The sequence below is a fragment of the Eretmochelys imbricata genome, chromosome 15, assembly GCF_965152235.1.
Source record: "Eretmochelys imbricata isolate rEreImb1 chromosome 15, rEreImb1.hap1, whole genome shotgun sequence".
Taxonomy (NCBI): Eukaryota; Metazoa; Chordata; order Testudines; family Cheloniidae; genus Eretmochelys; species Eretmochelys imbricata.
The window spans coordinates 12,494,218-12,637,467 of record NC_135586.1 but is presented as its reverse complement, the minus strand read 5'-3'; the positions used below and the strand labels follow the sequence as shown (position 1 = coordinate 12,637,467).

The window sequence follows — 143,250 nt, the reverse complement described above, 5'->3', positions numbered from 1 at the left end:
GAGCAGAATTTTGCGAGCCACACAGCTATTGCTAGGGGGGATTCTAGCATCCTTTCCTCACCCACTATGGATAAAGAGGATTTTGTCTGAGAGGAAACTTAGTACACTTGATGTACAGTGCCTGGGACGAGGGGTGAACATGCGTGACAGTACGTCTATGGCATGATATGGCTAAGGAAGAAAAAAAAATCTCTGCCCACACCAGTCAAGGAAACATGGCAGAATCCGAGCATCCATTACAAACCACTGGTTCCTAGGACAATTCTGACCCCTAGTCTGGATTTATAAAAATCCTGTCACTGGTTGTAACAGCTGAACTGACGGAAAATACTGCCCACAGCTGTAGGGACTGGCCTACCTGATCTCACCCATGACATGTATTTTACAACGTTCCCACTCGTGACAGATATTGGTACTCTTATGCAGGTTCAGACAGATAGCTAAAAGAACCAGAAAAGGGCTATTTAATTGGGATCAGCTCATGTGTTTGCTTTTAACCGAGAGGTTGGGTTCATCGTTTTTGTAAGGGGCAAAGGCATTCCTCTCCGAGTTGCAGAAAACGATCCAACAAGAAAACACACACCCGGTGATCCAAACGCTGCGAAGGAGCGGCCCCCTCCCCAGGCTGACAAGACAGGCATAAGGGCTGGGCTCGAGTTTCAGGGGGGCGCCTTACGCTGCGGGTTAAGAAAGGGGAAAATTACAGTCCAGAGTGAAAGGCAGCCAGGGCGCATCAGCCATTCGCGGGATGTCCCTTCCGGGCGAGCAGGCTTGCAAGGGCCGAGCATGGCAGGGCTGGCGGGACCACGCTCGACTGCATCACAAGCCAGACCAAATGGCTGCCGCTGCACCCTGGACCCACGGCAGCCCGGTCTGTGCGGGCGCTACCCACCCGCAGGGCGTGCACACGGCCACGGCCACCCACCCACCCACCCATGCAAGAGGCGCGGGCTCAATGTCTCCCCGCTGGGCTTCAAAATGGCAGCGGGGCGCAGGATCGGGGTGCAGGGCGGAAAGGGGGGCGCGGGGCGGAGAGAAAGGGGGGGCGCGGGGCGGAGAGAAAGGGGGGGCGCGGGGTGGAGAGAAAGGGGGGGCGCGGGGCCCCGCAGGGGGCATTCGCACGCGCCTTGCAGAAATCTAACGAGACCCAGCGACGCTTGGCAAGGGAAGGGGGCGGTGGGGGGGGGGGGGCACCCGCTTTTCCAAAGGGATCTCGGGCACATACCCAAACGCTCACGCCCAGCCTCTATTGGCTGCAGACAGCCGGAGACCCGCAAACCACAAGCCGAGGGCTAAGCGCCTCCTTCCACAGCCAGCAGCACCGGCCCCCTCGCCCCACCCCGCCCCACCCCTTTCGGAGGGAGAGCAGCATTACTCGGGGACCATTTATTTATTTATTTCGGGGGGTTGGGGGGGGGAATCATGTGCCTGCTCTCCCCTTCCCCCCCCCGCCCCCAACCCTTTTTTTGCAAGCTGGGATGAATGCACTTCAGAGGTTGTTTCTGCGGCTATGATTTGGGCGGCTTGAGATCCCCCCTGGTTCAAAGGAGACTGACAAGCTGGTCAGTTTCACGCGCTTATTGCCCCAAGCGTTTGGTTCCCCTTGGTAAACCCCGCGCAGAGCCATCTCCTCCCCGCTGCAAGTGGAACAAGCAAGGGGATCCATCATGGGGTCCAGGCTGAGCAGACAAAGCAGCCTGGAGGAGGAGAGCGCCTCTGGAGAAGACTCGTGCCCCAGGTTAGCTAGGAAGGAGCCGCACAGGAGGGTGGAGACTAACCGCGGGGACTTTCAATTCGCTTCCCTGATCCTGAACTCCGAGAAGCTGTCCGGGGTGCTGAGGAAAAACAACCCGGCGCCCTACGTGAGGAGGGTGGGATGGATCCGAGAGATCCAGGCGACCATCCGGGAGCACAAGAGAGAACACGCGGTCCACATTCTCAGATTGCTCAGAAAGGTAAATGACTTAATAGTGCAATGAAAAATAAAAGTGCATGGAAAATAAATAGAAACAGTTATTTAAAAAGATCAGCAAGCAATGCCAAGAGAAGTGCACGCAAAGACTAAAGTGTAAAAAAGTGCATGCAAAATGCTGAACAAAGCAGTGCAGACAAGGTGTGCAGAAATAAAACAACGCTAACTAGCAAGAAAGCAATGCGGAAAAAAAATGCTGAAAAGCTATACACCAGTGCAAAAAAAGCACACGAAAATAAAGCAGTGCAAACTAGCAAGGAAGTCATGCGGGAAGTGCAAGCAAAATTAAGCAGTAAGAAAGAAAAAAAAGCAGTGGAAAATGCATGCAAGTGCTAGACCAAATTTGGAAAGTAAGCAAGGCCCTTTAAGAAGTGCTTGGAGGAAAAAACATTGTGCTAAAAAAAGGAATGTGTCAATGCAAGCAGGTGCATGCAAAACCACCGAGAGAGGGATGCTAAAAAACAACAAAGCCGTTCCACCCCAACATGACAGAGCAGGGAAGGGGTTAATCGTGGGAAGGGCTGGTAGGAGCTGGGCGTACGGAGTCTATGGCAAGACGGGAACCGCTGGTCCTGTTAGTGAGAGGGCAATCTGGGATGAGCAGGGAGAGGGATTCTGATTTTCCCTCATTTTGAAATGAATTTTCACATGGTACCTTTTGCAACGAGTTCAAGGGCTGCCTCCGGGAATGGAGCCCGACGCGGCCCTTATTCACGGAGCGAAGCTCCTGATTTGGAGCAGAATCCTTTCCGCTTTCCCCTTTGCTGTGTTCGACCCCGAACACTCTCCCCACGGAGCTGCAAGGCGGGGTTGGATTTGCCCCTTTCTGGGGTGTTGGTGGGGTGATTTGTGCACAGTCCTCCAGTGATTGGTCCATGGAAGGGGGGGTGTGTGTGTGAGAGGGGCTAGGCTCTTTGTGCTGCTTTACCAGGCATGCAGATGCTGGGTTAGCAATCCCACTTTGGGTGTGGACGTGGGGAGAGGGCGGCAGCCTCTTTGTTCCACACAACCACCAGTGGCAGGAAGGATGGCTAGAGGCAGGGGAGCCCTGAAAGCTAGACATCGGGACACGCATCTTTGTCATTAGCATCTTACTAAGTCTCATTGTGCGGGAGGAGGCGAGTTTAACCAAATCCCTCAGAAAGAGGGGGTGAGTGGGAGTTGTCTGTCCATAACCACTAGGGACACAACTGAATCTGTGCAATTAAGGATTTTAGAGCCAAAAACCCATGATCAAAACTCCTTCAGGCAAGGACCTTGGAAAGCTACCTACTAATCAAGGCCATTTTATGCCAGAGACTAACAAGAGGTAGCCCCTTTCCATAAATTAATCCTGCCTGTTGATTCAATCAGAATGGGCTACTGAGGAGTCTGGGTGCAGGCCCTGGATGAGGGGTGGTCTATTTGTTTTGTCAAGGTCCAAATGTCTTGATCAAGGTATAGTCAAGGTCCAGACTGCAGAGAAAATTAAAACACAAAAATAATGATAATAGTAAGTAAATAAAGATTTTGGGATCCATTCAGAAACATCTGGTGGTCTAGATTTGGCCCATGGTCCGCCTATTGACTGCCCCTGGATACTGAATGTCTGTTTGGGGATAACTTAGTCAGGGAAGGAGAGGTAAGCGGGTCAGTGGATCACAGGCAAACTTGTTCTTGTCTGTCTCCATTCAGGAGAAAAAAGGGAATATACAGACAGTCCTGTGCCAAATTGATCATAAGGACACAACTATTACTGTCCTGGAACAGGTTCATCCATTCTGGTGTCCTGTCACAGACAGACAGGATCAATGCAGGCACAAGCCACGCTCAAGTTTGTATTCTGTATCATAGAGGGACACTTTTTCCTGACCCCAATGGGTCAGCTTCTGAGGACTGAAAGCCCTTACAATTTGTTATCCTAGCAGGTGTCATCCTTGTTTAGATAATTGTCTAATCCTCGTTTGAAACGTGCAACATAAGACTGATTAGTAAACTTACTTAAAGTGTAAGCTCTTAGGGCGGGGGCCACCTGTCAGGTTTGTGCAGCCCCTAGACTAATGCTTCTAGGGCCTCTATGCACTACAATATAATCATAATTCTCCTGCAGCAGTGAGTTCCACAGAGTCATTGTGTAAAGAGTATTTTGTTTAATTAGTGTAAGGTCCTGATTCTACAAAATTTGTTCACATGAGTAAACTTACTCGAGGGATTACTCCTATGAGTAAACAGCACTTTCATGAGCAAGAATTTGCAGAATTGGGACCTAACAGTGTAGCTTCTTAATTTCAGTGTGTCCCCTTGCAGTAGAATTTACACTACCTCCTACCCCATTAACATACAGACTCAATACATTAGTCTTTGTGTTGGCATAAATACAATATTTCCATTCCTTTACTTTAAATCATTTTGAGTACATGTTCTCTGGAAAGCCGCTGTGGGGGAGGGGGCGGTTCATGCAGACAGAGGACAGGAGAGACATGATTACAAGAAGCTTGCAGGGGGGGAGGGGAGGAAATAAGCAAGTTTCAGCCTCTAAAATGCAGTGATGTGACAAGAAGGGACTTTTGTAGGCTTTGCCAGAGGCTGGAATTACAGTGTGTCATTTCCTGTGGTGCTCAGAATCTTTTACCTCTAGACAAACACTTAAACCCCTCTCAGATCTTGAAGTCTCCAGAAGGGTCATTAGCTGGCAGCTGGGATTTTAATATTGAGTCATTGGGCCATCTGGAGTGGAAGGTCATTTTGAAACCTTCCTTTGCACATGGCCTGACAATTTCTTTCGGGTCCGGCTCTAGGGCAGCCAACAATCCCTTATTAGAAGGGACATCTATACAACAAGATCTGGAGTTGCTGAGGGCTGTAAGCAGCAGCAGGAAATACCCCGGCAAACGTAGGTGAGCACGGCTTAGTATTAATAAATAAATAAATAATATTGGGAGGAGGGGTGGGGTGGGAGTGCTAAGAATACAGTCCCTTAGTTTTGAAATACAGTGTTGGCAACCCTAGGCTAAGCCATGTGCCCCCATCCTTCCCACTTCTGCACTTCATCTGAGAAGAGCCGGGTACTAACTAACGTTTCCCTTTAACTCACTTTTTCCCCCCCTTGTCCCCGGCTCAGGATTCCCAGTTGTTTGTGTGTTAGGGCAATAACCTACCGTGAAGGATATAGGGTCATTCACATGCACCCGTGCTGTGCAGACACATAGAAATCAGACACAGTAATTATCATGGCTGAGTCAGGTGGAGAGAATCCAGCCAACACTTATACTAACGACTACCTACTGCCCTGTGTGCTTTGTAATGTCATTTAGTAGAATTGTTATTGTGCCGTTCCGTGGCTAACCGTCGACAGGGCCATGGGACAGAAACAGCATTACGGCCGTCCTAGCTTGGGCAGTAGCACTGGTAGCTAAAGAGTTGCCTGGCCAGCAATGAACTGAAGAGTCTCTCATGAGCCGGTCGTTAACCGTTTAGCTTGTGCTTTGCCCTTCCAACCGTTCCTCTGTTCCTGCCCTGACTGGCTGTGGAACGTGGAAGCATCAGCCTTCACCTTCCTTACCTTGTATATTACAACCCTCGGCTCCAGTCTGTCACGGGACATCCCGCGTTATACAGACCGGCGTACCTGAAGAATAACAGGCATGCAAGAGCCACAGAGCGATGGGCACAGGTGGGGGGGGGGGGGGTCTGACGGCTGTTTGGAGGGAGTGAGATTCACTTGTGCACTATTAAGGGGTTCAGCTTCATTTCAGAACCTACATTGGAACGGCAAAAACGGTCCCTGTGCTGAGCTGCAAGGAGATGGGGAGGCTCAAGGAGCCTAGCATGGGTGCTGGAGCTGGCCATCTCAAAAGGGGACAGGGCAAGGGGGTGACAAAGGACAGCAGCAGAGCTGAGCCAGGGCAGAGGGAGCAGGTGCCTCCCCCCGCCCATCCACCCCTCGAGCCTCATGGGGAATAATTTCTCCTCCTCCTGCTGCTGCCGCCACAATGTGCCCACCCCTTCCAGCCTCCAGAGCAGGCTTCTGACAGCCATGCTCTAGCCCTGGATTTTTACCTGGCAGTTTTGTTAATTTTATACTTTCAGGGCCAGTACATGCCAAGGCGGGTGGGCAGTGCTCTGCCTGGCTCTGTTCCATTCCCAGGACCCAGTCTAAGCGGGGCTCTGGGTGTCAGCACTGGGCCAGCTCCATTAGCCACGGCAAGTTGTCATTTTAAAAACCAGGAGCCAGATCCTCTGCGGGTGTCAGTGCGCAGGGCTCCATTACAGTCTACACCAGCAGAGGATCGGGCCCAGGTGAGCTACACTGATTGACACCAGCCAAGGATCAGGCCCATGATAATTAAATTATTAGAACACAAAAATGTAAATGGGTCAAAACCATAAGTCTGTGCTGTCGGTTAGTCACAAACCAAACTCCTTAAAACGATATATTCGGGGGGCGGGATCAACTAACTAGTGCTTCTGGGCTGAAAACGTGTAGACCGGGTGTTCTCAAACTTCATTGCACCGTGACCCTCTTCTGAGGACAAAAATTACTACACGACCCCAGGAGGGGGGACCGAAGCCTGAGTCTGCCTGATTCCCACTGCCCTGTGTGGGGGAGTCAAAGCCAGAGCCCGAGGCCTGCTGCCCTGCACGGGGTAGGGATCAAAGCCGAAGCCCAAGGGCTTCAGCCCCCCACCAGGAGGAGGCCTGTAACCTGAGCCCCGCTGCCCAGGGCTGAATCCCTTGGGTTTTGGCTTATGCCCTGTGCAGTGGGGTTTGGGCTTCATCCCCGAGCCCCAGCAGGTCTAAGGCAGCCCTGGCAACCCCATTAAAATGGGGTCCCGACCCACTCTGGGGTCCCGACTCACAGTTTGATAGTCTATACCAGCCGTTCTCACTCTGAAGTGACTATTTACAGCCACGTTATTTACAAGCCTCTCACCTAAGGGATGAGAAACAGGAATGCAGATTCCTCTTTAACTGGAAAGCTCCAAAGGGTGCTGCTGAACCCGAGTGTTTAATTATGGCTGCCGAGTTTCCAGCCCTGCCCCGCTTCCCACATCTTTGTACGTCACGCTGTATTTAGGAGGGTGAGAAAAGGACTAGAGAACCTGTGCCAACTTCCCCTATGTGTTATGGTGAAGCCAGGTGCTGGCATGATGCCCTGATGCATTCCTAGCCCGTGCCTAGGTGTCCATATCAATAGCCATGTGTGGCAGCTTATTCTTATGTTGTTGACCCATAAACGATGTTGCTCAGTTTGCTTGGGGATATCCTACTCCTGTAGGAATCATCGATGCACAGACAATGAGCTAACATGCACTCAACTGCGTCTCTGGCACATGTGATCTCCTCTTCCTCTCTTCATTGGATTTGGAGCCAGTGACTCTTCTGTATCCTGCTCTCTGCTTGGTGAGAGACGGCTGCGGGGAGAGGTGTTGCTTTTTCTCTTGCTGATGTCTAGGGTCAAGATACCCCAGTTCTCCCATGGCTCTGTCCCCCGGGGGTCGTGCACGCACACAGTTCCTTCCTTCAGTGCTGCAGATGCACCTTTTGCCCTGTGCTGTATTAAGCACAGACTCAGCAGAGTAATGAGAGCACATGGGACACCCAGTTGCTTGCTCATGTCTCCTGGCAGCAATGTCTTGAGCAGATGTCTTGTTTATTCCCTCATCCGAATCCTCCACGTCGATTGAGCCAAGTCCCAGCATAGTCCCTGCCCCATGGGACTTCTCTCATTCTTCCCCCTTCCCCGTCAGCTACTTGCCACTCCTGCCTTCGCCCTCCTCAGAGCCTGTTCTGCTGAGCGCATCTATTTCCTTGCCAGGTTTCCTTTCTTCTCCTCCTCCTCCGTTTCTCATCCTTCTCACTGCCTCATGCATCTCTACTTACCTGTGCCAGATCAGAGTTTCCCTCGGTTTCTATCGGGACTTGCGCCTTCCCTTCTAGCATAGAAAAGCCTCCCAACGCTTGGTCCTGGGGATCATCACATGATTCATCCCGTCACCCCCCCACCGCCCAGGAGACTTTTCATTTGCAAACGGTCTCCCAGGCTCTCCTGATGTTCCCAGTTAGCGTAAGTCACAGTATACCCTGAGCCTGCAGGTGAGCTTTAGGGACCATGTTCCCAGCCAGGGCTTGGGCCAGGGATGCGGAGATGAGAGAAGCAGGCTGCTGCTTCCCCATTGATGCTGCAAGAGCTCTCGGGCAGTGCTTCTCAAGCTAGCTGAGGTGGGGGACCAGCAAATTCTTCCCCCGCAACGTGCGCGCAGACCGGCAGCCGATGGCTCACGGACAGGCACCAGTCTGCGGACCACCACTTTGAGTAGCACTGTGCTAGGGGACAAACTACAAATGGATTCTTCACGACAGTTATGAGGATCTCACTGCTGCTGCTGAGGTGGCCCTGTCCGGCCTCTGACTCATAGGCACTCACTCCCCACGAAAAGGCTGCAGCTAAACTAGCTATCAGTTCCTTCAGCGCCAGTGCTCCTGCACCTTTCCTATGGGGACTCTTGCTGGGACAGAGCAGAGCTGGATTAGCTGTGAGCTTGCCTCTAGCCTCTCCTTCTGTGGGCTCCCGCAGGGAATGGAGTGACTCACCTTTCCTTGGATAATAGCGTGAAACCTTTTCTGCCCCTCATACAGTAGACAATCTCCAGTCTAGACCAACCCAGCTCTGGCCATTCAATCGGTCTTATCCACCCATTCATCCAGATACTGAAAGGGCCCCCATCACAATAGTAATATAGTTCTGCTCCACCATTGTTAGGCAGCCTCCTGCATTACTCAATCTCTTTTTCTTGGACCCTAGCATGGTGGTTTTATGGCTTCCACGCTATGTTTTTTTAACATGTAGCAACTGTAAGGGGGCCCTGAAGAACAGAGTCTAACTGCCTGTATTCTCTTCTAGGACTTGGGATTAGAAGGTACGTGCCTCAGTGAAGTGCTCTACAAGAATGCTACTTTCCTCAACTTGGTGGACCCCATTTCCCACGACCTGCTGATGAACCTCGCTAGAGATCTGCAGTGCCCCAAAAAGGTGAAGCCCACTAATACAGTGGTCCCTGGGGGAGAAAGAGTTGATCCAGGAATGTGCTTATTGAACTGCCCAATGCCACTCCATTCTCCGTTGGGTTTGGCTTAGGAGCTGTAGTTCTCTAGAACCAGCCAACTCCTACTCCCTTGGTGTGACATCGTAAATGCTGCCATAGATGTATATAGAAGTCATTTAAAAAAAAAAAAAAACGCATTAAAGTTTGTGTGTTAAGTGCAGAGAAGTCAGGAAATTCCCTCCCACAGCAGTTGTGAACTCAGCCACAATGTGCATGGATGTTTGTGTGCAAATGGGTCCAAAAATGCAGGGGCATCTAGGAAATACACCCATGCTTGCAGGCCAGTCTTCATCATGCAAGCCCTTGGCATGCATTCATTAACATGGTCTGGCCACACAAATAAGCTACACCAGTGTAAAATGGGCATAATGGAGTGGAGGATCAAGCCCCCCTGATTAGTGCAGTGGCAGGATAGGCGCACAAGTGTCAGCAGAATACACTAGAGTTCCTTATTTAAGAAAGGAGGGGGGAGGAAAAGTCACATGACTGCACATCAGACTGAACAATGTATTGCACGGTGGGGTGGACCTCCAGCTCTCGTCCTGCAATCTCCTGAATATCTCAGGAGCACTGCGCCTGCGGTGATTAAGTGTTCCTGTGCGTACATGTAATCAGTCAGACATTCAGATAAATGCCCGTACCTCCAGATAGATATCCTGCGAGCCCTCTGCGTGCACGACTCCTGTTCAAGTCAACCAGCTGTCTTTGGCAGGAGTGGGCTCTTGGGACCCCAGGTTATTGAAAGAGCTCAGGGCCAGATTTCCAAGCGCTCAGCACCCGCATATTGGACTAGATTTTCAAATGAGGTCAGGTCCCACTTAACTAAGAGCCAGATATTTCAAGGAGCACTTCGCCCCCAGCTTCTCCCATTCGGACATTCTGAGACAGATCTTCAGAAGAGCCCAGGGTCTGCCGCGTAGAGCTCTTTTGGAAATCTGACCCCAAGTAAGGGGGCTGAGCTCCTTTAAAAATCTGGCCAGTAGGGCTTGTTCCTGCAGTGCCCTGAGCTGCCCCAGTGACCTGAGTGGGAGCGGAGGCACGCAGCACTTTGCAAGCTTGGGCCTTACATTGTTAAGGAAAACCCCGTCTAGTGTGCGTGCAAGGTGCTGCTTCAGCTCAGTTATCGATGCTGTAGGTCAGACCTTGCTGCACGCAGGATGGGCAAAGGCAGTGTTCTTCCTACCAGCCCACCTGGGACAGTTCAGTTATCCAAGCCCCAAAAGGTACCTGCGCCATTTCCTGAATGCCTGAGCCTGCAAACCCTCCCTCGCCAGACGTCCTGTTGGTGTCAGTGGGACACGGAGGGCTCCTCAGGTCAGGAAGGGTTAGTTGTGGTAGGCCATTAGCTCGCAGAAACAACCTTCCACTCCCACCTTGCCCCTCCAATCAGCCAGCTCACTAGCAGCCAAACATTGTGAAAACTTTAATCACGCCCCATGGGCTGAGAAGCAGCATGAAAAATGTCCACCCAGGAAGTCATTTCTTTCTGAAGGTTATAAGCACCTAAAAATGGGGGTTTGCAATGAAAATGCTTCACAACTGTCATTCCAATGACCTCTGGGTTTATAGTTCTAAGTTACTTCATGCTGACTGCCTCTTCAACCTCACAAGACACAGTGCCTTCCAGGGGAGGTGGGGATAGATGGGGCTACCTTCTTCTGCTGGCCTACTGTTTATCAGATAGATTGCACTCTGGAGACATACACACCCTGAAGATGCTGAACACCTCAGTTGCCCCTGAAGTCAATGGGAGTTAAGTTGAGGAGTAGATGGGGCTCAGCACCCTGCAGGATCAGACCTCCAAGCACATAAAGGGATAAATAGCAGCGCTCAGCCACCCGCCTTGTTTCTTTCCGTTTTCCATATGGGTACTCGGCAGCACAAAAGTCTGGATTATAGACCTTAGGCAAGTAATAGGAAGGCTGTGCACAATCTCTGCCAGCAGATTGAGGAACGTGATCATTCCCCTCTATTCAACATTGAGGAGGCCTCCTCTGAAGTCCTTTGTCCAGTTTTGGGCCCCACACTACAAGGAGGATGTGGAAAAATTGGAAAGTGTCCAGCGGAGGGCAACAAAAATGATTAGGGGACTGGAACACATGACTTATGAGGAGAGGCTGAGGGAACTGGGATTGTTTAGTCTGCGGAAGAGAAGAATGAGGGGGGGATTTGATAGCTGCTCTCAACTACCTGCAGGTGGTTTCCAAAGAGGATGGCTCTAGACTGTTCTCAGTGGGAGCAGATGACAGAACAAGGAGTAATGTCTCAAGTTGCAGTGGGGGAGTTTTAGGTTGGATATTAGGAAAAACTTTTTCACTAGGAGGGTGGTGAAGCACTGGAATGCGTTACCTAGGGAGGAATCTCCTTCTTTGGAGGTTTTTAAGGTCAGGCTTGACAAAGCCCTGGCTGGGATGCTTTAGTTGGGGATTGGTCCTGCTTTGAGCAGGGGGTTGGACTAGATGACCTCCTGAGGTCCCTTCCAACCCTGATATTCTATGATCCTAAACCACAGGGCTCCTGCCAGTCAGAGCGGGAGTCTATGCGGAAGGCTGCAGCAGAGCAGGTGTGCACAGTGCACCCCTCCCGGCTGTTTGCTGTAAGTGGCACCATACACAATAGCTGTAAAGCCACCCGCTGGTATTACACGTGCCGCATGTCCCAAGGGAGTTGGGATGCTTCAGCTACTTCCTCGCAAAGTTACAGTGCCCGAAGCGTGGTACTCTAAGCACTTGCCATAAAGAATGAAATGAGTAATTGACAGCTTTATCCATCCAGTTCTGACTTACACACCCTGTGTTGCAGTCACACAGCTAAGGGCTGGGAAGCCAGGCAGCTATGAAGGTTTTTTTAAACAAGTCAGACACATTTGGGAATCCTCACCTGATGACACTGGCCCTCTCTAAGCACTCAAATCACTTTCAGCTCTGCCCGTTGTCATTCATCCTGCAGCATGTGCAAAGAATATCAGGGTTGGAAGGGACTTCAGGAGGTCATCTAGTCCAACCCCCTGCTCAAAGCAGGACCCATCCCCAATTTTTGCCCCAGATCCCTAAATGGCCCCCTCAAGGATTGAACTCACAACCCTGGGTTTAGCAGGCCAATGCTCAAACCCCTGAGCTATCCCTCTCCCCAGAAGAACTTGTGCAAGCAAATTCAGTTATTTCAGTGCCATCTTTTATCACCAGGAATGACAGCAGACCACTGACTGTGGGCAACTCACCATGACTCTTTCCAATGGCCCAGAGCAGGAGTCTCTGCAGGAATGCAAGGCGCTCATAGATACTCCAGTCCCAGCCTCTCCCAGCAGGAGGCACGGTAGGGAATGGGACAGGAGTGCTGGTTGTTGAGCGTGCAGTATTTGAAGGACTGCATAAAACAATGGCAGTCATCCTGGAATTTCTCTGTATAAAGGCAGGATGGTGGTACCTGCCCATACTCAAGCAGAATGTCCTACGTTGGCCTGAACCTAGATCGTTACAATGATTACTAATGAAGAGGGCAGCAAAGGGATGAAGGCAGCTCCCAACGCCCCATGTACATACACACACACTCACACCCCTGTGCCGTTCCCTGGGTAGAAATCAATTCATTTAATCAGTTCCATTTGTTATGCAATGTACAACCTCCACCAGACAGTAATTCTCACACACACACACACGCCGTACCTGCTGTTGAGCGCTGGGCCCTGATAATCCCACAATGTTCCCATGACACTGTCACAGTTCAGGGCGACTGCACTTATATCCCCCTCTGTGGTCCTTCCAGGGTATGCGCTTTAGACTTCCAGCTCGTAGCTGTCACCTATCTTGGGTGAAGACCCATGTCTCACTCCATCCTCTGTCGGGGTTTTAAGGCTGCAAAGCTCCATGGGTTACACTGCAACATCCCCAGCAAGCCAGACTGTCGAAATAGGCCAGTGCCTGCAGTTTGCTTTTCTCTGAGGGCTATGACCCATGTATTGCCTGCAGTTATAAGTTATGATTCAGCTCCTTCCAAGCAAGCACCTTTATTCTTAAGGTGAAAGCATTGCAACAATAAAAGAACATACACACCTGCTAAACAGCTTAGCAGAAATCATCTCAAATCAACCTGTGGCTCTGGTAGGTTTTAGGCCTTCTAACCCCACAACTGGTTAGAAGTTCATCTGTCATAGATCCAGCACCAGACCAGACACTGCACAGATCAGCCATTTCTTTATACAAAGGCCCGAGCTGATCTTGGCCTTGTGTAACAGATAATCATCAGACAGGGACCCTCTCCTCAGGGCACAGCTTTGAAAGGCCGAGTTTTTGCATAATTGGAGTTGGGAAATTTGCATTCACCTCACCCTAGGAATTCCAGAGCAAATCCTCTTTCCACTTATTGTCCAAAAAGTCCAGATTTGTCTGGCACATTTATAGTACAGTTTTTTGAACTCCCATGTCTCTCATCTGTCACATCTGCCCCCAAGAAGTTACATACAATCCCGGTCCACAATGATACATAAAAGTAATACAGTAAGGTCTTCCTAAGACATTGCAGGAAATTGCCCTGTCAGACATATGCCTCCGTGCAGAGATAGAAAGGTAGGTGGAAGGGGAATCTTCTACCGCTTTCCCACTCTTCTCTCTCACCCAGCTCTGGTGTGGGCAGCTACTGCAAATATCCTTCAAACCTCTGCCTTGCATTCCCCATGCAGACAGTCACACTCAGGGCACTAGAGAGGGCTGCAAAGGGACCTTGCTGGACCCAGAATTCCTCCTGGGGGTTCCCACGGTTCATAAACCAGGGCGGTAGCCCTGCTTCCCTTGGAGAGGGTGCAGTATGCTTTCCACTCCACACCACACCAGCTCTACAAGGGGGTTAGGGTTAGGTCAGTATAACTGTGTTGCTCAGGGGTGTGGATTTTCCATACATCTGAGGAACATAGTTATATCACCAGAAGTTGGTAGTGTAGACCAAGCCTCTGTCTCACAGAAGCCTACGTCCCGTTGACTTTTAAGCACCTGACTCACTTCTCAAAAGGGGAGTTAGCCATCTACGTCATTTGGGCCCTGCAAACACTGAGCAGAGAAAAATCCACATGCCTTTACAAATTTGGGCCTTACAGTCTAATCACCATGGAGTTCCACTTCTGGTATCCAGTACTCACAGAGATCATAAGCAATCCCTGCCCCTGGATCACTCAGCCTGTAGGGATGGACCGTCTTGGGCAGGGGTTCTTCACAGATTTCATTCTAAAAAGCCCTTGCTAAGAATCCCTCTCCACACGCTGCTCAAATCTCAGAATGGCTCATCCCATCACAACGGGCTTAACGTGAGACTCTGTGCTCTAGGGCGGCTTCTTATACAAAAAGAATAAAACACTTCAAGAAGAGTTACATTTTGAAAGTGTGTCCACAGGGGAGCTTGGCTAATGGCTTTCCCCACCCCGGCCCCAAGTTATATTCCCCGGAACAGGTCAGGAAAAGAGTTTTCTTTGAAATTTCTCATGTTTTCACAGAAGATCCAAAACACAAAAATTGTGGGGTTTTTTGGGCAACCAAAACCTGAAAAAAAAGTTTCCCTAATTTTGGCAACAGGACAATAACAGGACATGTTATTTCCATTTTTAACAACCAAAAAATGGAAAATGTTTTTTGGCTCTTCTCTAAAGCCTCCAAATTTTCAGTGAAAAGGGAATTTCTCTGGTGAATATTTCCATTTAGTCGGAAAACCATTTTCCATCCCCCCGGCCTGAACATCTCCCCTTTGCTCTTCTCCGCCACAGAAACACGCTGTTGGCTGCAATTTGCTGATTGCAAAGAGTTTCATTCCCACTGCCCATTCAGTGACATCACAACTCTGTAGGGTCTCTCAGCGGGTGGTGGAGTGGAAGAATATGTTTATATATAGCTCAGTTTGTTGCCCTGAATCAGGTTGATCATAAGCAGTTGGGGGATTCTGTAAATGGAGACTGAGCTTGCACATTTATAGTTTTAACTATATTGTGTAGCCAATAGCCTATGCTGTTTTTCTGGTGTGAGTAATGTTGCATGCTGTGGTACGTTCGAAATGGAGACCCTTGGAGGGCTACGTGACTAGGGAATGGGATTTTTCTGTCTCCTAGTAAGTCTTTAGCCTGAACTTTGTGTACATTTTTGCACGTTTTCAGGTGCAATGGTAAAGGGGGTGGGAGGGTGGAACAAGCCAGTGATGCAGGAAGACCTGGGAGTGGGCAACTAGCTGGATTCCAGAGCTGTTCAATTCCAGATCTTCTAACCTGTGGGGTGATTGAAGGTGCAGATATTTTCCATGGATGGCAAGGAACGAGAAGGCTTCATGTATAGAGCTGTAGTTAGGTTGCTATGTTTCCCTCCCAGTCTGAAGAAGGCAAAATCCAACAAACCCTTCCATCCCAGAGCACGCCCCGGGGTTAAAATATAAATACCCACCCCCACTCCACAGCCAAAGCCAAAGCAGGAACTACCTAGCAGAGTATTAAAAACAAATCACCCCTTCTGGGCAGGAAGCCCCTTGATAAGAGGGTGACTCCCAGCCCTGCTCCCCCAGGCCACGTGCTGTAGGGAACCATAGGCACCCCTGAGGCACTGCAGAGAGAGGTTACACTGTTATTTTTCCCCAAGGTGGTCTCAGGCCTGACCTGAGGGGAGGAGCCACAGGCCTTCCCTCCAGATTTGAGGGTGGGGTGGGGGTATTCCCTTTCCTAAGCCCCACTCCCAGCTCTGGAGTTCCTGTCACTTGTGCTCTTTCCCCTTCCCTTTACTTCCCCCTTTTACATTCCTCCTTTCACTCTTCTGTTTCCAACTCCTTTTCCCCTGCCCATCACCTCACCTCCTATCGCCCCAGTCCACTGCCCCATCTTTGCCTTTACCCCCCCCTCTTGTTCCTGTCTCCATCCCACCTCCCCGTGGGTCTCATTCCTCCCCATCCCATCTGTCCTCTCCGAGGCTCTCTAGAGGTTCCACCTTCTCCCGGTGGCCCAGGAGCATTCCCAGGATGGGCCAGAGTCACGTGGCAGGAGGTTGAGCTGTGCCTTTATTTCCAGGAATACGACCCCTGGAAGTCCGCGGACAGGATCTGCAGGCAGCTGATTTACCACTTGAGCCCTCACTCCACGTGGCGTAGGCATGGCATGCCCCGCAGGAAGTCCCAAGCATGGTGAGCAACTCGGCTGGGAAAGGGAAGGGGTGGCTAGGAGGGGATCTACTCAGTCACCTCAGACACAGCCAGCTGGGAGAGGCCTGTGTTCACTGCCATGGTGTGCGCTAGCCCAGCCTTGTCTGCACCCTCACGAGCCAAGAGAAAAGCCACATTCAAAACACTTGAGTTGCAACCAAATGCTTCATTTGATTTCGATCTCTTAAAGGTACCTCAGCCAAATTGTTCATGGCCAATTTAGGACGGCCTTGCAGGCTTCATTTGTTATTTCTTTATGGCCCTCTAGGCCTTAAAGTTCTCAGAGCCGCCCAGGGTGAATTCCAGCCAACAACTCTTGAGTTCCTGCAATGCAGACAGTGCTTCCTGGAGGACGGGGCTGGCGGGGGGCGGGGCGTGAAGGACACGGGGGGTGTGAAGGAAAGTTCATGTAACTTTGTATGAATTCGGTGTTGGTGGAAGGTGTGAGACGGGCAGCCCTGGGGACTGACATCCTCCACTGCACTGCAGCTCAGGAATAGCCGGCTGCAAGCTTCCACCTGCTGCACCAAATTCTGATCTTGGTTACAGCAGCTTTACCCCTCTGCAACTCGATTCATTTCAGTTAAGTTACTCCCGATTTACACAGTTGGCCAGGGAGTAACCATGGCACCCTGTTGGGACGGCCTCAAGGGAGGGAGGGCACATGACTTTCCAAAACCACCTTCTAGTGCTCTGCTGAGACAGGGTAGCCAGGTAATGCCATTTTTGGTAGTGGACTTTTGTGATCTCTCTCCAGTATTTCTAAAAGGTGTCTGCTCCCGTTGGTATCTATGCACTGATGCCAGGGAATAGGTGTCTGACATGCTGTGGACACTTACACTTGGGGAAGGGGACTAACACCACAAAACTCGTTTCATACGGGCCACCAAAAAGCCATCAACCAGCAATAACTTCTAGCTACAGCTGTCCCAGGCAGGTTTTAAACCAGCAGCTTCACAGTAAAAGGCTCCTTAGCCTAGTAACATCTCGAGGCTCGTGGGAGCTTTCCTAACCCGATAAGGTTTCAGAGTAGCAGCCGTGTTAGTCTGTATCCATAAAAATAAAAGGAGTACTTGTGGCACCTTAGAGACTAACAAATTTATTAGAGCATAAGCTTTCGTGAGCTACAGCTCACTTCGTCGGATATACAGTGGAAAATATAGTGGGGAGATTTTATATACACAGAGAACATGAAACAATGGGTGTTACCATACAGACTGTAATCACTCTTGTTACAGTCTGTATGGTAACACCCATTGTTTCATGTTCTCTGTGTATTGTGACAATGCTCTGTCCTTGTCTCCATGGGTCCCACGTTTCCTGGCGGATTTCGCTAGCCTCAGAGGTTCACTGTGACCCTCCACGTAACCCTTCTTTCTCTAGGGACAAGGGTCACAGTCTACTGAGCCATTTTCATCATAAGCCAGCAAAGGAGGTGAAGAGAAGTTATCCTTCCTTGCACAATCTCTGTTGTCTCCCAGTCTCAATGATTAATCAGGGGGCAAAGGTGGGGGGAGGGGAGCCTGGGCCCACCCTCTACTCCGGGCTCCAGCCCAGGGACCCTAATAGTATTAGCTATGGTAGCTGACCTTTTAGAAACATGACATGTACAATTCCCTGGGCTACTTCCCGCACAGCAGCCCTCACTTCCTCAAGCTCCACTTCACCCATACCTCAGGGCCTCCTTCCTTGTGCCTGATATGGTGTGTACTACTCAGCCTCTCCAACAGCACAACTTCCTCCCACAGCTCCTGATATGCACACCCACCTGACTGACTGGGAGGCTTTTAACTAGTTTCAACCAGCCCCTGATTGGCTTCAGGTGTCCCAATCAACCTAGCCTTCTCCCTGCCTTCTGGAAAGTTCTTAATTGGCCCCAGGTGTCTTAATTGACCTGGAGCAGCTTCCATTTCACTTAACCTGGTACCAGGGATTTGTTTAGCCTGGAGCTAATATATCTATCTCCCACTACTTTTCTATAGCCATCTGGCCTTGCCCTGTCACAGTATATAAAATCTCCCTACTATATTTTCCACTGTATGCATCCGATGAAGTGAGCTATAGCTCACAAAAGCTTATGCTCTAATGAATTTGTTAGTCTAAGGTGCCACAAGTACTCCTTTTCTTTTTACCGATAAGGTTTGTCTCCAGACTTTAAATAACCCACCACTTCACTGCTCACCCTTTTGCCAGAGCCATGCTTGATGCCCTGACATCAATCATTCGGGAGGCTGAGGAAAAGACAGAAATAAAGAGAGACTGGGCTGGCTTCAGCCACATTCACATGCACGAAGTGACTTCAGCATTAGTCAAAGGACAGGGCTAAGTTGACCTCAATTTGGGAAAGATCCACACCCATAAGATGTACTTCTGCTAACCTAACCCCCAGTGTAGACAGGGCTAGGCTGATGGAAGAATTCTTCTGTCAGCCTAGCTACAGCCTCTCGGGGAGGTAGATTACCTATGCAAATGGAAGAACTCCTCTTGGCCCTGTAGTGAGTGTCTACACTGAAGGGCCACAGAAGGTATATGCATGACCTTGGAATTGGGGAACCACCTGAACGGGGGGAGGGAGAAGGCTTGCTGTCTCCCCAACCACCTCTGAGTAGCAGGCCATTGCCATTACCCTGAAGAGACCTAAAGGTCAGTGAAGGTGCCAAGGGGGGCTGTTATGGGTCAGGTGGAGTTGGAGGGGACTATGGGGGGCAGACTGGCCTGATTCCAGTGCAAAAAAAAAAAAAAAAAACCACAAACAACTTTGGAGAGGAATCTGAAACCTGGCGTGTCTGGCCTGGTTCTGTGCATCAGTGTGAAACTTCCCCTGAGCCCCAGTTTTGAGACACAGTGAAGCCATTTCCTTGTTAGACTCCAACATCAGCGCTTAATTCGGCTCTGTTGGAATTCTACAAGGATTATAACTGGGAAATGCACCATCCCATCCAATACAGCATCACAGCACAGGAAGAAGAGAGCTGGGGCAATGGATCATGTACAAGCCTGCAGGTACTGATCCCTGGCTTGAGATCAGAAGAACAACAGCTGTAAACAGGGTTTTAAAATCTCCCAAGAGGCATGGTCACCTGGAGGATCCAAGCCCAAACACAGCTGCAGGCCTTGAAGTTTTCCACAGCCTCCATTTCCAGCTGCAGCACTTCTGTGGTCAGTAACACACAGGAATAAGCAATGAGACAACAGCTAGATTGTGTATGATGGAGGGAAATGTATGTAAGTCCGAAATGGGCAACGCTACCTTGCAATCAGGTATAGCTAGGAGGTGTTATGCAAGTGTAACTTGGCCAGCTGCCGCTTGTGTGCCCCCTGGTGGCATAGGGTCACACTACACACAGCCTTCTTCAGTTTCCCCTCCAGATTACTCAAATTTCACTTCATTTTTTTCCCCCCTTAGGCGAAATACACCCCTCCTGGGCTTATTAATACAAAATACACTGAAAATAACTCTGAACCCCCAAACAAAGTCCATTCAGAAGTGCACACAACGCAAGATTTCTCTTCGGCCTCCCAGACCTCCCTCCCTGCCTGGAGACTCATCACAGCTTCCTGATCCTCAGCGCAGCCCCATCACTGCAACTTCCTGCTCCTTTGATACTGGAATCACCCGATTCCCCTCAGGTGGGGCTCATCCTGTAATCGGGACTGGCTTAGCTCCATGCTCTCTAGCCCATGGAGTAAGCCACCCTGCTCCATACCCCACCCCACACTGAAAACCTTGCCCACCCTAGGGCAACTTCTACTTGAGGGAATTTTTCTTCTTTTCTTCCCTAAATTACAGAGGCCTTCATAGCTTGACAGGCTGTTTTCCATCTGCAAACCCTCTAGCTCTCCCTCAAGTTCGCTCTTTTTCCCTTAGGGCCAGCTCCCTGGCTTCTTCCAATGTAGCCAATTTCTGCTGGCTTCTCTGCCGGAGAGGTCAGACTTTCTCTAGCCCATCCTGCCAGCGCTGCATTGCACAGACTCAGACTTTAAAGCCAGAAGGGACCATCACAATTATCTAGTCTGACCTCCTGCACAGCACAGCCACAGAACCTCACCCACCCACTCCTGTCATAGACCCATAATCTCCAGCTGAGTTACTGAAGTTCTCATATCTTGATTTAAAAGACTTCAAGTTACAGAGAATCCACCATTTACTCCAGTTCACACTAGCAAGTGACCCATGCTCCATGATGTAGAGGAGGGCAACGCCCACCCGCCAGGTCTCTGCCACTCTGACCTAAGGGAAAATTCCTTCATAACCCAAAATATGGTGATCAGTTAGAGCCTGACTTTGTGGGAGGCCCCCCACCAGCCAAACACCTGGGAAAGCAACTCAGAGCCCTCTGCATCTAGTGTGCCGTCTCTAGCCAATGGAGATAATTTGCTAGTAGTAGTCACAGATGGGCCATATGCCATTATAGCCAATCTCATCATACTACCCACTCCATGAACTTATGAAGCTCAGTCTTGAAATAAGTTAAATTTTTTTGTCCCCACATCTCCCTTTGGAAGGCTATATCAGAACTTCACTCCTCTGATGATTAAAATACCTTCATCTAATTTCAAGCTTAAACACATATTGATGGCCAGTTTATATCCATTTGCTCATGTGCCAACATTGGCCCTTAACTTAAATAACTCCTCTCCCTCCCTGGTGTTTATCCCTCTGATGTGTTTATAGAGTGCAATCATATCTCCCCTTAGCCTTTATTTGGTTAGGATAAACAAGCCAAGCTCTTTGAGTCCCCTCTAGTAAGATAGGTTCTCCATTCTTCTGATCATTCTAGTAGCCCTTCTCTGCACCTGTTCCATGTCTAAGAAGGATGAATTCAAACTGGAAGATCAGAATTACACACAGTATTCCAGATGAGGTCTCACCAGTGTCTTGTATAATTGATAACACTTCCCTATTTTTACTGGAAACATCTTGCCTGATGCATCCTAGGATTGCAGCCATGAAACAGGTTAATGCATCACTTTGGCGGCTCATAGTCATCCTGTGACTGACCAATACCCCGGCCTTTCTCCTCGCTTCTGTTGTTTCCAACTGATACGTCCACAGCTTATAGCAAAAATTCTTGTTGTTAGTCTCTAAATGCATGACCTTACACTTAGCACTATTAAATTTCATCCCATTTCTATTACTCCAGTTTTCAAGGTCATCTAAATCTTCATGCATGATGTTCTGGTCCTCCTCCATATCGGCAATACCTCCTAACTGTGTGTCATCCGTACATTTTATTAGCGCATACATTTTGTGTGTCAAGGTCACTAATGAAAGTGTTAAATAAGATTGGTCCTAAGACCGATCCTTGAAGAACTCCACTAGTGACCTCCCTCCAACCTGACAGTCACCTTTCAATATGACCCACTGTAGTCTCCCTTTAACCTGTTCCTTACCCATCTTTCAAGTCTTATATTAATCCCCCATCTTCTCTCATTTAACTAATAATATCCCATGTGGAACTGTATTAAATGCCTTACAGAAATCCAGGTAAATTAGATTACTGCATTTCCTTTGTCTAGAAATGCAGTAAATCTTCTCAAGAGAAAGACCAGCTTGGTTTGGCATGATCTACCTTTGGCAAAACCATGTTGTATTTTATCCCAATTACTCTTTACCTCTATGTCCTTAACTACTTGCTCTTTCAGAGTTAGTTTGACCTCAGTTGTATGCAAGGTCTTGGAACAAACAGGCCTGTAGTTTTCTAGATCACTTCCCTCCCCTCTTCTTCTTAAATATAGGTACTGTATTGGCAAGTCTCCAGCCATAGGCTATGACCCCAGAGTTTACAGACCCCTTAAAAATCCTTTTTATTGGACCCACAGTTTCATTGGAAGTGGTGCTGCCCTGGCTGGAATGTCCACTTTGGCCCCCTCTCCCGAACACCAATACAACTCTGCCATTCTGTGCCCACCCCCACATTTGGTCACTTTCCCCAACGGCCAGCTGGGGCTTTGTTTCCTTCCTCTGCTCACTCACAGTGGGGATTGCTGTGGCCAGCACCTCCAGCAGCCAGGGCCAACACACTTCTGCAAACACACAGACTGTTCCTCTTTTTGAATCTCTCTCGGTCTGCAGGGCTTCTCCCTCCCCACAGACCTCAATATTCAAGGGGCAGGCCTTCTTAATGTGCTCTGTCTTTCCACCTCTACAACATTTGGGTGGACCCTTAGTCCAGGTCCCTGCCCTCCCAGGCATCTGGGCCCCAAACCCCACCCCCTGTACCTTCTGCTGCATGGCTCACTGTGCCTTCTGTTCCTGCTCCTGCTGGGGTCTGCCAACAAAGGACTTCTTCCATCCGACTTGTCCCACACCTTCGGTTTCTCTCCTTGATGGGAGGGGCCCTGGAGGATCCTGCTGGTTACACAAGTTTTAACTAGGCTGGTTGCCTCCTATGCATCCCCTCATGTCTTAGGGCCACATGAGAGGCAGCCTGCCTCAGTTTCCCCTCTTGGTTTGTTCAAATAAACACCTGCTTTTTTTCCCCCCTCAAATAAACTTCCAGTTTTTTCTTGGTTGAGAGATACCCCTCTTTGGGGACCAGGCTTATTAATCTCAAATAAAATGTAAATCAAACCCCAAGCCAAAGTCCATTCACAAGTCCACACCTCCCAAGGTTTTTCTTCCTTCTCACAGGCCTCCATGCCTACCTGTCTAAAGAGCTTTCCTCACGCCCTACAGACTCTGCCACAGCTTTCTGAGCTTTCCCCCTTCACTGCAACTTCCTGCTCCTTGTATACCACACGCACCTGATTCCTCTCAGGTGGGGCTCATCCTGTAACCAGGGCTGACTTAGCTCCAGGCTCTCCAGGCCCTGGGCCAACCCACCCTGTTCCAAGAGGCATGAAATAACTGACCGACTCTCAAACAGGGATCTTTTACTTCAGGTGTTTAAACTGGCATTGAAGCTGGATAAAAACTGGTTTGCAGACTGTGCCAGCAGGCTCCCCTGGAGCTGGGGTTCGAGGTTACTGCAGCAAAACAGACACTGCCAGGAGCAGGAGACTTAGAAATACCCACTTCCCTTTCAGTCCTTGGGTCTGGTTCCCCACTGCCTGATCATCTCCAGCTGTGCAGAGTGCGTGTAAAACCCTACCTAATGCTCCGCTCCCTCCCTCCCGTGGCTGGCAGCGTTTTCACCGGCTCTGCCCAGCATGCAAAGCAGTGCAGAATCTGCCTCTCTGCAGCCATCGGCCCTTCCTACCATCTGGCTGCATTGAACAAAATGGGGGAAGTGTCAGCTTCTATTGAATCAAGTTCAAAGGCAGATCCCAGGGCAGCTGGGAAAGATCAGGGCAGGATAGCCACATTCAGGGATGAGCCCTCCTCTTGCCTTCCCCATCCCCTGCCCTCCTTGGCTGCTGGTTATCATGGAGCAGATGTAGAACTCCCCTGTTCTCTTTTGAAATGTGATTTCCGTTTTCTGGCAGCATGTCAGGTGGGTCTGGAAGATAATTAACAAGCCCTGCCAGGGAGAGAACTGGGAGCATCTGCCAGGTATTCATTATGTTTGGGCTGTTATGGAAATGTAGTTATGTGGGGGGGGAGGGGAAATGAAATGGAGGTTGCCACATTCCAGGGGGTCCACGCACCAGCCTTTCATCTCCAGGAGAAAACCAAGAAAGTGGGTCAGAATGGAACCAGGTACAGTCCTGTCCTCAAACACTGTATCAATGGATCTCCACACTGCCCAGTAAATCACACACTGAACTACCCAGGAAATCCAAAGGTAATGGGGAAATATTTTTCCTAATCCATTCCTGTTTAGACACATTTCAGTACAGCAAGGCTGGGAGAGTTTAATCCTCCTTTGTATGGATCAGACTTCGACCTTGTGGGAACAGTGAGACATTACCCAGGCTATAAAGCATGCCATTGGAAAACCCAGTGAAATACTTATGCTAACACACTATGTTAGTAAAGGTTTCAGAGTAACAGCCGTGTTAGTCTGTATTCGCAAAAAGAAAAGGAGGACTTGTGGCACCTTAGAGACTAACCAATTTATTTGAGCATGAGCTTTTGTGAGCTACAGCTCACTTCATCAGATGCATACCGTGGAAACTGCAGCAGACTTTATATATACACAGAGAATATGAAACAATACCTCCTCCCACCCCACTGTCCTGCTGGTAATAGCTTATCTAAAGTAATCATCAGGTTAGGCCATTTCCAGCACAAATCCAGGTTTTCTCACCCTCCACCCCCCCCACACAAATTCACTCTCCTGCTGGTGATAGCCCATCCAAAGTGACAACTCTTTACACAATGTGCATGATAATCAAGTTAGGCCATTTCCTGCACAAATCCAGGTTCTCTCACTCCCTCACCCCCCTCCAAAAACCCACCCCCATACACACACAAACTCACTCTCCTGCTGGTAATAGCTCATCCAAACTGACCACTCTCCAAGTTTAAATCCAAGTTAAACCAGGACATCGGGGGGGGGGGGTAGGAAAAAACAAGAGGAAATAGGCTACCTTGCATAATGACTTAGCCACTCCCAGTCTCTATTTAAGCCTAAATTAATAGTATCCAATTTGCAAATGAATTCCAATTCAGCAGTTTCTCGCTGGAGTCTGGATTTGAAGTTTTTTTGTTTTAAGATAGCGACCTTCATGTCTGTGATTGCGTGACCAGAGAGATTGAAGTGTTCTCCGACTGGTTTATGAATGTTATAATTCTTGACATCTGATTTGTGTCCATTTATTCTTTTACGTAGAGACTGTCCAGTTTTGACCATCCACCAATGTGATTTATGCCATCATGTGCCAGCAATGCCCCTCTGCCATGTACATTGGTCAAACTGGACAGTCTCTACGTAAAAGAATAAATGGACACAAATCAGATGTCAAGAATTATAACATTCATAAACCAGTCGGAGAACACTTCAATCTCTCTGGTCACGCAATCACAGACATGAAGGTCGCTATCTTAAAACAAAAAAACTTCAAATCCAGACTCCAGCGAGAAACTGCTGAATTGGAATTCATTTGCAAATTGGATACTATTAATTTAGGCTTAAATAGAGACTGGGAGTGGCTAAGTCATTATGCAAGGTAGCCTATTTCCTCTTGTTTTTTCCTACCCCGCCCCCCCCCGATGTTCTGGTTTAACTTGGATTTAAACTTGGAGAGTGGTCAGTTTGGATGAGCTATTACCAGCAGGAGAGTGAGTTTGTGTGTGTATGGGGGTGGGTTTTTGGAGGGGGGTGAGGGAGTGAGAGAACCTGGATTTGTGCAGGAAATGGCCTAACTTGATTATCATGCACATTGTGTAAAGAGTTGTCACTTTGGATGGGCTATCACCAGCAGGAGAGTGAATTTGTGTGGGGGGGTGGAGGGTGAGAAAACCTGGATTTGTGCTGGAAATGGCCTAACCTGATGATTACTTTAGATAAGCTAAAAGAAAAGGAGTACTTGTGGCACCTTAGAGACTAACCAATTTATTTGAGCATGAGCTTTCATGAGCTACAGCTCACGAAAGCTCATGCTCAAATAAATTGGTTAGTCTCTAAGGTGCCACAAGTACTCCTTTTCTTTTTGCGAATACAGACTAACACGGCTGTTACTCTGAAACCTGTCTTTAGATAAGCTATTACCAGCAGGACAGTGGGGTGGGAGGAGGTATTGTTTCATATTCTCTGTGTATATATAAAGTCTGCTGCAGTTTCCACGGTATGCATCTGATGAAGTGAGCTGTAGCTCACGAAAGCTCATGCTCAAATAAATTGGTTAGTCTCTAAGGTGCCACAAGTACTCCTTTTCTTTTTATGTTAGTAAAGTGCCTCCATCATTCAAGGAGAGTCAGAGCTTTAAGTTTCTCAGTCTGGACTTGATCTTCCTTAAGGACCAAATTCTGCTCCCAGTGAAGTCAAAGGCAAAGCTCCCCTTGACTCCCCTAGGAGCCCCAGGTTGTGACATAAAGCACACTCAGCTGTTCAAAAATGAGCTGTCGCCACGAGTAGGATCCTACCCAATTCACAGCCATGAAAAACGCGTCACAGACCGTGAAATCTGTACTGGGGGATGTTGGGTGATAAGAGCGCCACTGAGAGAGCAGTTTGACAGATGTGGAATTTTCTCGCATTATCAATTACTGTTTTCAGAGCTTTCAAGGCTTCGTTCATTTAGAAGCACCGTGCAGTCTGGGTCAGGAGGGGTGTGGGACTGCAACAGCCCCCTGCATGGATATCCCAGTGCTTCCCCCCATGCAGTTCCAATAGCCAAGCCGCTACTGCTCAGGAGCGAACTGCACTGGCTGCCCTTTGCAGGAACCGCAGTCTGCTGGGCATGGACGGAGCGGAATGGGAGCCCAGGAGTGTAAGAGAGAAGCTGAAAGTTAAGATCGAGCTGCCTTGGCAGAGCTCTGCAAGGGAAGCTTGTGTGGCATCCACCTGCTTGATTCCCAGCTCTGGAAGGTTCTGGCTGTATCTTGCTTTCATGAATGCGGAGGACTAAGTTAATCCATAAAATAAGCAAGTGACAAGGCAGGGAGTGGTGCATGCCAGTAAGAATGTGCAGTTGCAGAATGGGTAATTGTGGACACACGGGTATTTGCACACACACCTTCTGGTTCTCCGAGCGCAGGTGCATTTTTGCAGATGTGGTTATTTGCCTTTGCGTGTGCACAACTGCGCAGTGCATCAGTATTTGAAAATGCAGCCTGGCTCCTTCCTCTTGGTTACTGTACCTTGAGCACCCGTGAGAGGAATCTTCATGCTGAACCACTTCTGCTAAACCAGCGTCGGAAGGAGAATTGACTGCCCCTTCTGGATACAACTCACTGTTTCTCTGTAATCATTCCGCAGTGCCCAGATGCTGCAGTATTAGAGGCGCTTTAGAAAGAGAAAAGGAGGACTTGTGGCACCTTAGAGACTGACCCATTTATTTGAGCATAAGCTTTTGTGAGCTACAGCTCACTTCATCGGATGAGCTGTAGCTCACGAAAGCTTATGCGCAAATAAATTTGTTAGTCTCTAAGGTGCCACAAGTCCTCCTTTTCTTTTTGAGAATACAGACGAACACGGCTGCTACTCTGAAACCTTTAGAAAGAAAGAGAGAGAGATTCTGGAGAGGGGAGGCAAGAAAACAGCTCATAGGGGCTTCAGATCTTTGTTTTTTTCCAAGAGCATCACTCCGTGCCCTGGATGACAGTTCTGGCAGATCAGAATAATTTGTAACACTTACACAGTGCTATGAGAATATTAACTAAAGCATCCTCACTACATCCCTCTGCAGCAGGGAACAGAATGATCAGTATCCCTCTTTTATAGATGGGGAAACCGAGGCAGAGAATTGAAGTCAGTTTTCCAAAGCCACCCAGCCATTCGGTGGCAGAGTCAGGATGGGAATACAGGCCTTCCTGACGCCCAGCCCTGGGCTTATTCCTCCACATACTTTGTGTCCCATGGGCCCGGATGTCAGCCAGCCCAAAGCAAGGTGGAGAGGGGCTGATGGGAAGAGGTAGCATTTGCTGCTGGAGGGCAGGTGTTGTCCCTCCTCCTTAAAGCACAGAAGAGTCCCAAATTCCAGCTGCCCCCTGTGACTAGGACACAAGGCTTGGGGAATCCCACCTGTGAACACTGACACCCAGGATCACTAGAGTCTTACACAAAATGCACCAGGAAGGAAAGCATTTCCTGGGCGGCTTGAGAGGGGCTGTGGCTAGTGGCAGGCCATGTTCATCGTGCTCCTGACAAAATACCCTGGCAGGGATCAATAGACAAAGACAAGTCTCAAAAATTGCCAAGAATGCAAAGAGAGAGGGGGAGTAGCCGGAGGATCAGTTGCTAAGGGTGGGGGGGAGCGGAAGAGGGAATGGGAATCAGTCAGGGAATTGCATCTTCAAAGCTCTTATGTGACCAAGAATCCATGCAGCGTCCTTGTGCGGTAGGTGTCATTATCTCCCTGGGGAGACTTGGACAATGTGGGGAAGTGAATTGCCCTAGGTCACAGAGAGAGTCGGTGGCAGAGCCAGGAGGAGGAATGGTCCTGGCTCACAGATCACACCTCTCTCAGTCAGCGAGAGCAGAGAAAAGCCAGGGAGGGCCAAGGGGGAAAGATTCAGGGCTGGATCATTGGCTACTGCCAAGCCCCAGGCAGTACCAAAGGAGTGATGCGGGGAGGAAAGGTAGGGCAGAAGTCCACCTTTGTGCTCCTCACCCCCATCCTGCGGCCAGGATGGCACGGCTCTCCCCAGGGCCAGGTAGAGCAGCTGGAAGGTAATGGCTTGTTGAATCAGGTTGGGCCTTGGGCTGGAAATGGGGCCCAGCTGGATGGTGAGGGCTAAATGCTGCCTCTTCTCGCACGCCGATAGCGAGCTGGGGAAACCAGTGCCCAAGCACAGGAGAGGAGCTTACGCCAGCCCGGGGGCTGCATTTGGGTATGCGCTGCTCATTTTCATATCCTTTTGGTGCCTGGCCTGTGCAGCTACCGAACTGCCCCTGGGGCAGCGCCTGGGAACCCAGGGAGGCAGATTATGCTAACGAGGAGACTGAAGAGGGCCCAGTCCCTTCCCTGAACCATGCCTGGAGTCAGAGGACTAGTTCAAATGAGTCTTTGATTGGGCTCGGCGTGGAGAGGAGCGGCCAAAACCAAGCGATTCTCAGCTAATTAGCTAGGGCGGTGGCTCCCGTTACCAAGGGCGGGCTGTGTGCTGACGGGAAGCAGCAGCACAGGGACATATTGTGAAATGTTGACGCTGTGGATGCAGGGGACAAACACATAAAAGGCAAAAAGGGAGCAGGCTGGTAATTAGCCAGGGAGACAGGCAGGGCTGGCATGCAGCGGGTGCTGCTGGCAGCTGAAATCACAGCTGGCAGGGGCTGCGCTGGGAGTCGGGACTGGCTCAGCAGGACAAAGGGATTGAGAAGCCCAGGCAGCTTATGGATTTGGAGGCAGGGTGTGTGGTTAGACCTGGCTTCAGACAACAGTCTCCGTCCAGCTGGGAAAGCTGAGGAGGGATGGGCGTGGCCCATGTCACTCAGCAATGCAGCCCGTGCGGGCGTCAGTTAGGGAGCCACATGAAATCCTATGCAGACCCCTCTCTTAGCAGAAACGCTGGTGTCCCCAACACAGGTCAGGTGGGTTGAAACATTGCATGCTGGGGCCTGCCTTTTCTGCTGGCCACCTCTCAGGTTGCAGCGTGCTCCAGTTTATACGGAACCAGGGTGAGCCTCAGGCTTCTGGCAAGCTACCAGGGCAGCCCTCCACCCGCCAGCCAAGGAAACAAGCCCTTCTGAGCCTGGGCGTTAGTGCTGCCTGAGAAAAGCCAAGCGTCCCTCGCAGCTGTGGGAAAGGGAGTCTCTGTAATCCTCGCATTGTGACAAAGTGCAGCTGAGCCGCTGCGGCATTGCACGATGCGTGCAGCTGACGAGAGAGCGGAGAGTTGAGCAGGGCCAGCGGTGGGAATCGGCGCTGATGGACACGAGCCAAGCCATCCTCATAGACCCAAAGCGTCGAGAGGCTGAGGGGAAGTGGGCCGGGTCCCAGAGGCAGGGATCTGCAAATTCCTGGTAGACAAGACTTAATTACTTGTTGGCTGATTCTTTCATCTACAGCTGCGAAGCTTCCTGCATTCGTTCAGCACCAGTTTCCAGGAAGCCAGAGTGCTGACTGAGGCAGCGTGCAGAGAGGCTGTTTGTTATCCAGGAGAAAAGCAGGGGGAGGCAGGGGGAATGCAGATGGGCTGAAGCCTGTCTCTTGTAGCACTCTTTCCACCGCGAGTGGCTGCCTCCCCCAGAGTGTGTCGATGCCCAGGAACCAGCACGCCCAGCGTGCTGCTTCGTCCCCTATTGGCCAGCGTGCCCTGTTTTCCTGTCCGAGGGGAAGGTGACATACATTGTAGGGAGGATGTTTACACTTGGTCCTGTGGTTTCCTGGGTTCGTAAGGAATCAAGGCAGGTGCCTGGGGGCGACATGAGTTTCAAACAGCCCGGTTTGCAGTGCTGTGGGTGACGCAGGGCCCAGGGAGACATCTGGGAAATGCAAGCTGAAGAGCGAGCTCAGCACCAGTCATCTTGTGGGTGGGATAGTTTTAGATTCATAGAGTCTAAAGCCAGAAGGGACCATCACGATCATCTAGTCTGACACCCTGTAGAACACAGGCCAGAGAACTGTCCCACAATCATTCCTAGAGCAGATCTCTTAGAAAAACATCCAATCTTGATTTTAAAATGGTCAGTGATGGAGAGTCCACCATGACCATTGGAAAATTGCTCCACTGGTGAATTATGCTCACCATTAAAAATTTATACCCTATTTCCAAGCTGAATTTGTCTAGCTTCAACTTCCAACCACTGGAGGGTGTTAGACTTTTCTCTGCTAGACTGAAGAGCCCATTATTAAATATTTGTTCCCCTTGTAGGTACTTATAGACTGTAGTCAAGTAACCCCTCAACCTTCTGTTTGTTAAGCTAAATTGATTGAACTCCTTGCCTCTAAAAGATTAGAAAACCTGCCTTGTAGCAATAATCATTCTCCTGGCTCTTAAGAACATAAGAACGGCCATATTGGGTCAGACCAAAGGTCCATCCAGCCCAGTAGCCTGTCGGCCAATGCCAGGTGCCACAGAGGGAGTGAACCTAACAAGTAATGATCTAGTGATCTCTCTCCTGCCATCCATCTCCACCCTCTGACAAACAGAGGCTAGGGACACCAGTCCTTACCCATCCTGGCTAATAGCCATTAATGGACTTAACCTCCATGAATTTATCTAGTTCTCTTTTAAACCCTGTTATAGTCCTAGCCTTCACAACCTCCTCAGGCAAGGAGTTCCACAGGTTGACTGTGCGCTGAGTGAAGAAGAACTTTTTAGTTGTTTTAAACCTGCTACCCATTAATTTCATTTGGTGGCCCCTAGTTCTTATATTATGGGAACAAGTATATTATGGGAAAGTAATTATTCACGTTCTCCGCACCACTCATGATTTTATATACCTCTATCATATCCCCCCCTTCTCTGAACCCTCTCCAGTTTATCAGCATCCTTGAAGCGTGGGCACCACACCTGGACACAATATTCCAACAGCGGTCGCACCAGTGCCCAATACAGAGTTGTAGGGTGGGAGGTGGCTTTTGACCAGCAGCCCCCATTAATGGAACAATATGAAGGGCCTGCTCCACTTGAAGCCATGGCAGAACCGCCCCTGATTTCAGTGGGAACAGGTTTGGGCCTTCCCAGGGAGCGGGAAGAAGGAGTCAAGGAGAGAGACCCCAGGGAGAAGGGTCCAGGATTGTGGGATGGGCTTTGCCAGTGGTCTGAATGGGGTCATGGGGAGAGCCAGGCCACTCACAATGGAGAAGAGACATTTAATGGCCCAGTGGCTTGGATGGTGCTTGTCAGACTGGCAGGCATGTCACCATCACGTGCCTAGGCCCACTCTGCCACTGAAGGCAGACGGCATTTTGATTTCTCCTGCCCAGGGGGCTGATCATTCTTGCCTGTGTTCCTTGCTCAGGAGAGTGTGACTTTTCTCTGCAAGATTTTGGGAGGCCATGCCAGGCCTAGGCACAGGGGAGGGATTGCTGGGGGAGCGGGGTGGCCAGTAGGTGCACTGGTGCACAGTTCCAGCAGTCGTTGCCCCCCAGGGAGCCACTCCACAGCTGGGGAAGGGGGGGAGGGCGAATTCCTTCACACCCAGCCTGCCTCAGAGATCACAAGTGTGTGCTCCATCTCTCTATTAATGGGGCAGATCCTCCGCTGGTGCAAATGGCATATTGACTTCACTAGAGCTCGGTCAATCGATGCCAGCGGAGGACCTGGCCTACCACTGCCAAAGCACTGTGCTGGGGGAATGGAAAGCGTGGTGATTATGCACCTATTCTGTCTCACAAAAAGCTTTCAGGGGTTGCCTTTTTCAGGCCATTTTAACTAAGAAGTTAGGAGATAATAGAGGACCCATTTCTCTGGGAATAAGCTGGTATTTTTCTCTTCTGCTGCACAAGGATAAAAGCATTCCGGGCTCGGTCTGGGCATTACAATGCGAAGCCCGCGGTGAATGCAGTGCTATGGCTGGGCTCTGAAGCACCCTCTGCCATAGCAGGCAGGCATAGTGCCCTCTGCCAGGATTTTACTCCCCAAAAATGACAGCCAGGGAGGGTGCATGAGCAAAACGGGCACCAAGCCCAGAACCGACTGGTGTAAATCAGCTTTTTTCCATTGTCTCTCAGAACAGGGCAGGACTCCTTCAAGCAGGTAGGGAAGAGACACCTGTGAGCAGATCACTCTGTGCTCCTCAAGGTTGAGGAGTTCCAGGTCTGGCCCTGGGAGAGAGAGAGCTCCATGCCTGGCGTGTAGCCAAGCACCTGTTAAAACAGCTGGGTATGGGGAGAGCTGTGTCAGCTTCTTGCTGCAGCTTCCACAGCATTAACCTAAACAGGCTCATTGAAAGCAAACAAGGAGACTCCAACACAGAAAAAGGGGTGGGAGGAGGGAGTGGATGCACCTTTGAAGCCTCTGAAATCCAGAGGGAGCCCAGAGGGCTGAAGCAAGGAAGCTCAGCGCCACTGTGAAAGAGACAGGCAGGCACTGGGGGCGAGAGAATGCACTCAGACGGGGAAGAGACTGGGCTGGGACCGAGGGAGGATGGCTAAGTGAATTCAGCCAGCAGCAGCCCTGGCTGGAGAATCAATTCTGGGAAGACAATTTGTCTGCTTGCTAAGGCCTCCTCTGGGTCTTGGCTTGTTGCTGAGGCAAGACAGAAGGCACCTGCTCCAGGCGGAGTGGGATCCGTGACTGATTGCTGCAGTTTGCACCGAGGGAGGCACCAGGGTTGTAATGAATGGCTGCTGCACGACTCTGTACAAGAGGGGAAGGGGAAGCCTGGCCTGTGCGAGATCCTCACATAATATCTAGTCTTAAATTATACCCTCTTCTTCTGCCCTCACTGACCCCCATTTTACACCACTGGAGCCACTCCTAATTTACACCAGAGACTCAAACCCCATCAATCATGTTATCACTTCTGTCCAGCCCAGTGTACTTGGTGCCTCGCCCCATCCAACCCATTGAACCTAGGACCCGTGCTCTAGGACCAATGTACCTGGCCCTAGCCTAGTTCAGGCAGCTCAGCGTACATTTAAATCTGCTGCCCAACCAAATGCCCAGCACGGCTGAAGGATTTAAAGAGCGTCAATAAATGCCTCATCCTTGTCTGTGTTTGAGGTTTTACACAGCAGCCCCAGGCCAGATCAGATCCTCTGCCTGGGAAAATCCTCTGCCTTCCTCTGCCAATATTGTATGGCATTTTCAGTGACGGACTAAACAAATGTGATTCTTTCAGTAGTTGCACCCACTTGGGGGGGGGTATTAAATCTCACCTGGCAGTTTTCAAAAGAGTAGGGGGATTAACCCAGGGACCTGGCCAAACCCCGATACGGAGGATTATGCACTGCCCATCTAAATTCCCACCACAAGTTCAATGGCAGCTGCATTTCCATAAAGGGGCCGTTCAATTTGTGCTCCTGATTTTTCACAGCCTTGTACCTCAGTCGCTGATCCTGTACGAAGCGGGTCGTCCATACCCCCACTGGGGTAAGCAAGCAGAGAGTTGTGATGTGGTAGGTTTGACACTCCCTTTGCACATGTGCAAATGACTCCACAAGTCACCATCAGGCCATGGAGTATCAGGCCTCTGGGGTGGCTGTGTGATGGATGGGAGTATACACACAGTCAACCCTCCTACATACCCTTCGCGAACCTACTACACAACCAGTGGAGTCGCACAGCAGGTAACCAAGGCCACGCACGTCTGTGTGTCAGGCACTTGGGGATCTTTCAGGCTGAGCAGTGCCACATGAATGTAAGATGATAATTATTGTTATTACTTCTTACTGAGTCAGCACAGCCGCTGTTGGACATTTCAGATCAGAGCTTTCCACACTCGGCCTTCTCAGTGGGGGAGAGTTTCCCAGGGAAGTGCACAGTCACTTAAACCTAGACCAGACAAAGACGAGTAGGTGTTGAGCAGGGACTAATTCTTCATGGGCAGGGAGACGGATGGGGCGTCCTGGCAGGCCTTTTCCAGCTCATATTTCTGTGACACCTCAGCGAGTATCCTAGAGTCCCGTGTGCCCTTTAGGTGTTGCGTAGCCATTCGCACACATTTCTATACAGCTGCTCTTGGGGGATTGTTATAGACGGAAGCATATGGGATAACAGCATCGGCTCTGGAATATGGAGCAGGGCTCTGTAGGTGGTGCGACAGCCTAAGGACTCCTGCTAGCTCCAAGAACACTGTGACTGTCCTGCCTCCTGCAAGTTGCATTTCTCTGCATCCCCATTGCTTCCTCTGAAAGCTTTGCAACGAGGCGTGCACAGGCCCTGGCCACTTCCTTGAGCACAGGCTTGCAGAGCAGCGGGGCTAGAAAGGGCTTGTTTATTCGTTGGCCCCAATTCAGCAAGGTGCCTATGAAGCATGCGAATAGTCCCATTGACTTAAGTGGGGAGACTCCTGTGCGCCAAGTTAGAGCCATCAGGGCCCTAGGGTGGGGAAATTGCTCCACAGCAGGTGACTCCAAGGACAGCCCTGAGGCTTGGGAGCCCGCTGCACTTGATTAGGGACCCAGCAAACCTACAGACGCAGAGCAGTGCAGACCTGTCCATTTGTTAAGGGTTTTCACCGCAGTTAGGGCGAATGTGCTTTTGTAAAGCAGAATCCGAGATGCAAGGATTTGAAGTCATTTTAGAACTTGATTATTGGACATATTCCTGCCCCTCCTCCTCCACTAAAACCCACCTCATCATTCCCACGGAGCTCTGTGCAGTGGACCAGCAAGCCTGTGGCTAAGGCTGGCCAAGAGGAAATGCATGAGAGCAAGACATCTAGTAAGGGAAGTCCTGTCCAAGGAAATGTTACTTGGGCTCAGTTTCCAAGCTCCCTCCCCTCCCTGTGTCCATATTTCTAACATGCTCCCTCTCCTTAGCCTGAAGACCAGCCTGCAAAAGAAGCTGAGCCAGGACTCCATGGATTTATCGGGGATTCCCCTGACCATGCGGGATGTCCATCGCATGGCCTATTACCTACAGAATAACGGGGACAACCTCACTGCGGTGGACCTGAGCTTTACTGAGATGACCGACGACATGGTACGCCTGCTCCTGCCCTTCTTCTGGGCACTGCCCAAACTCACTCACCTCTCCCTCAACGGCAACCGGCTGACCCGAGCCACCATGAAGGAGCTGACGGACACCATGAAGGACCTGAACAAGTTCCCGTGCTTGGCCTGGATAGACCTTGGCAACAATGTGGACGTCTCCTCCATGCCCCAGCCTTTGCTGGTGGGCCTGCGCAAGCGCGTCAGCCAGCAGACCACGCTGCCTACCATCTATGAGTCCCTCGACTGCGAGGCTGAGCTGTCCAGCGGACATGAGGCCAGCTGCCAGGAGGAGGAGGGGGGCGTGGCTGAAGACAAGGACACCCCATGTGACTTCCCCCAGCAGTGCTGCGAAAGGTGATTCAGCGGCAGGCCTTAGCTGTTGGACTGACGCCGCGGCAAGGAGAGCTCAGAGTACAAACACAATGCAGAAGGCCAGCTTCACCGGCTTCCTTTGGCGCTTCTCTTGCCTTCACTGACATCCCAGACTTGCTGTGTTCTCAGTGAAAACTTGCCTCCCCCTCCCCCACTGCCAAATCTATCACCCCCATTCCAAACAGGAAGCTGATACTCACAGCGAACCTGGCCTCGGAGCAGGATCTCATTGGAAGATGGGAAATGAGCTGTAGGATTCGGCATATTCCCCAGAGGCTATTGAGGGGAGCGGTGGGGGAGAAAAAACCTAAACAAAGAGCAATGTCTCCACGTAGGTTATTTCCTTTCTTCCTTTTCCTCCTTGTCCTGTCATTGTTGGGTCCTGAGATCTGGAGTTGTGAGATGGGAGCTCCCCCAAGGGTCGAGGTTCTGTCAGACTTTGTTGAATGCATCAGAGACTGGAGTCAGAGCCCAGCAGAGCGTGTCTTCCCCTTGAGCCTGGCTCAATTTTTATTTTCATTGTGTGATTTGTATTAATGTCCGAACAAAGGGAATTGCAATCAGAGGCCCAACAGAGTGTGCAGGCCGGGGGAGGACACGTGACATGGAATTGCAGTGTCAGGATATTTAGGGGCAGGGTATGTGTGTGCATTGGTGGGAGTGTGGCGGGGGTGTTGATTGGGGGGGAGGGGAGGGAATAGCCATTCCTTGTGGATTAACATGATCGGTTTTACAAACTGTGCTTTTGTACAAAACAAACAAATCAAACCCAAAAGACAGCAGGAAGGAAACAAGCTCACCAAAAAGTCCATTATGGTGGGGGCTAGGGGGGCGAGATGTGGCCAAGCAGCTGGGCACGACTCAAACTGTAGCAGAACTTTGGGTTGCTCCTTGTCAGACGTGCCGTACATCTGACCATCTCTAGCCAGGGTTTCCTAATATTCTGGATATGAGGGGAACGGTTGAGTCACCATTACCAGCACCATCCAGGAAACCAAACCAGCGATGCAAGATTGTTTTCCACATTGCCATGCTGTATGTGAACACAATAAACGGTTCTCCTGGGCACGAGAGTGAAGCACTAACACCGCGTGTGAGCGTCTGGATTATTTGTGCCTCTAGCTAGTAGTGCACTGGCTGCAAAATATAGGCCAGTGGTCCTGGCGCAATGCCCAGGCAGGCCAGGAGAGGCCCTGGTGGGCACTGCTTACATGAACAGCACCATTGCAATTCTCTTAGCACACTGCAGCACTTTGGTTCATACTACAGGAGAACCCAGATGCCCTGATCAGGACTAGGGCCCCGTTGTGCAAGATGCTATTCTCTTGTCTGAACTGCTAGACAACACCAGCGCTGTTAACATCATGAAACTAATCTACAAGCTCATCTTTCATAGACCTTGAATGGCCTTTCAGCTTGCGTATGCCAGTTACTTTAACTCAGCATCATTTGTGTGTCAACCAATTTTCCCATAAACCTCAAAAATAGTCACAGGCATCCAAGTGTAGGAACTTAAGGCTCATCACCCAGAATCTAATGATCCCTTAGATTTTGTACGTATGTCCTTAAAGCAGGCTAATGGGAGTCTATCAGGGCTGTTGATACCAGCTCGTTTGGCTGCCTGCGTAGAATCAGCATTCTGGAATACATCAATTATCCATTTATTCCAATTCCTCTCGCCCAGAAGGTGCGTAAAATCCTCTAATGCACCTCACTGTGCAATGCTGAGCCAGAGGGGAAATTTCCTCCTGATTCTAGCTGGGTTTTATACTATGAACCAGGAAAACCATGGCAGCAGCTGGTAGGTCCAACAGTTGTAGATACTCCCCCTCAGGATGGTCTTTGTCTGAGCTGTATCAGAGTGATGTTCACTCACAGGTGTGCACTTGGTTGCTCAGTCACAGAAATCTGGTGTCTGCCTCTGACGATCTGGTCGGCCAGCCAGCATACAGGTGATAGCAAAATAGGGAGGGAAGCTAATGGCCCAATAAAGATAAAGGGTGAAATCCTTTTTGCAATGAGTAGGCTTCAGTGGAAGCTGCCCCCCAGACACCTGTGGAGAATGTGGCTTACACTAGCCTTTCCCAGGGTGGAGCGTAAGAGGGGCTCTGGGGCCCACTGTAACAGGGCCCCACAAACTGCTCAGACCCACTTCCTTCTTGTAGGCAGGCTACATTTTATTCCAAACCCATCCAGTGCAACATCACAGCTCTAACAAGAAAAGGAGTACTAGTGGCAACTTAGAGACTAACCAATTTATTTAACTTCTAATCTCTGCTTCCTTCAGCCTCTTTGCGAGGGCCCTCCGAGGAAAGGCGTTTAGGAAGGCACAGCTCTTGCTCACTCTTCATTCCAGCTCACCTAGCCCTGTCCTCTTCCTCTGTAACACCTCCTTCCAGGCAGGCTGGTCAGCTGAGGGCTAATTAGTTCCTTACCTCTCCCCCCCCTCCCCCCCGCCTCTCCTGATTAGCTAATTATTCAATCAGCCATTACTGGGGGGAACTAATTGAGGTGACCCTGATGGGAGTGCTGGCCCAGCTGTCAGATTGCAGCAGGTGTGACCGGGGGAGGGGGACTCACTCACAGCAGAGGCTGGTGTCTTCTGGAAGGTAAGCAGACAGAGCCCACCCTGGTTATGCCTGGGCTGTGCAACTCAGAGGCATCCCCCGTGAGAGGGAGTACACTGGGCAAATTCCTGAGCTCTGTTACGCCCGTGTAGCCTCACCCACTGACACCAGCAGAGTCCCTCTGGCTTTACAAACGCTGCGGTAGAGAGCAGGGCTGAGCCTGCTCACTTCAGTGTAAGTACCGACCAGGTCCTGAGGAGAGGGGAGAGCATGCCCCTCAGAAACACCTCCATGAACCCTGGGAATGGGGAGCAGCGCAAAGCCAGGGAAAGAGGTGCTCCACGCCAGAGGGGAGAGAGGAGCTTACAGAGCGTGATACCGAAGAAGTAACAATATTGCAAATAAGATTTTAGCAACCTACCAAATTGTGTTTGGGTTCAGACCCAGGTGAAAGCCAGCTCTTCTTGGATCCAGAGCAATTGGCCCACCTCTGCTGAGTGGAACTGGTGAAGCCCGTCCCGAGGTTGCCCTCCTTCTTTTGCACTTTCCCCTTAGGCCCAGGGGGTTTCAGTTTATAAAGCTGTATGGGTTCTCACATTGTCTAGGTTGTCAGATCCTTGGCATAGGCGTATGCTATGAAGCACCATACACACCTGTGGCTCTGTAGAAATGACGAGTAACTATTTCCAAGAGGTAATGCAGCGAGCAGCTGGAAGCACCAGCTTGTACGATTTATTTTTATACAATGTACTTCAGAGAGGAACCTGTCAAGGTATTTTTCCTACATTGAAACGGTTATTTATTTATATTCATTCTTCATAGCAAGTAGTTGGCAGGTATCTGTTTTTCTCCCCAGGGGAAGGAATGCTGGTTTCTTATTTTAGGGTTGCTTCTAAAGGCACCAATTCTACTTCCATTTGTTTCTTTGTATAATAAACAAGGGAGAAATACACTCATTGGTTTTGGATGCCATCTCCCTTCCTGTTCCAGTCAATCACACACATTTATCAGATATAAGAAGGAAAGTCTAGTCCGACTCTCACAGTCTTGACTGTATCCTCTTGTCATTACAACATGCTGGGGCCAGCACAGCCATTGATTGCACTTGCTTGGGAGCCAGGTAATCTGAGCTCCATCTAGGCAGTAAGGGATGATTCGTAACAAACAAATGGAATTTGTTTTATCACTGTGATGAAACCAAATATTTACTCCTTGGCAGAGAACTGATAGGCCAGGCTGATGCTGCATGGAGCTAGGTAGCTATTAAAAATACACTCTGTGCTTTGTTAGCCAGGCCAGCTCTTTGGAAAATCAGGAATGCATCAAACATCTTGACTGAAGCGTGATTCACTGAGGGATATTTTAGTGAACTACTTTGTTCTCCTTCAGGAAACTCAGAAAGGGAAACTTGCAACGAGAGACGTAGGTTAGCCATTAGGAGAAACTTTCTAATCATAAGGATAGCAAAGCGCTTGACCAGGTTACCTAGGGAGCTCATGGAATCCCCAGCATTTGGAGGTTTTAAAGAAGAGGTTAGAGAAACACCTGTCAGGGATGGTCCAGGTATGCTTGGTCCTCAGCACACAGTCTGGACTAGATGATCTCTGAGACCCTTCTAGCCCTACATTTCCATGAATCTATTAAACTGGATCAGATTCTGATCTCATTTATGCTTGTGCAAATCCTCACTATGGCATTGTATGTTCACATGACACTCAGCTTTTGTATGTGTGTTGGGACTGGTGGAGAAAAAGTGCCTTGTGGCCCACAGAGAGGGGAGAGGCCTATTGCAGCCAGTAATCCACTCAGTCACTTCTCTGTTTAGACAGCATTGTTCCTTCCAATCCCTTCCTAATGCTCTGCCCATGCCTTGTTTCAGTGTCCTGCTGTGAACTAAACAGGGGTGTGGATATTGCAGTGATGGGAGGCGTATGAGACCCTAGATAGATTGAAACAGCATGGGCCAAATTCATGCCTGGTGTGACTCCACTTAAGTCCATGGAGTCACACAAAGATGTGGGAGGCAGGAAAGAGACAACAGCTTCATCTCCCTTTCTGGTCCAACAGATCTGCTCCCTGGCAGAAATATAGGGTTAGCGTGGCCCCCACTTCCTTGCCCTGCACGATTGTTCTCTCTGAAACCCCACCTGTTTTCACACAGGCCAGCGCCAGTTTGCTGCTGTTTCTGAAGCAATTCGAGTTCTACACTTCACCATTCCTTCCACTTTGGGAAGGGCAGTGATTCCCTTTGTTCTACACCAGTTGCAGGGCTGGCTCCAGGCACCAGCGAAGGAAGCAGGTGCCTGGGGCGGCCAACAGAAAGGGGTGGCACTCCGTGAGTTATTGGGGCGACACGTCCAGGAATTCGGCGGCAAGTCCTTCATTCCCTCTGTTCCTCTTTGGCAGCAATTCAGCGGCGGCTCAAATCGGGGTTTTTTTTTCCTTTTTGTTCCCTTTGCCGCTTGGGGCGGAAAAAAAGCTGGCGCCAGCCCTGATCAGTTGCCCCCTTTTTTGTGCATTGCACTGGCTGGAGATCCAGCCCAGGGGCTGTTAAGAATTCACAGAGGACATCACAGCACATACCAGGCCTAACAAGGGGAGGGGATAACAGGAGTGGAGGAGAGCACATCTCAGTACTTAGTGGAGTTCGGCTGGGATCTGCTCTTTGAAGACCGATGACCCCATCACACCCACCAAAACATGGACCTTGTCTGGGTGGCTTCCATTCCAAGCTCTGCCTTAGACCTGCTGTGTCATCTGGGGCAAGTCACTTTCCCTCTCTGTGCCTCCGTTCCTCTTCCATGATTGTCCTGCCTATGTGGACTATACTCTCTTTGGAGCAGGGCCTGTCTCATGCTATATGTCTCAGCAATGCCTAGCACATCGGGATTCTGATCTCAGGAAGGGCCTCTGGGCTCTACTGTAATACAAATAAAAATAATCACTCCATGGCCCTTGTCACGAGTAACGCACAGCTCACAGACTGGTGCACTTTTCTGTGCAACAGATATTTATAGCCACAATGCAAAAAATATTACCAAGGGACAAAATGTAGCTCATTGTGAAATAGAATGACCTGTTTTAAATGGATTCCACTGACTGCACACGAGGGCTGAGCATAGTCTAGAATTAGGGTGATTTTCCACAGGTTTTATAGAGTCCCAGAGAGCCAGCAATTGGGCTGAAGTAAAGCATGGTTACCTAGCCTGTGGTTCTTCAAGATGGAGCAGTCCAGGCAGATCCCAGGACCTGCCTTCCATTCCCACTTCTCAGAGCCCTTAGCTACCATCGACATCAAATTCCAAAGGAATTGAGGGTATGTCTGCCCTACAGCTGCTACAGCAGCAAAGCTGAGTCCTATGTCCCTGGAAGGGGGTTTTAAAACACTGTAGTTAATCCACCTCTCCAAAAGGCAGTAGCTAGGTTGACAGAAGTATTCTTCCATCAACCTAGCTGTATCTACAGTTGGGGTTAGGCTGACCTAACTACCCCACACAGGGTGCAAAATTTCTCACAACCATGAGTAATGTAGCTAGGTTGATCTAATTTTTAGGTGTAGACTAGGCCTCAGGGATGGGTGTAACTGCTCCATCTTTTATGCCCTTGTCTAGGAGCCTGAAGAGGCAAAGAGCAAAAGTATGGCCCCAACTGGGCATTGCTATTCAAAAGTCTCTGGTCTTGCACATTCAGTGTGGAATCCATAATGGCACATACTCCAAGAAGAATATAAGATCTGATCTTCCCCTGGTATTTCAGTCCTCTATAATTGATGCTGTGAATGACCTGTTTCCTGAGGCAGAATATATTCCAAAGGTACACCACGGTTTAAAGGATAATTGCCAAGGAACTGTTCAGGGTCTGGAAGGGGGAATCTTTGTGAGCCCAATGCTCAGACAGAGGCTTCTCTTTCACAGCATTCCAGCGTGACATTGGAGGCCTCAAACTAGCATTTGCAGTGGATGTCGAAAATAGGAATTTGGGAGCTTGTGTCCTAAACTAGACATAGAATTTGAAAACTGAGCTTCTCATGTTAAATTAACTGTTGGTAAATGGAACAAAAAAAAAATCTAGCTAGCAACATTTCAATCTCTTAAGTAATCAAATGTCCAGGCTTTTTTGGTATTTTCCCCATTTGCCTGGGTACCAATGCAATAGTAACATGGTCTGACGGGATCTATTATCCTGTCTCCAATAGAACAAAGACACTTAACATGTAGGGGTCAGATCCATGCTACCAAATGACCCCTCTGTCTGTTGGGAAACATGCAGAAGGGAGGAGAAATGTGACAGGGCAGCCTGCCATTATATATAGTAACTGAGGAGGGAGGCAGAGAGTCACACAGAATAAGTTAGGGATGGAAGAGACAGACAGAAAACATCCAGTCCATCCTTCTGCCAGGGCAGAACTCTTCCCCTGCCAGTACATCTGCCAGCACTTTGTCTAGTCCAGAGAGCAATGAGGCCCTCCAGCACTTGCAAGCCATGCAGATGCTTTCACCAATTCCCTTGGAAGCCTAAGCCACAGCCTAATGCACCGTCTTGGCTTTTTTCCTGCTATTTACCCTACATTTCCCTTTCAGCCTTAGATTATTTAGGGTGGAACATGCAGGCATCAACTCTCTCAGTGGTTCACGTTTACACCATTCCAGTATTTCTATATGCTTCTATTCCCTGCTCTTCACCTCTGCTATGCTTCCGCTTTTCCATTCTATTGTGTTTGACCTGCGGCAGACACATTCCTCCACAGGCCAAATACAAGAGAATGAAAATTCAACAAAACGCCTCATCCTAAATGACTAGCCAAGATGTGTTCTATGTAGATTAATGCCTTATTTCAACCATCCACCTTACACGTTTCACCAGGCACAGAGGGCAAAATCCCAGGGGCCCTTACTCAAATGAACCTCCAATGGTTACAATTCCCATCAGCTTCAGGTTTGCCTGAAGGAGGATTTGACCCATATTGAACGGATGGACATTAGACTTTACCTACATGTCTCCCTTTCTACCCTTGGAACCTGTCACGTTTGCCACAGCCCCTTCTATCATCGGCATGTTACTACTGTCAGAGAAAGAAACAGGAGGCCCTGCAGCGATGTAGTCGCTGTCCAGGGCTGTGCCCTGCCCCAGTGAAGTCACAGAACTCCTTGGCATCTCCGCCCAGAAGCAGAGCTCTGCTCTCGCTCCATCACCGGGGTCTGTTTCACTGAGACAAGCGCTTGATGCACGTGCCTCCTTTGCAACCCGTGGTTGTCACCCTGGCAGAAGTGATACCGCTGCATGGTTCTGCGAGGCCTTTACGTGACTCCATGGCACTTGCAGCTGGCCCCAACTCCTGCCAGAGCAGGACTCTGTCCAGGAAAGCATGGCTGTGCAAGCAGACGCCACTAAGACGCCCACAGCAGGTCTGTTAGAAACCCTCTTTCCTTGGGATTTCAGGCTTGGATGTAAATATTTATGCTTTGTGCAGTGCACTCATCCCTGGTTGGAGAAAGGATGGCTGCATATGCAGCTCACGCAGTCCCTGGAGGGAGAGCTATCGAGGCTATTTGCTCGGTCCCTGAAAGACATATTTTGAGTCACTGAACTGCAACCCCTGCAGCCTATTAAGGAGCAGTTTTGATAGACTGTGAAGGGCGATCTGCCTGATCCACCTTGCTGGAAAGTCAGTGACTGCAATGTGAAGCCTAAAGAGAAGCGGGTAGGGAAGATTTCTCAGGGGTCCAACACACACACAGAAGCAACTGTAAAGGTTGCAAAATCCAGAACTCCCCTCCCCATTAAATCTCTACACTGTCAAAGTGGTGCCATGGCCCCCTCCCAGCTTACACATCCCACCTTTTATGTTTCTATGTCAGATCTATGCTTCTCGTTTTACCCAGGAGATTGCGGGGTGGGGTTGAATTATCTTGCCAAATGAATGCAATTCATGAAGAAAGGGAGATGCAGAATAGCAAAGGGAACAGGGGAACAAAGACTTTGGGCCAGACTGCTGATACACTGCCAGAGAGACATAAACCCTCACAGCCAGGCTGCTTATTTGAAAGCCTCCAGAGCACGAATTATAAGCCTAACCTCTGATCCCCTGTGTGTGTTTCAGGCCCTGCATCATACTAATTCTTTGTTCTGATTCTGACATTGGCTCTTGTATACAGAATCTAGCCCAGGGCAGACGCAATGCCCCAGGCCTATGAAAAATGAGTTTAAGTTTGGGTCTGAAGCCATCACTGTATGCACATTATAAATAGCATCCCAGCAACTGTTACCAGCCTTCTTGGCATTCTCAGCAAAGGGCCAATAGCTGAAGGAGTAAGAAGATGCTCTCAATGACCTGTGATGTCTTTTGCATCACTAATTACTATGATCTTCTAGTCCCTTGGTATCATTTGCCAGTTGATCCCAATGCCATCAGGCCAGGTGCATTTGCTGGGTTTCTGGATTTACCAATTTAAAATAAAAAAAAAACAACCTAAAAAAACCAGGACTTTACCATCCAAACCCATGGAAAGATCCTTTTAAAGGGGGGGTCTCAGGAGAGTGACAAATGACTTTTGTCAGCTCTTTTTCTCTCCAGGAGTCCTACCCTGCAAAACTGAACACCCTGTCCCACACAAAACAGGAAATAAGTCAGGATGAACCAAACCTAGAACTCTGTGTCATGATGAGACACCATAAACATGCACTGCCATGGTACAGAGAGCAGGCAGGATGCAGAGCCTGGCCCTGTGGTATCTCACTGAATGCAGCAGACATTCTGATAACTCAGTGAACCATTTTTCTGATACAAGATAGTAACAAGCAGTTTCCCAAAGAGAGAAAAGACAGGCATTCAGGCTAGTTTATCCAAATAACTGATTTGTGTTAACCTAAGCTAGCAAAGCTTCTTGTGTCTGAACTGGTGGTGTCCTCACTAGGGCACCAGCATGGGGATCTCACTGCACCCTTCCTGGTAATTATATATGATGCTCTCTGGGCTTGCTTAGAGGGGTGTTTAGTAGCCACTCCTCCAGATCAATGTGAAACACAGCACCAGAGTGGAGGAAGTGGTAGAAATGCAGGATGGCAGACTCCACAGGAAAGCAAGGTTTGTATGTCCTTACCATGACTTGCAGGTTAGTCCCCCTGTTCAAGTGCTGGCTAGAAAGCATCTCTTGCTCATCCTTAGTGGGAAAGATCCCTTACAGCAGTGGTGAACAGCAAGTCTGAACTCCACACGACTCCTGGAAATCTTTGGCTTTCAGGGCAGAAAGAAAGGCAGCAAACACCTGTAATCAGCAGTTTTATAAAGCGACGTTCCATTTATTTTCTGTAATTAAAACTTGTCTGTTTTAAATAAGAAGGGAAAATAAAACTTCTAGAATCCCCTCCCTCAATAAGCACCCTGTGATCTCCTCGCTCTGCCCGCTGGTGACCGGGGATAACAGCACCAGTGGTTGGCTGACATGTAGATTATTCAGTTCCTGAATGGAAACGCAGTTGAGAGGTACAGATCACAATCTTACGATGATTATAATTTCCACCAACCTCCACACTTGGAGGTTTCTGGGTGCCTTGTGTGTTGAGGGTCAAATTCAGAGTTCGTGACTCTCCAATGCCTGCACTGGAGTAGAACCATGGCAAATTTGTTCCATTAACTAATTACACGCTTAAGCAAAATAAAGCAACACATCCTAGGAGATACCTAGAAAAGGCCCTACCTCCCCACATATCTATTGCCTCTCTTCCCAAACTCCTACGTCCTTCCACCACACCCAAACCCAGCCACTAGCAAGATGCAAATAAACAAAACTCTGCTCCGAGTGACACCGCTACATCCTAAACTGGACCGGACTGAGTCCTATTTACCTTCGGTCATGTCTACATACACAGCGCTGCAGCTTGCCACTGCAGTGCGTGCGGTGAAGCTGCTCAGCAAAGCCACCTCTGCGAGCGGCAGCAGCTCTCCCACTGACAGCGCTGTGCACATGGGCACTTATGCCAGCGTAACTTAATTCATTCAGAGGGTGGTTTATACACACACCCCTGAGTGACAAATTATGCTGGCATAAACCGTAGCATATACCTAGTCTGAGATACTTCTCTGACCCTTGTTATGGTAGCACTGGAATACATTGTGGTTGTTAATGTATTTAGCCTCACAACACTCCTGTGGGATAGGGCAGTGCTATTAGTCCCATTTTTCAGTGTGCCGCACAGGGGTTAAGTGACTTGCCTAAGGTCCCACAGGAAGCCTGGGGCCAAGCAGGAACTTGAGTGCAGGTCTCCCAAGTCCTAGGTTAGTGCCCTAACCACTGGCTAATCCTTCCTCGCTAGAGTGAGCTGTTGGATTCAGTTGTAATCAGGACCATCACTAGTCTTACAGGTGATATTTCCTCTGCCCCCACCTCCATACCAAAGACCTAACTAAGTTAGCCAAAGTTTCAGGATTGCTCAGCTAGGCAGGAAGGGGAAGGAAGGTAATGGGTGTGTACCCATCTCTACGAAGAACCTACTCATCTCTCTCCAACCATTCTTCTTTACCCGCTGGAACTGCTGGCATTTTCATCTCTCACTCTCATGCTTTGTGAATCAGCTATTAAAAAGCATGACGGGAAACAGCGTAAACAAGCCCCCTTTTGCATGAGCCAAACAACACTGAAGGAGTCATTTAATTCCATCTGCTCAGAGATTCAGTTGTAGCCCTCACTGTGTTACATTAAAAACACACACCCACCCACCCCTCTGGGACCATCACGTTCCCTCCCAGCCCCCTGGCCTTCCAATGGAAACACACCTGTACTTTCAGAGAACTGCTAGCGAGGCTATCAACTGCAGAGCAGCTGCTTCTTTTGGGGAAGCCCCCAGTGGCTTCTGCTCAGTGGAAGCCAGAAGGCCAGGGGAAGGCCTGGCTCCAAGTGTTGTACCTCAAAAAGGAGGGTGCTGTGGAAGTTCAGAACCCGAACGCCAGTGATTGAAGCCCAGCTTTCTAAAGGCTAAAGGGACTTTAGACTTGGAATATGCAGCTGCTGCAAATCATTTCAGGCCATGTTGCACCTGCCCATTGCTGCTGTGCTTTACTCAGACACACACAGGTATATAGCAGATGCCAACGCATGCACGGACAGGGTGCTGCATGCACATAGTCACTTTGCAGCACCGGGGCTCCTGGCTAGTCAGGATACTGGTACTAGCAGCACCTAGCCTCTAAAGCAACTTCACATTTTCATGGCTAGTCAGTACAGCGCCTCGAAGGAGGCATCAGCATGATGTGTCAGGGTGGAGAGCCAGGTGTGTGGGGAAGATACCAGCGCTGAGGAGGCTGTTGTGTTTGCCATATCCCCCTACACATCTCTGCAACTGAGGCTTGAACCAGAGCTCAGGGCCCTTAGGCTGTCACAACACTAAGTGAGCTTCAGCTGCAGTAGGTGAACTAGAAGGGAGCTCTGTTCCAGCCAAGCCAGAAGGACAAATCAGTCCCATTCCTGACTCCCTCTGAGGCCCCTTCTGCCTCATTTGACTTCTCTGTAAAATGGGAATAATTGTACCTGGTTATGTCACAGGGGCCTTGTAGGAGGATTAGTTAGATGGTTAACTGTTGTTCAGACTTTTATACAGTATCCTTTAGACAGGAGCTGACCGTGGGCTGATGGCTGGGCCTGGCAGACAGGATTTAGTTAACTGCACAGCTCTTCTAAGAACACGAGACTCCCTGAAGAAGGGGCCTGTTTACTTGTGATGCAGCTGAAAAGCAAGTTATGGTAAACAAAATGAACAAACACTGTTCCCACACTCCTCCCTTGTAATGATGTGTAAGGAAAAGAAAGAGCAGCTGATTGGCCTGCAGGCTATGTTGGATTCTGAAATGCTAGGTTAATTTCACAATGAGCAAACCTCAAAGCAAAGCCTCCAAGTTATCTCTGCATTATCATCTAAGCAGCTCAAATGTTTTTGGGGCCACTAGGTCTAAATTGCTAGTAAGGTGGCCTTGATCTAAGTTGGATTGAACTCAGATATTCTAACATCTTCTAGCCACCATGACCACTGGAAGGGCACTCAACCCTTATCTACATCCCCAGAAGCAAAGGACAAAGTCCCAGGAAACTCAGCAGGCACCTAAATCTCTAGGAAGCGGTCAGTGCCCAGTGGGAATCTCTTCTCTTTTGAATGCTTTAAAGCATTCAACACACTTCAAATCAGAAAAGTATTGGTGCAAGAAGTGGCTAAGTTCCCTTTCTGGAAGGTTGCCTGCTTCTGCTACAATGCCTGGCAGGTCGTGTGAGTAGTTTATGCCTAGGAATCATCAGACCTCTTGAATGAAAGGTTATAAACCAACTAAACCTCTGATCAGTCTTCAATTTCATCTGGTTAGAGTAATGTTTATAGTGCTCATCACCATGGTGTTGGAGCAGCTTGCAAACTTTGATGTATTTATCCTCACAGCAGCCTCTGGAGGGAGTGCAGTGCTATCATCACGGATGGGGAATAAAGCACAGTGACATGTGACTTACCAAAGGTCACACAGGAAGTCTATGACACAGGTAGGGACAGAACCCTGATCTCCTGATTTCTAGTCTTGCATCTTTCCCATGAGACCATCCTTCTTCTAGTTACACCCTTTCCAGCCTCTCCCAGATAAGAGATCGAAATCCTTCACTAGCGGAACAGGACTCTGCAACAGGATTGGATCAATCAGTAGCCAGCACCTAGTTAATATCCAGCTACTGCTGGAATCTCTTTCACAAAGTTTACTCTTTCCTTTTTTCACTTGCCAACAATTTTCAAAACTAAGGGAGAGAAAAGCAAAAAGAGGTAAGACAATAAATCAAAGGAAGAGTAGATCTGATGTACATTAACAAAACTGCCCAACAAGGAAGATTAATGGCTGTTTCAGGGGAACTTGACTAATCAGACCAAGTAGCAAGAAGAGGTAAGTAAAGCGACAAGAGAAGCAACAGACCCTTTTTTAAAACTGAGCTTTAGACATCCAGCAAGGTGGCCTGGATATCCTGAAAGGTGTCAGCCCTAACAGCCCTCTGACCAGTAGCCTACTCTAGAAGGGGACCTTCATTCCAACCACTATGCTAGCAATTAACATTCAATGTTGTAAATTACCACATCTTGAAAGTCAGTGTTTTGGCAATGAGCAGTGTTATGGTGATGGTCCAGTGGTTAAGGGCACTAGCCTGGGACCCCTGAGACCGGAGTTCAATTCCCTGCTCTGCCACTGTCTTCCTGTGACACCTTGGGCAAGTCATCTCATCTCTGTGCCTCAGTTCTCCATTTCTAAGAAGAGGATCATAATATTTCTCTGCCTCACATGGGCTTTGAGAAAAAAAATCTGTTAAAGGTGGTGAGATGCTCAGATAGCATAATAGGGGCCATAAGAGTATGACACAAAATAATCTGTTAGACATTATAACCCCATCTAATTGGCCTACCCACCCAATCTGGAAGCAGATAAATATTAAAAATGAGTGCTTGTATCTCCTCAGGAAACATTGACTTTCCCCCTAATGTGCCCTTTGCCACTCTACCATACAGCCTCTTTGACCCTCACTTTCACTGGGGTTAGGTGGAATCAAATAAATCTTTATTGAAGATTGCAAAATTTCTGAGCAGGGACTTTTTCAGTTTGTGGGTGCTATTAAAATACAAAAAATAAATAAAGGCTTGATCTACCCCAACTTAACTCATTGTGACAGCAGGCATTGGTAGAGACAGGCAAATCACAGCGTATAGTGGTTTATCCTGTTAACACTGGAGGTTTGCATTGGTGCAGCTACATTAGAGTCTGGCTACTGAGCCGAAGCCAGGGGAAATCACCACCGCAGACAGCGTGTTTTAAGCCCCAAGGCAAGGTAAAGTGAAAAAACTAATTAAATGCTCAGTGCATACAATCCAATAGCAGCAGCAAAGTGCTCTCCTGTGGTTCTCTTAGCTTCCCTCAACACACACATGCAACTTACAAAACCCCCTTTATCAGCCAGGGCTGCAAAATTCTCCATCTAATTACTGATGCTGGAAACCTCCACTCTTCATGGAATCCTATTTGAGAACATTTCTGCTGAGCAGGAGAAGGCAGCACAATGCCAGCTTGTGCAAGGATTTGGCCATGAGCCAGGGCTAATAATCTCTCTGCAGCAGGAACAGCCAATGAATACACAAAAATAAAGACTTCTCTCGTTAGAATGTAAAACGCAGGTAGACAAAAAACCCTGAACATCATGCACAGCATACCCTCCTCAGCTTCCATGTCAGAGACACTCTATTGTTGTTCTCTGCTAATTCTAGCCATCATTAAAAGCCATCTTTTTAATAAAGAAAACCAAGTCCAGTGAAATCCAGCTGATTTGTTAACCCTGAGGCCCATCTACACTACCAAACGCTATTGTGTTGCAGGACCAGATGACAAGATACCTGAGACAGTTAAAACACAGCTTGGTCTGGCAGAGTAGGCAAGACCCACTGATATTTTGGCTGTGCCATCTACTAGCATGTTGTGACTGATCCCGTGATATGGTAGCTTTGCAATAGCAGGGGTAGGGACCAGGATGGACTCCTAAAGAAAGCACAGGAGGTTCAGGAGTCACATCCCTGTGCTATCAAGGATATTACAGGAGTGGGAAGGGGTTTAAAGACTGCTGCCTATTGTCCCACAGCCATCCAAGTCTTTGTAAGTAAGCCAAAGCCTATCACCGACCAGGAAGCAGCTTTTACGCTGCGGTGTATCATTAGACTAACAAAACAGATGCGGTAGCTTGCCACCCATTCCCTGCTGCCTCCGCCCAGACAAAGCAAAATGCTTCTCATTGTAATCAGTGAAGAACACACAGTGAAGAGAAGTACATTTGTGGAGCAGGACTGAGTACAAGTGTGGCAGGTGTTGTAAGATGCAGGATCATAGACTTTCAGGCGGGAGGGGTGCACTTTGAGAGGAGGGCTGTGTATTACATGTGTATGGATGGGAGTGGGAAAGGAATGATACATGCACAGTTTTGAGAGCACTAGGCCGTAAATATCCAGAAGAGAGTGAAAATTCCCTTCAGAGCAATCAGCCTTAGCTTTCAGGTTGACTTGCAGCTGGTCCGCATCTGGGTCAATGAGGAAGAAACATCAAGTGCTTTGCAAAAGTTGCACTGAAAATTGAAAATTCCCCACCATACAACCTTTTGCTCTTTGTTGTTCAAAACCTCCATCATTTGTGCCCCAGAGCTGAGCCCCCTATTCGATTCTAGAAGCCTGGATGAGTTTCTGCTCAAGCCTCCTCTCCACACCACCTTATAACCAGTTGCAGCTGCCCGCGTTTCAGCCTCTATGGCCCACAGATTGCTATATCAGTATAATCCACGTGCACTCATCCCTTTGGTACCTGTTGAAACTTCATACCAATAATATGGCCTATTCCTGTCATCAGGAATTATGTGGGGAATTTACTCAGAGCCTATGGAACAGGAAAACTTATCAGCCAGCACTGATGAAAAGCCACTGACAACGGTAAGAATGAAAAGAAATACAAAAGCCTGAGATGAAAGCAGGGGAGACTAAAATACTGCTCAGCAATCCTATCTATAGCATAAAAACCTCATGTGAATCTAATCATTTAATTTTTTCAAGTTACTGAACCAGAAAAAACATGCACTAAATGCCAGAGCACACATGCTTGGGGAACAGAGCCTGGCCATGAGTCAAGTAACAGCATCTGGAGGTCAAACAAACAGCAGCTGCAGAGACAAGCTGTGCTTAGGGAAAACCAGTGCTCACTCTCTCTAGCGCTCTTCTGGAAAGCCAAGTGGTTAGCATGCTAGAGTTTCTAATGGACTTCAAGGGCTTTAGAGGAGCAAGCTTAATCTTTATTAAAATGGGGATAAGAACTACACATAAAGTTTGCATTACTGCTTTGTTAAGTTTTTAATGGGAAAATATTTTCTCTTTCTGTGCGTACAGATGAGGTGGTAGGAGAATACAGAAGGTAAGAGTGGGATCCCAAGCATGCTTGTATTTCCTTAAGGGGAGAGTGGGCTACAAAGTTTAACAGATCTCAATCCTGCTATAATTCATTACTGATGACCTCACTTTTTAGGACGGCTTTTAGTAAACAGTACAAGCTGCCACAACCACAGTTTGGGAAAAAGTACCAAGCTGTATTTTTTAAATTACTTAAAAATTATTTGACCTGGAAACACATTTATTCTGGCAATCCAGAGATCTTCTCCTGGGTTAGTGTCCTAGAACACTTTGCAATTTGTTCAAGCAGAAACCAAAATAAACTTTTCTAAAGTGATAAAAAATACACCCAACCATACTTATTGGGAGTGGTTAAAGCTGCCCCACTCCACTATTTTACCTACAATGTCACACCCTTCTAAGAAGACATTTGTTAGACACGTATGTTAACCCCCATTCCAGGCATGCTTTTCAACACTAGGTTAGCATGCAAACTAGATCTGGTAGATGGTTTCAAGTTTTCAATGAAAGTAACAGAGCTGGTCAACACCTGTCCCATAAAAAAAAAGTTTCACCATTTTCCAACCAGCTCTAGTTTAAACCCTTTCCACACAGGCCAGCCAGGCTGTTTTTATAACCCGGTTTTGCTGTAATTCTGTGCATTTAAACAGCTCTGTGGCTAGTGAAGATGAGGCCTGGATGCGAGACCAGAGGGAAAATAACAGATGAAACTGAATTACTGGGTGAAGCCTCAAGAGAAAAGATCTGCACCCGCTCACTAGCCCTGCACAGGTGTGAGGCTCTTGAATCACACACAGGGGTTCCTAGGTTCACCTCATGGTGAGAGGGAATTTCTGAAATTCAAGCTTGTTTTCTGGATGGACACTCTATTGTGTGTATGGATTTGAGCTCAGAAAAATCCATTCTTTGCTTTTCAATGTTGATCAGATTAGGATAGATAGGTACACACCCAGCGCTGGATTCCTCGCTTGTTTAGCTTTTTTGGCCACAGAGCCACCTAGTGGCTGGCCAATCATTTGTCAGAATGAAGACATGATGAATTACATTGCCATTAACAGATACACAGTAGCACATACATCATCACACCTTTACCTAGGAAAGACTTTAGTGCCTAATTAACCCTCTGACTTCCTATCAGTGACTAACATCTCTGCTGATCAATGAAACATACTCTAGGCTTGGCTGAGGGCCCAGGAAGGTCCCAATCTGTCCCCACTCTAATTACCTTTATAGGATTTTCCTTTTGGCCTTTTATGTTTTTGCCATTCCCCAACAACCTCTTGCAAATCATCAACTTCACCACCCCATGACCTGCCCCCAACTTGAACTCTTCCTAGAATCACAGCACAAAACCTTCTTCAGACAACTTAAAACCCAGAAACTTGTTAAAAGGCAATCCTGATAAGTAGCATTTTGAGCATGTCAGGCCAGACAGTTGGGGAGATCTACCAGAGTCCCAAATATTTCTGCCTAAAGGAGCTGCTGCAAGTCATAAAGGCTGGGAGTCCCAATGTAAACGTATCTGTTGTCACAAAGCTGTCCTTGATTTTCCCTCTCCTTTCCAGAAGAGGCTTCAACCTCAGACAAACTATTGAAGAACAAAACACAAGGTGAGAGGCCCTTTCACCTTTAGTTCCATCTTTCATTCCAAGGGCCAGATTTTCAGAAGTGCTCAGCACCCACCATACTGAACCTGCTTTTAAAAAAAAAAGCCCGTCAGTAAGTGCCCACCCTCCAATTGACTTCCCTTTTCTAAGACTGTCACTGTGGCACCATTCAAAAGTACTAAGTTCACCAAAAAGGAAGGGGAGCAAAATTTTGATTGGCAGAGAAAAAGTACGGGCCTTTGAGATTCATTGTAAAATTATATCTTGGTTAGCCTGACTGCTAGTAAGTTGATAGTAGTGTTAGCTTCTCCTGGAGATCAGAGGGAAACTAAAAAGAGGCCGGACCAAGATTACTTAAAAGGCTTTATATGTGAAGAGAAATATTTACCTTGAAACTACTTGATACTAGCCAACTTGTCTCATCTGGGATCAAATGAAGCTACGGACACCCCGCTGGGATACAGCCAGTTGTCACCTCGTCGAGGGCACACCCTTCCTTAGCCGCATCAGGGAAGCTGTCGTTCTTTCAGTTAAAATAGGAATTCCTACTCACTCTCAATTCAGGCATTAGCTCGGCACTGCAGCCTGTATGAAATTACTTCGTTATAAGGCAACCTGCTGACTCAGCACTAAGCTAAGGCTTTCAGCAGCTGTTTACCTTAGAAAGAGAAAGGCAGTTCCAGAAGTCGAGGAGTACCTGCCATGCAGGTTAGGTGTGATAGACTACCGAACCTCCTGCTGCCTTATTTCATCCATTGACAATAGCATATGTCACACCACGATATTCCAGCTCCATGGTGCAAGGGCTCTGACTGGTCGAGCCTCCCAGACACCGGTCTGAAGGGTTCACAAACCAAGAGCCCGAGTCAGCTAAGAGACTAAAACGAAAGGACAAAATGAGCCTGCTCTGTGATAACATCTGTCACATAAAGAAAAGGAGTACTTGTGGCACCTAACCAATTTATTTGAGCATAAGCTTTCGTGAGCTACAGCTCACTTCATTGGATGCATACATCTGTCACATGTAGATCATAAGCCTGTTGGGACAGATGCCATTTTTTCATTCTGTTTGTACAGTACCTGGCACAATGAGATCATGGTCTATGACTAGAGCCTCTAGGCGCTATAGTAATACAAATAAATACTTACAAATCAGCTGCATTCTCAGATGTAGCCATCCAACAGCCACACGCAATGCCAGCGTGGCTGAATCCATCCAAGGTGTGTACTGGTAAGATATCTCTAGGCTGGTTCAACACCACCTCGCTTTCACCTATGAATAAACTTCACTATCCAAGGCATAGGATCCTTCTCCTTATTAAAACCCCAAAGTTAGCACGCTGTTAAATATTCAGCAAGGCTGCCCTGCTATAAAAAGCATGAACCTAAATTAAATTGCACTTTTTAAAATTTACAATCTTCCTGTGAGGATTGTCTCTGTGAAACTCAGGACTTTGTTGCTAAGGGAAGCTATGAAGGCAGCAGATGGCCTCTCCTGCACAATAAAACTATTATCACTGAGGTGGATTACTAAACCGCTTTTAAAAAAAGGGAAATAGCTGCATCATCCACCTCTGATCAGGAAGGCCACCGCCAGTGAACACACTGGTGCAGTTTTACCCTACAGAGTTGTAAGCAGAACTTTCAAAAATCAAAAGGGAGTGTGTTCCAACCAACTGGTGGCGAAATTTTGAGGGCATTAGGATTGTATGCAAATTAAGATTCTTTGCTTTGACTGTGGAGTCTATATTTACACCACCCCAGTCTGTGACGTGGAAGTGTTTGAGGCAGTTGGCAAATTCCTTTAAATGCCCTTTTAAAAAATACTGCTTTCAAAGAGTAAATTATATTTTAATATCAGATGGGGTAGCTTTGTTAGTCTGTATCCACAAAAACAACGCGGAGTCCGGTGGCATCTTAAAGACTAAGATTTATTTGGGCATAAGCTTTCGTGGGTAAAAAAAACACTTCTTCAAATGCAATGAGTGAAAATTACAGATACAAGCATAAATATATTGGCACATGAAGAGAAGAGTGTTACATTACAAGTGGAGAACCAGCGATGACAAGGCCAGTTCAGTCAGGGTGGATGTGGTCCACTCCCAGTAATTGATGTCAACACCGAGAGAGGGAAAATTGCTTTTGTAGTGAGCCAGCCACTCCCAGTCCATATTCAATCCCAAATTAATGGTGTTAAGTTTGCAAATGAATTGTTCATTGGCCTTGTCATCACTAGTTCTCCACTTGTAAAGTAACTGAATGCATCCGATGAAGTGAGCTGTAGCTCACGAAGGCTTCTGCTCAAATAAATTGGTTAGTCTCTAAGGTGCCACAAGTACTCCTTTTCTTTTTGCGAATACAGACTAACACGGCTGCTACTCTGAAAGCTGTCATTAAAGATTGTGAAGTGCTTTGAGATCTACTAGGGTATTACCACCACCACTGGGTTTGGATATAGAAGAATGGTATTTTTTACACACACACACCCCCGCCCCAGTTCACCAAACTTTATGACACTGTGGTCATGCATGTGTGGACAAACCAAACCATACTACTGAATCCTTTAACACCTCTGATCTTTATAACGTTGTTTACCACCTTATACCAAGAAAATTATCTCCAGTTTCTACATCTGCAACCAGGAACCCAGAGAAGGACAAGTCCTGCTAGAATTGTTATTCTGAGAGAACATGGTGCAGCAGGAATGGTCCAAACCTAAAAGTGCACGTCCCATATGCAGTGGGTTAATATGTACACACAAACTATGGAATAGGTATTCACACTACAACGTCATGGACAGTCAGAGAAAGTATTTAGTAATTTAAATAACCTGCCTGCCATTGTGGCAAAGCTGTGGAAAAGCAACAAACTCTACACATGGTGTCTGAAGGATCAAGTGCTTTCTGAAGGAACTTTTCAAGATACACAGAACATATCAAAAAGAAAAGGAGGACTTGTGGCACCTTAGAGACTAACCAATTTATCTGAGCATAAGCTTTTGTGAGCTACAGCTCACTTCATCGGATGCAGAAGTGAGCTGTAGCTCACGAAAGCTGATGCTCCAATAAATTAGTTAGTCTCAAAGGTGCCACAAGTCCTCCTTTTCTTTTTGCGAATACAGACTAACATGGTTGCTACTCTAAAACAGAACATATCTAGTTTCCACAATGCTTAAAGTGTCTGAAAAAGAGGGGGGAGTCTGTCAGTCCCCAAGGAAATTTTTTCAAGCACTTTATCTAGACCAGGGTTGGCAAACTTTTTGGCCCAAGGGCCACATCTGGGAACAGACATTGTATGGCAGGCCATGAACGCTCACAAAATTGGGGTTGGGGTGCGGGAGGGGTGAGGGCTCTAGTTGGGGGTGCAGGCTTCGGGGTGGGAACAGAAATAAGGAATTCATGGTGTGGGAGGGGGGATCCGGGGGGTGAGGGCTCTGGCTGGGGGTGCGGGCTCTAGGGTGGGGCTGAGGGGTCTGAGGTGCAGGAAGGTGTTCCAGGCTGGGATCAAGGGGTTGGGAGGGGGAATCAGGGCTGGGGCAGTGGTGCAGGGAGAGACTTGGGGGTGCAGGCTCCAGGCGGCACTTACCTCAAGCGGCTTCCAGAAGCAGCGGCATGTCCCCTCTCCAGCTCCTACGTGGAGGTGAGGCCAGGTGGCTCTGCACCCTGCCTCATCTGCAGGCACAGCCCCTGCAGCTCCCGGCCAATAGGAGCTGTAGAGGTGGCACTTGGGGTGGGGGCAGCATGCAGAGTGGAGCCCCCTGGCTGCCTCTACACATAGGAGCTGGAGGGGGGCCATGCTGCTGCTTCCGGGAGCCATGTGGAGCCCCTGACCCTGCTGCCTGGCTGGAGCGCCAGAGTGGGGCAAGCCCCAGACCTCGCTCCCCAGTGGGAGCTCGAGGGCTGGATTAAAACTGCTGGCAGCCCATAGTTTGCCCACCCCTGATCTAGACAATTAGGAATTTTTGTAGACCTATTACATCATAAAAGCATCCAATTTTTAACTCATGGACCTATTTACTGGGTGGTTGGTTGTTTTTTTAAAAAGGCAAATGAATTGGATTGGCAACATCTGGGGTGCACAAGATCCAATGGGGTTGGGGCTCTCTGGGTATGTCTACACTGCACGTGGAAGTGAACCTCTGACCCTGGGTAGACCAGCTCAAGCTAGAATTCTAAAAACAGTGGTGTGGATATTGCAGCTTGGGCATCAGCTCAGGTTCTCAAGTGCACCTGACCCCAGCGTTTGAGCTAGGGTGGCTAGTCTGAGTCTTGGCCAGAGCCATGACATCCACTATTTTTAGGGTGCTAGCTCAAGATGAGCTAGTGGAAGTCTGTCTACCCCAGCTGGGAGGCACACTGCCAGCTACAGTGTAGACATACCCTCTGCGGGTAGGGGGTCCAATGAGGTTCAGTGGGATTGAGGGATAGGGTCTCTGGGGATAGAGATTCTCAGTGAGATTCAGTGGGACTAGGTGGTCTTTCTGGAGAGTGCTATGAGTCCCTGGGGCCGGAGCCTGTGCTTGGGTGCTGCCCTTTCCAGGACTGCAGATAATAACCTCCTGTTCCTACTTCTCTGTGCCCCAGTCCCCCATGTGGGCAAGCCTGTCCCTAAAAGATGCTTGTTTTTCCAGCAGGCTTCCCACAGACTGCCTGAATGACATGCTTCCAGTTACAAAAAAGCAACTGTAAACTAAAGTCATAGTCCCCTGCTAATGGGAAGGGTACAAAAAATATTGCATAGTAGTTCCCTAATGGATTGCCAAGTTTATACAAGATCACTGGAAATAAGTCAGCAAGATGCAAAATATGACTGCAAATTAAGGAGATTCTTCAGCCTATACTTATGGGTTTAGAACTGAATGAGAGTTCAATGTGGTAAACTGCTAAAAATTATGTTGACAGCAAATCAAAAGGATTATTTTAACCTCTTACAACTACAGATCAGGTGGTAGCAGCTGTGAAACAAAGCAATGTCCTGTCGTTCCTCCCCCCCCCCCCCCAAAAAAAAAAAGAGTCCTTGTGGCACCTTGGAGACTAAAATTTATTTGGGCATAAGCTTTCATGGGCTAAAACCCACTTCATCAGATGCATGCAGTGGAAAATACAGTACGAAGATATATATATATATACACACATATACACACACACACACAGAACATAAAAAAATGGGTGTTGCCATATCAACGGTAACAAGACTAATCAATTAAGGTGGGCTATTATCAGCAGGAGGAAAAAAACTTTTGTAGTGATAATCAGGATGGCCCATTTCAAACAGTTGACAAGAAGGTGTGAGTAGCAGTAGGGGAAAAATTAGCATGGGGGAAATAGTTTTTACTTTGCGTAATGACCCATCCACTCCCAGTCTTTCAAGTCGAATTTAATGGTGTCCAGTTTGCAAATTAATTCCAATTCTGCAGTTTCTCGTTGGAATCTGTTTTTGAAGAATTGCGACTTTTAGGTCTGAAATTGAGTGACCAGGGAGACTGAAGTGTTCTCCGACGGGTTTTTCATTTCCCCATGCTAATTTTTCCCCTACTGTTACTCACACCTTCTTGTCAACTGTTTGAAATGGGCCATCCTGATTATCATTACAAAAGTTTTTTTCCTCCTGCTGATAATAGCCCACCTTAATTGATTAGTCTTGTTACTGTTGATATGGCAACACCCATTTTTTCATTTTCTCTGTGTATGTGTGTATATATATCTTCCTACTGTATTTTCCACTGCATGCATCTGATGAAGAAGTGGGTTTTAGCCCACGAAAGCTTATGCCCAAATAAATTTTAGTCTCCAAGGTGCCACAAGGAATTTTTTTTTTGGCTGATACAGACTATCACAGCTACCACTCTGAAACCTAAGCAAGGACAGTCTTTCCTTTTAAACTCTCCAGATACATCAATCAATATTTCAGTAAAGTGAATTGGAGGGAACTATAAAATTATGCTGACTGACAAACCTTTCATATTTGCAAAGTCAGAAACTATGCTATGCTATTTCTGTCTTTGAAAAGAAGATCACAACTCAGATTCTGGATGCATTCTTGTAATATGTAAGATGCAAGGCTCTATTTTTAGTTTGGCCCTTTCTCTGAATGTAGTGTAATATTTTTGGCAGCAAATCCTCAGCCATCCAGCTATTTATTCAATCATATTATTATGACCCAATAAGGTAGCCAGTCCCCAAATTCTCTTGTCCTCCCCATGACCTGTTGCATGCCTTTTTTTCCCAATCCCTCCCTACTGCTAACAGCACTGCAAAATGAGACAGCAGCTTCTTCAACAGCTCACTTGGTGATTTAGAGGAAAAAAGTCAAGAGATGCTGCTTACAGAACTGTCAGCAATGAATCAGTCATCCCCACCAAGATCCTGTATTGGGTCACAGGGCCACAGCAAACCCCTGAAACACTCAACATGAGAGACAAACACTCTGCCAGTTGAGAATGCATCCTCTCTTACCTAAAAATATACATCTAGATGGTGACTTAACTCTTTTTTGCAGAGTGGATGGCAACAGGATTTAGTGAGAAAAGCCAGGGACACAAAGACGTACTTGAAATGCAAGATTTAACCAAAAAATACTGAGAACGCACACATCCAGGTACCAGTCTCTATTTCAAGATGGATTTAGAAATAATCTGCTCTATTATCAATATACAATACTCTTCCCGCTACAAAAAGCTATCACCTCATCAGCTGTGTCCCAGGCAAGACCTGTCAACACACAACAGCACACAAAACTTTCTATTTTGTCAGAAACAGATTTTATTTAAACAGAAACCTAACTGCTGCACCCGTAGTAAATTAAACCCTTAAAAACAAAAAAGGTAAGTCAAGTCCAAAATTATCTTCGCTTCTGGAAAATGTTGCCACGGCCCATTCCACGACCTCTTCCTCTTGCAGCCACTGAAGAAAAAAAAATAAGGGATCATGTGGATCTGACATAACTGCATGTTTATAAGAATCTACACGTGTTGTATCAAAGATATTTTTGCGGTGCCAATCACTATAGTATCTAGCCTCTTGTGCTGGGTTAGCAGTGTGGAAACTAGGTTACCCTATACAGTTCAGAAGGAGATGTACTGCTCTAATTCCCAGAGTGCTCTATGATGGGGAGCAGAAGCTAATGTTTACATGCTTCTAGTCATGAAACAGATGCAACTAACAGATTGACAGTAAAACAAAATGAAACGTTTGTATTCATTCCATTTAGTGGCACAAACCTGCAGCCCAGGAGACCTAGATTAAGAAGTCAGTGCCATGCCAGAGACATTTTTAAACAACATTTTATCACCACCATTATTACATACCACGCTTGAACGGATTTCGAAGTGATCTACAAACATCTTAATCCCTATAAGCAAAAACTTTTTCAAAGTAATCTAAATAAGCATAAACAGCCCCAAAATATTTGCTCTTAATCATTATGCACCAATCCACATAATTTAGGCCTAGTCAAAGATAAAGGAAGTCTGACTTAAGTTCAAATCCTTGTGTATTTAAGTGCCATTTTTACATTTAAATTAATTCTTCAATGATAACTGAAGTAGATATGATTAACCCAATGATTCAAATAGCTGCTTCAGAATCTGCACACATATACTCAGGGAGCACAAAATCTTCAGTTTTATGTGGGAGGGTTGAGTTGAGTTGAGATTTTAACTAACTAGACCCTTAAGACCCTAGTATTTTTGAACTAATATTACTATTTTTAAATTTTCTAAAGCACTAGAAATTTGAGTTTGACAATAAAATCAAGGGGGAGGAATAAAGTGCAAACTTCCCAGTTATTTAACTTTCCCCTCTGGATACCTGCCAAATAAACTCCTCTTACTCCTTGTGACATTCATACTTAAGTGATGTAATAAACTGAACTCTTTGTACTACAGAACTCTTGATAATGACAGCCACTTCAGTTTCTTAATTGACAGGAAACTTAAATGACCAAACACAGAGGTACCCACCTTGGGCTTTGAGAATAGCTGCTTTGCCTCGTCCAGCCCCAGAACCCTGGTTTTTATTCTTCATACTCTTTAACATAGGAGCATTTTTCAACATATCTGGCAAAATGAGGAACCGTATCTTGCTACCCCTAATGTACACCTGCTCCAGCTGTGCCACTCTCCCATCTCTGTATGTCACTGTTATGTTGGACATCTGGAAGACATAAAACTGATCAGTGCCTATAACAGCCTATTAAATAGTGAAATGTTCCAATTTGTTTTGGCTACTGAATTCTGATTTAAAGAAGTCTTCTTTCAAACACAGAAAGCTCTCTGGCTACGTAATAGCATGAGCATGTGTGTTCAACAGAATAGCTTTCCAGGACTGTTTTGAAACTGATTTCTGAGAGAAGCTTTCATCTGTTTTGTGCTAACATGGATTGGTATTTTTCAGAAGTTGCAGCAAATTGACTAATGTAAATGGAATCCCAATTAAGAGAATACCCTGAAACAGCACCGCAAGATCACTAAGAATCTTTCAAAGACATCATAATCTTACATAAGTTTGGTCTTTTACTTGTGTGCACAGTGTTTGTTAGAGTAATCTAGCCAGCAAAAATCAGATTCAGCATTCAAGATCAGATCAGCATACAAGTACACAGCAGATTTACATTAGACTGGGTGTGTGTGTGTAAAAAACATGGTTGAGCGGGGGAGGAGAGGGGGTGGAGAAGAAGAGAATAACCCATTGAGCCTGGTACACAAAGAACAATAAGACCAAGGACTATTTAAATCATTACTCAGAAGGTCTGTTAACTCTGGCACTCTTTGTCAATTGCAGTTATTTATGGGAGACAACACATTTTAAACTATTGCAATTTTACTAATCCTGGGGATTTAGTAGGCTATTTTGATCCCTCCCAGAGTTGTATTTCTAGTAACAAATTCCTAAAGTTGTTCACATTAACACATATAAGCTTTGTTTATATTAGGGATAAAACAGGAACTCACTGACAAGGGGAAAATCTCTTTCCTTCTATAGTATCACATATATTAGTTTATTCTAACAAAAGTAATTTCTTATGAGATGAGAATGATTTGCGATTTGAATGTGAAACTCTAGTTCTAAAAATCAATTAGAATTACACCATATTCAAGTATCTGGCTTTGTGTGTGCTTTAAAAAAATTTATGATATAGTTTTTCAAAATACTGATTTAGAGAAAACATATCCTGAGCTAATGAGTCGAGTCGAAGCTAACTGTTGAAATAACGAATGATATTAGCAGAAATACCATTATCTCAAACTAGTCACAGAACAGAGTTCTGAAAAATGCGTAAGAATTTCTGATAGGAACAGGTGCTCCTGCCTATAAACCAAAAAGTTTAAGCTGTCCCCTCTCTAGAATGTCACAAGAGAGACTGTCATTTTGGCAAAGCTATGAAGCAGGATAACTCATCTTTCTTTATCTCTGAGTAGAAATTGTCAGCTTTACTTAAATATTGACAATCAGCCAAAGATGGACCTTTCCAAAAATACACCATTCACATCCCCTTTTCCCAGACATACCTGGCAGTTCATGTTGTCCTCAGCCTCAATGAGTTTGCCACGGTAGACTTCCCCTGTATTGGTCTCACATGTCACGATGTGGCCCTCTGCCTCATGCAGCACTTTAATTGGCACTCCGATGGACATCTTTGCAGCAGTACAGCTCTAAACCTAGGCCAAAAAAAAGGAATAGCGTGTAAGTTTCTTTGCCTACATAATACAGATTTTCACTTAGACACCTTTAACAAACTTTTCTAGTCCAGAAAATACAGGACTACTCACTCCTGTTTTTTTTTTTTTGTTTTTTCACTTTTCCCACAGATTCAGTGTCCTTAAAAAGTGTCAACTTGATAAACAGGACTTCTGTCATCATGGCTATTCCCAGAACAGGTAATCAGTGTTAAGGCTTCTGTGCACATTGAACTGCTATGTAATTGCCAAATAGTTTTATTTTAAAGACTATGTTGGTCTCAAAATCTTGGTAGCAGGGAAAGAAATGGGGAACTCAGAGAGAGTCATGGAGGATGGGGAAGAAAAACTTTACAAATTTTCTACATTTTCAGAAGTACTGAGGAATTTGATGGGTTAGTCAAGAAACAGGAGTGAGAGGCTCTTTTATAATAATTTTAGAAGAGTTAAGTAGACATAACTAACTTTGTGATGGCCCATACCAGCCAAATGAAACCAGAGTAAGAATACCAAAGCAGTGGAATCAGCAGTTTCAAAACACTAGCTTGCTACTAGCGAAAGAAAATACTACTTTCCTTTCAGTTAGAGATGCTGACTCACACACAGTGTATTCACAGAATCTCATTTCTTGATGGAAGTGATACTTACAAAGAGGTAGGAACTACATAAAGAGCATTCCATATTACATTACTGTATTTCTAAGTATCATAAAAACATACAACATGCTGGACATTCCCCAAGATATAAATGTTAGTGTAATGTCTCACAAGCTTGTGATGGAGGTATCTGTACCACGTAGGGGATTTTCTCAAGCTTTGGGAGCACTGTTTTAGTGCACAAATTTTCTATTAAAGTGACACAGAAGCAATGTGACTTAAAGTGACATTTCTGATACAAGAGCTATTTCCTTTCAGAAATGCCTGAGGTTGAGAATATATATGGTCTCCACTAGAAGAATTACCTTACCATACAGGAAAGAGTTGTTATATCCATGTTGGTCCCAGGACATTAGAGAGAAAAAGTGGGTGAAGTACTTCCTTTAATAAAGATATAAGAGCTCTGTGTAGCTTGAACCCATGTCTCCTTCACTAACAGAAATTGGTACAACAAGAGATATTACCTCTTTAGAATTGGAAAGAAATGGCTAAGGAGCCTATTAAAATGATATGGCAAGGCCACTGATGTGCATTACACCCTGATGCTGCAAATCCTTACTTATGCAGTCATGGACCTAAAGGGAACTATTTATGTAAGTAAATTATTTATATATAAAAATCTCATTAAATAATTCTTACTAAACATCTAGAGGGTATGTTTTGAACTACGTAAAAAACCGACTCCTATCTAATTTAATAGATGAAGGACTCACCTGGCAGCTACACTGCACGGTTTTGGTCTCTCGTCTCACCCCATCCCTTCCCCGCTGTAACTAGGACTGTTGTAATTAAAGAGGACGAAAGGTGGTGGGAAAATCGTGTGTGGGGAGGTGGGGGTGAGGTGAAAAGGGATGTTTCTATACTCAGTTGAAGGCAGTTCTAAACTTTAACCCTTTTTGTTTTATTAAAAGTCAGAAAGGACTTCTTAAAAGGGGCAGGTTAGTCAGACATACAAAACCTTCCACCGTGGCGCCCGGTTATACCCCGCCAACCTCCTGGGCCGGGAAAAGCAAAGGATCCAGCTACACCAATGCTCCACGGGGAGATCCCGACACACTCCTGGCGCGGTACTAAAACAAATCCGCCTCCACAGCCGCTAGCCCCAGACGAGCTACAAGGCCCACGGCACCCACGTTGCCTCACCACTGCAGAGCTCGGGTCCTGACGGTGTCCCGGGGGATGGGGCGCCGGCGGGAGCCCGGGCCCTCGGGTCACTGGGGGAGGGGAGCGCTGAGAAGAGACCCTCCCCCCACGGGGCCCCAGCCCAGCTCCCCACACGCAGGGCGGCCTGAGTTCACCCACCGGCCAGTGAGAGGCCGCGCTCCCGTCTGCCACTTACGCTCCGCGAGGCACCGCTCTATTCAGCGTGGGCTCAGCTTTACCGCTCTAATGGCCTCCCCCGATATCCCACCATGCCCCGCGCACCGGAACCGGAAAGGCCTCACTGCCCGGAGAGAGCGCTTCCCGAGCGCCTCTCTCCTTTCAACTCTATGGTTCGTGAGCGGGCCCCGGAGAGGGCGTCCCGCGGGGATACACCAGCCCCGAACAAAGGTTCCGCCTGCTTCCCCGGCCTGCGTGGCGGGGCGGGAAACCATGGCTCCGCCGCTGCGAGTTTTAACACACCCGGCCCCGGGGGCAGAGGTGAAAAGCTCCCCCCGCCCGCTGTATCACTCGGGCATCTGGCTGGGGGTGCACATATACCCCCATAACGCCTGCCCTGTGGGGACTGCCCCGCGGACCCGCCCGGGGAGGGGGACGTGCGCTGCTGACAGCTGCCGGGGGCGGCGGGAATAGCCCCGGGGGCGGGTATGGCGATGCCGTCTTGAGCGCGGCCCGCTCCCTTCTCGCCACCCTCCCCCCCCCAAGTCCCCGCTGTGCGGGGCTGGGCCCGGAGCCGCAGCTCTCCCGCCCGCCGCATCCGCAGCTCCTGCCGCCCCGCCCCTGCCAGGCAGCAGCGCCGGGGCCGGCAGGAGCAGCGCCGCTCCGAGACATGCGGGGGTCCCGGCCCCGCCAAGCCTTGCAGCCCGGCCCGGGCCTGGCGGCCGCTCACTAAGCGGCCTGGCCCCCTCTCCGCCGGCATGAAAAGCCCCAAGGAGGCCGCGGACTCGGAGCCGCCCTCAGGTCAGTGTGTCCCCGGGCGCGGCCGGGACGGGTTTTGGGGCCCAGCAAACGAGCCACCTCCGAGCGACGCCCGCCCCCAGGGCACCCTCGCCAGCCCCTGCCCGGGCAGCCAGCCCACCCCGATGCCTCGGACCCCCAGCCCCTTCGCTGCGCCCTGCCCGGGGGGGAATCCGGACCCCCAGCCCCTTTCTGCATAACAATCTAACCCCCACTTGGCCACTTCATTTCAAGCGACGGCCTCCTACACGCGTTACCCCTTCTACTTGACATCCGTCCCAAACTGTATTTGGCTCAGCGTCTCTGCTTCCTTTCCCAGAGGTGAGGAAAGATCTCTGCGTAGCTTGAAAGCTTGTACCTTCCACCAACAGAAGTTGGTCCAATAAAAGATGCCTACATTGACTCTCTCATGAGAAGTTTGAGGCATTCGCAGGCCCTGACTGGTCTGCAGCCCTTGCCGGCAATAGTCCTCTGCACACCCGCTGTTGTTCACACTGTGATCACTAATACAGCAGGTGAAGACTTAGAGCTAAAGCAGTATTTTAAAGGCTGGAGGAGATACCAGAAAAAATTACCTGTCCCTATAAGAGATATTACCCCCAAGGATATTAAGGCTCTGATTCTGTAGAGATGCCTGGATGGAATTTTTAAATCAGATGCTGCCGGTGAATGTAACTGCATGAATGGGGGGAGGGGGCTAGAATTAAACAGCTAAGATGGGGTCTGTGCCCACTTCCCTGAGCACTGTTCTGCAGCGTCTTCTATAACTAATACCTTGTGCGGAAGCTCTTCCTGTTGAACTGGGTTCAGTGTGAGAATCTGGGTATAATTTAAATACCAGATAGTTATTTTCCAACAGAACATTCTGGGCTTTTGAGTGTATAGTGAAAAAAAAAGGAGTCCTGGGATTGGATTTGTATCACTCTGGACAGACGATAGAACTAGGGCACTCAGTTTGGGAAGATACCACTGTTCCAGGAAGATGTGGTGTCTTCGCAAGCTACCGGCAAATCCTTCGAGGATCTGTCTTCCCTACACTTCCAGGTCTATCAGATCAGGGATAATGGTTGCACCAACCTGCCTAAGATCCATGTTGAGGAGGAGGGTGGTGCTGTCCACTAGGGATCTGGAATTAGTGGCTGCTTTTTGTAAACCTGTCACACTGAGTATTTACCAAACTGGAGATGATCATCCAGTTCAGTTTATTGCTGGAACATATTTTATCACTTCATTTATTCCAGAACAGCTGGCAATCATCCTCATCTAGGGATCTTGAAAAGTAATATGAAGTTGGTGCAGCAAAGGGTGTGTAAGGCAAGGTAGGATGGCTGGCAACTCAATAAATCAAAGGAAATTAGTTGACACATTAGGCTTCAGTTATTACTGTTTGAGATTGTAATGTAGAAAATGTGTTCTTGGACCTAATGGGGTAGAGTCCTTAGTGGAAAATGAGGTTAGTATAATCCACCAGCAGGGATTTATGACAAATGATTTATAATTCCTAATGTGAGTAGGCCTTGGGGATTAGCATTTCCTTTAGTATAATGAGTTAGTACATTGATCTGTGCTGGCCAGACATAGATTAATTAAAGAGACTTGATGTCCTCAGCAGGTACGCTGGTTTTCAAAGCTACAAGGGAAAGGCTAGAAAGAATGGAATACATAGGAATGTGAGAAATTTTGGAAGGAGGCCACAAAATCCACGATGGCCTGTTTCTGCTAAAAGCATTTTGGGCATATCTTCCCTAGAAAATTACATCAAGTTAGAGCACAACCTTGAGGAGTTGATGTTGACCATGACTAGCCCACATGATGTTGAACACACCTTGTCCTGGTCTTTACACTGACTGCAAAGACACAGTTGCCATTGCATTAACACAACTTCTCACAGTCTTGCTGTAGCTTAGTGTAGTGTTCTTGAGGAGACAAGTCCTCTAATTGTTTCTGTTGATCACAGGCTCAATTAGCACTTCCTTGTGGCATGGTATGTTTTTTTGCTGGATGAACACGCTTGAGTATTGACACATCTTTGGTGGTTAGAGTGCACAGAAGGTTGCCACAGTCACAAAGTCTGTTTAAACCCAGAGACTCAGTTTTGGACACACCACAAAAGAAGATAAAAAAGTCTGTTGATCTCCTGATCTCTCTCTTAGGGTGTGATTACCGCTTTGTGATCATACAAGGGCCATGACCAGAAAAAAATTTAGGGCGGAAGAGGTGGATGAATTTGCTACAGAATTGGCCAGACCTGTAGCAAAGAGGGAGTGTCAGGTTAAAACAGATGCTTGATGGTTCACTTACTTTTACAATTTGGAAAAGGACCGTTTAAAAAAAATATTAAATTTATGCTGAGAAGCATAACCTGCTAATGGGACAAAATAAAAAGTGTTTCTCAAGTGCCCCAGTACAGCACAAGAGGACTGCTAATACTAATGTGTGGAAGGATACACACATCCAGGCTAACTCACCTATCATGCTCTTCTAACGATGCGTTGTTTTTACTCCAGCTGACTATGTCCAGTTGCAAGTGCCAGTTATTCAGCAGTTGTACCATTGGGACTGTGGGCTAGCCTGCTCCAGGATGGCATTGCAGTAAGTAACTGATTGTGGTTCAAAGGAGTGGGTTTGAGCATAGGGAGTTGGGAAATGTTATCCCCACTGTAGGACCCTTCCTAAGACCAGGATCGAAGATCAAAGGAGAAAAGTTGGGTGGGGCAGCTGTGACTAACCTTACATCTTCATCAGACCATATTTTCTCCAATGCCCTGCAAAGGATTACTGCTGCCTCGCTGGGCATAGCACCAGTATTCCAGCAGGAGGAAAAGAAAACACAGACGAAGGATAATTAACCAAGTTTCTTGATATATACAAAATATCTGATTAACTTTAAGAACTTTGTAGATTAGCATGTTTAACCCAATAGAATGTTATCCTTGCAGATTAGCACGTTTTGTCTGACAGAATGTTCTCTCTGCTTATTGGAACTGTTACAAATCACAGCATTATAATTCCCTTGAATTCCTTTCTGTGTGTCTTCAAATGACAAGCAGGTTTCTTCTGTATTTATAAGAGTTAGTATCTTGCCACTGTCCTATTGGGCATCCGTTCTGTGGGGTAAATGTTTTCCGTTCCAGGAATATGAGTTTCAAAACTATTCTCTGTGTTGCCCATTTTCTTTAACCTACTAGCTGTCCTGCTGAACTAGTCTTTCCTTCCACAGAGGAACACGAGCTTAGGTGCAGGAGAGTGAAATACCTATTTAGATGTCCACTTAGTAGATATGAAGCAGAAGATTTTCATTTCTCTCCATCCCTTCTGCCAAGACGTTAGTCCGTGCGCTGGTAATTTCCCATCTTGACTACTGTAACCTCTGCCTCTAGCCTCTCCATCCCCCTCTCCTCTTTTCCTTTCCACTTTATTCAAAACCTCCGTTGCCAAGATCGATCTTACCCTGCCAATCTGACCTTGTGTCTTTCCCTCTTGAATTCCAATGGCTTCCTTCCTTTTTTCTGCATTCCAAGCCTCTCAACTGTTTTTCATTCACACTACCCTTAGTGCCTGAAGCAACCTTCCTTTGAATATTTACCGAGTTCCTTTCCTCCTTCAAAAAACTCCTTCTGAAACGCACCTATTCCATGAATCAATCCAGCTATAGTTGCCATACCCCTTCCTGCATTTGCTCTGTTGAATTCGTGCTTTTAGATTGTAAACTCTTCAGGATAGAGCCCCATTATTTGTTTAGCACAGCTAACCTCTTGTACAGCGTCCTGTACACCTTTAGAATTGTAAAATAATTAAGACAGCACTAAATTTCCAGAAGGGAGACAGTCACCTGTGATAAATCCAGTGAAATGCTCCCTACCCCATTTCTTTGGAAATTTGTGGTTCATTTGTGGGTTGTATTTTGGTTGTTTCTACCTATTGTTTCAGGTTTTCCCTTTTGTGATATTAAGAGGCTTTGGACTGTTAGACACACTTTCTGCTAATGTCTTTGCTTCCCCACTTCCTCTAATACCCCAGGTACCTGAATCGTTTGAATGATGAGGAATTTCAGAAAGCCATCCGGGAACTCCGGTTAACAAAGAGTATCTGGACCATTGACTTGGCCTACCTAATGCGGCACTTTGATGTTAAGCATAGGTTCTGCACACAGACACTTGGAGTGGACAAGGGCTATAAAAATCAGGTGAGCATCTTTGTTCACTGGGAATTATCAGGCACTTTCCATCACGCTCCATCAGGGCCATGCTGGTGGAGCTGTGTTATTGATGTGGTTAACCTCCGTTCCTGTAAGCAAGGTTTGTCTATTGCCAAACTGTCCATGAAACAATTCCAAACCCAGGTTAGATGTGGTCCCGGATATTTTCCGGCACTGATTCCATGATGTACGTTTTAAAAAATAGTACCAATTCAGTGTTCATGAAAGGTTCCAGCCTATTTAACAGCCTTGGAGACTGAAGCCCTCTATTTATCTACAGAACAGGTACAGCCTGGGCAGCAGCAGTGCTAGCTTCCACTACACTTCCCCCGCCAACGTGCCTCAACCTTGACCTGGAGGAACCACCTCTAGAGGTGAGAGGGGAATTCAGTCTCCATGTCCATTCAATCCTTGGCCTCTGCTGATATTGCCAACAAAAGGGCCAATTCGATCCAGTAGTGGTTATGGTTTTTCTTATGTGGAGTCCTGAAATCTAAGAACTAAGTTGATATGACCAGATTCATTTCACATAGGCAGCTCAATAGCCATCAGCTGGAGACTGCAATAACCACTGACCTGGACTGAATTTGAACTGATGAACTAGAGGAGAGGTTCTTATCCTGTTTCCGGTGACCTGAGGGAGAATGACATCGTAACCCATTATCAACCCCCTAAACCACCCAGTCCCTCTCTAACCGGTTTTTAATTGAAGATTCACTTTACTAGGGTGAATTTCATTCTGATGAATTGTTCGTAAATTATTCTTTATCCCTTAGTCATTCTACAGGAAACACTTTGATACGGAAGAGAACAGAGTGAACCAGCTGTTCGCCCAAGCCAAAGCCAGCAAGGTGCTGGTGGAGAAGTGGTGAGCTTGTCATTTCATCTCCTTTTCCCTTTGGAGACTGTAGGGGCCTGAGTCTCCTTTCACACTTGTCTAACTCCTTTGAGTTACCTCTGACTGTGCTGGTGTAAGTCAGACTGAATTCAGGCTCCACCCCCTCTTTATTTCCCACGCTGTCTTTTCACTTCCATTGAGACAGAGGGAGGAAGCAAAATGGGAAGAAGAGCAGAAAAGTGGAGCCCTGAAAGGGGAAAAGCAGTATTTTGGATTTGCTGATGGGAAACTGGCTGTTTATTTAGGCCGAAAATTTGGTCTTCCATTAAGATAAACTAGTAGGTAATGTCTTCTAAATAGCTTTTATTAAAAAAAGTTGCCATCAGTGCTGAAGCGAATGTTGTAATGGCACAAAACCCATTGTTCCCAGAGCTGTGCTAACACTGCTGAGCTCTGTACTTAGAGAAATAAACCAAAATCAGGCATGCATGCTTTTGCTCCCTTGGAAACCCTGTAATTTACAATATTTTCCAAAGGAAGGATGACATCATAGGAGAAGGAACCTCCCCGGAGAGAGACTCAAACATGGGAGAGAGAAAAATCACACTCGTGGCTTTAAACCCTTTTGCTGACAGCAAAATTTGGAAGAGGAGAAAAGACTCTGATTGTAAATGGGTATAAACTGAAGTCAAGAGTTGCATCCACTTCCACCAGGGTTGCATTTGACTCTGCATATTGTTTACTGGGGTGGATGAGTAGTAGCAAGAGAAAAAAGGGAAGGTACTATTTGTGCCTAGAAACAATGGCCTTATTGTGTTTTTACATGCTTTTTTAAACCTGCATTTGCCAGAGTCTTTAGTGCCCTGTTAATGTACTCAGAGTTTGCATGGCAACATCTATCCTAGTGCTGTGACCTGGGTGGAGGGGGAGGGGGAGGAGGAGATGGCAAAAATCTAGGCCATATCTTGCACAGTAACAAAGCTTTAGCATTTGGCTCACATCAGAGATTGGGGGGGGAGGTTGTATTTGCGCCTGTGCAACACTAGGATTGAGAAGGCAAGGGGAAGAGCAGTGCCGGAAGAGATTAAAAAGGACATCAGCCTGAACATTTGGATTTGATCCAGGGGATGAGTGCAGACTGGTATGGAACACACCATCTGTCTGTGTCTCTGAATGAAGAACTTCAGCTCAAACAAATGAAATTGCCAGGTGGGCATGGGTGATTTTCAGGCTCTTAAATTGGGCACAATAAAATATTAGAACAACAATCCTGGCAAGAATAGAGAGCCAGACAATGCAACTTTATAATTGGGAAGCTGTATTCTTACCTGACAAAGGTATCTTAGGATGCAGAGACCAAGATGATTGGGGATCTTATGCCATCCAATCCCTCAGCTGAGAAAGACTTGGTGCTTTAGAGACCAGCTGCATTTGGGCTTCCAGGTGGTGGAATGGGATTCTACAGCATCCCTAACTGCCCCATAAATTAACTAATCTCCCTAGTGTTGAATGGTTATCTCATACTTCTGACAAAAATGCTGCTCCTCCAGGGCATCTGAGACATCCTGAGATTCTATTAATTTTAAAGCATGCTCTATAGAATTTCAGCCAGAATGGCTCTGCTCTTCACTGGCAGTGAGGGTATAATAGACTTGGATGGAATACCTACTGTCCGCAGCTGCAGTAGAGCCCTCAACAACAAAGATATGTAAAATAATCATAGCAGTCACATAACAGAGATGGACATCATCCACACTCACATGGTTGGGAGAACCCAATCCAGTGAATACAGATCTCTCTCCTACACTTCTTTGTGAATGTCTGAATTTTCTTCTGCAGCACAGTGACTGTCCAGGACATTCAGGAGCACCTGTCCCAAGGTCATGTAGCCATTGTCCTGGTGAATGCAGTCTTGTTACTGTGTGAACTTTGCTCAAGTCCTGTCAAATATTGCTGTTTCCTCCCTATTGGCCAGAAGTGCTTCTGCAGGAATCCTGACTACCAGGGCCATTTCATTGTATTGTGTGGCTACAACAAAGCCTCAGGGAGTGTCTACTACAACAACCCTGCCTATGCTGACCGTGAGTAGCTGAACTTTACTTCATTCTGTGTGGATTCTCCATCTTCTCATTACTAACATGTGCATAATGCAAAACCAGCTGGAGTTTCCCGATACCAGGCATCTGAGTCAGGCGGCACCAGCTGATTGGCCCATGATTGTTCTTACAGAATTCAGTGATTTCATTCTTGTTTGTGCTGTGATTCAGATGAAGCATTGGAAATACATTCTAATAGGTTCTTCTATGGCCTTCATACCTCTGATTGAGTATTCAGAGGGACACAGTTTAGGAGAGCTAAACTGTACACGTTTGGTATCTTGAAGAAAGAACAACATGGTGTGTGATTATACAGAGCCAACTTCTGCAGTTGTTATGCAAATAAGCATTCCCCTTGACATCAATGGGACTACTCAAGCGAGTAAGGGCTGCAAGATCAAGCCCATGAGGTTTAGTTCTCGGTTTATCCAAAGCCAGGCTAAGCGCTGTTCATGAGCAAATTCTTCCCCTGGCTCAGCTTGACTAACACTCTGCTCCTGTCCCACAGGAACATGCAGCACCAGCATAAGTAACTTTGAGGAAGCCAGGACAAGTTACGGCACAGATGAGGATATCCTGTTTATCTACACGGACAGCTGACATCCAAGCTTGCTGCTTTGTCATTTCTGGTGCAGTCTGCCCAGCACCCGCATGGCAGCTGGCTGCTTGTCTCAGGACTCTTACTGCAGAGACTTAGCTCCTGAATTGCAGTGGGATCTTAAACAAGGGATGCTTTATAGACATTCATACAAATATATTGCAGTGTTGTCTTCATCTTTTTATTCCTGATGATGAACTATCTGATGTTGCAATATATAACACAAACACATTTTAATTTTAACGTTGCACATTTGAGAGCAGTTTCAAAATGCAATCCCCTCAGAGTCCAACTCTTACAGTTGGCTATGAGCTTGTTTCTGAATTAAAGACTTGAAATAAAATACACCAAGTACACAAATTTAATCTTCACTTGGAAATTTGTGCAGTTTCAGCTACACGAAGCAAGAAAGGAAAAAGAGGAAATACATATTGGTTTGCCTTCAAAACTGCCAGAGCTGATCTTCATTCATGATTTAATGATCAGAAGGGTGTAGATAGGATAAATGATTAACCTGCCCCATGATTATTTTTTTTCAAGGAAGAAAATGATTGGTCAGCTGTTGACATACTGTGGCAGATCCTATCAGCATTGCCTGCATAATGGGAATGAAATACCATTTACGAAGCAAGCTTCTTGTGTAAACCCAGCTTGACTGCTCTCAACACCTGTACCTGGGAGTTGAGTTTGCAGTTTGGACTTATTGTCAGTGGAGGATCAGTCTTCCTGCTAAGGGCTATAGGCTACTCCTTCCAAGTAGTAAGCACCGCACCTAGTGTCATTTTGCCTACTGAGTTATCTTGCATGAGTTAAGACGTCTCTAGGAATGGCTTGACCAAAGTTCTGTGTTGCCCCAAAAGGGTGACTGGTGACATTTTATTTGGGTCTAAGAAATTTTAAGTCTGTATGCAAAGGCTTGGAAACATCTTTCTGCCCACAACACTCTCCCTCTCTCTCTGCAGTATCCGGGGATCAAGTCTAGGTACAGTTTTTAAACTGTTGATTAAGCAAATGCACTAAGTAAGTAGCCACCGAAGCACTGAGGGTTTATGCCTGGCATGCAGGGGGTTGCTTTAAATGTCTGGCAGGAGAAAGAACAGATTTTGCCCAAAGCCTGTATTGTAATTTGAGGTTAAACGTTTGTTGTTGAGATTTATTGAGGGATTTCCCAGGAATAGATACTGCCAGTAGCCTGGCTCAGAACTCTGCTTCTAATTGAGAAGGCAGGGAGAACAAACTTCTCTTGGCTGAAGTCCAAAGATGTTATAGCAGGAGTCCAGACTTTCTACCTCTTCTCACTCAGCAGCTGTGTTTTGGAATAAGTAGCAGGGTCCTCACTGCACTCTGATGCTTTAAGCTAAACTGTAAGATTGCAGCAGGCTGCGTGCAGCCCCTTGAACATATTATCTGGGATCACCTGCCTGGCAGAGAAGCACTGAAGTGTAGGACAGAATTCAGCTTTGTCCTTACACTTCCTACAAATTTTGACTCCCAGTCTCATCGCCTCTTGAAATTTAGCTTTATGACTTTAACTACAATATAAATGTGCTTGATTTTATACTTAGCCTTTTCAGCTGAGAATTCAGATATGTACAATTGACTTCAAGACACGCTGGCAAACACTTTGGGCCCAAAATCTGGTCTACTCTAAAATTATAACTGGTTGGAACTCACCTCCAAATTCTAAATGATTTTAAAAACAAAAGAAAAAAAGTTGCTATCGATGTAAGCGCTATAACATTATGTTTTGTACCTAGACAACCAGCCGAGGAGACACATCTTAAACCCATTTCCTAAAGCTGTAATCCTTGATGGTGCAGATAGTAAATACAAGGCACCCTTTCTGGTGAAAACAGTGTACAGGGAGTCAGTGTTTAGCAATACACTAAAGGATAAAAGTTGTAAGGAAAAACATTTTCTAATCTAGGTGGCTTGCAAACACTGGAGAGTACCCAAAAAGTACTTGACAGGGTATGTTCAATATAAGTTAGAGTGCTCCTTTCTTCAGTGCCTGAAATACAGTGGTAGGTGAGTAGAAATGCAGTTCCTTTGCAAAATCTGAAAAACGAGTTTGATGGAAACTTGTCTTCAAGCAGAACTAATTTACAGCAGGTGTGGCTGGAATGCACTGAAGCACCTGCTGCATGTGAAGATGACTGGGAATTAGGATACAAGTCATTGGCTGACAGAACGGAAGCATCAGCAGTTCCATTACAATCACTGCAGAGGCCCTGTGGCCAAAACCAGTAACAGGCTTTGCCTTATAATGCCTACAAAACTGGCTAAGCTACCAGCTGGCCACTGACTTAGAGAATTGTATGTCCAAGTCCATTTGTGTGTAATGCTTCACTGTGAAGGATTTCTAGCTATGTTACTAATAACACGTCTGTAAACTAACTAGTCAATATCTTTTTTTAATCTGTGCTTTTTTTCCCATCACATAACTCCTCCAATATAATTTAATCACCATGGAATTTATTTACTGAAAAGGGTGTGTTTAGCCCAATGAAAATCGTTCTTACAGAGGGGTTAAGAGTAATGATATGTTGCCATACAGCTGGTTTGAGCTGGACTGTATTTGGTTCTGGTGTTCAGATTCTGGTTTTGAACCAACTTGAGAGCAGACATTACACTGCATGTATTCAACTCAAAGACAAAATGGAATCTTGTCTCATTGTGAGAATACCTAACGTAAATGATGGAAGCATATATATGGGTGTAATCATTTTTACTGCTGTTTGGGTTAAGAAGTATTTGGGTGGCTGGGTTTTAAATAGTTAAATGGAATTTAAAGATTAAATTACAGCTGATGAAGTGACAAAGAAAACAGGAGCCCTTCACTGCCACATGAACTCCTACAGCCAAGGAAAACAAGTTGAAGACTGCCCTGGAAAATGAGCCTAGAGAGAAGAGGTGAAGGCCATATTTGAGTAGAGCTGATATTGAGAAGGTATGAGTCAAACGTTAGGTTAAGAAAGAAGTTAATTGGGCAAAAATAAAGAATGTCTATCTTTTTTCAATTAGAAGTTTGCTTATCAAAAAGTTCACCCTGAGAATGTTTCTGTGTAATACCTTGTTTTATTCATATTGTCCACAGCAAAGAAAGGGATATTTTACATGCAGAGAAATTTTATACATAAATATATTTTTTCTGTAATTGAGCCATTCTCAATAAAGGTTTTAAGTGAACCCTATAGCATAGTGTAGCAGTAGCAGCTGTATTTGTCAACCAGTTTATTATGCAAAAATGTGTGAAGATCTTTAAAAGAAATATGTATTAAACTAAAAATGATACAATTAGCTGAAACTGCCATTTTGAAACTCTTAAGAGACAAATATTTACTTCAGCTGTGGGTACGCTGTCGTTAGGATTTAGGGTCTTATTCCTTTCACTTTTCCCAGACACATCACTACATCAGACTATAATGGGCAAACAAAAAGGGAAGCAAAACTGGTTACATTCCCAGCTCAAAGCATTCCATGTACCGTTGCTATCCACACCCTACATTTGTCTCAGGCATCACACAACCAGTGGGTATCCTAGCTGAGTGCAACTCTTTGGTTGAGGTCTTCTGCTCTGCACTGGTGCAGTCTACACCAATTTCTCTGCATTGTTTGAAAGAAGCCACAAGAATTGCAACTGCTGCACCAGTTCAGCTGCTCCTTCTAATTCCATCTCACAACGCAATGCTGGGCTTTTGGAGGTTCCTTAATAGCCTCTGTGCCTCTAGCACCATTACTGGGTACTACAGGAGTACCCAAAAGCATTGGTTCAACTTATGGTGGTATGGTGTGGGGTGGGTATATGTGCTAAATTGCTGCAAGGTCAAACTAGGTGATAAACCGTAATGTCCTGTCATCATCCTTGCAATAGTTTCATTTGCTAGTGTTTACATACTTTTAATGGGATCAATACACAGAAGCCTTATCTGCACCAGTGATTCCCAACTAGTAGTCACGTCCTGTTTGGAGCCACTATCTGGTTCTAGGTGGGCTGTATTAAATGCTTTATAATACAAAACAATAGAAGGAAAGCAATTAAATCCCAGACTCTACAGTTAAATTGTATAAAAAATAAATATGGCCAAATCTCAACCTGGTGGTGGTGCTATACAGAGAGATAACAGAAGATAGGCAAAAATACCCCACTGGAGAGAGAGAACAAGTCCTGCTGCTTACAAGCATTTCAGGCAGTTAGTTTTACCACAGAGCTGGGGTTCCCTGCTTTCTTGTGCTGCTTGGATTAAGTGCTTAATGTGGGGGTGACACGGGGAGAGACAGGAAATTAAAAGTGAGCAGACAATGCATGTTACGAACAAAACTTTAAAATATTACATTTCTTTCTCTCTACTGACCCCCCCACCCTCACCCCCTTTTCCCCACTCACATCACATGGTCTGTTCCTGCACGTGATACTGAATGAATTCCTCTAGCATTTGTTATACCCATGCATCATGCAATGGCTGTATTTCTGGTGGGACAGTCACCGGACTGAAGGTTGGAAGCTACTTGCCTATACTACAGAAAAAACTTCCTAGGCAACCGCCTTCATTTTTTTTTCCTTAATGTCATTTGGGGCCCTGCTTAGAAGCTTTAGTTGCCTGTATTTAAAAACTGGCTACAGGAAAATAAGACAACAAAATCCTGAAGTACTATGGAAGTCTGCAATAGTAATACATTCCATTACAAAGTACTGAACACTGTTAGAGTTCTGTTTGGCTTGGCTGTAATATAAAAAGATGTCTCGCTACAAAGCTGTCTCTGTCCTTCACGGCCAAACTAATCAATTCTCTAGAAAGCAACGTTCATAATAGCTTCATGGAGTTTAGAGTAACGCCCTAATAGAATGTGTAGCATTTAATCCTGCTTGACTGACATTTTTAAAATTGCAGAGCATTAAGCTGGTTAAGATACAAATTGGATATTAGAGGCTAGATTCTGAACTAAATTTTATCAGTATAAAACAGAATAATGGCTTTGATTTCAATGGGAGTTACTCTGGTGTTACAGACCAATTTGGTTTTAGCACTGGAAAAGGTCTACAAAGTACCCAGTGCTACCCCCTGCTGTTGTGGGATTACTTTCTCACACTGTTTACTGATCACTTGTCATAAGTGTCCCAAACAAGGGAACTTCCACCAATTCTCTTAAGAAAATGATACCCTGACATTTTTTTATTGGGAGTGCTACAAACAAATCTTTTTCTCATTTTTATTCCATCTTAGTGTTACTCCACTTGCCGAGGTAGAGTACAGAAATTGGAGTAAAGAGCCCTTTAAATCGAAAAAACTGGTTTGGTCGTGTGGATGGAATCAGTTTTATTTCGAGGTAATTTGGCTAATTCCAAAAGAACCGCGTACTGTAGACCAGGCCCTATATACTTTTAGACCCTTGGCTCACTCAAAGGTTTTTCTATAGCCCCCAGGTCCCTTTCATCTTCACTAAGCCAAGCCAAACCATACACATTTCATTTTAAATCTTTCTTCACGAGAGAGTTAAAAATGGTTGCTAAAAATTAGGCTCCTAAATCCTTATTTGAGCACTGACCTAACTTCAGCCACTCCGTTTTTGGCCAGACATTTTCCTTCTGTATTTTCCTCTGTAAAACTAGTACATGGGACATGCAGTTCATTTTTTTAAACCACCAATTTAGATACACCAATTCTCTAAGGCAGTGCTGCCCAACCTTATTATACTAGAAGGCCACAGAAATCTAAGACAACCTTGTGTGGGCCAAACAGATTCTACATATTTTAATAAGATTTCAGGTAACACTGGGAGTCCTGCCACCCAGGGCTGACAGCCTGAGTCCCGCTGTGGGCCTTATGAATGCTCTGGTGGGATGTGTAGGACTATGGGCCATATGTTTGGCACCCCGGCTCTAAGGAGTCAGATGGTGGAACAGCAAGGCTAAGGGCATTACCTCCCCAGCAAGATAAATAACCTAAGAGGTACAATGTCCCCAAGCTGAAATATGTAGTGTGGCAGCATCCATATAAGAAGATTCTAGGAATGGCACTCTGAAGCCTAAAATGTCTGTTGAGTCAGTGTGAAGCAATGGCAGCAGGTCCAAGCATGGCTTGAAAGCTCTGTTTGTTTAGAATATCACCAGGTTCCATCATCACTGGGTTTCATGGCCTACTACCATCCAATTTTTAAGTTCTCAGCCATTTTGACCTTACGTATTACACCTGTGTGGTGCACAGCTATAGTAAGGCATGCATCTCTATGCCAAGAGTTCGAGACCATTGTGATATCAGAGGTAACGCAACCAACCAACCTTATTCTACAGCTAATTTGCATGCAATAATTTCATTGGCTGTACTAAGGAAACTGCACAAATGCTGGATTACCTGGCCCAACTGCCACAGACACAAAAATCAATAAAAATCTCTCAACACAATGTAACCCACACACAAGAATCCCAAACACACATAGCCTCTCACTGCAGCCACCCTCCTCATTCCCAGCCTGGAGAAATCTACACAACTCTCCCAGCACGACACAATCCACGCACAAATAGACAAAACCAGCAGGCACACTAACCCCAAACATCACTCTGAAGCTTACAATGTCTGCGTCAATGTGAAGGAACGGAAAGAGCTACAAGAATAGCTGAATGGCAGTTTTTGTTTAGAGCCATTTTTGGCTTTTTTCATAAACATGACTTAACAAATTAGACCTGTGTGACAGCAGGAGCGTTCAGCTACTTGTGACAATGTAAAGTTATCATGTGAAGTGAGGGGAAATACAGTCAGTTCCTTATCTAGCGCTTCCTTTTGGGAAGTATCAAGAGCCAGTGCTTGTATTCCTGATACTCTTCTGAACCATATGACTGATTCAGCGTCCAAAGAAAAGGAGACTACATGTGTCAGAAGGTCTCAGACAAAGCCTTTAAGCATTGACATTTTTATCCCACTGCAACAAAGCATGTAGGGAAAGCGCACTAGCATTTCCACAGGGCCAGACTGGTTTTGCTTATGCTATATCACCTTTTCACCAACACCTCATACAGTATAATGCACATTTCAGAATTTAAGCTAAATCTGACCAGGTGAGTTCCTCACCCTGCCCTCTATCATTTGTTCATCACTTTGCAGTAAGTGCTTTATAAAAATGTATAGTAACTTTTGACTAGCAGTCACTTTTCACTTTGACTAGCAGCCAAGTTTCAGTTGCAATACCAACTGTAAGATAATAGAAGGTGGAGACTTTTGCAGACTAACATACATAGATCACTTTTGTTTTATAAATAACGTGCTATCATCTTGGTGTGAGAGCTCTCCTACCAGAGGACACCGCCACAGTTATTCTTTAATAATATTGGGTGCAAAGTTAAGCTGGACAGCCTTCATGAGTTCCTCTGCATACATCTCGTATCTTCCAGTCATCTGGAAAAGAAAAGCAGAGTTTGTAGCCTATTTCAGTAACTTCCCATTAGCTGCTCCTTTCTCCTCCCTGCTACCCAGGAGGATTACAGATGATCAGTGGAAGGAATTTCAATAGAAAAATATTGATTTACATTACTTTTTTAAAAAGGAACATTAACTACCAAGAACAGTAAGGTCTTAATTCCATCATTCTTCAAAAATTACCAATGCCCTGCACAAGCAGTTTCTTGCAAAAGCTAAACTCTCATTTAAAATAACATTACAAATGGAGTTCTATGCTGCAAAGTGACTATGTAAAATTGGCACCATCTTACTCAGCATGTGTACTCCCTGTGTGTGTGTTCAGATTCACATTTGCTAACTAGGGACAAAAAATAAATTCTTACAGCTTTTTTTTACCTGTGTTACTTTTGCAGAGATAACACAGGTGAGTGGGAGAGCTGGAGTCTCTTTGCTGTGCACTAACAGAATTATATACTGAATTATATACTGAATTCCAGTTACACCAATGTACACTCAATGAAGGCAGTGGAACTACACAAGTGAGAAGTCTTCACACGATGCTCCCAGTAACACCTGAAAACCCCACTGCTTTCAGTGGGTTTGCACAAGTGTCACTGTAGCATTTGGGCTGCAGAACCTGTATTTATGTAGGAACTTATACAGCTCCCATTGTGGTAGCATGATCACCTGGTGATGCAGAGTAAGGGAAGAACCCATCTTAACTTTCAGTGTGTGTGTGTGTGTGTGTGAAAGATATCCATATAAAACATGAATTCCATGCTGCTCTTTTACAGTCACTTTTCAGAGCAAAACCCTAGTTAGTTTATAGCCATTATACTTGTGAAAAAAGCTTTCTAAATGTGACCTGATACTGTTGTCTTCCTGAGTGTGCAAGCAGCCTGAAACATTAGCTTTGAGGGGAGTGAACTTGCTCCTCTCACAGCAATAGAGTGAATTCTGAAATGTAATGAGGATAATGGTTAATTATTTCACTGCTGATAATTTTAGAAGAAACATACAGTTAATGTCCTTATCCATTGTTGCTGGATGCAGGGGCAGATCCTGGAGCAGGTTATGGGGATATGTGGTTGCTGTCAAGGGTTGTCTGGGTGGGGAACAAGAAGGTCATGCCCATCACCCCCAAATGTCAAGCCACCTCTGGCTGCTCACAAGTAGAAAGGGGATATGCATCTCCATCAAATGACAAAAATTTAAACTGCATCCTACTCCTTTCTGGTTGTCAAAAGTCCCAGTTGTCCTCTACTCAGTTTCCAAAACTTCCAGCAATGCCGGTTTGCACTATCAATACAAAACTGCAGCACACTGGAAACAGAAGACATGGGGGCAGCATAAAATAAACAACCAAATATAAAAACAGCACAAGGGATATTGTACTGATTGTACTACTCATTTTCACACAGCAAAAAAAATGTCCACATTTGAATACATCTAAAATGTGCTGTTGCAGCTGAGGTGGCCGTTTGTATTCTCTGATGACCAGGATCTACATTCTGCTGAAATGACCCCTCATTTTACTCAGGATGTAAAACTTAGTAGCAGTATACCACAGCCACCAGGAGTCCTTTCCACAGACTTTAGGTCCAGTGTGTCACAGAACACATAAGACCATATGTCACAAGTGTATGCAAGAGCAAAACGCAAGGAAGTTGGATGTGTTTTTGTATAGATAAAGACATAAAATTCTTTGTTACCATGTCTGATTTTAAACACTGGAATATGGTATAACTGAAGAACTCAAGCAGGAAGAGGATGATAGATTGTAAAGGTCACTAGCTAGCGCAGGGGTGGGCAAACTTTTTGGCCTGAGGGCCACATCGGCATTGTGAAACTGTATGGAGGGTCAGGTAGGGAAAGTTGTGTCTCCCCAAACAGCCTGGCCCCGGCCCCCACCCCCACCCCCTCCCCTGACTGCTCCCCTCAGAATCCATCCAACCCCCCTGCTCCTTGTCCCCTGACCACCCCTCCTGGGAACCCCGCTCGTAACCACCCCCCGGGATCCCACCCCCATCCAACCCCCCCGCTCCCTGACTGCCCAGCCCCCTATCCACACCCCCGCTCCCAGATAGGCCCCCTGGGACTCCCACACCCATCCAACCCCCCCACCCACTATCCACACCCCCGCCCCTAACTGCCCCCCGGGACCACACCCCCATCCAAAGCCCCCAGCTCCCTGACCACCTCCCAGAACCTCCGCCCCATCCAACCGCCCCCTGTCCCCTGACTGCTCCCCCAGGACCTCCTGCCCCTTATCCAACCCTCCCCCATTACCACGCTGCTCAGAGCAACAGGAGCTCGCAGCCCCGCCAGAGCCAGCCACGCCGCCCAGCAGGAGCAGTGGGCCAGAGTGCTGGTGGCGCAGCACACTGAGGCTGCGGGGGAGGGGGGACAGCAGGGGAGGGTCTGGGGGCTAGCCTCCCCAGCCGGGAGCTCAGAGGCCGGGCAAGACAGTCCCGCAGGCCAGATGTGGCCTGTGGGCTGTAGTTTGCCCACCTCTGAGCTAGAGGGTTTATCCTACTTGTTGCCAGGAGTCGAAGTGCATATTGGGTTCAGGAGGAAGGTTAATAGAAATTCCAGACCTATAGCAGTTCTGAGGATTAAAACTAAGTGCTTGACTACATGTGAACTCTCTGGGTATGTCTACACAGCAAATAAACCTGTGGCTGGCTCTGGTCAGAAGACTCGGCCTCTCGGGGCTCAAGCTCCAGGGCTGAAAAATTGCTCTATAGACATTCAGGCTCAGGCTGGAGCCCGGGCTCTAGGACTCTGCGAGGTGGGAGGGTCCCAGAGTTTGGGCTGCAACCTGAAACCAAACATCTACACCACAATTAAACCCTTAGCCTGAGCCCCACGAGCCCAAGTCAGCTGGCATGGGCTAGCTGTGAGTTTTTAATTGCAGTCATAGGCGCCAACTCCAAGGGTGCTCTGGGGCTGGAGCACCCACAGGGAAAAATTATTGGTTGCTCTGCACCCACCGGCAGCCAAGCTCCCCTCCCTGCCCGCTGCCTCACATTACCTCTACCTGTGCCTTCTCCTCTGAGCACGCTGCGTCCCAGCTTGTCCACCTACCTCCCAGCTTTTACCGCCGCAAAACAACTGTTTCACGGCGTAACAAGCTCCGGGAGGGAGAAGCGGGAACGTGGCGCACTCAGGGGAGGAGGTGGGGAAGAGGTGGGGATTTGGGGAAGGGGTTGGAATAGGGACAGGGAGGGGGCGGAGTTGGGGAAGGGGTTGGAATGGGGGCGGTGCAGGGGTGGAGGCGGGGCAGGGTCGAGCACCCGTCGGCACCTACGATTGCTGTATAAACATACCCTCAGGAAAGTTAATCTAAATTAACTAAAGGTGTGTTATATTACGTAAATCACAGCACACGCCCGTGTGGATGCTCTCATTCAGAATTAAAGTGGCCTAAATTCCATTTAGCTTAATTCCCTTCCAAAGTGAAACAGAGCAAGAGGCTTCAGAGATGAATGAGGAGAGTTCTCATGTCTGGTTTCAGGCTGTCTGCAGGCTCAGGAAGTGAGCAATCCACCACTTACCTTCTGAGTGTGATCTTCAGAATCATAAGGACTAGGTTTCATTTTTAGCAACAGCTTAAATTCCACAAAAACTAACATGTAAGGCCCATTCATAAAAGTTAGCAAACTGGCCAGGTTTCTTTAGAGAATAAGGACTTACCTTAAAACTCCATTTGTCACCAACTTGCCTGCAAAGGTTTAGATCCACCTCAGCCACCAAAAGCCCATCCTGTGTGCGAGACAGTCCAGGTGTCCGACTGCCATCTGGTGCAGCCAAATAACTCGAGCCATAAAAATATCCCAAGTCATGGTGGGCTTAAATAAATAAATAAATGATAATAAACAACATAGAATGCCATGAGCAAATAAGTATAGAACTTCACATGTTCTTTCCTGTGAGAAACTCAGGATTACTTCCTCTATTTTTTCACCCAACTGTGCCCTCATTTAACTCAAAAAGCCACAGTGAAGCCACAGGGAAACTGTAGCTCTATCCTTTAGTTACCCTTTCCCTCACAGGAAAACTTTCACATAGACAAACAGGAACCCAGGTAACTTTCATAGGCTTTTCATAATGTACTACTGTGCTGGCTAATTATTAAAACTATTTGCATTTAAAGAAGGGCTTTGTTTCCCTCTCCCATCTAGCCTACAATCAAGTAAATGCTAACAGTAACATCGCAGTGTGTTTCAAAGCAACTGAGAGAGTTCACAGCATTAGCTCTTCAGTGCAGGACCGAAGTATAAAACGTTGAGATAGCAGGAAGAAAAATCTTATTAAAAATGCAAATATCTTCAACAGGATCAAAGGATTGGCCACAAGATCAAGTGCATCAGACACCTCTAAAGTTCTGCACTGCTCAGTGAGGGCAATCAAAGTGAGCGATAGCAACCACTAGCCACCGTCATGAAGCAGCCGCTAACACTCAGCTCCAATGTCAGGCCAATACAAGGATCTGTAGCAAATGGGTTGGCTGAGACTCAGAATGAGGCCAGAAAAAACAGAGAAGATGGTGGTTCCCATAGGACAAATGCTGAGGTTACAACTGAATATTGGTGGGTTACATCTACCCCAAGAGAAAGCAGTTCAGAATCTCAGACTTCTTTTGGATTTCTGAATAGATAATCAAAGTACAAGCTTCTTTGACTTTTATAACTTATCCTTTTGTTCAAGCCTATATTGAACACGACAATGCATTAGGTTATTCTTTTCTTTCTTCTCTTATTTCTGAATTATAATTTGTGTTTACTTTTGCCTGTCATGTTCTCACCATTTATAATGATATAAAATTAAAGAACAGAATAAAACTGGCCAACTATATTTTGGTTTGCTCCTGTGAAACCCTTCTAAGGTATGTCTTCACAGCAGTTAATTTGGGCTCTTATTCAGGTGTTGCCCCTCACCCCCCTTCCATTCACACAAAAGCCTCTCCCCTGGGTCTGGTAGCGCTTTACACTCAGGGTATGTCTACACTATGAAATTAGGTCGAATTTATAGAAATCGGTTTTATATATTCGAGTGTGTGTGTCCCCACAGAAAATGCTCTAAGTGCATTAAGTGCATTAACTCGGCGGAGTGCTTCCACAGTACCGAGGCTAGAGTCGACTTCCGGAACATTGCACTGTGGGTAGCTATCCCACAGTTCCCGCAGTCTCCGCTGCCGATTGGAATTCTGGGTTGAGATCCCAATGCCTGATGGGGCTAAAATATTATCGCAGGTGGTTCCGGGTACATATCATCAGGCCCCCATTCCCTCCCTCCCTCCGTGAAAGCAAGGGCAGACAATCGTTTCGCGCCTTTTTTCCTGAGTTACCTGTGCAGGCGCCATACCACGGCAAGCATGGAGCCCGCTCAGCTCACTGTCACCGTATGTCTCCTGGGTGCTGGCAGATGCGGTACTGCATTGCTACACAGCAGCAGCAACCCATTGCCTTGTGGCAGCAGACAGTGCAATAGGACTGGTAGCCGTCATCGTCATGTCCGAGGTGCTCCTGGTCGCCTGTGTGAGGTCGATCAGGAGTGCCTGGGCAGACATGGGCGCAGGGACTAAATTTAGAGTGACTTGATCAAGTCATTCTCTTTAGTCCTGCAGTCAGTCCTATTGAACCATCTTATGGTGAGCAGGCAGGTGATACGGATTGCTAGCAGTCCTATTGCATCATCTTCTGCCGGGCAGGCAAGAGATGAGGATGGCTAGCAGTCCTTCTGCACCGTCTGCTGCCAGCCAAAGATGTAAAAGATAGATGGAGTGTATCAAAACAAGAAATAGACCAGATTTGTTTTGTACTCATTTGCAAACACCCCCCTTTCCCCCGTCTAGGGGACTCATTCCTCTAGGTCACACTGCAGTCACTCACAGAGAAGGTGCAGCGAGGTAAATCTAGCCATGTATCAATCAGAGGCCAGATTAACCTCCTTGTTCCAATAAGAACAATAACTTAGGTGCACCATTTCTTATTGGAACCCTTCATGAAGTCCTGCCTGAAATACTCCTTGATGTAAAGCCACCCCCTTTGTTGATTTTAGCTCCCTGTAAGCCAACCCTGTAAGCCGTGTCGTCAGTCGCCCCTCCCTGCGTCAGAGCAACAGCAAACAATCGTGCATCTGAGTTGAGAGTACTGTCCAGAGCAGTCACAATGGAGCACTATGGGATAGCTCCCGGAGGCCAATACTGTCGAATTGTGTCCACAGTACCCCAAATTCGACCCGGCAAGGCCGATTTAAGCACTAATCCACTTGTCAGGGGTGGAGTAAGGAAATCGATTTTAAGAGCCCTTTAAGTCGAAATAAAGGGCTTCATCGTGTGGACAGGTGCAGGTTTACAGCGATTTAACGCTGCTAAATTCGACCTAAAGTCCTAGTGTAGACCAGGGCTCAGGCTGACTGGCTGTATAGGCGAGAGCTCCTGTGCTGCTTCCACTTGGGCTGGTAACTTGTCCACTTTGCTGTAAAGATGCAGGCTAAATCACTCCTGCACTGACACACCTCCAGTGGCTTCCCACAATTTCTCCCATGTGCCCAAGACAGAAATTCTACCACGACTCACTAGGAAAGAATCATAGGGTTTCTCAGCTTACTGCAGCACAAAGAACCATGGGATATACCCTCAAAAGTCATAGCAACATAGTGAATGCAGTATTAGTGAGGACACAGTCACACGGGTATTGCACTCCCCCTGCTGGGGTTAGATTAATCCAGGTGCTGATCACTCATCTTAACTCCGCAGTGAAGACATATCTGTTGGGAATTGCACATTTGTCTATTTATAAAATAGGCATTACAAGAGGAGTAATCTGACAGCCTAAAGGAAGGTTTCGGGAGTCTGCTACAACCACATCAGACACATAGCCAATTGTTATAAAGAGGCAACGTTTTATAAAGCAGTGAAATCCAGAATTCCAGTGAGAGAGTCCCCTGTAGGTCTTAGCTCTGCACCCCATCTTCAGCATCATTTGGCTTGGCATGCCAGAGGCATGCAAGTACCTATAACTTTATGTAAACCATTTACAAAAATGCATGAGACTCAATAGCTCACCTGTGTGTCTGGATCTGGACTATCTGAAGCTAATCTTCTTTCACATTAACTTGTGTATGTAGCAATAGTACTTGGTAAGAGAACTCCTGGCTTTTATGGATTTAAAGTCAGAACATGAAGATTAATGCATCATCATAAACCACACTGACAACATAGGGCAAATTAGTGGGGTTTTGCCTTGCAAGTTTCCAGGGATCATACAGACTGGAGTCCCTAGGAAGGATATAGCAGCCCTATATAAGCACCTCTAATGACCATATGCCACTGTACTTTGGATATCTTTTCTGCTAGTTGCCTGTCATTTCTATGACAGTGGCATTTCTGGGAAGTAAGGCTGCTCTTAGATACGACCATTGTCATGGAAACTACAGGCAGATAGCTGGAAAGATAACTCTTCATGCTTCAAAATCAACTATTAGCAACTCATGAAGGTATTTGCTGAACGTACCTTTTCCACCATCTCCAGATGTAAATGCATTCACATAGTATTCCTGTGAAACAAAAGCCAGGTTGAAATGAAGCTGTAGATGGCACTATAATCTCATTTCATGCAAGAGAATCTTGCTGCAATTCAATGTTTAATATACTAACATATTAATGCTTGGCATACATCTATTAAGACTTGTCTGGCTTACCGTCAACACTGCCAGCAGAAGGGAATCTTCAGTGTCACCTAGTTTCTAGATTCAAGGTAGTGACTGTCTTGCTAGAATTTTAGGATGGACTAGCCTGGAAGACAGGCATTTTCTTGGTTGACAGCCTTGTATTCACAGCGCTCTGGGGAATATGAGTAGTAATACTAGCGTGTCACAGCTCTGGTCACGGCAGAGGCCTATGCATGAAATCTTTTAATGTGGGGGAGCTGGGGCGCAGGCAGGAACCTCACGGAACTTGACAGGAAGGAGCCCTGGACCCGGTGGCAGAGGAGACCGAGATAACTGGAGGTCTCCATCCTGCTGCACCCCTTATGCACCTTCACAGCCACAGAGAATTGACAAGTCCTTAAATACACCTGTTCCACCGTTGGGGTTTTGAGAAGTCTGGACCGTGCTTCATCTGGAACCTCACCTCAGAACTGTTCGCCAAGGGTGACCCTACCACAAGTACAATACTCCGAACAACATAGTTCTGAGGGTCATTGGGGGACACAAACCTCTCCACCACAACAAGTTAACAGTCCAAGGAGAGGACAGCTCTGGTATGGGGGTGGGAGAAGAGAGATTTAAATGAGGTAGTCTTTGCAGATAACAGAAAGGAAGAACATGGTCTAACCAGGTGGACACTAAGCCAGATTCATGGAGAGCACCTTAAAAAAATATACATGCTAAACTGCTCAGCAAAGAATTTGTATGTGCACTAGCTCTGAATGTTGCAGTGTTGATATAGTCAGGTTGGTCTCAGGATATTAGAGAGACAACATTGATGAGGTATAATCTTTCCTTGGACCAACTTGTGTTGGTGGAAGAGACAAGCTTTTGAGCTACACAGAGCGTTTCTTCAGGTCTGGGAAAGGTATAAGTAACTAACACATATTTTAAGGAACGATTCACGGTGAAGTGGCCCATTAACACTCCTCCAGTCATAGGACAAAAAAAGGGGGTTAATGGGTTGCAGATTGTTGTATAAGCCGTAAATCCAGTGTCTTTATTAAGACCATTATTTTTAATGTCCAGCAAAATTATCAATTTAAGCTCCTAGGCTCATATTTTGAAGGAATTGTGCTAATTTCCTTTGAGGATGAGGACTGATAGGTCAGATATGGAGTGAAGTGATCGCTTTGTGAAAAGTATTTGCCCATGGATGATATGGTATATTTGTCTTTCATCACTTTCTGTGAGTTCATTCAAGAGCATAATGACTGTCTGGCTTCACCCACATAGTTGTTACTGGGGCATTTAGTGCACTGGAGGAGGTACATCACAGGTTATGATAGGCATATGTAGGACCCATGCATCTTGAAACGTGTGTTGTGGGAGATATTGACCCTTGTACCGGTAGCAATATGTCTGCAGGTTTTTCATCTGTTGTTATGGCAGGACCTCGTGGTGCTTTGAATTGGTGGGTACTGGTCTGTGGGGAGCTCATTCTGACAATGAGCCTGGAGACACAGTGGGTTGTTTGAAGCCCAGAAGAGAAGGGTTGGGAAAGACTTCTTTCAGGATATGCTCCCCATCGAGTATGGGTTGTAATGGTTTAAAGATACCCCATACTGGTTCCAGTATGGAGTAGTAGGTGACAACTAGAGGTGTGCGGTCAGAGGGTTTTTCCCCCCTGTAGCAAAGCAGGGTCTCTTGGGGTTTTTGGGTGGCTCTTTCCATGATGTGATCTAATTCTCTGGTGGAGTATCCTTGTTTGGTAAAGGTGGTTTTATATGTGTTAAGGTGTGTATCCCAGACTTTCTCCTTGGAGCATATTCTGTGATAGCTGAGGGCCTGGCTGTAGATAACAGATTTCTTGGGGTGCTTACTAGATCTGTGAAGGTAAGTGCGGTGATCCATGGGGTTTCTTGTATACTGTTGTCTAAGGTTCCACTGTTGAAGCTAATCATGGCCAGGAAGTTGTTGCTGCTGTGAGAGTGTTCTAGAGAGAGTCTGATGGATGGGTGGTGGTTGTTGAAGTAGTGGTGGAAATCCAGAAGGAAGTTAGGTCATCTGTCCAGAGGATGAAAATAATATTGATGTATCTGGGGTACATTGGTTTCATGGTGCATTTGTCCAGAAATTCTTCCTCAAGGTGGCCCATAAAGAGGTTGATATCGATATTATTTTCATCCTCTGGACAAATGATCTAAACTTCCCTACAGGTTTCCACCACAACTTCCCTTAAATGGTCCCTTAAAATATGTGTTAACTACTTATGCTAAACAATCTGTTCCACCTTGTATTTATCTACACCACTCTGAGTACCTTTCCCAGATCTGAAGAAGAGCTCTGCAGAGCTCGAAAGCTTGTCACCATCACCAACAGAAACTGGTCCAATACAGTGTATTACACCTCATCCACCTTGTGTCACTAGCTCTGAAGACAGGCCTCACCTACTGCACATGAGGTAGAATTGGTTCCATGGTCTCAGTTGTTAAGGAGAGAAGGTGTCTGACTAGTAAGAACCAGCTCTGTTACAGAAGTGCAAGGACACATTTTATTTTCAATAATCTTAGTGAAGGAGACACTGGATTCTGCATAGGAGCTAGGAGAATTAGCGAGAAGGGAAGGAGCATTCATCTTAGGCCTTGTCTACACTAAAGGGAAAAGTCAATTTAAGCTATGCAATTTGAGTTACGTGAATAGCGTAATTCAAATCGACGTAGCTTAGATCTACTTACCACAGGGTCCACACTACATGATGTCGACGGGAGATGCTCTCTTGTTGACTCCCCTTACTCTTCTCAATCTGGTGGAATGCAGGAGTCGACGGGAGAGCAATCTATGGTTGATTTAGCGCGTCTTCACTATACCCACTAAATCAACCGCCGATGCATCAGTCGCCATTCATTGATCCCCCAGTAAGTGTAAACAAGCCCTTAGTTAAATCCATCACCATAGAGAAAGAACAAGTCAAGAATAGGAAGGAGCCACAGCAGAATGCAGGCTACCAGCAGCAGGGCAGGTGGCTCACACTCTCTGTTTACTAGGTATCATAGCAACACTTTCAATCTTCAAAGCACCATTGCAAACATTCATGAGAGAGGAGGTCTCATGCTATACAGAGGAATACAGGAGTTTTCCAGGTGTCCTACAGCTACCATGTAATCCCATTAGCACTATACAGTTCATTAGCTAGGATTAAAATGTGCTCAAATGCATAGATTCTGAAATTAAGGCTACAAAGCAAAGTGTTGAAATACTTACCGTTCCAACTCGGTTTATGGCACATGTAAAGCAGTGGTTAGCAATAGCTGCATTTCTTGCTTCAATTGGCCACAGTGACTCGCTGCAAATTGGTAACAAAAAAGGTGGTGATTATCGTTTATTTGCATGGCTCATAGCTAAATTTTGAGATTTCATGGGCTGTGGATACCTGTAATCTTGAGCCTCGCGATCAGGGAAACAAAAGCTAACCACAGCCAACTGCTGTCAATGATCTTGGATCACAAAGAGTGGTCACCCTTAATAGTGGGTATTTTCTACCAGATTCAGCACAGTTACCAACATTATTCCCATTCCACATATAGGGAGAGACTATTTTATCTGGTAACTTGGCAAATGCTGACTTCTAATGGTGACCACCATGATGAGAATTTTAAATGCCTGGCTTGAGATTTTCAAGCAGCCCAGGGAATTTAGATATGCACCTTCCATTAAAGTCATTGGGAGAAATTTTTTTCAAAACAGTCTGGAAGATTTATACATTAATTTTCAGGAATCCAAATAATATTTTGCAGCAGCATAGAAAGGTTCTTGCTCTAATTGCCCCCCTCCCCCTTTCTCCAGGAGCAGTTTCTGAGGCAGGCAATGGGAAACTAGATTGTCTGAAAGCTAGAAAAAAAAGTCCACCCCTCCTGCTCCCCTTGTTCTACTTGCAGGTTTCACAGACATTTTCAAAAGTCATTCCCCTATGCAGGGCTGACAGAACAAAAAGGCATGCTTGACAAAAGCAGCCCTGTAACATTTCAATCATTATCCATTAAACCAGTCTCCACACTGTACAGAAAACCAAGAACTGTGAAACGGGAAAGAATTCCTCCTCCACCTTCACCCTCAGTCCTTTTCCAAACTGGGACTCAATTTTGGAGACACTGAAAACTCAGTGTAGTTTTAGCCATGTCAGCCCCAGGATATTAGAGACAAGGTGGGTGAGGTAACATCTTTTATTAGACTACCTTTTGAAGAAGAGCTCTGTGTGGCTGGAAAGCTTATCTCTCTCACCAACAACAGTTGGGCCCATAAAAGATATTACTTCACTCCCCTTGTCTCACTGAAAACGCAGGCAGCCTTCCTTTCATTAAGCATATTGAGACACAGGGATCAGATAATTCAGGAAGATATGGTTTAACAGTACCTACAGCACTGAAAAACAAGAGTGACTGGCTGTACACTCTTCTGCAAAATCACCCTCATAACAGCATGTAGCTGCCCAATATTGAGCTCCAAGGGGAGAGTGTGGGTGGATGACTCATAAGTAAATCTCAAGAAGACTCAGACACCTACAAGATGCTCATTGGCTTGATTGAAAGGACTAGGTTTATCACTCCCCCTGTTCCACCCTCCCCTCCCCTCCCCTCCCCCCAACTGCTGAGCCAACCTGACAGGACGTCTAAGAAAAAGGGACTTTGTTGAAAGGCTCCTGGAAATTACAATTTCACAGAAGGAAGGAGAAATACTGTGGGAAAAGAGATGATAGCCAAGAGGTTACTACAGAACAGCTTTCTTCCATTTCCCTAGAAACTCTTTTCTGCATGGGACTCAAGAGTCCTCTTCCTGCAATAAAAATTATACCTTCAAAAAGCAACCAAGAGAAGAAAGCCAATAATCAGGAGAGCCTGGAGCACCCAGAAAAGCAATGAAGTGCCTCAGGAAGGCAGTATAATTTCTGTTTGCTCTCCTTCTAATGGGCTATAAATGGACCAACATCACAAACATTATTTTAATGGTGACATTTGTAAAGCCCACTACAAGTGACGCTGTATTTACTAAACTCTTTTCTAAGGACATTTTCCAATATTAAACAACCTAAATCAGCAGCTATCAGCTCTTATTGGGAAACAGAATTGCCTTAGGCAGTCTGAGTGACAGGATGCTGTACACTTACTGATTCAAAATTATAGTTCCCTTCCACACCACTCCAAATATACAATTCCCTGTACTGGGCTTGGCTGTAGGTGTGTGACTTATGTATTCACTATGCGCTTATTTATCAATAATCACACTCCTCTGGCTACTGCATTCTCCCTACTCTGAGTGGCTCATGTATTCAGAATTTTCAAGCTATTTGCCAGCAAGAAGATTGGCCTCACTGCTTCAATCTCTTCGGCTGATACAGAAAAATTCCAAATTTACATGAAAGAGAAGCGGAGAAATATGTGTGTGTGGGGGGGAGGGCGCACAGAAAATGGGACTGTCAAAAAATTTTTTTTTAATGAATCCCTTCTCCATGATTTAAAACTTTCTGTTCTTTCCTGTGCCATTCAGCAGTGCTCTTGTTCCCAGAATAATTCATACATTTATGTTTACACAGTTTACACTGGGAGAGGCCCCTCCCTTCTCTTTGTTTTTAAAGACAATGAAAGGAAAGATATATTGCAATTATTCTGGACAGACAAGCACTGCTGAGTCAGAGGAAGGGAAAGCAGGGGCCTAAAGGGGGTTCAGTTAGTTTGAAGGGGTGGATTCCTTTTGTTAGATTTTCTTCCTTCACTTTCAATTTGAATATTACATTTAAAATGTCAGTGTCTTAAAACAACTCAACGGGGCTTCCTGATAACAGCCATATCCTGGGGCTGACAGACTCAAAGGCAGAGTTTATTCAGCCCAGGAAGTGGTTATTACCTCAGATAGGAAGCACTATGGTTTCAGTTCTGCCAGGAGCTCTGCATGGGCAGAACTCTGCACCCCTATGGAGTTCCTTGCATTACTGGGGCCTAAGTTATTAGAATCCCCTAAGGCTACCTACAAATGTTCTATCAACCAGCTCCTCACCTAGAGAAGGAGTGATCTTCTGAAACAGACTTAGCATTACTGAATATATTAATATTATTGTTATGCTGGGGGTTGGGCAATCACCCCACCTTGATGAAGTTGTTGGGCATGTTATACTAGTTACCTTCCATTCAGGCTAAATGAGGGGAAAACTAAATGCCCCTTTGTTTAGTGATGGCTGAAGCAATGGAAACTACTGCCCAAGGACTAGACCACTGGGCCAAGGGGTTTCATGGGGGTCTGAACACAAACACAGGGATGGAATACTGATTTGATTGCAGGGTGTGGGGAAGGGGCAGAGAGGTAGCACAAACACAACAGAAGCACACAGGAAAGGTAGCAAGGAAGTCTACCAGCCAGCCAGAGAAGCACTTGTAGTGTGACCCTGAGAAAAAGCTGAGAAAGAGCACATTTGGGTAGAGTGCTGGCTGGAAAGAGGCTTGGAACTGTGAGTAAATAACTGTCTCCTGCTGTTTGATTCCTACTGCATTCAGGAAAACAGGATTTTATGTATGTTCTTTGTAAATAAACAGGACTGCATCAAAGAAATACCCGACTCCATCATCAATTTCTCCTAATGGAAAAAAGTGGTTAGGCCAAAAAGGGTAACATTATTGTTATTTCTTATTGGTACTACATTAGCACCTAGATACCAACTGAAATTGGGGCCCCACTATGCTCGACACTCTAGGAAAAGAGAATTACACCCCTACTGAATATGCATTTGGCATAGTGGTTTCAGCATAACATATTATCAAAGTTGTATCCAGCCCACATACCTTGGGGAGATGTGACTCTTGGGAGATGCCAGAATGTTGACCACTGGTGATAGTGAATCTGACGGGGAACATGATGAGTAACATTTTGGGTCCTTTTGCAAAGAATGGTGTGAGTATATGGATGTTCAGATGCACATTCTGTATTCTCCCTATCTACCTTGCTGGGTTGGAGTGTTTGTGACTTTACTAATTGTGTTAATAAAACTGTTACAAATACAAAATGTTTTCCTAAGTGTGAGTGTTGCAACCATGCATGTCGGGGCTCCCAACTGGATAGTAATTTTAATAATACTGGGCCTGATCTTGGGATGAGAACCTACCAATCCTCTGAGTGTAATCAATATAATTAATTCATAATTAACAGGTCAGGCAACACTGCTTACTAGTATAGGAGTGTACATCCTACAGAACTGGATTTCTTTTCAGATTCCACTGTCATTTGGATAAATGAAAAAGTACATGTACTATACTGTGTGTCAAGATGATCCATTGACATATTCTGGAATACTGGACCTTAGCTAATAGATGCGCTTGTGATGCTGGCAGACCATGTGCCAACTCATGCCAAAGCCCCAGGCCTCAGTGAATGCTTACAAATGCATATCTAGAAGCCAGGCCAATTCACTTGTGTAGCAATATAGATCAAAGTGACTACTAAATGTATGAGAGTGTATTTGGTGTTTAAATGTCATTAAAAGTAATGGGATGTTTGTTACATGCACTCTTGTAACTTATCTGTATCCCTGCTGTAACAGCAAATATTTACATTGTCTATACGCCTGTAACTAAATAACCCATCAATCTGAGAAAGAAGCCTTACGGAATGCAAATGAAGAACTTTAACAGCAAAGTGCTAATTTCAAATCAAGTGGTCATTTTGTGTGATGATTGGAGATCAAAGACTCTAAATGCATTCCTTACTCTCCGTCCCCAAAGGAAGAGCCCACGTGGGTAGTGACCCTGTCAGCTTGTTTCCTATGAGAAGCTAGAAGTATGGATTCAGGGAAAGATCCCTCATCTCTGGACAGTTTGGACTCTTACAGGGAAGGATACCAGATTCAAAGGGGAGATCCCTAAAGACAAGCTGGGTACCTTGAGAAGACTTTTGGGAAACTGGCAGTTTATTACATCACTACCACCATTTGGAATTACAAACTGTGTCTCATCTGTACATATATTTTACCTGCTTTAACCTCTCAATAACTCTTATTTTCTTAGCTAATAAGCCTTTAGTTAGTTTACTCTAGAATTGGCTACCAGCGTTGCCTTTCGTGTAAGATCTAGGATACCAATTGATCTGGGGTAAGTGATGGTTCTCTTGGGACTGGGAGCAACCTGAATGTGGTGTGATTTTGGTGTAAGTGATCTTTTATCAGAAAGTCCAGTTTGTCTGGGGGGCGAGATAGACTAGAGAATCTAAGGGGACTGTCTGTGACTCCATGGTAAGATTGATATAGTGATCCAGAAGTTCACATCTTTATTGGGTTGGTGAAATCTAATCATAGAACACATCACCCGTTTGGGATGTCTGCCCTGCTTTTGACAATCTGCCTTGTTGTAGGCACTAACAGTTGTGAGCCACTCCAAACTGATATCACCAAAATAAATAAATAAAAATAAGTGTAATTCAAAACTTTTTTTAAATGTTCCTGTCCAAAAGAAACATTTAGGAAAAACAAGTATGGTTTTCCTCTTTCAGGAAATGTGGGACGCGCAGGTATTTCACTCCACAATACAGCCCATCCCAAGCAATGGACAGCCCACAAGTTGTTTGTACTTTACCTGAGCTCTCCAGTAGTAGCTGAAGGGTTAAAGATAATCTCTGCTCCATTTAGACTGTACATGAGCCAGTTCAGGGGGTGATGGCGCCCAAAACAGATATTCACAGCAATCCTTCCAAACTGAGTCTGGAACACAGGGTGCCCTGTGTTGCCCTCCATATAGTAAGTAGACTAGGAAAAAACACAAGCAGGTGTCTTCAGGTACTGTCTCCGAGTTCACCCACCCCCTGGTAGCAGCCTTTAAAATTCACTAGATCTCTGGGGCACAACAGTATGTGAAAAGACAACATCCCTCAGCCACTAAATACCTGCATTGTATGTACAGATCCAACAGAAATGTCTCTCTTGAGCTGTAGAGATCAAATTCCAGTTCCATTTCTACTTCTCTTTACTCACTGCTGGACCTAAGTGCTGTGCCACCTGTCTTTTTCACATGTTCCTGAAGCAATACTGCATTCTCTACAGACTTTATTACCTGATCACCAGACCCTCCATGCCAAAATGGTAAGAGCAAAAATTACAGCTGCTGCAACTGAAAGCAAGGTGTGACGTATGGCCAGAAAGGGTTAAACATCCTGCAAAATAAATAACCCTCAAAAGACGTGGGGAGATCATTTTTGTGTATTTACATATGTATGAGTAGGGTCAACAATGTAATCAACAGTCCCTGTCTGTGCTGTATTCTGGTAATTCAGAGATCAAAAGAACAGCACAGGAGTACTTGTGGCACCTTAGAGACTAACAAATTTATGAGAGCATAAACTTTCGTGGGCTACAGCCTACTTCATCGGATGCACAGAATGGAACATATAGTAAGAAGAGATATATATACATACAGAGAAGGTGGAAGTTGCCATACAAACTGTAAGAGGCTAATTAATTAAGATGAGCTATTATCAGCAGGAGAAAAAAACTTTTGTAGTGATAATCAAGATGGCCCATTTAGACAGTTGACAAGAAGGTCTGAGGATACTTAACGTGGGGAAATAGATTCAATATGTGCAATAACTCAGCCACTCCCAGTCTCTATTCAAACCCAAGTTAAAGGTATCTAGTTTGCATATTAATTCAAGCTCAGCAGTTTCTTGTTGGAGTCTGTTTCTGAAGCTTTTCTGTTGCAAAATTACCACCCTTAAGTCTTTTACTGAGTGGCCAGAGAGGTTGAAGTGTTCTCCTACCGGTTTTTGAATGTTATGATTACTGATATCAGATTTGTGTCCATTTATTCATTTGTGTAGAGACTGTCCGGTTTGGCCTATGTACATGGCAGAGGGGCATTGCTGGCACATATCACATTGGTAGATGTGCAGGTGAACGAGCCCCTGATGCCATGGCTAATGTGATTAGGTCCTATGATGGTGTCACTTGAATAAATATGTGGACAGAGTTGCATTGGGCTTTGTTGCAAGGATAGGTTCCTGGGTTAGCGTTTTTGTTGTATGGTTGCTGGAGAGTATTTGCTTCAGGTTGGGGGGCTGTCTATAAGCGAGAACTGGTCTGTCTCCAAAGATCTGTGAGAGTGAGGGATCGTTTTTCAGGATAGGTTGTAGATCTTTGATGATGCACTGGAGAGGTTTTGGTTGGGGGCTGAAGGTGATAGTGGAGTTCCGTTATTTTCTTTGCTGGGCCTGTCCTGTAGTAGGTGACTTCTGGGTACTCTTCTGGCTCTGTCAATCTGTTTTTTCACTTCAGCAGGTGGGTATTGTAGTTTAAAGAATGCTTGATAGAGATCTTGTAGGTGTTTGTCTCTGTCTGAGGGACTGGAGCAAATGCGGTTGTATCGTAGAGCTTGGCTGTAGACAATGGATCGTGTGGTGTGTCCTGGATGGAAGCTGGAGGCATATAGGTAGGAATAGCGGTCAGTAGGTTTTCGGTATAGGGTGGTGTTTATGTGACCATCGCTTATTAGCACAGTAGTGTCCAGGAAATGGACCGCTTGTGTGGATTGGTCCAGGCTGAGGTTGATGGTGGGATAGAAATTGTTGAAATCATGGTGGAATTCCTCTAGGGCTTCTTTTCCATGAGTCCAGACGATGAAGATGTCATCAATGTAGTGCAAGTAGAGTAGGGGCATTAGGGGACGAGAGCTGAGGAAGCGTTGTTCTAAGTCAGCCATAAAAATGTTGGCATACTGTGGAGCCATGCGGGTACCCATAGCAGTGCCGCTGATTTGAAGGTATACATTGTCCCCAAATGTAAAATAGTTGGGGTGAGGACAAAGTCACAAAAGTCAGCCACCAGGTTTGCCGTGACATTATCGGGGATACTGTTCCTGATAGCTTGTAGTCCATCTTTGTGTGGAATGTTGGTGTAGAGGGCTTCTACATCCATAGTAGCCAAGATGGTGTTTTCTGGAAGATCATTGATGGATTGTAGTTTCCTCAGGAAGGGAACTGTGTTGTTTGGGCTTCTAAGTAACCAGTAAGGTAATAAAGAAGCTGTTTTATGCTGGCTTGGTAAATCTAAGTACTGGAATATCCACCAGCTTTATGGGGATTGTCTGCCCCATTCTTTGCAGTTCACCCTAATTGAGTGACCTCAGCTGGCCCCCGCTGGGATCTCAGTCACACAAGGGAGATGAAATAAGATGGTACAGAGGGAAAAGAGAACTCAGAATGGAGAGGTGGATAAAAGCCACATGAGCTTCCATTTCCGCTGGCTCAATTTGCATTGCTGTCAGTGCCAACAGGAGGTAAAACACACAAACTTTGCTGCATTCAATAGATAAGTAGGGGGTTACACATTTGATAGCTTCTGTAGGCCCAGTTTATTGCACACATCAGGAGCTCCTTGCATTCCCCATTCTATCCCACAACTCCCTGGGTGCCATGCTCCCACCCTCACTATTTCAGGGACGCCCTGGTCTAGACCTGAAGAAGAACTCTGTGAAGCATGAAAGCTTGTCTATTCCACCAACAGAAGTTGGTCCAATAAAAGAGATTACCTCACCACTTTGTCGCTCTCATATCCTGGGACCAACATGGCTAAAACAATACTGCAAACGTACAAAGATATACCATCAAGTTGAGTGTAAGGCCTTCACTAGGTTCAGCCAGGTTTCAGAGTAACAGCCGTGTTAGTCTGTATTCGCAAAAAGAAAAGGAGTACTTGTGGCACCTTAGAGACTAACGAATTTATTTGAGCATGAGCTTTCGTGAGCTACAGCTCTGATGAAGTGAGCTGTAGCTCACGAAAGCTCATGCTCAAATAAATTCGTTAGTCTCTAAGGTGCCACAAGTACTCCTTTTCTTTTTAGGTTCAGCCAATAACACTTCTTCCTTCTCAAAATACATTCCAGTAATTCCATGAGTACCTTAGAAAATGGAGATGAATGCTATGTACTAGCTAGCAAACATGCATCACCAACTGTCACATATAACACCTGCTGTTTTCTTAATGGAACTCTGAACTACCTGTTAGGTTATGTCTTCAGAACAGAGTTAACTTGTGTAATCAGTACCTGGATCTGAGCACCCAGTGCAGCCTAGCCCAGGCGCAAGCCTCACTCAAGTTACTGCATCTTCACTGGTGCTGCATTCACTTGTGTTTGTTGTAAGGACTTCTGGAGGAATATCCCATGCTTCTTTTTGCTGCAGTAAGCTGAGATGCTCTATGATTCTTTTAAAGTGAATTGTGGGAGATCTTATCTGTCCTTCTCGGCACACAGGGGGAATTGTAGGAAGGCACTGGAGGACAATCAGCACTGAAGTGATTTAACTTTTATCCTCCCTGCAACATGGACAGGTTGCCAGCCCAAAGGAGATCAACTATTGAGCTCTTGTCTATAACCCCAGCCAGGCCAACCAGCCTGGGTTCAAAGCACCATCTAACTCAGATGAGACATTTTTATGTGTGGACAGGTGAAGGGTTAGGGACAACATCAAGTAAGACCCACAGTCAACTCTGCAGTGAAAACATACCCTTAGTGTCTTGCCATTAAAGATAAAACCTGTGATGATGTGACAGACTGTACCCCATGGTCACCATTTTTGCAAGTCTATGATAAATTTGGTACAAGGCATGCCCTGTGAGGTATCATTTGAAAACTCATTCTGCAGAACATTAGTGTCCTGGTAAAATATGCATGGAAACATTGCATGTAAAGTTATAAGATTCTACTGTATAACATTGCTGTAACATGTTCCAAAGTTAGAGAGGCAGGCCCAAACCAGTTTTTCAGAGACAGAGACACACTGGCACCCCAGCCATGTATCAGCATAATCAGATGAACTATTATAGACTACCACCTAGTTAAGCAGCCATTCTGCGGCAGGAAGAAGGGGTGAGCGAGAACTTCCCCATACTGACAATGAAACAGCTAGGAGCTTCTTTGTAAACAGACTGCCTGTCACCTGACCCCTAGCTGGAGGTAATCCTTAAAGAGGGGAGAAGGGTATAAAAATAAGAAACAGAGGCCTGCAAATCACCTCTCTCCCCTCATCTCTACTCAGGACAGCTACAATGTTTGAAACACAAAGGAAGCATCATTGAATTGGAGGGAGGTCCTGGCTGAAGCAATCCAGTTAGACTGCTGTAAGCGTGTGGTAAAAAAAAAACTTTTTGCTTTTAAATTCACTTAGCTCGTTAAGTTAGGTATCCATTTGCAATTTATCTTTTTTTTAGGGCTCTCAAGCGATTAAAAAAATTAATCACGATTAATCACGTTATTAAACAATAATGGAATACCATTTATTTAAATATTTTTTGGATATTTTCTACATTTTCAAATATATTGATTTAAATTACAACACAGAATACTGTGCACAGAATAGTGCTCACTTTATATTTATTTTTTATTACAAGTATTTGCACTGTAAAAAACAAACAAAAAAAATTTAATTCACCTCAAACAAGTACTGTAGTGCAATCTCTTTATCATGAAAGTTGAATTTACAAATGTAGAATTATGTACAAAAAATAACTGCATTGAAAATAAAACAATGTAAAACTTTAGAGCCTACAAGTCCACTCAGTCCTATTTCAGCCAATCGCTCAGACAAACAAACCCCTGACAGATGTAGCTATGCTGATGTAACTTTTCAATGTAGACCAGCCCTTACAAGGGGAATCTCACAAAACTGAGTGACTGAGCAACAACAAGGCAGATGAAATTCAACACTGATAAGTGCAAAGTAATGCACACTGGAAAAAATAATCCTAACTACACATGCATAATGATGGGTTCTAAATTAGCTGTTACCACTCAAGAAAGAGATCTTGGAGTCACCGTGGATAGTTCTCTGAAAACTTCAGCACAGTGCACAGCAGTGATCAAAAAGGCTAAAAGAATATTAGGAACTATTAGGAAAGGAATAGAAAATAAGACAGAAAATATCATAATGCCACTATATAAATCCAAGGTTTCCCACACTTTGAATACTGTGTCCAGGTCTGGTCACCCAATCTCAAAAAAGGTATAGTGGAACTGGCAAAGGTAAAAGAAGGGCAACAAAGGGAACAACTTCCATATGAGGAGAGACTAAAAGGATTAGGGCTGGTCTGCTTAGAAAAGGGACAACTAAGGAGAAATATGATAGAGATCTATAAAATCATGAATGGTGTGGAGAAAAAGTGTTATTTACCTCTTCACATAACACACAAACCAGGAGTCACCCAATAATATTAATAGGCAGCAGGTTTAAAACAAACATAAGTACTTCTGCACACAATACACAGTCAACCTGTGGAACTCATTGCCAGGGGATGTTGTGAAGACAAAAAAGATAACTGGGTTCAAAAAAGAATTAGATAAATTCCTGGAGGACAGGTCCATCAATGGCTATTAGCCAAGATGGGCAGGGATGCAACCTCATGCTCCAGGCAACCCTAAACCTTTGACTGCCAGAAGCCAGGAGTGGAAGACAAGGTGAATCATTCCCAAATTCCCCTTGAAGCTCTAGTACTAGCCACTGTCAGAGACAGGACACTGGGCTAGATGGACCATTGGTCTGATCCAGCATGGCAGTTATGTTCTAATAAATATTTCTATTTCAAAACAGATCTGCCTATCTTGTATATTTTAAATTTATTTTTATTTCTCAGTCCTCTGTTTTTTCTACTATGATAGGAGAAGAAAAGCAAGATTGTTATTTCTTGGGGGAATTCATCAGCTCTTGCTCTTTATTCCTCACCAGAGGTCATAATAATCTCCACAGCAACTAACTGATGTCTCAAGGAGGATTGATTTTTGTTTATTTATACAACCTCCCACACAGGGCTGAAAAGGTTAGAGAACAAATTTTTTCCCCTTTACATTTAGTTCTCATTGATTTGCCATGGATGATTACAAGCTGGCATGTTTCTCAATCTGCTCTACGACAAACACCCAGTCTGAGAAGTCCAACTCACTGCCCTCCTCAGGTTTGGATTTTGTTACTTTATTGTTGTTTTCTCTGTTAATAAAGATCGGAATAATCCTTCCCCCAGTCTGAGCTGCTCAGACCTCACCCAAGGTCTGTCTGTCTCTCTCTTTTCAGAGAGCCATGACTATCTAGGTTATATCCAGGCAGGGTAACAAGTTACCAGCAGACTTCCTTAACCCCTTCCAAGCACAATCAACACTTTTTAACAAGATGGGGTGTTTTAGGCAAACACTACTTACCCGTTACAATGAAGCTGATCGGTTGGAATTGTCAAAATTGTTTAATTATGTTAATAGATTGTTTTGATGCTTCTCCTGGGACTCATGGTCACATAGACCACCTCCCATTGGTGATCACATAACAACCCTGTGGCAACTGCAGCAATTTCATGCATAGAAAAGTGAAAGTACTCATATACAGTTTAGCTGCCTTTCATGCCTTTTCCAGTTTCACAGCTGGAAACAAAGAGAAACATGCAACCAGCAAGAGCTGTACGGACCACAGTTTGGGAACCTCTGAGACAGAGTGTTCTAGGCCCATACAGTACGAACACGGTATTTATTATGTATGGATTTAACTATTAAATAAGGTGTGAAGAACATGGAAGGTATGTGTATTAATTTGTATGAATGTTTATGTGTGTGTGTAGGGAAGGGGGAGGATTTGGTGGCTACTGTAGTGCTGGCTAAAAGGCAGCTAAGGGTTAAACCTTTCAGGAACCTGAAACAATCGCTGAAGACAGAAGTCAGTTGCCTGGTGCTCAGATAATACTATGAATCCATTGTATGAAGACTACCTCCAATCTGCCCTGGAGAAATGCATTCCAGTTTCGTCAGCTCCAGGGGCTTAGCTTGAAACATCAGGAGATCTCTGGGTAGGAAATTTCAAACAAAGGAACTCTGAAATGGATAAAAGGCAGCTTGGATCTTGAGGGACACAGCACGCTGACTGGATGGCGGGGGATGACTATGAGAGAGGCAGCAGTTGCAGGGGTGCAGCCTGCTTCGGGCAGCCCAATGCTTCGGGGTTCCTGGGTTAAGCAGAATCTATTTAAACTAGCAAGGAAAGATTAGGTTTAGGTAAGACAATATGCATTTAGGCATTTGTTATTTTTAACCCTTTTCTCTCTGCTTGTGATGTTCCTACAGATAAATAAATCATACTCTGTTTTGAACAAGCTGCTCTATGTCATTGCATTTACCAGTTGGTCACAGCTCCCTGAGAGAATTTTGGATTGGGGTCAAACCCAGCTGGCCATGCTGGAGGTACTATGGTTTATAAATAAAGGTGCTGTAAACTTGTGGTCTAGTCAAAAGTGGGATGAATTGCAGGATTCTACTTAGGGAAGTGCAGGTATAGGTCTGTCACCTGAAAGAAGAGCCCATGGAGAGAGATACAAAGAGATCACAGGTACAGTTCATCCCTGAACCATATAACACAAGGCTCATCAGCTTACAGGAAATTCACCAGGAGTGTGACTTCATCAGAGCCCCACAACTGACACACCGTAGCTATGAATTACACAATTTTTATAGGTTTCAGAGTAACAGCCGTGTTAGTCTGTATTCGCAAAAAGAAAAGGAGTACTTGTGGCACCTTAGAGACTAACCAATTTATTTGAGCATGAGCTTTCGTGAGCTACAGCTCACTTCATCAGATGAAGTGAGCTGTAGCTCACGAAAGCTCATGCTCAAATAAATTGGTTAGTCTCTAAGGTGCCACAAGTACTCCTTTTCTTTTTACAATTTTTATAAAGCTCATCAATATTTTTGTGAAGTTGCTTTGTATAGAAAAGCCCATTGGGATGATAACCTGTATTGTGGAGCAGATTAGTTTGGGGAAATATTATAAAACAAAGAAAATAACTTAAAATAAATCAAAGCTACAATAGCATCTTGGGAATTCTGGTGGCATCATATTCCATGTTTGTGATTTTTGAGCGCACCAGAAATCCCTCAGTGGTATCATCATAGCCACACAATTCTACCTTGACAAAATGGACAGGACAGTTATGCAGCTACACTTTCCAACACTCTACCATATAGAGACAAGCAAGAGCTACAAAGTGAAGACAGTGTATTATAACCAATGCTGCATCTCACCTCATTAAAATCTCCAATCCTTGGAATGTGATTTTTCCTGCTCTTCCCAAGGACAGATCCAGAGTTTGAAATCACCACTGCAGTGTTCCACAAAGTTCCTCCATGTACATCATCTCTCTCCAGAATTGGAGACACCACAACCATATTGTGTTTCTTTGCCAACTATAGAAATGAATAGAAAATCTCTATTACGGAAAAGCCTGTTTTGATTAACTCTGTTTTCATCTTTTTCCCCTCAAAGTAGAATACAGGAGAGGTTTTCATTCTGTGCATTATTCTGACCTCAGCTAAGCACTAGTGATGAATATATGATGTACTGGAACTCTAGTGTTACAACATTTTTCTTGTTCAGAGAGGGATACCTCAGTGAAAACTTTCCAGTCTGAATCCTTCTAGCAGAAGCACCAAGTTCCAGTTAGATGAGTTCTGCTGTAGCAGCAGTTTTTAACCTGTAGGCCAGACCCACCCACCCAAAAGGGGCATAAGGAACTGCTGAGAAATAAGCGGGGGGAGAGGGTGTTTAATCCTGCTCTCATTCTCTCATTCTGGTACACTGTTTAGTGGATTTGCTTAACAAGAGCTGGCTGAAAAAGGTAAAAAAAAAAATCATAGCACATGCTTAAAAGAACATTTTTTATTTTCTGAAAAATAATAAATCAGTTTTTCAATGAAAAACCAAAACAGAAAACTGAATTTTTTTTTCAATTTTTGTTTTACCCTCATTTTCCAGTGAAAAATTTTCCAAGACAATTCTCATTTCATTCCAATAGCCATTTTCCATTGAAAAAATGTTTCTACTCAGAATTTTTGACCAACTCTACTTAACAACTTGTGCCTGAGCCTCAGATTCTAAAGCTTCCCATAAACCCTTGTGCTGATTCCTGATGCCTTCTACAAAGAACTGGAGCAAAGGATTAATGAATGCATTTGCTAAGGCTTTCCTGTGAATAACTGACATGTGAAATCACAGTATGGAAAGTGGACAACTCTATGCAGACATTTATTAAATCAGTCTGGACCTAGTGATCATTTTTATTCTCTTTGCAAAGCATCTCATGTTTGGCTTTTACCTACGAGATAAAGCATTCAGGTTATCTTCAGCAGCAATGCAGAGGCACATGAAACTGAATCCAACAGTTGGGAACAAAAGGATTCAGGCAAGGCAGAGTCTTCCAAGGATGTCCCAGGAATCCACTCTCTAGAACTAAATCCCAGATCCTACTGGCCGCTCATCGTTTAAGCATTGTTTGTCCTTGTATTCTTCCTTTCATTAAATTTAGGGTTAGTAACATAACAGAAAGATGTTACACAATTTGGATCCCCAATTATGCTAGGTATAGAACTGTGGCACTGTGCACCAAGAGCAAATCCTTTTTCTAGTAGGAATTTAAATTCCTCTTTATTGCAACAGATCAAATATAAGAAAGTCTTTGATCAACGAGTTATTGTAGTTACACAGTACATAGTGGATCCACACTTTGTAAATACATTTATGTTTAAAAGTATAGGTGCTGCCTTATCCACAGGAATCATAGCATCACAGTACCTTTTAATGTTCTAGCAAGAATATTTTGCACCAAATGTTAGTACTGATAGGTTATTTAATCTTTGGTCAAATGACATTTTCTCTTCTTTCCCCTCATGTAATTTTACTTTTCTATACGTCTGAATATTTCTTGCAGGATCTGCCCTTAGGTCATTAACCCCACATTGAGAAGTGCCCCACACTTGAACTAGGTCAGATTGAAGCTGTAAAGTGGTTAGATACACATGCTTAGTAGGTCAGATCACATCTGGGTAGATTCAGGCCCACAACAAACCTGATCATGTCAGTGAATTATTTAAGAAAGAAAAATACAACATCCCTTATAAAACAAGAAAACTGCAGCCTATTTAAGATGGCAAAAGGTGAAAATTATCCCACAATCATGCTTTCACTTAGCGATCCCTGGCCGAATGACTGCCAGCTATTAAAAGGTCACCTCCGGTGCACAGAAAGCTACATTCTGTGTTACATGCCAGAGGAAGGATGTAGAAGAATCATATGAAAGTGTTTCCCTTTCAGAACATCAGTTAATTCATCAGTTAATATTCTTTGTGTAATGCTTTGCTAATGCATAGTCTGTTCCATTCAAAAGGAATTTCTTGACTAGAAGTTAAAGATGACTAGCTGTGAAACTTATTTTCTTGTAAAAATATGGGAAAAGTCAGGATAGGAAGTCTCACATATCCTACAGGGTAAAAGGCATTATAAAAATGTAAAGTATGATTTTTTAAAAACTGTTTCATATTGCACGTGTATTGTCCATTTGCACTTTCACTAGCTCTCACAACACATGCTTTGAACGTGCTGGAAAATTATTTTTGGTTCTTTGAGTCTTACAATGTATAAGACTGATATACAAAAAGTGACCACTACAGAATGGTATGAATTCAGCTTTTTACCTTTTGGCAGAACCTTGTTGTCAGACCATCTTCTGCTGACTCAGCAAATTCAGTCCATGGAAGCTTCTCTCTTGTACAGAATGCAAAAGGCATAGCTAGAAAAACACCAACATGAGAAGTCAATACAAAGACTTCAGGTCACTGAGCTGGTATGGGGTGGGTTCTGCTTTACTTATATAAAACAGGTCAATGAAATGTGTTCAGAAGCTGCTTTTGTGCAAACAGAGAAATAATTACCATATCTGAGTATGGTATTACTATCTTCTTCTCCCTGCAAAAAGGAGTTTGATTCTTGAGAATGTGCCATTTAGGGGTCTCTAAACTTTAGATTTTCTAGGCTGCATTCTCACAGAGACACTGTGACAAGACCAGCCACGTATAGTTCCAGTGCTCTATATGCAGCAGACCAAGATCTAATTTCCTCTTACTCCACAGCCCAGCAAGGACAAGAAGTGTTGCACAGTCACTCAGCCCTATGGAGCAAAGACAGCACCTTATAATCAGCCAACATTTGTTCAATTAAGAAGCCAGACAGAGTCCCTACTGATTTGAAATGGGAGGCCTGTCTGGCCAGAAGAGAGGTGGTTATGATTAGAGACGAAGAGGGTAGGAAGTTAGTATAGGTGAAATGAGAGGGGAAGATTACCCACTATCTCACACGGGGCAGAGGATCCCCTAAAGGCGTGTCTGAGGAAGAAACCTGCAAATTAATGACTAAGACATGTTTTCCTCAACAGCCACACAGGAGGTCCTTCAATTTTGGTTTTGGCTAGTCCTAAACCCACACATCCTCCATTTTCATTTAAATATTATTTTTCTGCTGTTGGGAATCTTCCTAAATGAAACAAAACTTCCAAGAAAGAAAAGGGGAAGAGCAGGTGAAAGAACACACAGTAAGCATAACTAAAAGCATCGCCCAGATGCAGACCCTGCCTTTGCAGACCAACATGGAACCTGCACACAGCTCTGTTAACAAGGATTCTTTTAAGTTTCTTTCAGAAAATAAAGATTAGGATCAGAGGATTGTATCCTGGAATCTCTGTTTCATAGCTGCGGCGGAACATTTTTAAAATATAGGGTACCTGTTAAATGGAGAGGAATTGGCTATTTTCAGAAATTTTAGCATTTTAAAGGCAAAAAATCTGGACTTCGGGAGACTACAGAAAATACTCACTCCAAGCCTCTTGAAAGCAGATCACATTGACCCCACACATTGCAGCCACCTCCACGATCTCCTCTATTCGCCTGTGCAGTGCAGCCACCTGGTTATAAGAAATTTGACTCTATAAAAATTCATACATCACAATTCACTTTTAACATTACGGTTTTGGTTCTGCCACCTTTGTTCACACTAAGTAGTACCATGCTTGGCACTTCACCCCATTCATTTCAGTGAGAGTACTTGTAGGGTAAGTTACTGCTCAGTACAAGCAATGATTGCAGAATTAGGCCCTAAAGAGTTAGGGCATTTTTAAAGGTATTTAGGGGCCTAAACATTCAGATAGGTGCCTAATGGGATTTTCAAAAGCACATATCTGCATCTTTAGGCACCTAGATTCATTTGAAAAACTGGCCTTTAGTCCCTATATGTGCATTAGAGATCTATAAACCCTAAAAGAGCGACACAGAAAAAAACATTTTGATGCTGTTTTGAGATGTGACACTTAGCAATGTGAATGAGTAAGCATAATACCACCAGAGGTTAGACCAGCCTATTGAATTGATATCTGTGCATCCTGCAAGCACATGTAGATTCCAGATCTTCCCCTAAAACACCAGCCCAGGAGCTAGCGGAGTTGTGAACTGACAAAATGCTTGTTGGAGCAGTATGTTGCTTCACTCGAGCCCCATACATCTGACAACTTCGACCAGAAGTTCTTTGACTAGAAGTTAGGAGGCCATCGGCCCTACGGTTATCTGTGGGACAGTTGCCTATGTTTGGATAAAGGAGAGATGGGATGATCGGGGGCAGGGATGGCCATGGACTGGCTACTCCTGAAACGCAGACAAGCTCCTCCTTTTGGCATATGCTCTGGGTCTAATGAGAGAAGCTCCTGCTCTGAGGCTTGAAATGCACACACGCACGCACACACACACACAGAGTTAGTAAAGACGCTTCAGTCAGTAATATACAAGTTATTACCCTCAAAGCATGTTTTAATGCATCCCTTACAAGAACCAAGCAGTGCACCAGTGATGGCCTGTTCATATTTTTCTTTAAGTACTTAAAAATCTTTACACAGGAACTCCTCTCACTGGAGAACTCTAGTTACAAAGAGGCATAGGGGCAGTGGCAACGAGATTTGGAGCCATTCATATATATATCCATCTCAAATCCAACCCAGACTGATACTGACCAAAGAGATATAACAGCTGTGTAGCGTTATGCAAAATGACTTGGTGGTCTCAGGCCAGTTTCTAGTAGACAGGCATCCACATAACAAATGGCAGCAACTGGCACTTTTTTTGGCAGACACCACAGAGAAAGCAAGAACTTGACCAACACAGAGAATGAGCTACTCTCTCTCTCCAAAATACAGTGTTGAGTGAAATTTCTGCCCTGTGAATAAATTGGACTATTGGTCTAGCATATTTCACAAATGTGGAATTCACCTTTATTTTGCTTTTAAAAAGACTTCATAGATTTACATAAAACTTGCACCTGTGCATCTTGTATCACAGACATGCCAGTGTTCTTCTGGTGAAAGACTCCCCTCAGACCTTTGACTTACTGCTGTATAAAGAGTCTTAGAGCGTAGAATTTATACAAATCACCAACTCTGCATTCTGCAATCATCAACTTTCAATTCTCTGAACATGAAACCTTTCTGGTTCATTTGACAGGTAAAGGCTTTTAGCTTAGAAAGCCAGCAACTAAAATATTTAGCTTCAGAAAACTACAAATAGCTCGGGCGAGTCAATAAGTAAACAATACACATGAGATTTTCTGATGGAGCTGCATGTTCTTCTTTGAGTAACAAGACTTCTTGGCCATTTACCATTCAACAAGTCAAATCCAAGGACATTAGGTAACATAGGCCACAAAACTGAGAGCGGACAACACAAGAAATGCAGAACTGATAGTGTGACATGTGAAAGACAAGGGGGGTGAGGTAATATCTTTTACTGGAACAGCTTCTCTTGGTGAATGAGACAAGCTTTGAGATATGCAGAGGTCTGGGAAAGGTACTCAGGGCTTGTTCTCATGTACAGTAATGCAGCTATGCTGTGGTAGCGTTTTAGTGAAGATGTTCCTATGCCAAAGAGAGAGCAGCGTAGTTAATCCACCTCCTTGAGAAGCTCTCCCGTTGATGTAGTACGGTCTACCCGGGAGGGGGCAAGGGGGGTGGAACAGAATTGTAGGTCAATAGCGCTCAAGGGTGTGGATTTTTCACACCCCTAAGCAACATAGTTATACCGATATAGGTCTCTAACGTAGACCTGGACTCAGAGTATCACAGCTCAGTACAAGGTAGAACAGATTGCGAAATATGAGGAGTTAACACATTGCAAGAGATCCTTCAGGATGATGTGCACAATTTCTCTGCAATGTGCACAAAATCACCTCTGCAATCACTGGACAAAGAAGCGTTAAGGGGTTACTTACTGTTGTAATGAGACACAAGACCAGTCTCGCTAAGAGCTTGTTTATAGTACCACTAAAATCATAATTTACATCGCTCAGGGGTGGGATGCTCTCCTCTAGGGTTACCAATCCTCAAGGATTGTCCTGGAGTCTCCAGGAATTAATCTTTAATTAAAAGATGATGTCATGTGAGGAAACCTCCAGGAATATGGCCAACCAAAGCTGGCAAGCCTATCTCCTGCCGACACAGCTTCCTCCTCTCAGTGGGGTGGAGTAATTACCTCCATGGGAGAGCGCTCCCCTGTCAACACAGTGTGTCTTTCCCAGACCTGCTACATCCATCCCTGCAGCTGTGCCACTGGGGGGATGGGGGAGGTAGTGAAGACAGGCCCTAAGGAGTCCATGATTTCAGTGTCACAGAGCTGGGAATTAAAGCAGCCAGGCTCATGACAGGTGTTGATCCAGCGGAGGAGCTGGAGCGGGCTGACCCAGAGCCCGTGACTGTACCTGTTCCGCCACGGGTGTATCTGTGGGCAGGGGGATTTTATTCTGAACCAGCCCCACTCGGACAACGCGGGGCTGCCTCAGCTGCTCGGGCGCCGCTCCGAATCCACAGCCCTGCAGTTCAAACGCCCTCTGGCCCGCGGCCGACAGAGCCGCCGCCGGCAAGGCGAGTTTTCTGAAACGGCAAAGGAGCGGAATCAAGGGCGCGCGCGCGGGTGGGCAGCGCGAGCGCGGGCGCCGCGCGCCTGCCAACCGCCAGGCGGGACAAGGCGGCTGCTGGAGGCTGCGCGGCCACCACCCCTCAAGCCAAACCTGAGGCCCAAAGGCCTCCAGCAACGGCCACGCCCCCTCCTCCCGGCTCGGTTACGCCGCCCGAGCTAAGGCGCCCCCCACCCCGGCCTCAGTCCCGCTGCAACGCAGGCCGCCGGCGCAGGGGCTGCTGGGAGCTGTAGTCCCTCCCGCACCTGCTCAGGCTCCCGTACAGGATCCGCTTCACTTCGCCGAGCTCCTCGGCGGGGAGGTGCCGCTCCAGGCATTTCTCCAGCGAATCCAGACCCCCCGCCATGGCGGTTCCGAGGACGAGGGAGGCAGCGGTGGCCACCAGCGGACTGCACGGGACCGGGCAGGCTAAGTGACCGTTACGCTCCGGCGGCCAGCCCGGCACTCCCGCGAATGAGACCGTTGGCCCGCGGGACACGCCCCCGCCACCACCCCTCAGGGGGGTTTTGGCGCGTTCCCCTGCTCGGGAGGGGCCCGCTGAGGGGCTGGACGTGCGAGACCTGGTGGGGTCACGGGGATGGTCGCTCGCTGGCTGCAACCTGGGCAGAAGCAGGGCCAGCTTGTCCCCCAGGGCCCCGCCAACCTGCCTCTCACAGCGCCCTGGGGGTAGCACCGCCATGGGGGTGGGGTGGGGGCACTGTCCGTCTCCATGGTCCGTGCACTCTTTTGTGGCCGCCCACCCAGGGTTGGTTGGGATGTGCCCCTCTGGCCTAGCCTGTCGCTCACTGAGTAGATGGCACCCAGCGCTGAACGGGTGCATCTCCTACCAACCCCTTGGAGCTGTGCAGGCCCTCCGCTTACCCCCTGTTCCCATTAGAATCACTACGGGGCGACGGCCCCTGCCATGCCCTGGCTGTTGATCTAAAAGATCTGCTATAGGTCCTATGTTGGGGGAAGTTCTATAGCCCGTGTTATACAGGAGGTCAGACAAGGTGGTCACAAAGATCCCGTCTGGCCCCCTCAGCCTCTAATCCCTGGCTAACCTAGAACCAGCACACGGGCACAACACACTCTTAAGAACTTTTAAGATGTCCCATAAGCAAAGCCACAGTATGGGGAGGGGAGGAAAAGAGGGAGTATCACAGTTTACAGAAAATGTCATGCGTCTTGTGATGTGTATCATTTTTAATAGCAAAAAGACACCACACAGCAGCCAGAAACAGTAATGATTAACCTAGTCCTCAACTTGGCTTTGAGCCCCAGGTTATCACTGGAAAATCATCCCAGAGCCAGAGAGAATCAATCTACCACACAAAGGACAGCTCAGACAAAATAAGGAGGCAATGTACCAGCCTCCATTTAAACACCAATCTGGGACAAGGAACAGTGGGTATGAATAAAGGATAGTTCCATTAGTAAGTACCAAGAGGCCATCCTGTTTAAACCTCATTATTCCCACCAGAGTCAATAACTATTGGCCATGCTTTCTGCTTCTAGGTGTTATTGTGAAATGAATAATGTGTAAGCATTTTGTTCCCATGAGAAGATTGGGTACAGAGTCCAGTGACTGTTACAAATGTCTTAATAGATCAAAACTATGACTTTTAGAGTCTTTTCTTTACGTCTCCTACAAGACATGGTGTGATGAAATGGGGGTATTTTCTTGGTTTTTTCAACAGTTTGCATACAGAGGGGGTGGAACTCAGTTTCCCTGGGTGTTACTGGTTTAACGAGGTGATGGGAGAGGGAGTTTGTTGTTACAGAGGCCCAGCGACGGAACTTGGGACCCCAGCCAACGGCCGGGAGAATAGATACCCCAGCGATTGGTGACCGAGTCACCAGGAGGCCCAGCTCGGCCGACACAGATGGTTCTGGCCAGTGGGAAGACAATGGGCTGCAGAGAGAGGACCCCAGTGACCTGGCCAGCTGGGTCCAGCTAGTGGGGAACAAAGGATGGCTGAGAGGAAAGGAGGCCCAGGCGACCCTGTTTACTTGGGCAAAAGACAAAGGAGAAAGGCGGGGCTTGGGAGCAGGTGATATTGGATGCCCAGCTGGAAAGCAGGAGGTCTCTGAGCTGGAGAGGGAGAGAAAGAGAGCCCACATGGGTGTAGGGGAGACTTAGATGTACTGTGCTGAGGGAGGCCAGGCCTGAGGGCCCTGAGAGTTTCCTATGCTGTGTTCAGTCACTCAATAAACCCTCCTGTTTTACATTGAATGAGAGTCGCTCCAGTCTAGAGAACAGGGTTGCATTATTCCCTCTGGAAGTGGAGGCCCTGGGGTTCCAGAGCGAGTGGACTCCCTGAGGGGGCCCACGGCGAGAGACAGGTGTGCTAAAGGTTCAGAGAGGTGTGGTTCCAAGAGGTGGAGGGGTTTAACCCCCAAGAGTGGACCCCGAGAAGGATGAAGTGAGCTGTAGCTCACAAAAGCTTATGCTCAAATAAATTTGTTAGTCTCTAAGGTGCCACAAGTACTCCTTTTTTTTTTTTTTACACTGAAGAGGGTTCCCCCCAGGGACTGTAAGGGGCCAAGAGTGGGCATGACCTATGAGTCCGTGACACATGGCAACACACAGCACTTGAAAACCCTGATAATAGCAAATGTTAACGAAGTTAAATATTAAACCTCTTAAATATTTGCAAGGGAAGAGTAACTTACATTAATTAACTTTTAATCTAAACAAAAAGAATCCAGGGGTCATCTGGTTTCCCAGCAGCAATTGGAAATGCCAGCCTTTGCAGATACCCCCATATGCTCTCCTGTGATGCTCCCCAGGGGTACCCAGGGTTGTGAGGCACCTCACCATTGCCTGCTCTTAGCACGAAATAGTCTTGTCTGTGCCCGTTGTGGGTCAGTACCCTGAAAACACCAGCCTCTAGCAGCAAAACACCACTTTCCAGGCCTTGCTCTCTCTGTACAGGTAGTGATAGACACACACCAACCCCTGAATTCTCACTGCATTCTCTGGAGCATCCAGCCCTTTATCCACTGAACACTCCCAAAATCACCAGGCCTGCTGTTCCCAAAGGAACAGTACACTGAAGCTTGTAAGATTCAGTTTAGGACTATCAGTTTGCTTAGTTAAATTTACTCTTGTTTTCACTATAACTATGTTATCAAAAGAGAGATTCAAGTAATAGTGAGTAAGAATATTGGAAACAAATGGCTACATATAAAGCAAAATCATAACTTGCTTCCTAGAGACTAAACTTAACTAACAGTTTAACCTCTAAAGAAGTTTATCTCACCCCAAGTCCTCTTCAGCATTTTCATCCAAGGCTGGTTGAGACCCCTTTTTCATGAAGAAAACTGATGTCCTTCTCTTACTTAGTGAAGGCTGCCTGAGTGTCTTCTCTATTGCTCAGCTATACTCAGGCAGATCTTTGATCTGTACCACCAAATAAGATTCTCTCCCCCAAGCTGTTTTTCTCTGTTGGTTTCCTTCTGATGTCCTCACAACCCTTTATTTGCATTCAGTTCAGACTAGTGATGGGAGACCCATTGTGAACAAGACAATACTAATTTCACATGTAAACAGGTAGATAGATATACAGCTCTTCTCTGACAGGAAACCGGTTTTTCATTTTTGTTGATGACCAGAGCCGTCTCGTCCATAGGACCGACTGGGGCAACTGCCCCAGGCCCTGTGCTTTGGTGGGCCCTGCATTTCAGGACGCGGGGTCCAGGGCGGCCTGGGGATTTAGCAGCCTGGTGCTGGCAGCAGTAAGCAACGCAGCCCCAGTCTGCCCTGCTCCGCCCCCACAGCTCCTGGCATCACTCGGGGGAGGAGGTGGAAGCCAGGGCTTGGTGGAAGGGGTGGAATGGAGTTGGGGGGGAGCAGGGGTGGGAAGAGGTGGGGCAGGAACAGGAGTGTGCAGGGGCTTGGAGAAGGGGTGGAGTGGGGGCAGGACTGGCAGACTCCCTACCGGTTCTGCATGTCCCTCCAGCTCCTAGGGGGAGGGAAGGCCAGGCGGCTCCATGCACTGCCCCCGCCACAAGGTCCTGCTATGCAGCTCTCATTGGCCAGAAACCGCAGCCAATGGGAGCTGTGGAGGCAGGGGCAGCGTGCAGAGCTCCCTGGCCCCTCTGCCCAGGAGCTGCAGGGACACACTGGCCACTTGTGGGGAGCCCCTGCCCCCAAGGTAAGCAGCACCCTGCACCCCAACCACTTGCCCCAGCCCTGAGCCCCGTCCATACCCAAACTGCCCCAGCAGCAGCTGGTGCAGCTGGCCCAGGGGCTGCCTGATCTGCGTGGGCAGCCCCGGAGCCAGCCACACCAGCTGCTGCATAAGTCACGGAGGTCACAGAAAGTTATGCAATCTGTGACCTCCGTGACAGACTTATGTGCAAGTTGTAGCAGAGGAAGGGTTTGATGTTTGTGTGAGTAGAGGAGGGGGCGTGGAAGTAGGATACAGGAAATTAGTTAAACAATTTTCTAGTCTTTTGGGGAATTTTCAAGATTAGTCAATAGTTGGGATGGTGCTACGCTGTGACACAAAAGGTGGCAAATACACATTGGAAATGGAAAAGGGGAACTGTCTGCAAAGGGAGAAACTCCTTTAGACAGAGGGTAGCCAGTCTATTATCTATTTTATCTAAGCCTTCCTACTACACACATCACCATAGTTGTACCTGAATGTCCAGGGCCATGAGCCTGGAGAATTGGTTTTTGAGGAAATATTTGTTTCCCCAGTGCTTTCCTGCAATGCAATGATAATAATGACTGATATTTATATAGCAGCTTTCATCTGAAGATCTTAAAGTGCTCTACTAGCGGATTTAAAAGCTATTTATAAAGAATCACTTCATCCACCGCTTGGGTGGAAGGTGGCAGGTATTTAACAGTGCACCACAACACTGCACAACAGAAAATCAGTGTTGTATCCAGCTGAAACTACAGGTGGATTTTTAAGGAAATCGACACATAGCTCAATTTCATGTCAATACCCAGCATGGCTGTGAGCTGGGAAAGCATTTTCCTAGCTGTGCTATTGCTGGAACCTACTCTGGGAACAAACTGAAGGGTCTGGCCTTGTTTTGGGATTGACCAAGTTCTTCTCTGTGTGCGTTGCAAACTGTAGAGAAAAACATAGCAGCAAGTCTGTTCCGTGTCCAACTCCTGAATAAGGTCACATAGCTGAACTGTTCTCCAAGTTTCTTTTCTAATCTTAGCATGAACTCACAGTGACTTCTCTTTTGGTGGCTTGTTTGTTTGTAATTTAGCTTTGTTTAAAGTGTACTACGTGTAGGAAATTGACTTCAGAGCAATAAAGTTGAAGAATACTTGTGTAGGGAAGAGACCTGAAAAAACAATACATTTCCTGTGCACCAGACTAACCACCCTGCATCAATACAACAAAGGCCGTAGGCTGTGTCTGCACTGCCACTTTCAGCTCTAAAACTTTAGTCATTCAGGGGTGTGAAAAACACACCCCTGAGCAACAAAAGTTGTAGTGCTGAAAAGCATCAGTATAGACAGTGCTTTATTGCCGGGAACTGTGCTCCTGGCGATAAAGCTACCACCCCTCATTCAGGGTGGGGTTCTTTCTTTTTGTTTTTTTTAATTATTATTATTATTGCTGGGAGAGCTCTCCCCCGGTGATAAAGCGTGTCTACACTGCCTATGTCACAGCGCTACGGCGCTGTAACATGGACAGTGTAGACATTCCTTTTCATTGCTACTAAGGGTAATGACAAAACTAGAAGTAGTAATAGGGATGGAGGGAGACCAGACTATTTCTCTGAAACTGTGTATGGATAAAGGAACAGAACGGCCAACATAAATTTCCGAAGCACCAAATCTTAAAATTCAGCAGGTAGATAACCTAATAAAGGAAGATGATTTCTGTTCCGCCCCCCCCCCCCGATGATGGCATATCAAATAGAGAGAGAGCCTGGATCCAAATCTGAACATCCCAGCTCAATCCCTTACAAAGATAGATCAAAGTTATGAAGCTTGAATCCAGCTCTGAATGCTCACTCAGAACTTCCCCAAAATTCTGAAAGAGGTTTGCATACAATGTTCTGGATTACCTGGACCATCTAATATTAGTATATTCTGTGAAATAACTGAACCCTCTGATAGGAATGGAGGTTGCTCTGGTAATCAACTCAGATGGAGATAGTTGACCAAGGGGATAATTTAAAATGGTTGAGAACTCCCTCAAAACAAATTCTAAAGGGTGCACACACTTCCTTTCTATCAACATGATATTTTTACTAAATGATTGGATGTCAGAGATGCCTGGGACAGGACTCGTCCAGAAGTAAATGCCTAGTGATGCCAGGTTCCAGACTAAAAAACTGGGTATCACCTGGATGCCATCTGTACAGCAAGCAGTTCTTCACCAGCATGCCCCAGTTTGAAGTCCCGGTTTGGGCAGACAGCATTCCAGTGTTAAAATTGAAGTCTAATTAAAATGGTCCAGATTCTTTGCTCCAAGAGTCTCCTCCCAGAAGGTTCCTATAGCCTGGAGTCACCAACTATTCTTATTATTCCCCACAAACTCCAGGTTAGTGTCCCTAGCATAACTAAGGGACACTCAGAGCCCTGAGGCACTAAGCGGAATTAAGAGCCAAGCAAACCCAGAAGTCAGGCCGAGGCTGGGGAAAAAACCAAGAACTGATTCAAACAAACAATCTTTCCACTGTAACTTAAGTCAGAAGCAAAGAGTGAACATGGCCGCAGGTCAGAGCCAGCAGACAGGATTGTATTTATAAAGTAGAATCTCTGTCTTCCCTCCTGCATAATTAGTCTGTACATTCCTGCCTCCACCCCCAGAATGCCTGTGTTTCTCCCAAGACTCTGTTGCTTTCTCCTAGATCACATATCCTAACCATTTCTCTCACCATCGTTCTCTGAAAGAAGACACAAAGATCTCTCCAAAGAGACTAGAATGCTAACACCTGGCACCCTTGACCCAGCAACACCCTCTTACCTTCCAAAGGGTTATGCTGCTTTTTATTAATATCAGCAAAGGGATTTCACTGCATGTGGGGGCAGCGGAAACTAGTGGTCACCTAAGCTCATGTGTAACTTCACCCCTGCTTTCTATGTTATGCTGCCATTGTCCTTATCACCTGGAAAAAAAACAAAACAAACTGTGCTGCAATGTGCCACTGAAATGGATTCTGATAGCAGACATGCTGGCAGGATCCACTCCTTCTAATGCAGATATGAAAAAAATCCCTCACCCAGTATTTCTGATCAAAGTAATTCCATATGTTTAAAAAAAGATGGTGGTCAGGCAGCAAATGAGCAAAAGAACAGAGGTATGACAGCTATAAAATAACATGGGGAGGAGAAAGGACTAGCTGTATTACATTAGTCAACGTGTAACGAACACTATCTAGCTTTTTTCTGGCCCCTCTTTGGTTCGCAAACCAATCTAGGGGACTTCTGTGGGGCATTTGTGGTGTGGGGAGATTCCCTTTAGCTCTGTTTTAAACCGTCCCCTTTACAACATGGCATCTTGTCAATATCATGGATTTTTTTTTATACAGTATAGTTGACTGGGTTTCTTTCTAATTCTGCTTTATTCAAATGAGAGAAGTATTTGTGTCAGATTTAGAGATGGGCCCAACTTGGGGCAGGGCCAAAATTGGGTTTATGGTGGTGGGTGGTTTCAAAATCTGAACCCAGATCAGAATTTTCCAGATAGCCCTTATCTTTATAATGGATCAAACTAAAGCCCGAGATTTGATCACTCCTGGGTTGGGGGAAGCCCTGTATATCAGAAACCTGACATAGCTGGCTTTATGCCATCTACTTGGCCTCTTGCCAGAGTAGGCGGCATGTTGGAGATCAAAAGAGGAGTTGCTGAAGCCCCTTGGAAACTGTTACTGTTGGCATAAAATTTAGGCAGGTCTAAATCATGCCAAGGACCAAACCAACTCCCAGCCAGCCCCTGGATTGGGAAGTGAAAAGTGACTTCAAGCCACCTTCCTCTCCTCCACAGGCCCTGCAGATTAGCCAGATGTGAGAATCCTACCTACAGCCTTCATGGTGGGTAGTGAGCCCCAACTTGTGCCAGTCTAGCTTCTGAGGGGTCCTTCTGTACACAGCATTGGCTTGTCTCTATCTAGAAAAACATTTCTGTTTAACTGGAGTGAAAGGTTCCATGGGATAGCGGTCTAAGCACTCGATTGGGGCCAGAAACTAGTTGTAATTGCATTTTTCACATTGACTCGCTGTGCCACCTTGGTTTGGTTACAAGTTAATTTCTATTTCAGTTTCCCCATCAGTAAAATGGGGCTAATATTACAGTTCACAGGGGTTCTATGAAAATTAATTAGCTCGTGTTTATAAAGCACTGTGAAGATGAGGAATGCTAGTAATTATTTATCTGCTGCAGCATTGTGCATGTTTAGCACTCAGGATAAAAGTTCTTTTCTTCTGTACTTAACCGAAATATTTAAAGAGTAACAGTTTTCAGCTGGCTAAAGCCATATGGAAAATATTTTACAAGCTGATGTTTTCAGCAATGTGGCCACCAGCAGAGGGCTCTCAAATACCCATTTTAATTAAGGGCAATTTCACATTCACTTGAGCAGAGTTTAGAAAGCTGCTTTCAGTAACATGGGTGCTGGCTTCTTTTTAACATCCTCTGTGAGTAAGAAAGACCAAGACGTTCAAATGTTGAGGTTATCCTGTAGACTACTGACCTTTCTGAAGATGGTCAGTAGCCAATATAAATTGTGAGTTTGATTCCCCAGCCCTCACTTGCTCTTCAGTTCTATGGTGTAATGCAGAGCATGTGTCTGCATATATTTGTTGACTAGTAGCTAGAAATGAAGGGACACACCTAGCTACATTATATTAGACAAAGGGATTTGGGGATTTCCTCCTGTGCTCCCCACTCCCATTCTCCATCCAGCTCAACAGTTCACCTGAATCCCTGCCTGTGTTATGTCTTCCTCCAAAAGGGTGTCGGTCATCTGCTGCAGGCATCCTGAACTCTTAAATGTGGCTCAGAATCCTGTGATGCTGCAAAGGAGATTAGAGGTAGCCCTCAATCCCAGCTGTTTTTCTGTCATTTTCTCATTGCTCAGTTCAAGGGGGAAGCTCTTGTTTGATCTCTAGTCTACACCTCTGCTGGCAAGATTGTAAATGGGCATATGGCATGGAACTGCTCAAAGGAGAATGCCGACTTTCACTGTTACTGGTTATTACTGCGATTAGATCATAGGAGAACAGATTTGGATGTCAGTATACAGTGTGGTGGTCTAAAGAGATAAACTGCAGGACCCACTGAATTCTGAAGATCCCCCACATCCCATGGCAACTATTTGGACCATGGTGTATGGCAACCAGGGAATTTTGAGCTAGGCTGAGAATCATTCTGGAGAGCTTCTGTGTTACTTCTGCGAAGAGGAACGGTCAGCTCAAGCAGAGACTCTGGAGCTGTGAGGGATCTTTACATCTAATCTACAGGCATTTCTAAGGCACTACGCCAGCACCAGTTCTATTTTAACTCCATCCCACATACTGCACATGCTGTATTAGATTTGGATTTGGGTGGGAGGACTACATTTAATATCAACTGTCTCCAACATGACAACACTGCCTCCTCAATCATCATGATGAACTGAGTACCCACTGGATGACATCTGGGCTACCCTGGCACTGCAGCAGCATCCAGCCAGGTTCCAGTTGCAACATCAGACGCCTTATCCATAATCAAATAATGGACTATGTTAACCTCATTAGCCTCTGATCATCCACTGAACAGCATGAAATGGAGAGCAGGGTCTTTATCAGCTGACACCCAGAACTGTTGAGAAGATACTTCAGCTGTGACCAAAGGAATCAGTAACAAAATATCTTGGGCTTGTCCAACTCCCAAAGAACAATGTGTTCCTACTCGTACCTACAACTGGAACTGACAGAGTCAAATTGTAGTAATTAGTCCCCCTTGAACCTTTATATCCCCAAGCCACAGCAGTGTCACTCAACCCTCTCAGATAGTAAGGTGTCCAGTAAAAGGTCACAGTACAACAAATGGGTTCTCAGGTGTAGACCTCCATGGCAGATTGCATGGATCTGCAGGAAGATGCAACATTTGATTTTGCAGACTCCCCTCAATTACCTAGATTAAAAAACCTCCCCAGAGTCATCTACTCTCAACTGTTCCACTCTCATGAGTCTCTCAAACTCTATGGAGTTGACGTCCAAAACTGCGGCTATTACCACTAGACCATACCTTCTCTCTTACATTAGGAGACGTGGAAGAAACACTGAGCAGGATACCTTTTTTAAAAGCAATTCTCATGTGAGGGTTGTTGGCTAACCCCACTGATGTTTTCCTTTGGCTTCTTAAGGCTAATACTACTGGCTCCACAGTGACGCATGGAATTGAACAGACAGACTGAATTCTGAAAATAAACAGTAGTAACTTAAGTCTGACATTGTAAATTATGCTTATTGAACCCATGTCCTGATGAAAAGGCTAGGGGCTGGCAACATGGTACATGGAAGACAAAATAGAAGCTTAATTAATTTAACAGGAAAGCAAAAAGCTTTTATATAAAAGGGAGAGGGCCAATTCTCAGCCAAGAGTTTAGAGGGTTCTCAGACCTTCCAAGAACAAACAGTAACATGTGTGTAATGCTGACTTCCTTCCAGCTCTCTCAGTGCCAGAAATAACTTCAACAGTTAAGGAAATTGGTTAGGGAAGTGGATTGGACTGAAGCACTTATGGATCTAAAGGCAGAGGAGGCCTGGGATTACTTCAAGTTAAAGTTGCAGAAGCTATCAGAAGCCTGCATCCCAAGAAAGGGGAAAAACTTCATAGGCAGGAGTTGTAGACCAAGCTGGATGAGCAAGCATCTCAGAGAGGTGATTAAGAAAAAGCAGAAAGCATACAAGGAGTGGAAGATGGGAGGGATCAGCAAGGAAAGCTACCTTATTGAGGTCAGAACATGTAGAGATAAAGTGAGAAAGGCTAAAAGTCATGTAGAGTTGAACCTTGCAAAGGGAATTAAAACCAATAGTAAAAGGTTCCATAGCCATATAAATAAGAAGGAAAAAAAGGAAAGAAGAGGTGGGACTGCTAAACACTGAGGATTGACTTTGACTGAGGAAAGACTTTGCCTCAGTCTTTAATGAGGAGCTTAGGGATAATGGTAGCATGACAAATGGGAATGATGCTATGGAGGTAGATATTACCATATCCGAGGTAGAAGCCAAACTCAAACAGCTTAATGGGACTAAATCGGGGGGCCCAGATAATCTTCATCTGAGAATATTAAAGAAACTGGCACATGAAATTGCAATCTCATTAGCAAGAATTTTTAATGAATCTGTAAACTCAGGGGTTGTACTGTATGACTGGAGAATTGCTAACATAGTTCCTATTTTTAAGAAAGGAAAAAACATGTTATCCAGGTAACTACAGGCCTGTTAGTCTGACATCTGTAGTATGCAAGGTTCAGGAAAAAAATTTGAAGGAGAAAGTAGTTAAGGACATTGAGGTCAATGGTAATTGGGACAAAATACAACATGGTTTTACAAAAGGTAGATTGTGCCAAACCAACCTGATCTCCTTCTTTGAGAAAAAAGAACAGGAGTACTTGTGGCACCTTAGAGATGAACAAATTTATTAGAGCATAAGCTTTCGTGGGCTACAGCCCACTTCATTGAATGCATAGAATGGAACATATCGTAAGAAGAGATATATATACATACAGAGAGAAGGTGGAAGTTGCCATACAAACTGTGGCTAATTAATTAAGATGTAACTGTACGCCTCTTACAGTTTGTATGGCAACTTCCACCTTCTCTGTATGTATATATATATAGATATATATATCTTCTTACTATATGTTCCATTCTGTGCATCCGATGAAGTGGGCTGTAGCCCACGAAAGCTTATGCTCTAATAAATTTGTTCGTCTCTAAGGTGCCACAAGTAGTCCTGTTCTTTTTTGCGGGTACAGACTAACACGGCTGCTACTCTGAAACCTGTTCTTTGAGAAAGTAACAGATTTTTTAGGCACAAGAACAAATGGATATAAACTGGCCATCCGGAAGTTTAGACTTGAAATTAGACAAAGGTTTCTTACCATCAGAGGAGTGAAGTTCTGGAACAGCCTTTCAAGGGAAGCAGTGGGGGCAAAAGACCTATCTGGCTTCAAGATTAAGCTCAATAAGTTTATGGAGGAGATGGTATGATGGGATAACATGATTTTGGTAATTTATTGATCTTTGACTATTAGTGGTAAATAGGCCCAATGGCCTGTGATGGGATGTTGATGGAGTGGGATCTGAGTTACTACAGAGAATTCTTTCCTGGGTATCTGGCTGGTGAGTCTTGCCCACATGCTCAGGGTTTAGCTGATCACCATATTTGGGTCAGGAAGGAATTTTCCTCCAGGGGCCCTGGGGGATTTTCACCTTCCCCTGCAGCGTGGGGCATGAGTCACTTGTTAGAGGATTCTCTGCACCTTGAAGTCTTTAAACCATGATTTGAGGACTTCAATAGCTCAGACATAGGTGAGCGGTTTATTGCAGGAGTGGGTGGGGAAGATTGTGTGGCCTGCATTGTGCAGGAGGTCAGACTAAATGATCATAATGGTCCCTTCTGACCTTAAAGTCTATGAACAGAGTGAATTCCATCAATGTACCTTTTACACAAAGCCAGTTCCTCAAAAGAAAGCAGCACATGCTGCTAAACTGAAAGGTAAATGAGGAACAGGAAAGGAAACTCCATATGTGAAAGTGTGACACTCTCCCCACACTTATGCCCCAGCACATGAGAACGGCTGCCACCTTGTAAGGACATGAGCTAACCAGGGGGAAATGAGACCCAGGGGGATGAACCTATAGCCAACAAGCAGCATGGAAAGGGGAAAAGGGTGAGATCGGCCTCTCTGTGGTCCTGGGCTGGGACACATTGGCATCTTACATCATTGGCATTGTCGTTAATTTCTTGTCATTGTTCCAGATTGTTGTCTCAACTACAGAGGTGTAAATTTAGAGTTATTTAATATGTATGCCATGCAGCTGAGATTGGAATCTGGCCAGTTAGAGCAGAAAGCTAAAAGCAGTTACAGTCACCACCCAGGAGCCGGCCTGTTATCTGAAGGAACCATACATGGGGCCCTGGGCTGATAAAACCACGAGAGACTCACATTGCCCAGAGGGTCAAACATTCAGACACCAGTTGTATCTATGTTGCCTCCAGGACCTCAGCTTTCATTTAAAGAGAAAAGTTTCTAGCCATCATGGTTCCAAAGACAACCTGCCAAACGTGACCCAAGCATAACTAATGCAGTGCTGTCTGCCTGAGTCAGTAGCCAACTTGAAACAAATCCTCTGGGAGGAGTGAATTCCCCAACCCAGAAATCTCACCAGGGTCCTAACTCTAAAAGCTGATAATGACACTTTCAAATACCAGCATTAATTTCTTCATTGTTGGAAGGAAGCCTATGGGGGCAGGAACTGGAACTAGCTGCAGAGGGAAGAAAAGAGGAGACACAAAAAGATGAAGGGAAATAGAAGCACAGAAAAGAGAGTGGGGACAGAGAGAAACAAAGGCCAGAGATAGCCCTGGGCTTAAAGAGGAGGATATTTTCAAATGATACTTAAGGTGCCAGTAAGGTTCTGAACAAATGATTAAGGATAATAATAACTAAAGGTTTAGCTACTAACTAGATTCTACCCTTGATCTTTGTGCAGACCTCCCATTGCCATCAGTGGGAATTCTGCTATGGGTCCAGAGGAGAATATAGCCCTAAATTTATAGCCTGCCATTAAAAATGGAATTTGGTCTTCTCCACAGAATGAGTTTGACATCCCTGATATGGCTGAATAGAATGGGTTTTGTTCTTTATATATAAATCACCCCCTCCCTCCTATGCACTGCGCTGCTTCCTGAAACATTTAAAATTTGTTTTCCTTTGGTTATTTGTGGTTGTAGCCACCAGCTGGCCTGTCTCAATGCTGAAATGCTCTGCATATTATTCCATTATCCCATTAGGTTGAACATGTCCTTCCTCCCTCAAGAGCTGTTAAGACATCAGTCGTACTGGGGAGAGACAGTCCTAGTCACAGGCAAAGAAAGCCCTGCGTCCAACAGGCACTGCCACCCCTTCCCCTTCTCCTTGGGGAAGACCCACTGCCTGTAGACAACCAGCTGGGTGATCCTGTATCTCAAGGGGCACAGGTGACTTCTCACTCCATGCCAGTGTCTTGTGCTCGTGCCTTAAGAGGCGATACTCTCGTCATTTGGTGCCAGGCTCCCTGACTAAGTAGGTCACATTTATGTTATTTCTCATTTATGTATAAAATCTTATGAATACTACTAGTTGGTTTGAAGCCTGCTGCTTTATCTTTTCAGATGGCCATTTGCTAATGCTGCATTATTTCAAGGTCTCTCCCTATCCCTCCCGTCAGGACTGGAAACTATATTCTAGAACTGCTGCCTCCGTTGCACAGAATCTTGGGAAACAGCCCTGACTCAGGGCAATGACTTTTAAATTGGGGTAACGGTCACCTTTATTTCCCCTCTGAACCCATACTGTCCTCCTGGGTAGTGTGAGAGAGAACATTCCTGGCTGGCTTCCCTGACCCTGAAACTGGGCTTAACAGATCATTCCTTGTTCGTGGAATTCTCTTTGCCCCTGCAGCAAATGACAATGATGCAGCTGGTGTCAGCAGAGGAGATCATTCAGACAAAGCCACTTAAACTCGAAGTGGGTCTGTCCACCTGGCCACACTTTCCTGTCCTGCCTTCCACATTAGGGAACTGGCAGTTGACCATGTCTCCACCCACAAACACAATGACATTAAATTAAACTTCCCCTGGCCCCAGCATAATGAGAACTAGCAGCATCAGCTCAGCTCTAGACACTGAGCAACATAAATCATCTTCTTGATGCTTCCATGAAGCCAGCCTGGGCTTGGAGGCAGGGGTGGAGAGGAGCCTTCTGACATAATTAGACGGTCACTGAAGGACAAAAACAACCCATCTCCACACAAGCCCAGTTCTCCCACCTCACTCCAGCACATCACTTCACTGGCAGAGCACCATCTGATGCTCAGAGACAGGGGGTGGAGGTGGAGAAGCAAGACACACGCACACACACGGCTTCTACCAGGAGGACCAAGAGGTTGGAATGTCCCAAGAGGACAGCTGCTGGTCTCTGCTGCTGGACTCACTCCAGATGGAATTTTTCATGGCCCTGACAGGCAGGGGATTGCATGGTTCCCCCAGAGAGGGATGTGATGGGTAAAAGTTAACAAACGTGCATCTAATGGGTGAGCGTGGGAAGTTAATGAATTAGAAACCAATGGCAAGGGAAAGAGTTTACTATTGGCAGCTCCCAGTGCAGGAGAGGTGAATGGATTATCGTTTACTGATGATCCCATAGCTGGCTGTGTCTGGGAATCTAGCTTTGGAACAGCCAAGATGTTTTACACTGAGCAGCCACTGCCCACAAGAAACAATTCCTAACACAGCCAATCAGCAATATTGGTGTCGTTGTCGTTAGGGGATGCCAGAATGCTTCTCGTCGTGCTCTGCAACTCGGCTCATGCCCAACCTCAGTTCTTATACACAGGGTACTATTTTTCCTCTCCATCACTGTTTGGCTCCCTTCACTACTGTACATCCAGATACAGGCCTTGGGAAGGAAATTATAACGATAATCCAGCTATCTATTTACAGTGTTCATTCACCCCTTTCATGTTTTGGCGTGGGCCCACATTTTCTAGTCTTCTGTAGAATATTTTTCATAACAAAGGGCTGGTCAATACCGGAAAATTACATCATGTTGATCATAAGAAACTTTGGCAACTAAAATAAGGTGAAATATGATTTAGCTCTCAGTTTAGACAGGAACTGTCATATTTAACATCATGTCAGCTGGTCATGGTTAACCCTATTTTCTTAGTCTACACTGAGTGTTTAACATGTTATCAGAATTCCTCAACATTGCTTTCTAACACAATTGAATTTTCCAGTGTAAACAAGCCCTCTGTGGTAGTAATCTCAAAAAACTATACAGAATAGTTTTCTTTCCATGATACTTCAGTTTTGAGTTAGAAATGTTGTGCCTTACCCAGGCTTGAAGCAAAGAAGTCTTATATCATTGAAAGGGGTGAATTCCTGGCTGAGGGTATAAAAAGCACATTTCTAGCCCTGATGAATCACAAGATATCAGACTTTGAATTAGTGGACCAAGATTGAAAATTGCCCATCCTGCACCTCAGCCCTGTGCAATGTTTTAGATAAGGGAGAGGAGTAGAGATGGGGGTAGAAATTCACTGCTGGGAAAGAAAGAGGGAACCCTTTAATTCATTTTAAAATAGCAGCTGTCTGAATCTGGTCAGAAAGTTTTGGAATGTTAGAATAAATTCCAGGGGAGATGGAATATAGGTCAGTGCCTAGGGGAGGAAGTCAAAGGTTCCTGTAAATGCTGTGTACCACGTGGCAGTGTAATTCATCACAACTGTCAGCACCATGTACGTGAATATAGTGTGTGTGTACAGTTTACTGATTGCATCAAACACATTGACTATTTATGTAGTATTCAGCCTTGGGGGTGGGGGACACTTTTTTTTTTTTTTAATCCAATGATAAATATACCCACATGGCCTTTCTACAGGATCTCTTCATTTGTCAAAGCTGCAGCTCATGCCTCCTCAGGATGGCAGAGCCTCTCAGTGTTGGGCTTCTGATGCATTAGAAGCCCATGAAATCCTCCTGGCAGAGAAATGCAGGGGAGAGGACAGTGATGGACATACAAGTTCTTTAAAGGTGGAATTTTCAAAAGTGCTCATTGTTGACCTAACTCTGCTTCCATTGAAATCAATGCATGTTTTACTATGGACGTCAGTGGGACCAGAGTTAGGCCAAGGATGAGCCCTTTTGATAACCCCACCCTAAATCCCTTCATTGGCTCCCTTACCCTCCACAGTTTAGCCCTGCCCTATCTTCCCATCCCACTGCAAGGGTAACTCCTGCCTTTGCTCTGCCAGCTTCAAATCACTTCTTTGGCTGCTTCACCCACAAGCCCCTTTGTACTTGCTCCCACATTCCCGTCAAAATCCACAAAGCCACCACCTTATCTTCCCCCAAGTCCCTCCTCAGAGCTCACACCTTCCGTAATGCATACAGGGAATTACTGCTCCTGACTGGCTACGAACTGTACACAGCTAGTCTGGGCTAAAATATCCCAGCACTTGTTACCCGTATTCCCCCATCCCTCCTCCTGCTTGTCTATCTCAGCGACCAGGTCTGATCTCTATCCTCTAAACTCTTTTACTGTGTGTTTATGCCACATCTGGCACTATGGGGCCCGAGACTGTTGAGGCCTTCAGGTGCTACCACAATACAAGTGTTTAATACATTCACTTCCCTTCTTACACACACAGCTTGGATTAACCAGTAAAGACTCTCTCCCTTTATTAGTTCAGCAACAACCAGATATATGCAAGACCCCAGACGCATTTACAGGACTGGAATCTGGCGTTTTCTATTTATGTATTGGGCTGGCCTGCAATGACACCTTATTGTCCAGTCTATGACAAAAGATGGGGAAAGGCACTGAAAACCATCCAGTGCCAGGCCTATTAGGGTGATTTACCCTATTTAATTAGCAGCCCTTTGGGTCTGTTAAGCCTCCAGGTAAAAATATCACAACGTGTGCACGTTATGACATGTTAGCAACTGTACTGATGGGAAGAAAATGGCACCTTTATGAGCTGCAAAGTAAGTAAGCAGAGTCACAGCAGGTGTCCGGAAGCTGTAGAGAATGCCCTTTTGCTCTCAGAGCTACTTAGACTGCAGAGGCCCAGCCTACGTGAGAGAGATTTGAATGTATTATAGGAGAGATTGGAAACTTCTCGCTGATCCTGCCCCAGAGTCCTGCCTTGCCAGAGAAAGATCTGGAAAAACTGCCCACGACTGAGACCAGAATGAAGGAGGAACCTCTCCCAAGGAGGGAGGTGGCAAGGTAAACATGCAGCTACCTCAAAGAGAAAAGGACACACTGGCCTTCCCAAGGCAAAGAAGGAGAACAGCTCACCCCTTCAGATAACGTAAGTGCCACCGGGAGAGACTGACCAGTTGAATTAGAGGGAACTTTTTCTAAATTTTCAGTTAAACTCAGACAAGTGAGGCCACAATGACTAGCTAGGAATCTAAAAGGGCCCAATGTTCAGAGTAAAGTTGGGGCATTAGGTTTTCAAAAGTGCCTATGTCAATGGGATTTGTTCTCCTAAATCACTTAGGAACTTTTGAAAACCCCTGCAGGAAGAGCCAGAGCAGGTTCAAACAGCTCTTTTCCGCTGTTCCTGACAATGCACATCAAACGGGCACATCAAAGCAATGGCAGACTCACTGCTGCTGATGGAGGGATGATTGGTAAGTGTCCAAATGAGTGTGCCCTCCAGCAAATTAAGAGTCTGTTTCATGGCTCTGTTTACATAAGGAAAAGATTCCTGAAGATAACTATTAAAATAAGAGTCAGGACCAGGAGAGTGCAGCTTTAGGCCAGTAGTTCTCCTTCAGGACTCAGAGAGAAGCAGGCTGTGCCCAGGAGGGTCTGGGGTGGAGGGTTTCTGGTGGCAGACATTGGTTAGAGGGAATGTTCCACTAACACCACTCCTGACCTTTTGTGAAATCCTACAAGAGATTTCTAGCTGAAGGAGCTCTGCCAAAAGGACATGGGATTTGCCTTCGCTGAACAGATGCACGGTTCTCTAGTCTGGCATTCTGTCTCGGCACCGCATGCTATACTGGAGGCTTCAGAGAAAGGAGCTAATGGTGGTTTTAAACTGTTCGGAAATAAGGCACTAAACAGAGGAACAGAGTAACCTGCACAGGAGTGATGAGCTGATCGCCCCCTAACTACTGGGGAAAGGGAGTGAGTCCTGTCTCAGATCCCTGCCACGACCAACTTTTTGACCATGATTCATGTTCCTCTGAAAAAAAGAAACCTCAGGGGTTTTAAATACACAAACTCTACTTGGGCTGGGTTTTGTGCATGTTTTATCTTCTGTGCACTAGTGTCTGTGTCTTAGTCTATACAAGTATGATCTGGGGCGTGTGTGTGGCCTATAGATTCTTCACAGGTCAAACCCAACTGGGTGTGTAAGAAGGAAAATGAATTTGTTAAACATTTATGTTGTGGTAGCACCTAGAGGCTTCATGGGAGTAAGTCCCATTCCTGTCTCATGTTCCTGGTCAAATTTTCAAACAAGGTTCCAATGGGGGGGACGGGGGGGACGGATAGCTCAGTGGTTTGAGCATTGGCCTGCTACACCCAGGGTTGTGAGTTCAATCCTTGAGGGGGCCATTTTAGGAATCTGGGGCAAAAATTGGGGATTGGTCCTGCTTGAGCAGGGAGTTGGACTAGATGACCTCCTGAGGTCCCTTCCAACCCTGATATTCTATGATTCTATGATGCTGTCATGTGCTGACAGGACAGACACAGCTGTGGTGAGAGCAGGTGGAAGGGAAGGCAGAGATGGCAACTGGCAAACAATCCTGAAGGAGCAAGTGAGAATGGTGCTGTGGAGAGGAGAGGATATGGCGGCGGGCATGTAAAAAAGGAACTTGTAAGCAGCGACAGACAAGAGCTATAAAAAGTGTCAGAGGAGAAGATCTTCAGAGTATAAGTCCTGGGAGGAATGCAAGAAAGATGGGGAGCAGGGGAGTAGGTGACAAGGAAGTGGAATGAACAGGAGAGCAGACTGTTGAATGCAGAGAATGTGGGTGGGATGTTGGGGACTATGAGACCTTGTACATTAAAGAGTTAACAGGAACACAACTATCATTGCTGTGCTTAAAGCACAAGAGTGAGAATCAGGCGCTCCGGGTTCTATGTCAATTTCTGCCACAACGGGGGGTAGTTCTCTCTTCTGGGGGCATCAGCAAGGCTGTCTGTTGCTGTCTGTAAAACACAGTGAGCTCTTTGGAAAGAAGGCGCCATTCTAGTACAAAGCAACCGGTGGTGACCAAGTCAAACTTTGACATTTGACCTCAGCTGGGATGAATGAGGAAGCACAAAGCACTAAGACAGGTTTCAGAGTAACAGCTGTGTTAGTCTATTCGCAAAAAGAAAAGGAGTACTTGTGGCACCTTAGAGACTAACCAATTTATTTGAGCATAAGCTTTCGTGAGCTACTGTAGCTCACGAAAGCTTATGCTCAAATAAATTGGTTAGTCTCTAAGGTGCCACAAGTACTCCTTTTCTTAAAGCACTAAGAGGAGCACTAAACAAGTAGAAACGTACCCAGACCAGTCTGACTCAAAGGCTCAAGACAAATGTGCGTGCACTTGACCAACATGCACTCTGGTGGCCAGCTTCTACACTGACTTCCACAGTGAACAGCCTCCTGGAGCCAGTGGGGTTCCCCTTAACTTATCTAAGGCTGCCCGAGGGACGCTTTCCCCCAGGATTAACAGCAGGCCCTGGAACGTGGATGTTTACTGCCAAGATGGCATCCTCCCAGTCTGTGCTCCCTGTTCTCATTCTCCCTGCTTTCCATTCAGGTCCCTCTGTGACCCTATTTCTCTCCATTCAGGTCTCTTCTCTCTCCACTGGGAGTAGAGGGGAACAGCACGGGAATGAAGTTGCAGGCCCCCTGATCCAGCCCTACGTAAGCACGCTCACTCGCTGCTGAGTCTGCAGGTAAAACCATGCATCTTCCCACCCTGCTCCCACTGTGGTCCTTAAGGGAAGCAGCTGTGGAGTCAGCTCACACGTCCAGGCGTGCAGGCTCCAGCAGTGCCCAGCTAGTTCAAGCCTCTGTCCTCTGCTCAGCCCAGCCTCGGGCAACCTTCACGGACACCCTCACCTCCCGTAGCATGAAGCTTTCTGGGAAGTGGGAGAATGGGAAGAGGACAAATGGCGGCAAAACACAATGTGAACGGGAAAGGGGGAGAAGAAGAAAAGAAAAAAAAAAAAAAAAAAAAGAAAGAAAAACGGAAAAAACAAGAGAGGAAAAGAGTGACAGCAGCCACTGTCAGGATCTGGTATGAGGGGACAACACACACCTGTCCACTAATTTACGCCAAAATTTAGTTCTCTCCCCCTCTCCCCTTCATGCAGATCCCCCCAGCTCTCTACTTTCCCTACCATCCCCTCCCCAGCCCCCTGACTTCACATTCAATTAGCTTCAGGAACATTTGCTACAGGAAGATGCTCAGAATGTATCAAATTAACGCATTATGAAAATACAGTCAGGAAATGTCCATCTGATCCTTATTCAGTTAACAGGAGATGATAGAGTGTGGATGTCAAGCTAGAAGCAGGGGACAGTGTTCTACCTAGACATATGTTTTCTGGGACACAGTGTCATATCATCTTCCAAACGCTGCTGCTGCCAATCTCCATCACCTCTTTCTGCTTTCACCCTTGTTTATACCCTCAGAGAGGGGATAGGAGGGAGATAAGAGACAGTGAAAGTACTCCTCCCTATTACTCTTAAAGAACATGCTCGTTCTTGGCATGACAAGGCCAGCATAGACCAATGAAATTTTTTTCTCTAGGATAGCTACAAATGGCCTGTGGCTCCTATTACATCACTTTCCTTTCCCAGCTGTTTTCATAGCAACCCCTTCCTTTACTGACACTTTTCTACTATCTGAGACCTTACTGGGATCCCAAGGAGAAAGGCCAAAAGTCACTATTATTAGAAGGGTGGATTAACTACTGTGAATTAAGGGCTAGATTTTCAAAACTGACTAATGATTTTGGGTGCCCAAGCTGAGACACCTCAAAAGGGCCTGATTTCCAGAGGGTGAGTGGCTCACACATCCTGAAAATCAGACCTCTTTCAGGTGTCCGTTTGGGCCCTCCAAAATCCAGGCACTGGAAACGAGTAGTCACTTTTGAAAATGTAGGTCTTAGCCCTTGTTTCTGTTCATGAACAGATCCTAAGCTCCAAGAACACAGTAGTTATTTATAAATATTCCCCAGATCTTTTGGAGAAACAATTTTCAGCTCACTAACTCCATTTGCTAATCTTTATTCACGTACTATTATTTCTGTTCCTTGATTAGATGAAAGAAAAGGAGTACTTGTGGCACCCTTAGAGACTAACCAATTTATTTGAGCATAAGCTTTCGTGAGCTACAGCTCACTTCATCGGATGCATCCAGATACATGCAAATAATAAACACTGATTCTAATTTAACTGTCTAAAACTATGCTCATGTTGTGGCTGAAAGCACACTAGCATCAACAGTCTTTAGCAGGGCACTAACACTGTTTCCCTAGCTGATGTGCATGAAGTTATCATCCTGAGATCATTGCTACAGTCTAACCCCACTGGTGCACAGGTAGGATATGTTTAGCACAGTTTAGTAATGGAGTCTCTGGGGGAAAAACATCACAGCTGTCCATGATGCACCGGGGAAGCTGAGCTGGCATGTGTTCAATGCGTCAGCTGTGGTGTGGACAGGCCCTAATAGAGATGGAGTCCATAAGTCCAACAAGGGCTGAATGTGCTCCAGATAATGAGCTGCACATCACCCAGCTCTCCACTCTTGCTCATTTAAGCAGAGAACCTCTGAGATTCCACTTTGAGCAAGCAAGGGAAAGTAGCTGAGCGAGCCTGCTTAGATCTATTTTTATATACCTTCTCCATCTGTTCCTCTCCACAGCTGGCAGAGCCTGGGACTGCAGTGTTAGATCTTCATAACAAAAGCTTCCTTATGAAACATGGGGCACTCCTCTCTCCCCACCGGGTTTGGTTGGCTGGGGCAATCTATTTTGGGAGACACAGATGGCATGCCCATCTTCTCACTGAGCAGCAGAGAAGAACAAGCAAATGCTAGCCAGTGATAAATGCTCAGCCAAATACAACATTTTCACCACATCAAGGGTCTGACAAACCCACAGAGCCGGGGGGATGGGGGGGAGTTCATGGCTTGGGCTGACACACAGGTCCCATCAAGGGGAATGGGATTCATGGGTGAGTCTGAGTTACTGGACAGTTTTCACTAGTATAAAGGCTTTTGAAAGGCATAAAGACATAGAGCGCTCCCTGCCATGGTACCTTCATAGCACAGAGCTGTATGTCCCAGCTCCATCCTGTCTGTTATTTGATTCTGCTGATGCTATGTCCTTTGTTTATTTTTCTTGTGCAAATATCCAGGCGGGGGTTGGGGGGACCAGGTTTGACCTGCTGGAAAGCCATTGCATCCCTAACTGCAGCACTGACCAAAAATCAGTGAAGAACTACATGAGGCAGCTTCTACCTACCTTAGGGTGCGCAGAAGCAATGGGAAGTCAAAGGCTGTGGATCTTGAAAGGAAACAGGTTCCTGTGCATCTCATCTTGAAGGCGATGTCAGCAGCTGTGTCTATTCAGGGAGAAAAACAGGGACACACATTTTAACACTGAGATATCTGACACACGGAGCATTGGACCAAATTGAAAAACAGCAAATGCATTGCTAAACACCTAGGGATCTCCCTTCTTAGACAGGCAGAACATGGCTGTACTGGGGGCAGAGTAGCACTTCTATCAGGGCCTGATTCATAAAAAGGCCTTAATGTAAATGAGATCCAGGCCCTCAACATTTAGTCTTGCTGCTTCTGAGCTATCTGCATTTTACAGACCAGCAGGCCCAAAGGCCAGAGCAGCTTGACCCGGGGTTTGAAGGGAAGAGAAGGTTAATCTATCGTTACAAGGGTTCCATGCTGAATACACCATTTTCCAGAGTGAGAGGTGAATCGAAGATCCCTATGGGGAGAAATGAAACAGAAGGTGACATCAACCTGCTGACACCGCATCTCACACTTGAGTGGTACAGTGAAATCTTACTGTGAGATTGTTTCTGATGGTCATCAAGAAGGCCATGCTGCATTAACATCATGGGAGGTGCAATCATCCTGGGGATCTCTGATAACATAGGGTATGCTGTCTGGCTCTCGTTTTGTAGAAAGCGTTAAGTTTTGACATCATTTTAAAATGCAGGAATCAGTATGGAAAGGAAACTCCTTGGGGAGCAGGTGTTAAGAGACAGCAGCCAGCTGAAAACTGCCTTTTAGACAACTGCTACCCACAGAGTTGGGGGCAGATCTAAAGAACACAAGACCCTGGTTTTTGATTACACACATGTATGTTGCATTGGTTAGTTCTGCAGCTTGAAAGGCTTTAGTGCGAATGAGAGATATTACTGTGTATTTCCTCTGGAAGGAAATCAAGATGTTGGGTCTGATGAATTCAGAAAGACACAGCTGTAGGACAAGCAGCTGGCCTTAGGCTTTGTTTATGGTGTTGAGATATTAGTAATGGGAGAAGAGAATTTTTTTATGCAACCTTTAGCATCGTCTCCTGTTGGAAGTAAAGGAGGGTCTCTGGAAGGGGTTGATCTTCTCCCTCCCCCCCGCTTCTGTTCATGTCTTCAGAAGGGATTTAGAGAAAGGCAGGGAATACCTACATTATTGTGCCAATCCCAAACGGTAAGCACCTTAGTAATGAAGGAGCCAAGAGTGTGTTGCTGCAAGGTGTGAGCACCCCTTTGGCAGGTATGAAGCACCCTCATCTCCTATCAAAATCAGTCTCTGATGCTGAAGGCACCTTACAGGAGATGCGCAGCACCTTTGGCGCTAGGCCCCTGGGTATAAAGCTGGGCATGAAGATCCCAGTTCAGCTCTGGGGTTACACTCTCATTGGCATCACTGGAAAGGGGAGGCCATTTGTGCTAGGGCTGAATTTGGGTGAGGAGTGGGCTGTATAGACATATGTGGATGCAGCCGAACATCTGAACTTGCTTGTTAACATACCTGTGTCTGTAGGTTCACAGCCAAAGCAGCATCATTTGATTACCCATCACAACGAGGTCTTCAGCATCCCAAAATACAGAGAAGTTTTCCAACATGTTCTGGACTATTGTACTCAAAGAGATGTGTGGGGGTTACTTGCCCACAGTAATGCTTGTTCTCTGAACATATTGCCCCCCAGAGCCTCACTGTAGGGTCTACCTAGATGCACCCTCCCTGAGCTGGGTGACTAAGGATCCCTGCTGGTGTAACAGCAGCACGTCTCTCCCCAAGGATCATCTGCTCTTGCTGCAGTGGCCAGAGAATAGCACTTGGTGTCAGCTCAGGAATGTGTCATTAGTTGTAGCTCCACTTCCGAACACAAGGGAGAGTCAGTAAAAGGCACCAGATCTCTCACTTATAACTCCGCACCCAGTGCTGCAGATGGTTAAAAAAGGAGTCTCTGTAACAACAGGTTGGTTAGAGTAGGTCAGTGATAACCGGCCTTATTACACTAGAGCACCACATAAACCGAAGCACAACCTTGTGGGCCAAACAGAGTCTACATATTTTAATAAGATTTAAAGTCACCTGGACTGATTTCTATTTTACGTTCAGCTTCATAGAGTCATAGAATCATAGAATATCAGGGTTGGAAGGGACCTCAGGAGGTCATCTAGTCCAACCCGCTGCTCAAAAGCAGGACCCATCCCCATTTAAATCATCCCAGCCAGGGCTTTGTCAAGCCTGACCTTAAAAACTTCTAAGGAAGGAGATTCCACCACCTCCCTAGGCAACGCATTCCAGTGTTTCACCACCCTCCTAGTGAAAAAGTTTTTCCTAATATCCAACCTAAACCTCCCCCACTTGCAGCTTGTTTCATATGTATTTAGATAGACAATACTGGACATAGACAATCTATGTACACACTTGTGTAAACTAAAATGATGTAAACATGACGACAAAACGCTAATGAATCGGCCGTTAGTATATTATGGTGAAGCCTTATGAAATTCTCTGGTGGACCATATACGGCCTGCAGGCTGTAAGTTGGGCACCCCTGGAGTAGGTGGTGGCTCTGCCATTCAAACTGATATGTGTGTCTGCATGGGGCTTGGTCAACATTGACTTACTGTGTGTAGCGTGGAACTTAACTGTGACCATTTTTGGTCTCCATGAAAGTCTCCTGTCCACAATTTCCATAGGATGCCATGTGGCCAGCTGGCAGCTTCTTTTACTTGTTTCTTACAAATGGATCTTTGGTTTGAGGCAATACATTCGAGAATGAAGTATTCATCCAAAAAATAAGACAGTACTTAGACAGTGCTGCTGTGTGGAGCATTTCTGTACGTAGCTAAGAAGTTGACCAGTTTCTCTTCCATGTCTTCTGTTGCAGTTTCCATTGATACAGTAAATCCACACGTCAGGAAAACACAAGATCAATCTCCAGTGGCAAGCATTTCTGTCTGGGTTCATGTTTGTGGGCACACCCAAGTGACCCAGAGCATCATCCAAGTTTGCTCCTGATTCACAGTGCTGGTTCAAACTTTTCAGTTCTGCCAGAAACATTTACGGACTTTACAGATTGCTTATTCTGTGGATGGAACCAGAAGTATTTTCATTGGGACAGCGGTATTGGAGACAAATGTCTTCATGAGTTAGCTGCAATCACCATATAACTCTTCTTCTTTGGCTTTAGTGGGACTGTAAGTACACACAACAGTCCACAAGTTCACTTATGGCTCAAAAGGGATAATACACAATTAGCATCAAGAAACTGCTCCAGTATTTCATTATATGATTCCCAGCCCTCTTTATAAAGATCCATATGTATCAGAACCCCAGCCACCATGTCTAGGACCAGACAGATTAGGCACACTCTTACTTATGCTAATATTTAACAGAAGAGGGGATGTGGCAGGAATTCATCCAAAAGCTAGCAAGTCTTAAAGCTACAATTCATGCTGCTTGCTATGAGCCAAGTTTTCCAAATGACTGAACGATTTAATATCAGTGGTGTCCATTGTGCAGCAAGGGAAGGGCTGTTTGGAAGGAATGAAGGCAGGAAGCAATAATGGAGGAGTTTTGTTTAATCCTCAGAGCTGCTGAGCACCTGCGACTTTCAATAATTCCGAGGACTGGACTCGGCCACAGGGGCTGGAGGGTCTCCACCCCACCAGCTTTCAGACCACTGAGAAAACTATTGGTTTGTTCATTAGTTTCTGTTTATGGCTCAGTTTTAAAGGCAGAATCAGCACAGAGTCGAAGCAATCTTCTCCATCCAGGATCAGCAGCAACAGACACATGCACACACCAAATGCAGTGCCTCTCTCCTACAGAAGGCAGCTTCAGCACCTACCACAGCTTAGTCCTTTAACATGCCTCTGAAATAGGCATTTAAAGTTAAACAGAATACATTGCTAAGCAGAACATTCTGCCAAGTCCTGCCACCAGGACTGCATGTTATAGGGCACTTGCCAACTCCTTAGTCAATTTTATTTATTATAGTCTAGGAAAGGTCACAAAGAATCTCAAAAGATAAAAATCTGTGTCTGTCAGGCTGCCTTCCTTATTTTCATTGGCCCAGGCCTCTGCGTTCCACACTAACAATAACAGGATACAGGTTCAAGAGGCACCATCAGCGCAGCACACACTTAAATGGTCTGGGTTTATTTTTCATTCCTTGTATAGCTGATCCTTACTGCTCAATTCTCTGTTCATTAGATTTCTCTTGGATAATATTACCATAAAGTATAAGAGCCTGACGCCACCCTAAAACCCAAACACAGACACATTAGACATTTGCAGCCCAGTGAGTGCCAGCTCCCTTCCAAAGGATGCAGCTGCAAGTCCTTAGTCCAGATGTAAACTCACCTGTCTGGGGCATCCTTAGTCCAGATCCTTAGTCCAGATGTAAACTCACCCGTCTGGACTATCCTCAGCTCTCACACGGACATTTTACACTGCAGTTCCCATGTCCATACTTTTCTGAAGTTGCAAGACCATTTTAGTGTCTCTATCCCTTACCCTCCTGTCCCTCAGAACCATCCTAGCTGATACCAACCGCTCCACTTGGCTGAGAACACCTCTTGTAAGGTACCTGAAATCATCTTTGTAATGCTCTCCTGGATTCTGAGCAGAAGCTTCCTGTCTCCCTGCAGGATCTTACGTGGGACAGTTCCTGCCATGTAGGATCAAGGTGCCAACTTGGCTGGCACTGCACACTGCAGCCCTCTGATCCCATCCTGCTCCTGTTGTGGATCTCAAACGCAGTCTGTCTGTCAGTGGCTTTAAAAGGAAGAGTTGCTTCCCTGTAGCACCAAAGTGCTGAGCTTGCTTCCCTTACAGGCACGTGAGGCTTTCCCCTCAGCTGCATATTTAAACTGGGATTTTCAAAGAAGCATAAGGGAGTTAGGCATGAAGGTCAATAGGAGCAGTACGTGCCTAACTCCCATAAGCTCTCCTTTGAAAATCCCACCCCCCCCCCATTTTATGAGGAGAGAACATTAATCTCAGATATTTTAAGTGCCCATCATTGCACACACATTGTCCTCAGAGGAGTCAAAGAAGGGATGGGGGGAAATACAGTCCTCTAACTGCTCATTATAGGTATGTCTACACCCCAAATTAAGGTGTAATTGAGGTTGCTTTCATCTCGCTAGTGTAACAATAGCAGTGAAGACACAGTGGCACAGTCTGTGACAGGTCAACAACCCACGTATGGACCCAGGTTTAATCCTCACTCCAGAGCAGGGACTTGAACTCAGAGCTTCCCCGCACCCCAGCGAGAAGGCTACAGGCTAGTCTGGAGTGTATTGCTCTCAATCTTTCCTGTTGAAGCTGTTCCACTTCATATAAATACTTAACTGTTCATTGGGCCAGAGCAAGTGAGCATGACTATAGCCTGGTGATTAAGGCACTTACCTGAGAGCTCGGAGATGTGGATTCAAATCCCTCCTCTGAACCAGGCAGAGAGAGCAGCCCACCCCAGAACAGCCGGTCACCTGGGGGTTAGGATGCTCACCTGGGAGGAGGGATGATTGGGTTCAGCCCCTGCTCCAGAGTGGGGATTCAAACCTTTGTCTCCCACATCCCAGGCAGGTGCCCTAACCATTCTGCTAAAGCCTCCAAAGGGAGGGAGGGAGGCAGGCACACGCACACAGTTTGCTGGCCTGGGAAAGGTTTTTCCCAACCAAAACTAATCAGGTCAAATTCATGAATCGTTTCAGGTCGATTGAAACAGCATTCTTCAGCGATTAAGCTACGTGACTGAAAAATTTCATCCACTTCTCGTGCTGAACCCCTTCACCTGCCACAGACTTCAGTCTGAAATCAGGGGGAGCTAAGGGGGCTCTGGACTTTTATGGGTTCAGTCCCTAAGAGAACTACCAATGGGCTCCTAGACCAGGGAAGAACCAGGTAGGGAAATTGCATTAGTGATAGCTTTAGGATGCTGGCTGTTGGCTAATACCAGCACCACCACCTTGGGCACACAGACGTTGGAGATGGAAAAAACACTCAAGATCATTTTGCCTCCCCATTCGAAGGGCAGGTCATCGTCTCTCACAAAGCATGTAACATATTAAACTGTTACTGGGGTAGATCTCATCCCGGGACTGCAGTGAAAGCACTGTGAAGTCCCTTTGTTTTCTGCCTTTGCCTATGCTGCTTTGGATGAACGAGCCAAGCTGTGGGTCTTGAAGGTTAGATTTCCTGAGCAAGCCAATTGTGTTTTAAACTGGGTGCTCTCTTTGTTCTCCCAAGGACTCAGCTTTCTTCCTGCAGGACACATACTGCCATTGTTCCTCCAGGTTCTCCCACTGTACTTGGGCAGGTTCCCATTGTTCCTCCAGGTACTCCCGCTGTACTCCGGCAGACTCCCATTGTTCCGCCAAGCTCTCTCTCTTTGATGCTTCAGAACAAAACACAGTGTTTGTGAAAAACATTTTCAATTTCACCCTTGACTGAGCAGGTCAGGCCTTGCTTGCCCTGAGTCTACAGGGACACCAGCTCACTTCATCACCTCCTGCTACCTGATGTTATGGATCATATTCACTTTCACTAAGCCCCCCTTCCTGGCTGCCAGCGGAGGGGATGTGGACACAGTTCTTTCTGCAGCCTGTCAATGCTGTCCCACACCAGCCTGAGAGGCAGAAGAGGGGTCACTCCCTCCCTAGAATTCCCAGCACTAGCAAAGGGCCAGGACTGGAGAGGCAAGGATGGTGCAGATCAGGATTGAGGTGTATTGACACAGCCATATGGGGATCCAGCAATGGAATAACAAGGGCACTGCAGGCCGGAGGTCCAAGGTGCATTGAGGTGCACTGATAAAGTAGGGGCACCCAGCCAGACGGGAAGTGCGTGCTAAAGTCACAGCTGGCAGGGTTGTCTAATGGTCCAGGTGGTTTCCCCACTCAGGTGTCTGGCTATTTAACAACTTGCCATATGCCATGACAAGACCCTGTACCTTGGCCAAACCACACAGTATGCCACTCAGGCAGACAATGTACAGATATTACATAGCACATTGTTATTCCTCCCGGTGCCAGGATAACAGATCCCAGTGAACCAGGGATGCAAACGGCTTCTAGCCTCTGTCTGGGTCTGTCATCTTGGAGCATGTTAATACTTTCAGGGAAAGTCTAACAGAAGGAGCCGGAGATGGGAAGAGG

At 46.0% G+C, this 143,250-nt stretch overlaps 4 protein-coding genes across 9 annotated transcripts; 2 read left to right on the top strand and 2 right to left on the bottom strand.

Moving 5' to 3' along the window:
• The first annotated feature begins 1,667 nt into the window (after nucleotides 1-1,667).
• On the top strand, nucleotides 1,668-35,668 carry LRRC75B (leucine rich repeat containing 75B). Its single transcript, XM_077835432.1, has 4 exons — nucleotides 1,668-1,955; nucleotides 8,856-8,984; nucleotides 16,085-16,197; nucleotides 35,137-35,668. Exons 1-4 carry the CDS (start codon nucleotides 1,668-1,670, stop codon nucleotides 35,666-35,668), a joined length of 1,062 nt encoding a protein of 353 aa, XP_077691558.1.
• Nucleotides 35,669-60,537: 24,869 nt separating this feature from the next.
• SNRPD3 (small nuclear ribonucleoprotein D3 polypeptide) lies at nucleotides 60,538-66,526 on the bottom strand. 4 transcript variants are annotated; one of them, XM_077835211.1, is made up of 4 exons: nucleotides 66,508-66,526; nucleotides 63,309-63,458; nucleotides 61,761-61,953; nucleotides 60,538-60,702 (listed from the first exon to the last, which is right to left on the bottom strand). In XM_077835211.1, exons 2-4 carry the CDS (start codon nucleotides 63,432-63,434, stop codon nucleotides 60,641-60,643), a joined length of 381 nt encoding a protein of 126 aa, XP_077691337.1. In that variant the 5' UTR covers nucleotides 63,435-63,458; nucleotides 66,508-66,526; the 3' UTR covers nucleotides 60,538-60,640. The 4 variants fall into 4 exon arrangements, with proteins under 4 accessions (XP_077691337.1, XP_077691335.1, XP_077691336.1 ...); XM_077835209.1 differs by lacking the exon at nucleotides 66,508-66,526 and adding an exon at nucleotides 65,472-65,591; XM_077835210.1 differs by lacking the exon at nucleotides 66,508-66,526 and adding an exon at nucleotides 65,435-65,577.
• On the top strand, nucleotides 65,901-77,174 carry GUCD1 (guanylyl cyclase domain containing 1). Of its 2 annotated transcripts, none has more exons than XM_077835207.1 (6): nucleotides 65,901-66,253; nucleotides 68,758-68,842; nucleotides 70,271-70,436; nucleotides 71,225-71,316; nucleotides 73,126-73,367; nucleotides 73,891-77,174. In XM_077835207.1, the coding sequence occupies exons 1-6, from the start codon at nucleotides 66,211-66,213 to the stop codon at nucleotides 73,980-73,982; spliced, it is 720 nt and encodes a 239-aa protein (XP_077691333.1). In that variant the 5' UTR covers nucleotides 65,901-66,210; the 3' UTR covers nucleotides 73,983-77,174. The 2 variants fall into 2 exon arrangements, with proteins under 2 accessions (XP_077691333.1, XP_077691334.1); XM_077835208.1 differs by lacking the exon at nucleotides 65,901-66,253 and adding an exon at nucleotides 70,729-70,822.
• Nucleotides 77,175-78,358: 1,184 nt separating this feature from the next.
• UPB1 (beta-ureidopropionase 1) lies at nucleotides 78,359-113,352 on the bottom strand. Of its 2 annotated transcripts, none has more exons than XM_077835203.1 (10): nucleotides 113,105-113,352; nucleotides 112,644-112,815; nucleotides 109,725-109,812; nucleotides 108,551-108,645; nucleotides 106,106-106,267; nucleotides 97,643-97,812; nucleotides 92,295-92,376; nucleotides 88,895-88,937; nucleotides 85,071-85,225; nucleotides 78,359-81,371 (listed from the first exon to the last, which is right to left on the bottom strand). In XM_077835203.1, exons 1-10 carry the CDS (start codon nucleotides 113,203-113,205, stop codon nucleotides 81,288-81,290), a joined length of 1,152 nt encoding a protein of 383 aa, XP_077691329.1. In that variant the 5' UTR covers nucleotides 113,206-113,352; the 3' UTR covers nucleotides 78,359-81,287. The 2 variants fall into 2 exon arrangements, with proteins under 2 accessions (XP_077691329.1, XP_077691330.1); XM_077835204.1 differs by lacking the exon at nucleotides 78,359-81,371 and adding an exon at nucleotides 88,447-88,536 and having other exon boundaries at nucleotides 85,122-85,225.
• Between the last annotated feature and the right edge of the window lie 29,898 nt (nucleotides 113,353-143,250).

Coding starts and splice junctions, on each gene's coding strand:
- SNRPD3 (XM_077835211.1), bottom strand. CDS start 63,434: ATGTCCATCGGAGTGCCAATTAAAGTGCTGCATGAGGCAGAGGGCCAC. Junction 61,954..63,308: donor AGGACAACATGAACTGCCAG/GTATGTCTGGGA, acceptor TATGTCTTCCAG/ATGTCCAACATAACAGTGAC. Junction 60,703..61,760: donor AGCTATTCTCAAAGCCCAAG/GTGGGTACCTCT, acceptor TTTTTTCTTCAG/TGGCTGCAAGAGGAAGAGGT.
- GUCD1 (XM_077835207.1), top strand. CDS start 66,211: ATGAAAAGCCCCAAGGAGGCCGCGGACTCGGAGCCGCCCTCAG. Junction 66,254..68,757: donor GGACTCGGAGCCGCCCTCAG/GTCAGTGTGTCC, acceptor TTTTTACTCCAG/CTGACTATGTCCAGTTGCAA. Junction 73,368..73,890: donor CAACCCTGCCTATGCTGACC/GTGAGTAGCTGA, acceptor CCTGTCCCACAG/GAACATGCAGCACCAGCATA.
- UPB1 (XM_077835203.1), bottom strand. CDS start 113,205: ATGGCGGGGGGTCTGGATTCGCTGGAGAAATGCCTGGAGCGGCACCTC. Junction 88,938..92,294: donor CCATAAACCGAGTTGGAACG/GTAAGTATTTCA, acceptor TTTGTTTCACAG/GAATACTATGTGAATGCATT. Junction 81,372..85,070: donor GTGACAAATGGAGTTTTAAG/GTAAGTCCTTAT, acceptor TTTCTTTTCCAG/ATGACTGGAAGATACGAGAT.
- LRRC75B (XM_077835432.1), top strand. CDS start 1,668: ATGGGGTCCAGGCTGAGCAGACAAAGCAGCCTGGAGGAGGAGAGCGCC. Junction 1,956..8,855: donor TTCTCAGATTGCTCAGAAAG/GTAAATGACTTA, acceptor ATTCTCTTCTAG/GACTTGGGATTAGAAGGTAC. Junction 16,198..35,136: donor CGCAGGAAGTCCCAAGCATG/GTGAGCAACTCG, acceptor CCCTCTCCTTAG/CCTGAAGACCAGCCTGCAAA.